This window comes from Corylus avellana, chromosome 5, assembly GCF_965113065.1.
Source record: "Corylus avellana chromosome 5, dhCorAvel1.hap1.2, whole genome shotgun sequence".
Classification (NCBI taxonomy): Eukaryota; Viridiplantae; Streptophyta; class Magnoliopsida; order Fagales; family Betulaceae; genus Corylus; species Corylus avellana.
In genome coordinates, this window is record NC_142494.1 from 3,442,387 (window position 1) to 3,564,410 (window position 122,024).

The following is a 122,024-nucleotide window of genomic DNA, read 5'->3' on the forward strand; positions in this document are numbered from 1 at the left end:
TTTAGTGTATTTCTTTAATTACATCGTTTCAATTTTTGGTTTATTTTTAAAAAATAAACACATACATTTAATTTTAATTATAACATCTATATAATCTAAATTTGCAAAACCTAAACAAAATTAAAGTCCAAATTTAAATTCATTTGTTATACATGGGGACCATAGATAAAATAGATCTAGCTATCTAGCTAGATTATTTGTTGCAATTTTTTTTTAATTTTTTTACGACATTTACATAATATAAATTTGTAAGACCTAAATGAATTTTTTATATATGGGGAACCTAGATAAAATAGATTTAGCTAGCTATGTTATTTGTTGTTGTTGTTGTTATTGTTTTTTTTTTGTTATGATAACGTGCATTTGCAAAACCTATACAAAATTTAGGTCTAAATCTAAACGCAAAAACCTGCACAAAAAAACCTAAACCTACACAAAATTTAGGTCTAAATTAATCTAAATACAAAAAAACCTACTTTCAAAAAATGTACGTACGTAATTTTGCATGCATGCATGTATCAAAATTGCATGTATGCAAATACATTAAACAATATTCTTACCATACAAAACATATATCTCAAACAAATAAATGAATTAGCTAACATGCAAAATTAATTTGCTAATATAACTATATCAATAATATATAATAATACACACTGTAAATTATATATTTATATAATTTATTTATTTATATAATATATAAATAAATAAATCAATTAATATATATATATATATATATATATAGACTTTATGCAATAACACACTATATATATATATACCTGATCTGGAGAGGCTGAAGAATCGCCAGAGGGAGAGCTCGTGATGGCCGGAGGGAGGAGCGGTGGTGATGACGGCTGGTGAAAGAGATAAACACTGAGAGCTAGAGAGAGGGTGAGAGAGAGAATGCCCGGTCATTAGCGAGCTAGCTAGTGAGAGAGAGAACGTGGGTGAGAGAATGCGTGTGACTGTGACGGGGACGGAGATACGATTGGCAGTGAAAAAAAAGTGGTGGAGGGGACGGGGCTGTGGCGCGCACGGGGGAGAAAGAAAGAGAGGGAAGGAAAAAGAAAGAAGAAAAAAAGAAGATGAAGGAGCTGAACCCAGGTTGGATTCGCGCCTTCCTAAGGTATGCTTCTTGACTGTCAGCACAGGACACGTCAAGAAGTTCTTGACGTGCCACATGCGGACACGTCCAAAACTTCATGTGGCACGTCAAGAATTGCAAGATAAATTTTTAAATTTTAATTTATATCATTTTTTTTCTCTTATATCATTTTTTTCTCTTATATAACACATTATACATACAATATAGTTAAAACTAATTAGAGAGTAAATAAATTAATATTCTAGATGTACAGATAATAAAATTCGTTTTTTCGTGAGGCTAGGCTCAATAATCCACTCACTAATGAACACATATTTTGTGTTGGTCGAGTTCATGTAGGGTTTGCAGATCTTATGAAATAAATGTATTATCTATGTCCTATTTTTTAAAAATTAATATGGCTATCATATTAATATTAGTAGAATGATTTATGCATGATAATATTGAGTAATGCTTGGCGCAATGGAAAAATCCAGAGGAAATCCGGAGTTGCCTACGTGGCTATAGTTAAATGAACTACAGTTAGGTTTTTTTATTATTTTGTTTTTTAATGAAAAGATACTCAGAAGACGCTCTCTCTCCTTCCCTCCCTCCCCCGCTCCCAATCGCTCTCTCTCTCTCTCTCTCTCTCTCTCTCTTTCTTTCCCTCTTTGAGCTCTCTCTCTCTCTCTCTCTCTCTCTCTTTCCCTCTTTGAGGTCTCTCTCTCAGACGGTGACGGTGACGATGAAATTCACCGTCGTCGGTTGACTGGGTTCGAAAACGAAGGTGGGTTTGGGTTCGACGGAGGTTTTGCTCGGTGAGCTTATCTTCTCTTTTAATTGTTGAAGTTACCATATTATTTTGCTTTTTTTAAATGAACGAAAAATTGGTGGTTGAAATGAGTTGGGTTGATTTTCTGTGGGTTTTGTTTTGATCTTTTCTTTGATTTTTTATAAGAACTGGATGGGTTTTCTTTGGGTTGTTTGCTAAATCGAAAATGGGTATGAAATTTTAGTTAGTTATGGTTTGCTTTTTCCTTTGTATTTCGGTTGAGCACCGATTGGGCATGGGGAGAAACTTTCTGTTCTTTCTGCCATGGCCGAATGGGCAAGTTTGGGGGCTGGGTTTCTTTTGCTCCACTAGTTCGATTTTGCTTCACTGAATTGGTTGGAAAATCTTGGTCCAAGGGAAGAAATTTTGCTTCCTATTCAGTTCATAGAAAAAATCAAAGGAAAGATCAAAACAAACCCACAGAAAATCAACCCAACTTACTTCAGCCACCAAGTTTTTTCCCCATGTGAATGCAAGAAAATGGGTTTTTCCTTTATATGAAGATTAGATTTTTCTTTATTTATGATTTAATTGCCTAAATGGGTTTGCTTTGGTTTTTGTTTTGATTTGGGTTTGGATTTGTTTGTTTATCTACAATTAGTGGTTGTTTTGTTTGATTTCGAAAATGGGTAAGAATTTTAGGGCTTTTAAGTTATGATTTTGCAATGAAATTTGATTTTTTGGTAAGTGTTCTCCCCGTCTTTAGTTTACTGAAGTGAAGTTTCCCATTAATTCTCCTTTGGATCAATTCTTTCTCCATTCCCTTTAGTTTCAAGCATCTGTGTCTATTATATATAAATGTTACTACACCACTGTGAGCAGGTGTTTGCAGTTTGCTTAACGTGAAGTTTTACAAAAAAAAAAAAAAAAAAAAGCACTTATTTTGCTAGAGGTAGAAGAGATGGATACAATCTGGAGGTAGAAGAGATGGAAGTATTGACACACCGTGGTTACTGGAGAGGCAACCCAAAGCAATAGCAAAGGAGAAGACAATTACTATGTACCTAATTGTCTTTTACCTTCCTTGTTTGTATTTTTAGGTTATTCCTTCATTCTAACAGGAAAACTTTACATTCAAAGGAGTGATTCTTTTCCATGTTGAAACTTGTAACATGTAGATGTAGTTCTCATATAGATATGTTAATTGGATATTTTGATGCAACACGTTGATATTTGGTCCTTGGTGCATTGAAGTACAATGTCTTGTGCGGATATAGTAATTTTGACTTTTTTTGCATCTTGATTCCACCGATTGATATCCATTGCACAAAAGCATTGACAAATGAATGTGATTTATTTGTGCTTAGAGCCTTATCACTAAAATTATCACTTCGCATTTAAGGAAGTGTGATTCAAGTGACTCAAAATATAATCTTGGCTGTGTTTATAAATGATGTCTTGGGTGTGTTTTCCAAGTTGAAGTGGGATCAAAGGTAGAGCTTCACAACCGACTCAACTGAGACAAGCTGTATCAACAGATCCGATTGACATTTCCCATTTGAAAATTCTAATTTGTAAGGATTATGAGGATTGAGTTATAGGTGACTTATTTTGCTGCTTGTATCTCAGCAAACTTGTAGAGGGAATGGAACCTTTGTTGCAAAAGTCTATGCCGAAATTCAATATAATATTATGCTCTGAATTTAACTAAAAATCAAGTCAATAATGAATTTGAAACGTGCACTTCATACATTAATGGGAATTGGCATGCATCAGATTACAAAGATTGGCATTTCAAGCAATAAGTCAATAACAACACAATGAAGAGATTCATTAGCAAGTTGTTGGGCATGTTGTATATGGATGAAATTTGGATCAAGAATTGACCTCCATTCCACTACAAATATGACCTCTCAATAAGGAGTAATGATCTAGGTTACGCGGCGTGCGTGAACAGTAACGCACGCCGCTGACGTGGCACATGCCACGTCGTAACCTCTGGTTTTTTTTTTTTTTTTTTTTTTTTAAAAAAAATATCAAAACAAAACACGAATTCGTCCAGGCATTTCCCCCCACCCAAAAAATTTTCCCCCAAACCCATTTTCCCTCCACCCCATTCTCCCTCCACCCAATTTCTCTCTCCACCGGCGCCGACGCCGGCTCTGGTATCCCACTGAAACCGGCGCCGTGATCTGCTCTCCCCCACCGTCGACCGAGCCTAGAGAGAGAGACACGATCGTCTTCCCCCCACCCCAAAAAATTTCCCCCCAAAACCCATTTTCCCTCCACGGCTCCACCCCATTCTCCCTCCACCGAAAACTCTCTCCACCGGCGCCGGCTCCGTGATCCCACTGAAACCGGCGCCGTGATCTCCTCTCCCCCACCGTCGACCGACCCCTTTCCTTTCTCCATTTTTCCTCCCCAACCCCTTTTCTCCACTATGCGTCCTCTCCTCTCCCCTCCCCACCGTCACCGCCGCCGATGACCACCTCCACTGCCCTCCATCAGCTCCGGCCGGAACCCATTCCCCCACGAGAGGCAGCTTTTCAGCTCTTCTCCCAAAACCCTAATTTTTCTGAAACCCAAAATGCTCCCCACTCCGACATCTTCATCACTGCCTACGACTACTACCTCCACTACCACAATGGAACTAACAATGGGCTCCACAAACGCCTGGAAGGCCACCGACACAGTTCGTTCTGCAAGCCGCAGCTCGACAGATACGGCCCTTCATCCACCTGCTGCTACCCCCAGTCGTGGCCAATCCCTTTCGGTCACTCCTCCATCAGTTGCTGCCCCAAATTGTGGTAAGCTGACACTCCGCAAAATTTTTCACTTTGAACACTAATCCTCATAAATTGTAATTGTAATTGTAATGGGTGGGTTGAGTTTAATGTGCTGGAAATGCAGAATTTACTTTGCTTTTTATGGACCTTGTCTGAAAGTTTGTTTTGTTGATGATATGTTGCAGATTTTTTGTGGTTTGTTTATGGTTTTTAGGATAATATGTTTCCTCTGTAAGGGTGTTGCTGCAGATTTTATATGTGGCTTGTTTGAGGATAGGGTATTTTTCCTCTGTTTTGTTGGTTTTTGTTTCTGATTTTATGCTATTGTTTAGCCGTAAGGGTTTGGTTTAACTGTTTTGGGCTGTTCGCTAGAGGTTTTCTGCTGTTTGTTGTTTTTTGGACTCCTGAATTTGGCTGTTTTCAGTCTGTTAATCAGGCTTGTATTAGTTGTTGATATGTTCTTGGTTTGTTTGTTAATGAAGTTGCTTATTCAAATTAATTGTATATTTATTGTTAGACTTACTTGAATCTGTTGAAAACTTTGATTTATTTGATGTGGTGCAAGTTACTGAGATGAGAATAAATTTATATTAAATCTTATTATTGGTCATTGGACGGAGGCCTAGGGGTTTATTTTTCGAAATTGGTTTAAATTTGTAGTGTCATGAAAGTTTTATAGCTATTTTTATAAGTCAATATTGAAATCATGCTAAAACCAGCCAAATTACTTTCATGAAAAAAATCCAGAAAGACATTAATCACCCCTCCAATATACTAAACAACGCAGCACATGACATGCATAAGCTATATAACTAGAGAAATCAGCCTAAACCCTTCAAAGCTAGTGACACTACAAAGGACAATCAAGATTGGGTAAATAAAACTTAAACCTAAAATGGCACATGTAACACTTCCATTATTGTCAACGTTTATATAGTGAGAGACAGAAGGTGGGGGTTGTTTTTCTACTTATGTTAAAAGGGCCTTACTCTATGTTTCTATAGAGATAGAAAGTGGAGTTTCCATATGTTTGTTTTATTCATTACTTTCGGGATAACGTGTTTGATAGTAAAGTATTTCTTTGGGACCGTAGGATTTCAATTTTTCTATTCTAAATTCTTAATACTGTCAACATGATGATTATCTTTCAGAGACAATGGGCAACTGTGACGAAGAAAGATTTCACAACTTGTTGGAAATGTTTCTTCCAATAGCAGTGGCTGCAGCATTAAGCAATGAGCGTTGCATGGAGGTCATACATGGTTTGCGCATGTTAATGCTGAAACACGGAGGCTCAAGCTTTGAATCCAGTCAACCTTCCTTTGACTGCAAATGTGCTGCATTCTTTACACGTAATGAAGGTAGTGTGGCAACTCAAAGGAAGGTGCGACTATCAAAAAGGAAGGTGCTTATAGTTAAAAGGATTGTGGAACAAGCAAAAAAGAAAAAAACGGAATAAATTCCTTGCGAAACAGAAGAGAAGAAAAAAATCAGGTTTCTCATTATTTTTCTTTCTTTACGTGTGCTTAATTATGCTTATTAAAATTGGTTTTGCATCCACAAAAATTTCATGCATATTGTAACACATTTGGTACTTTATTTAATTGAAGACCTGTGAATCAATAGAAGAAGAAGGAATGAATACAAGTGAAGTTCCATTGAATTCGACAACTTGTATTCATCACGGTCGGGAAATTGGAACTGAAGATAGTGTAATGGCTCAGGTACACAATAAATTGTAGAAGCTCTATTGCCTTTGATTTATACATTTGTAAGTGTAAAAACTATTAAATGCTTGTAGGGTTCACAAGAAATCACAAAGCTTATTGCAGCTGGGACGGAGAAGTTGGCATTATCACCTGATGGTGGTGGCACTTTTGATTGTGTAATGTTTTGCTTATAAGAACCTAGATTTTTTGTGTCTCTCTCCTAGTCTCAATATATATATATTTTTTTGTCCATTGTGAAAAGAAATTATTTACTTGCTTGTCTCCCTTATTTTTTTTAAAGCTTTTTATAATTTAGGCAAGTTTGTTTAATTTGCTAACTTATAAATTTGTTTTGTTGCAGGATACAAGTTTCAACCTCTTCAACTAGGCGATTGAACATGCTGTTTTGTTTCTTTTTGAAAGCACTACTCTTTTTTGTTCAACTAGTGCTTTTAGTAGATGATACTACCTTTTGAGTATGTAGTTGTCTAATGGTAGTATACAGTTTTTGTAGTATCAATTAGTTGGAATGGTGTATAGTTTTTGTAAGTATGGAATAGTTGGAATGGTGTATGGTTTTTGTAAGTACTGAACTTGTGGAATGATTTTTGTATGGTTTTATTAAGCATTGAATAGATGGATGCCACTTTCGACTACAAGAGGTACGTATCTATTTACCGTTCCTACCATGTATTTCCAAATCAATTATTGCAGTTATTTAGCATGTTTTGTGCTTTTTCATTTTTATATTGTTAAGGGTTAAGTGTTTTAAATTCTTGTAGGGATCTCATGAATGATGGAACATGTTGGAAGGTCTTGGAGCTTGGGGGTAGTGTTGTTAAAAGGGTGATGAATGAAGATTGATGGGTTTTTGCAGTTTTGGGGTTTGAATTTGATTTTAGCAGGATGTCATTGTGGCTGACCCATCGTCAAAAGTTGTTCTTTTCTTTCTTTTGGTGACGTTAAAAAAGGACTAGGTAATCAATATTGCTAACAGTCTTGGCCAATGGGATTTGCTTCGACTGTTTCATTTCTGTGTAGTAGAAGTGATTTGTCATCTTAAACAACAAAAGGAAAAAATAGCTTCTTTCTGTGGATTTGTTCTTGTGCAACATCTTTGAACTTAAATTAGTTAGGTTGTGAAAATTTTAATCTAAAGGAAGTTTTTTGACCAAAAGATTGATAGTGGATATGTATGAGAATTTAGTTGTTATTTTTTATTTTTTATAATTAACTAAAGGTCAGATGCGAAGTTAAATGTCTTGGGCTCTGAATGCTAAATAGTTCTTTGCAGATAGCTATAATCATTCACTGTCTCATTCTAACTTTTTTTAGTTTTTGTTATTTTTTCTCTTTATGCTAGGGAAATCATTGGCTTCTCCTCTCTTGACCTTTGGTTCTGCAACACCCTTCTGCTTTTCCGCTGTGAGTACCAAACTACCAATTCATACATACCTCTGTTGAATAGGTGAAACTGAAATGAATTCAACTATGACCTCTTTAGCCTATATAAGAAGCTGATCCTACTTCAAAATGTAATCAATTTAGTAGATTGGAATCATTTCCATGTGTCATATATGTGCATGAGGAACAAAAGCTTTCAATCATATGTAATTTGGTTTGGACGTTGAGTGACCTATGCCAAAATGTGCATGGCTTTAAGCTTTGGTTAGTCTTGGCTGGCCCTTCTCTTCCCTATCATTATCTTCTTTTCCATGTTGTTTCTGGTTGGCTTTGTAGCAGTTTTCGCCACGAATTCACAAATTAGCATCCCAATTTTCGTGCCCTCTCAATGCAAGATAGTCTCCAGCAGTGAGTGTTCTAAAAATGTATTTTTTTTTTTTTTTTGGTTTTGGTGCTTTGAATGCTTAGAAAATGCATGTTAGCAAAAGAAAATGTAATTTGTGCCTGATTTGACTTACATTTGGTTTGATGGGATGTAATTATGAACCATTTAATTTCCCTTAATTTTCTCGCGAACCAAACATAGGTTTAGCTGGTAGTGCTGAACAGCTGAAGGCCCATATGTGAAAATATTGCTTTTAATAGTGTGCTGAATTATGAGAACTATTAAACTATGTTTTTGACAATGTCATCAAAAGTTGAAACATCGGTGAACTTGTCAGATAATGAGAAATAGGGAAAGAGTTTAGTTACATGTTTTTGAAACAAAGCATGATACAGTTGCACTGCTGTTACAGTGATATAAAGTTCTGTCGTGGTTTTGTTGAACCCTTTTCTGATGACTGAGAGGAGGTTCTCCACCATATATCATACTGTGTTAAGTTGGGTTTTTGGGAAGGTTAACACAAGCCGTCTATTTGGAATTAGCTATGGAAACTATGTCAAATTGTTAATCTTGAAAAACAACTATAGTTGTAGGACGTTTGTTGTTCTTTGTTGTGGTTTCTTATGCAACTCTTAAAGTTTCAGTAGACTTTTGATGTGGTGGTCATGTGCTGTCTTACGAAGTAAAGTGTAGCAGATGAACTTTATGTCTGTTGTATGTTTCCTGTTATTGTTTTTTATTCTCTTTAAACCATTCTTGTGTTTGCGACTACCTCATTCTTTCTTCTTGATGATTGATGCACTTGCTCCATTTTCTCAAACCGCTGATGCTTTGCAACTAATTTTATTGGACATTTCACATGTCATGGCTTATCTTAAACTGATTTTTCAGGATGTAGATCTAAGATGAGACCTTAAGGATTGGACATGGGAACTGTGATACTTCACATTTGAACTTTTTGATTTATACAACACTACTTTTTAATTCCATTGTCTCCACCCCGTAGATCTAAGATTAGATCTTAGGATTGGACGTGGAAACTGTGACACTATACATATGAACTTTTTGATATTTGCAGCACTAATTTTGATTAATGAGAGATCAGTGATTTTCCACCTTGTTGAAGAGGATCAAAGATAATATTGAAAAACAGAATTTCAGTTAATGCATTTAAATTTACCATAATCAATCTGTTATGAAAATATGAACTCTGATTAGGTAAACACATGCGATATAGTTTATATCCATTTTGTTTAATTTTATTGTTTTGAGAATGTCATTACCTGTTACACTTTTGCTCTGTGTAAGTTTCATTTGATCAAGTATTTCATCTCATTTCAAAATTCTAAGCATCATGTGAGCTGTAATAAAGTATAATTTGCTTGAAGGTGTGGATCTTAGGTCCGCTAAGGCCTGTGAACTTGGACTGTTCAATTATAAAGCCAAGCATGTGTTTTACCCCCTTGAGAGAAGTAAGTTTCGGTGCCGTTATGACTACTATTGGGCTTCAATATTCAAGGTAACAGTAATGCATCCCCAAAGTGCCTTTTTTCTGTAATATTCTTCTTTTTAAGCATCATTTTACCAAGTAGGCACTGAAAGTAGCAACTATGAATTCATGTTCATAGTATTATGATTTACTTGAACTGGTTCTATATTCTATGTTTTGGACATTTTAGCTGAGTACCAATAGTGAGGCATTCTTAAAAGCCAACATATTTTTCTTAAGTAATGACTCTCGAGTTGTTTTCACTTAGCAGATTCCCATTATTTTGTGTATTGAATCGAAAAAAATCTATACTAATGTGTGAGGTTCTCAAATAATGTTAAATTTGGTAAGGGATGGTATAATAGTTTGTCTTTGGCATGATGTGTAGTGCAGGAGGTGGCATTGGAGAAGTTATCTCTCGATATGTTTTTCTTGGCTGAGATTAGGATGTTTCTGTTGCCTCATATTTATGTATTTTGGGACAAGGGGGCAAATATTGGAATCTATGCTTCGATGTAGCTTTTCAGTATTGGGAGTCAGAATCAATGGATTCTTTGTTGTAGTTGCTGCATTTTAATTATCCTTTTGGGTTGTGTGAGAATAGATTGTGGAGGCTGGCTGCCAAAGTGAGGTTTTTTGTATGTCTAATTATGGTTTATTGAGAGGCCATTGCTATGTTTCCTTGGAAGAGTATATGGGGTGTTAAAATGCCTGAGAAAGTTGCATTCTCTATTTTGCAAACAGCCCAGTGAAAATTTTTGATAGTTGATTGAGAAAGAGAGGGAAGAATATCCCCTAGACACTACTGGAGGGAGGGGGATGGGGCGTGGCCCTCCTAAAATTCTTGGAAACAAAAAAAGTGTTGAGACTTTTAGTTCAAAGCCTTAACACTCTAGTGGTTGGCCCTGAAAAAAATCGCAAAATATATATATGGTGAATTTTGAGCTCACAAATAATTCTCCAATGTTGTCATTCTTTTTGTATCACACACTCTCTTGACTGCTGCATTAAGATTTTTATGTCTATCTTTATATTGGTACATACATGCACTTGGACTGGACGTATGCATAAATGCATAAGTTTATGAACATAGGTAAACTACATTAGTCTAATCTGAAATTTTCTTTGTAACATTGCAGGTAGAATACAAAGATCATTCTTCTGGTCAGATACAACTTGCTTTTGCAGAAGCTCCAAGTGAAGCACTTCCTCTTAATTGTAGGCCTAATTTTGGTGCTGCATGGTTGACCAAAGATAAATTCAAGGTAGTGGTTGCAAAGCTTCTAGTCTGAGTCACGATGTGGTATAGGCTTGAACTTAATATTAATTTGTTACTAGTTTTAGCCGGATGTTATATATTTATATATATTTATATATGGTCATTTGCTTTGCATTTTCTTTTTTCCTTTTACCCAAATAGATCCAGAAAGTAGCAATTATTTAGCCCTTCTTCATATATAATCTGGTTTTGCATTACCAGTTTGATTTTTGTACATCTTATGCAAAAAAGTTATTCTGCTACATTGGCTTCGACTGTAGGCCATGAGCACCTGACTTTCTCTTCTGTTTCCTACTTCCAAACAAGGTCATCCAGTGGAAGATCTTCAGTATTCGACTGGCATACTTTCTTTGTGAAGCAAAATTCACCGAACCAATGCAACCTGTCACTTGTCCTAGAGGGTTTTTCTTTTTGCTTATAGATCTACTTTCCATACCATATGGTTTCAGCATGCTCTGTTTTTTGGTTGAAATTGGTTCTGTTGTCTTTGAAATGTTCTGCAATTGAAGGCTCCTTTTCAAGGACATGAGCTCTTGTTCAAGATTCTGAATTCTCAAGCTTGTCGACTCATATTCATTTCTTGAGAACTCAGGACTAATGTCTTTTTGTAACAAAAAGCTCAAGGGTCTTCTGCCTGGCTGTGCTCCTTCTGTATATGGACTTTCTCCTAGATTCTGGCTTTTGGAGTTTGGATACCTAGAGCTCGAGAGGCTTCCAGAGAACTCTCCACAGTGTGCATACGTAAACGAGTCTGAGCAATCTCTGGAAGCCTGGTGTGTGCTAAGTTGCTGAGCAAAAAGTGCCTAGACAATCAAAGGTAGAGGCATCAACTCATTTTGAACAGTGTCAATACATGCCTCTTGAGATAATTTTTGACAGTTGAGATACTTGCATACTGCTCCCTTCTCTTCTTGTGGTATACTTGGGTGTGCCTGAAGAATAGAAATGTATAGGTCAGAGTAGATTAGAGTAAGGTGTAAGTTTGCATTGGTCCAATACAAGAACAGTCTGTTCCTCACTGACCAGATTTTTTATTTGGCAGTATGAGAAGAGAGATTGAGGCTAGGTCGGCTGAGTTTATAACCTAAGAATCAAGCTTTACTCAATCTTTTTCTTGTATTCATACATGTTATGAGTTGTTAAAGACTTCATATTTTTTTGTTGTTTTTCAGTGTAATCTAAAAGTTTCAAAATTTTGTTTCAATTGCTAGGTTAATTCACGAAATGTATCAGTCAGTGGCTGCAGGATATTCATCTAAGCATAAATCAGCAAGCTGCCTTTGACATGTGTTTGATTTGAAATTGATCCAATCAAATGAAGTTACATCTTGGCCAAATGCTGGAGTTGTGAAAGCTTACCTGGAGGAAGGTGTTCATTGCTCTGTAGAGTTGATCATGGCTGTGTCTGCAGGAGTTCGGTACTCTTTCAACGAGTTCCATGAATCTTTCAGGCCCCATGTCTGGATCAGGCACTATATGGGAGAGATATACATCCCATAATTCTGCAACAACTGAGATTCTTGCTGAAGGAGTATGGTTTGTGTCCAAGTTAGATGAAACATATGTTGAAATTATGCTCTCCATTGTGACCAACTCGATGCCAGAAGAAATCGAACCCGTTCCCATTTTTGGGAGGATAAAATCTTCCACTTGAGCAAATTGCAACATAGATGCAATCTGATCCTGCAACTTGACCTTATGATCACTTCTCAAACCAACTTCAAGGGATCTAGAAAGCAATGCAAAGTAAAACCCAACAGGAATCAGTCTACCAGCTTTCCCCCCCATGGGCAGCAGGTCAAGTATCCCTTGAAGGATTGCTGCAACTTTGCTATTTGTGTCATCATCTCGAATTTTCTCAGCAGAGTTCTCCCAAAATTGGCGTGTCTTCTTGGAGACTACCCATTTGTTTGCATAGAAAACAATGATGGGACTTACATATTTTTCTTTCATACCTTGTCTTCTCAGAGATCCTATTATTCTTTTGAAGAATTCAAATGGTAAAGCAATCAGATCCTTGATCCAGAGGTCCTGGCTCACTATCTCCTTCACTGTATGTGATTTGGTGGCTTATCACCAAATCTGAAACTTCTAGTTTGTGCTTCATACTTTGATGTGCTAGTTTATTCAGAGTTGTTTTACTTTTGAAGAGTTATTCTAAAAAAATCTATTTCGTCGTAAAAAAAAAGTATGCGTCTAGTTTATTTTCTGCTTATTTTGATTGTGGTGATTTTATCTTTATTAATTAAATGGCGTAATAATTTGTTTGGTACACTTAATTGTTAAACTTGGGGTTAGAATCATATTTTTCAATTTGATTATATTTCTTGCCTATGAAATCTTAAAATTTGATCAACAATTTCTTATTACAGGCTGATCTTGCCACTGATAAGCCAAATATTGTTCTGTTCAATGTGAACTTCTCTAATGGTCTTCCACAAGATATGTTCAGAGGAGTTAGGTCCATCAATTTCTTTCCTAAAAAATGGGCAATACATGCACTCGATGTTGGGTTCGGTTTTAACTGTCTACTAGTTTATATGGTTTTCTCTGTGTACAAAAGGGATTATCTTACTATACTAAAGCTAATGTTGAAGTTGACTTGATTTGTAAGTCCAAATGTATTAAATGAGAATGTCTGTAACAGCTCATTTGATCTAAAGATCCTTTTTTTTTTTTTTTTCAATCGGTATCAGTTCAGAGCTCTTTCAAACTTGAATATTCAAACACTAGAGAAATGGAAAATTATCTTCTCCAGTTAAAGGGCTTCAGAAGACCCGTGAAAACAAAGAAAATAAAGCACAATCATCATTCATAAAAGTTAAGAGGATTTTGGAAATGCTTGTTCCAAAATATGCATTTGTACATACACTTCTCATACAAGAAAGAGCAACGAGAAAATATTTTATCTAATAAAAAAGAAATATTTACTTCCATTCTCTTACGCATGGCTTGTTCGTCTCCATATAAAAAAGTACGTTACACAACCATTTTGCAACTATGTTTTTTTATAAATTTAATAGTAGATTTGCCAAAAAAGAAAAGAGACAATGTACAAGAAATCATTTTGTTCAAATATTGAAAATACTTGTTAGACGATAATTACCAAATAATTTTAAAATATGGTCCCTAGTCCCTGCTACTAAAACACTTTCCAAAACAAATCACAAAATACTTCAATATATATATATATATATATATATATATATATATATAATGCCTACTCTATGGTGGACGTGGTGGTTACAAAACAAGATATAGAAACCACCACCTATGAAGTGACACCTACAATAAACTCAATTTTTTTCAACCATTTTTGTTTGTTTCTTTTTATCTTTCTTTAAATTCTACTCAATTTTTTACTTGCTCAAAACTTTCAAATGTAAACCCACCTGATACACCTCTTAATTTCACCTTTACAAAAACTCTTTTCAAAACACAACCGAAAACACTATTCAAACAAATTATTAAGCACACCCACTACTTTTTTTTTTTTTTTTTAAAAAAAAAAAAATGAATAAAGGGAAGCTGAACAAGAAGACCTTAAACCTGGTTCAAACATAGCAATATATAAAAGAAGAATAAAATGATAATCACGAAAGGAAATGTACTCTAACAACAATAAGAGAATCACATCTGATTGTGTAAGAAAAATTTCAAATACATAGTCTAATAAACCACTCAAAAGCGTAAAACAACCGTTTTTCATTTGTCTCTAGGGATGCCACTATGGAACCGATGACTTCATGAAGCACAAGAGGCTGCTCCTTTCAGGAAGAGGATTCAACAAAAATAGGCAATAAGAAAGGAAGCATACAGCTGGCCATACTGCCCATGCGGCTTGAAAGACGAGTCTCTTTTTATTTTTTTATTTTTTTTTGGGTCGCCTTTCCAATTTTTTTCCCTTCTCTGTTAATGAATTGTTACAATTGTCCAGACGATCGCGCAAGGATGTGATCTGTGGAATCCCCAATACTCTTGGCTGCATCCAGGATACATGCTTTGTTCCCTCAACTTGATCAATTAGGCCCTCGATCAGATGAACCTGCAATAAAATTCTCCCAGTGGTTTGTATTCAATCAAAAGTTGTTCCACAAAAATTATGTAGTTGGTGAGGGAACAAAGTTTACTTCTTTGATGCAAATGGTGTGAATAAGTTTTTTTGCAATCCCCAGATAATTTAATGAGAAACATATAATGTTAAAAGTGATTAAACAAAAGAACTGATGTTGCAGGAAACATGCCAAGTAGGAAAGTCGCAAAGGTAGTAAAGATTCACAAAGCATTTAAAGATCAATTACTCTTCATTAATATTTCAAGGGCATGGGGACTTACAGAAAGGCTCTTCATAAGAAGACGCTCCACCTCCTCGATAGAAAGTTTTGTGCGCTCTACAATGATACTCAAAGGTATAGTTCGATCATCAGATGACCGGCTGCAAGGAAACATGTAGCAGTTAATCAATTATGCCAATTGTATCGGGAAAGACTTGTTCCTCTGGCACAAATCAAAGGTAGAACCCAAAAAAAAAAAAAAAAAAAAAGGACAAATGCTAAACTTGAAAATAATTTCCATCAAGCAGAGAATATTTATCTTTTCCACCAGCTTTTTCTCATTCTCAACTAATGCTGGTTGAGCCCTCAGAGCAGCATTGTGCACATGACATAGTTCCTGATAACGAACTAAATCACCAGAGTTGAATGCCTGAAGAATATAGTAGAGCCACTCAACCTTAGTTCCTAGAAGACTCTTAATCTGCAGAAAGTAAAAGATGTCACCACCCATCATAGGAGGCTGCTAAAAAGAAGCATCTAAAAATTTAGTAAGAGAAAAGACTCAGTATCGAAAAGCGAATTCATGTCACATCAAGAAACTCTTTCAAATGATCCAATACTCTTTAAAAACCTACACAAATATTTTGATTTTCGATAAAGTCATTAAACAAGCCTTTTCTTTTCATTCAATTTCTCAGCAACCAAACAAGAAATGCAATAAAGACCAGTCACCATGAGACATCAATCTGTAATAACCCAACCCAAGCATCTCTACAAAACCTCGTATCTTCAACAACCCATGAGCCCATTACGAAATGAGCTTAGACCATTGCAAGTCCTCCCTTGACCATCCGAACTACTTAAAATTTGCAATAAATAAGTAGAGAGTACAAGGTATCTAAACATTGAGACAGTGCTAAAGCTAGTAGGTAGATGTGCCCAATTAGCATCCAAACCCACAACTAATCCCACACCAACCGGTGTAGAACTCTCTAAACATTCTCCATGTGATTCTTGGAAAGGATGACAAAAAGAAACCAAATATGCTAGAACTGATAACAGAGTGACCTTTTCCAATTTATCTTTTTTGAAGCAATTATAAACAAGCTTGATTCAAAGCACAAAAACAAGAAAAACAAGCCCAAACACAAAATCAGCATTAACAATATTACACCAGAAAAATCTACATGCATGTACAAAACCTACAGCAAGTTGAATAATGCACCAATAATCTTAAATAAATGAAATTAAATTAAAAATTACAGCAAGTTGAACAGCCCCTGAAGAGAAATATAAGAGAAAACTAAAGGAATTGAGAGTGAAAGTGCTTAAAAATTTGTTTGAAATCTCAGCACCCAGAAATAATCTCCACTCAAATCAGCTTTTCAATTCCTAAAGACCCAAAAAGATGATAATATTACTTCACGCTCACCATTTCTCTTCCCCCATTTTCCAGAACAAGCTCAAAGAGAGAGGACGAGAAATCAAACTCACCAAAACAAGCGCAACAAGAGAAAATCGGAGAAATTCAATACTTTGCCCCAAACTCTACGAAATGAGAAATGAAGTCTGAACTGGGACTACTGAATCGTAATTGTGAAGTTTTTGTTTTGTAACTGGATTTCGTAATGGGCTCATGGCCCGGTGGGGGAGAATGGGTTTGGGAAAAATTTAGGGGGCAAATGAAATGTGTGGTAGGAGGGAATGCTTTTGGGGAAAGCGCCGGAGCTGATGGAGGGCAGTGGAGGTGGTCGTCGGGGGGGGGGGGGGGGGGGGGGGGGGAGGATTCAGTTCACAAGAAGAGTAGTAAGAACATTACCATGGCAGTCAAACAAGTTTAGATATGCCACATCCTGAAGCATGGACTAGCGATTGTGTAGATGTAGTATCCCATCTGGAGGATCGAGGACTGCTACTTCAGGATGTTTTTGCCAGTATTCCTTCAAAAGGGAAAAGGAAAAACAAATGAGAGAAAAATAAGCCCCACTTTACTGGCACAACAAATCTAAACAGTTATAATAATAATAATAATTTATAATAGCAACAAAATTACTGAATTTAATTATTAATTGCAAGGAATTGATCATATTCCAGCCACTGGTAGTCAATAAGACAAATTTAATGCCCAAAAAATGTTAATACCTATACCACCCAAAAATGTTAATACCCATGCCCCCAAAAAAAAAAAAAAAAAAAAAAAAAAAAATTGGCATATATAGTATATTCAAAGGAATATACTAGTGTGCCCTATTATGAAGATTTAGCTTGAAAAATACTGAACTTAAACCAGTTATACTAAATTTAAAGTCAGGGAGAACATTTTCTCAACAGATCTAGAACCAAAATGGATAAAATATTTCTGTCCAGGTTCCTGGAGAATGATTGAGGGTATTTTGATCTGCGTTTCAAACAAATTTCAGGACAAGAATAGCAAAATTTTGAGCAAAACATTACAATTCTGTAAGACTCAGTCAGCCCTGTATTCAATGTTCATGGTCTCCAAGATTCTACAGCAGCAAGAGGAAGGTCAAGGTAATAAGCCATCTTGAAACAGTCAATGAAACAGCTTTTGTATTAGTTATTTAGTTGGAAAGGAGCATATACAGAAATTTATTCAATGCTCGCTCTACTCATGTTAGGTAAGCAATGAAGTATCTTGCCTCCTCTACTTATATCTTTTAAATGGTCAACAGATCCTGCATGGTGCCCATAATTTTACGATGGACCCTAAATGAAGAGATTCTTGTCAAATTAGACAAGACTCCAAAAAAAAAGAAACCAAAAAATTGAACTTGAGAATAATTATGTGAACTGACACTCTAATAAGAGTTGGTGTGACAAGATTCTCTCTCTGCTATTTTTCACTTGTTGCCGACATCCTTTATAGATATTTTCAGTGAAAATTTTGGATCAAAGGCCTTAGCAATTGTTTGCTACAAATGTGAGCTATTATTTGAGACATCCATTCTCAAGCCATTTGGGATATCAGTTGCTATGTCCCTGATAAGCAAGCCCCTTTCAAGGAGAGATAAAATGGCTACTCCGTTTCAAAAGTATTTTATCATCCTCCAAAGCCAAATTTAGTCTTCAACCTGAGCACTTTAACTGATCCACTTTTCTTTTTTTCATTTCCTAGTCACTTGTTTCATGAATACAACTGGCACTGCTAGAGAAATAGGATTGTGGAAAAGGACACCTAAACGATATATAGACGTCTTCATTCGCTATGGAAAAATGGCTAAAGGCACTTCTCATTCCCTAAAAGCCTTGATGGATTAATGGTCCGTATTTAGAGAATAGAAAACAACACATTCTTAAGCTTAGGTATACAGGCCAAGCACAATTTTAAGAATGTGATCAGGTTGAAAAAGCATAGAGATGTGTAAATATTGTCATCAGCTAAAGATAATCATGGTATCTAATTCCAAATTGCACAAGTGATCTGTCAGACAAGAAAAAAGCGCCTACAAACCATATGTCTTCAGAAGGAGAAAGAAACAAAATGCAGAGAATCAGCATTGGAACTAAGTACAGCGTCACAAACCTACAGCTTCTAAGATGAGGTTGTGTCTAATTTGAGTTGTCAAGGGTGTCTAGCAAAACTAAACTGTCAACCACATTTATTTTTATGAACAGACCATTCATAATAATTCTAGTAACAGTATGGCTAATTTTATCAAGCAAGGGTGATCGCCATATGGGTAGAAAATCTTCCACACGGTTCACCTATTCAACTATATTCAAATCTAGAAATTGACTGATACAACAAGAGCCAAGGCAATACCTAATCACACCAATAGAAAGTCCACATTATCATTTTTTTTTTCTTTTCAAAACAGAGAAGAAAAAGAAAAGCATTTTCTTATGAATAGAAAGAAAACCCTTCTAGGTTAAGAGGTTCCCCTAAACTCAATCCAGACAGCAGATCAGACAGAATGTTATCACAATGGACCATCCTATAAGATCATAAACCACAGACCTCAGAAAGTCCCTCTAGATAGAATGCCAGAATCTTTGGAAAAAGGACAAACGGGCGCATATGAGACAGTTATACCACGAGTGACTTGATTATACTATTGAACAATTGCAGATAACTTCTCTTTGGATTGAATAATGAAACGCACTGCTTGAAAAGGATAACGCAAACCCGAAACAGCTTGTGGCTTTTTTTTCTTTTTTTTTTGTTCTTTTAAAAAAATAGATTCGTAATAAACTCAAATCTATCTTCAACAACTCAATCACCAAGAAACCTGAATACATAAAGATGCATAAGCATAAAATCAAGCATGAAATTCTAACATTATTCTCTGTAATGCTGAAGCCAAGACAAGTACATGTTATGCATGTAAGCCTACTATTAAATATCATATAATTCCATTAGACTATTAAGGTAAAGGAAGGAAATAGAAAGAGTGTCAAGATATCCTTTAACAGACATGTCAATTTAATGAACAACACATTTCAGCAGCCGCTGAGCCATGTTTACTCAATTTTTACTTTGTGAAATTTTAATTATTGCGTATAGGAACTTCGAGGATTGAGTTAGCTATCTTGCTTACTAAGTCAAAATATTCAAATTGCACATTTAATTGACTGGAAAAATGAATATTATGACCAAAAAAATTACGTTTACAAAACATCTAAGTCCAGATAAGTCAAGAATAACCTTATTAACTTCAGAAATGTAAGAAAAGCTTTGCAACCAAGCTAACCAATGCCTTAATAATTTATCTAGATTGACCACTAAAAAGTAAAATCCTCTTGGATCCATGGGCACTGACTCAACTATATGATCATGATTCATGAAGAGAAGAGAGGATTCTGCAATTTATAGCAGACAAAAATAAGCTTTAAGGGTCATAAGATCTGGTTTTCAACCAGTCACCCTCGAGTTGATAATCTCCAGCATGAACAGCCGCATCTATTTACATCATACCAAAAGCTGTATATCAAGAAACTGCAGTATCACAGGTTCAATTTCTGATACGATGCCCCAATTTAAAAAAATTTAAAATATCAGTATCAATGGGTATAGATGGACGAACCTCAATAACCTCACACCAGTCCGTTCCTGACAACTGGAAGGAACATAAGGCTTGTGAGACATTTACTTGAGCACTAAATAAGTATTATCCACATTAAAAGAAAAAAGGCAAAGCAATAGACTGGTCACCAGCTTATAGTCAAAACACCATAGACAACCAACAAAACTACAAGAAAAGCTCAACAATCAAAGAAACTTCACAAAGTTAAACAACAAGCGGAGTTCCAAAAGAAATCATCACTAACCTTATGCAAAACAACGTCGAAAGGACCTTGATCGGACAGAGGCCTCTTTAAATCAATGGGTACAAAAAATATCCCCTTATTCCTGCAGCACAAATAACATTTTATTGGTCAGAAAAAAGTCGTGAACTTCAGTCATCAAATGGATAAAAGCTCCCTTCCTCCAAAACGTACCCAACAAAGAAATTTAAATATTGTAGCTTCTACCTAGCTAAAAGAGATCACACATAATTAAGCAAACGGGACAAACCATTTCAGATCAGATAGCCATCAAAGTGTTTCCACTAACAAAAATGCCGGTGACGGTGGGGAGAGGAGAGGACGCACGGTGGAGAAAAGTGGTTGGGGAGGAAAAATGGAGAAAGGAAAGGGCTCGGTCGACGGTGGGGGAGAGCAGATCACGGCGCCGGTTTCAGTGGGATACCGGAGCCGGCGCCGGCGCCGGCGCCGGTGGAGAGAGAAATTGGGTGGAGGGAGAATGGGGTGGAGGGAAAATGGGTTTGGGGGGAAATGCTGGACGAACGTTCGTGTTTTGTTTTGATATTTTTATTTTATTTATTTATTTTTTTTAAACCAGAGGTTACGACGTGGCATGTACCACGTCAGCGGCGTGCGTTACTATTCACGCACGCCGCGTAACCCAGATCATTACTCCTCAATAAGTATTACATTTTTTTAAAAAAAAAAATGTTGCATTCACTTCTTCTAAATGCTTTAGGATTTGGCTTCTCTCTTCTTAATACTCCATATCTCTGCAAAATGTGTTGTCTTCTCTCTTCTAAGTACTTCTCTCAATATCTCTGCAAACAAGTCAATAATAGTTACAAGATAAGATCAAAGACGCAGTAGTATCAATCAATGACTTGCCAAAACACGCAGTAGTATAAGAAAATCAAAACAGAAAATAATTGAGAAACTAGGAGATATCAAATTGCAGCCACAGAAGATCTGCACATAATCAAACAACTTCTTTTACCAGGCAATAGTAACTGGACTTCTCTGCCTCGAGAAATTTCAAAGGTTTAAAGCTGGTCCTGATATTCTCCGCCGTGAAGAATCCATTGAAGACAAACCAGCTGCTCGCCCTTCATCCCCACCTGCAAGAAAGTAAGATAAGTAAGCAGCATAAACCAAAGTTCACACTAGAGAAGTATACAGCCTCTATTTAAAGCTCAAAGAATAATAAACAGAAATCAGAAAATTAAAACCCAAAGGAAACATGGAAACATGGAAAAAGGAAAGTGATTGTTTGATATCCCCCAACGGACCCAAACCTCCAGATCTAATAGAGTGGTTTGAGAGAGAGCCGGAGCCAAATCACTGGCGTCTTCTAGGCAAAACCCCCACCGAACCCAAACCATCGTCGTTATTGGAGCCAAACTGCTGGCGTCTTCAGAGCAAAACCTTCGTCGAACCCAAACCACCTTCGTTTCCGAACCCAGTCAACGGACGCTGGTGAGTTTCACTGTCACCGTTTGAGAGAAAGAGAGAGAGCTCAAGAGGGAAAGAGAGAGAGAGAGAGAGAGAGAGAGAGAGAGAGAGCCAAACCGCCGGCGCCGCGCCTTTTGAGCAAAACCTCTGTCGGACCCAAACCACTTTCGTTTATGAACCCAATGAACCGACGCCAGTGAGTTTCACCGTCACCATCACCGTCTGAGAGAGAGAGCTCAAAGAGGGAAAGAGAGAGAGAGAGAGAGAGAGCGTCTGAGAGCGAGGGAGGGAGGGAAGGAGAGATAGCGTCTTCTGTATCTTTTCTTTAAAAAACAAAATAATAAAAAAACCTAACTGAAGTTGGTTTAACTGCGTGGAGTTCCTCCATGCAGGGCGGACAGGCAGCGGAGGGCGTAAAGCAGCAGGAACGTTCACCTGTTTTGGAGAGTAAAGCCACAGAAGGAAACCCTAGAGATTCTCGCACTCCAAATAAGGTAAATAATAAAGATGCTTCTACGAATATGGAAAAGGTTCCTCTTAGCCATTCTTTTCCAAACAAAGCCAAGAAAGGAAAGAGAGAATCGACGGTAATGGCTAAGGAGGATGGAAATGGACAGGCTGTCAAACCTGCTGAAGGAAAGGGGAAGAATGTGCCTACAGCTAAGTCAGAGGGGTCCATGTTGCTTAATGGGCCTTTTGATGTTGGGTCCCCCACGTCTTTGCGCAGTATAAAAAACATTGCAAGACGGGGGGATAGGCCTAGCGTTGAGAGAGCCACACACATGGACATAGAGGAGAGGAGGGACGGGCTTAATAGCTACGGGCAATCAAACAAAGAAAAGGGGGGGCCTGGATATAAACAGAAACGGGAAAATGGTTCCGGGATGGAGGAAAAACAGAGGGAGATGGTGCTTAGCACCATAGTTTTTTCCAGCAATAACTCTTAGTTTTAGGCTGAAAAAAGTACTCTGGCAGATGATGGGGTGACTCTTGAAGAAGGGGGCGGTGAGGAAAACCATCCACCATTTCAGTCTGGGAAGGATGCCTCAAGCTCAGTTTTTAGTGATTTGGCGGTGGCTGTGAAGCAGCCTCGCCACCAGTCATGATTCTACTTAGTTGGAACTGTCGGGGGCTTGGGAACCCCTGCGCAGTTCGTGACCTTTGCCAATTGGTAAAGGAAAAGAGACCCGACATTTTGTTTCTTATTGAAATAAAATGTATAAAGAATAAAATGGAGCAAATAAAGGCCAAGTTGGGACTGTCTGGCATGTTTCTGGTGGACCCGGTTGGAAGGAGTGACGGTCTTGCAATGCTCTGGAAGGAGGAAGACATAGTCACGATAGTAAATTTCTCAAGGCGTCATATTCATGCATCTGTTCTTACACAAGAAAGGAACATAAGATGGATGTTAACGGGATTTTACGGCCACCCGGATCCAACCAAGAGACACGAAGCGTGGAATTTGCTGAAGTTCTTGAAAAACCATTCACTTAAAGCATGGTTATGTATGGGAGACTTTAATGAAATAGTTGACAACTCGGAAAAGAGGGGTGCGGCGTTGCGACGTGAAAATCAGATGGAGGAGTTCCGAAACACACTTGAGACATGCCAACTATTTGATTTGGGTTTCATTGGCCTAAAATATACCTGGACGAATGGCAGAGGTAATGAAGAGTTTACAAAGGAAAGGCTGGACAGCGCTTTAGGCAATCTGAAGTGGTGTAATACCTCCAGTGAAGCAGAGGTTCAAATCTTAGCAGCCAAATCATCAGATCATAAACCAATGCTCGTACATATGGGTGGTTATGAAAGACAGAATCATGCAAAGAGTTTTGGTTTCCGTTATGAGGCTAGATGGGCCTTAGAGAATGATTTTCAGGAGATGGTGAAGGAGGCTTGGGCTGGAGGAAATAATGAGCAAGACATCGAGATGGGCAAAGAAAGCGGTATGTCTATGTTGTGCAAAAATCTGTGTGGGTGTGCAGGGGTGTTGAGAAGCTGGAGTAAAGAAAAAGTAGGGGAGGCCGATCAATATATCAGAAACTTAACAACACAACTGCAGGTTCTCCAAACAGAGGAATGTCCTCAAAACCAAGGGGAGATTCGCAGGCTTCAAGAGGAGATAGAAAAAACTCTAGAGCAAGAAAATATAAAGTGGAAGCAACGTGCAAAAGTTAGTTGGTATACCCACGCGGATCGAAACACTTCATATTTCCATGCATGGGCCACACAACGTAGGCGTACAAACCGCATTGTCTCCATTTACGATGCATCTGGTTTGGAACGGCGGGGGCATGATGAAGTAAGTCAGACTTTTCAACAATATTTTAAAGTCCTCTACACTTCAAGTGGGCCCACGAGGACTAAGGAAAGCTTAGTAGGGATTCAGCCTAGGGTCACAGAAGATATGAATAATTGCCTTCTTCAAAACTTTTCAGCTCTTGAAGTTAAGGTGGCACTTGATCAAATGGCCCCTCTAAAATCCCCCGGGCAGGACAGTTTTTCAGCAGGTTTCTATCATAGTACTTGGCATTTGGTTGGTGAGGAGGTATGTGGAGCAGTACTTTGTTTTTTAAATAATGGTTTTTTTGATCCTGCAATAAATAAAGCATACATTGCTCTCATACCCAAAAAGAAGAAACCTACTAGCGTCGCTGATTTTAGACCCATTAGTTTATGTAATGTGGTTTATAAGCTTATTGCTAAGACTTTGGCTAACAGACTAAAGAGATTGCTGAATAATAGTATATCTCCATATCAAAGTGCATTCACACCCAGTCGACTCATCTCTGAAAATTTGCTTGTGGCCTTTGAGGCTCTCCATATCATGAACGGGAGACTCAAAGGAAACAAGGGGTTCATGGCACTTAAATTAGATATGAGTAAGGCGTATGACAAGGTGGAGTGGAACTACTTGGAGGCAATTATGGAGAAAATAGGTTTTGCCAATAGGTGGATCCAAATGGTTATGAAATGTGTCCATACTGTCACATATTCAGTATTGGTGAATGGACAACCCCATGGCCTGATTACCCCAACTAGGGGGATTAGACAATGAGATCCTCTCTCACCTTATCTCTTTATTATATGTGCTGAAGGACTTAGTTCATTGCTAAGCAAAGCTGAAGTTGATGGAGAGCTCACGGGTTTGGCGATATCTAGAGGGGGAACACGTATAAATCACTTCTTTTTTGCGGATGACAGTGTGCTTTTTTGCAGGGCTACCATTTTTGAATGGCTCAAAATCCAAGAGGTTTTACAATTATATGAGCAAGCCTCGGGACAACAATTAAACCGAAAAAAGACCTCCATATTTTTCCAGCAAAAATACCCATACGGAGACAAGGACTCACCTCATGAATGTGGCTGGCATAGGCTCTACACAATCCTATGAGAAGTACTTGGGACTCCCAGCCCTTATCGGTCGGTCACAGACAAGAGCGTTTCAAGATATACAAAGCCGAGTATGGGATAGACTTCATGGATGGAAGGAGCGATTCCTGTCACAAGCGGGAAAGGAGGTGCTTCTTAAAGCGGTTGTTCAAGCTATTCCAACATACACAATGAGCGTCTTCCAGCTTCCCAAAACCTTATGTCGAAGAATCAATTCAATGATGAGGAAATTTTGGTGGGGCCACAAAGAAAACTACTTAAAGATTGCTTGGATGTGTTGGGATAAATTGAGTCAATCAAAGGAAATGAGAGGTTTAGGCTTTCGAGACCTTGAAGTATTCAATTAAGCACTATTGGCTAAGCATGGTTGGCGAATAATCCAAAATCCGGAGCCCTTAGTTGGTAAGATTTTCCATGAATAATACTACCCGGGGAGCTCTTTTTTGGATTCAACTTTGGGTAGGAACCCTTCTTATGCTTGGCGGAGCATATGGGGAGCACGATCTATTTTAACCGAGGGGCTTATGTGGCGAGTGGGTGATGGAAAATCTATCAAGATTTGGGAAGACTGCTGGCTCCCTTCTGGCCGACTACACCCACCTAACCCTGAGGTTCCGCATAGTGTCCGGGTATGTGACTTGATTGATCAGGACAGTAGGTGGTGGAATGTACAGAAACTGTGAGACACTTTCTCAGAGATGGAGGTGAAGCAAATCTGTAACCTTGCTATATGCCCTGGACAACAACCGGATCATGTGGTATGGGGGGGAACAAAAAAGGGCGAGTTTTCAGTACGCAGTGCGTACAATATGAGGAAAGCGTCAATGGAAAGGGAGAAGGGTTCATGTTCATATTTACAGACTCCTAGCAGTACAACTTGGAGAACAATTTGGAACGTGCAAGGACCAAAAGCGCTTCAGATGTTCCTCTGGAAGGCTTGCCAAAACATTCTGCCCACCAAAGCAAACCTGCACCGGCGACGTTGTGCTCCTGACCTGCTGTGTCCAATTTGTGGCATCCATGAGGAATCGGTGGGTCATATTCTATGGCACTGTCAATCTGCTAGGGACGTATGGTTGGAGTGCCCGAGAGCTTTGCAAAAATGTGCAGCTAATGATACCATGTTCAAGGAAGTTTTTGAACTGTTACGGGAGAAGCTCGACGAAAACACCTTCCAACTCTTCACCACGGTAGCTCGGATGATTTGGTTCAGAAGGAATCATTTGATCCATGAAGGAAATTTTCTAGCCCCAGCAGCTGTTTTAAAACAAGCTTATGAGCAGATTGCAAATTTTGAAAAGGCCAGAGCTTGCCAAACAACCAGCACGACTCCCACTGGGTCATCTCACAGGGAAGACAGATGGACGAAGCCGCCGGAGAATGTGATGAAGTTAAATTGGGACGCTTCCATTTCAAAGGAACTGAACCTGACTGGGGTGGGTGTAATTGTCCGGAACCATGAGGGGAATGTACAAGCTTCTTTTTGTACCTATAAAGAGGCGACTATGGAACCCTCATCAACGGAGGCTATGGCAATGTGGTATGCAATGGAGGTGTGCAGAAAACTGGGAGTTCAAAATATAATCCTTGAAGGAGATGCTTTGGAGGTGGTCCACGCCCTGCAACTAGACAGTTTCTGGAGGGGAAACTACTGCATGTTCGTTGAGGAAGCTAAGAAAAATCTGCATATGGTTCCGGGGTGGAGTGTACACCATGTTGTTAGAAAAGCCAATGTAACAGCCCATAATTTACCACAATTTGCCATCTCCCTTAGGGAGGAGAAGATGTGGATAAGAGATATTCCATCGTGTATCCATGGTAATGTACTTGCCGAGCAAGCTTGCTGATTTATCAATATGATGAGTTTTTCTTCAAAAAAAAAAAAAAAAAAAAAAAACAATCATGTTAAGCTTTGAGTATTATCAAAAGCCGTAGTTATTACTAGGGTGTCAACCCGTTCTTGGTTTTCGGTTATTGGCTAAAACCGGAAACTGGAACCGGGTAGCCTTTCTTTTTTCTTTTTTCTTTTTTATTTTTTATTTATTTTTTAATTTTAAAAAACCAGAACTTGAACCGGGTACCCGGTTATACAATAACCAGCCAGTTCCGGTTGGTATCGGTTATCCGGACCGGGTAACCGGTTTTATTAAAAAAAAAAAAAAAAATCATTTTGGACTTATTTTAGGTATTGGGGCTAATTTTGGGGCTTATTTGAGGTATTGAGTCTAATTTTTGGACTTAATTTAACAATTTTTTGCCCATTTTTTAAAAAACACAATTAGCATTTTTGCCCCAATAAATTGGGCTTTGTTACGATTGTTCAAAAAAAAAAAAAAAAAAAAAAAACCTAAAAAATCCTAAAAAACTTTGTTTTTGACTTTTTGGCCCTAAAAAATAAAAAACCAATGTTTTAAAATGTCCTAAAACTTCATTGTTTAAAAATGCCCTTAAAATCCAATGTTTACAGATGCCATAAAAATTCAATGTTTAAAAATGCCCTAAAAAAATTATTTTTAAAAAAAATTATTTTATATATACCCGGTTACCCGGTTATAACTGGGTGCCAAAACTGGAGCCGGGACTGGGTACCGGTTACCGGTTTTTTCCAACTGGTTTTAAAATTGGTTTTCGAGTTACCAGTTGGTACTCGGTTCCCTGGTTGGTACCCGATTTTTTTTACACTCCTTGTTACTACTATTGCGTAAAGGGTGAGTGAATTTATTTTCGGCAATGTTAATAAGAGCAATTATAAATTGAATGGGATGAGATTGGTGTTCTTTGTTTTCCGATAGTATGGCTAATGATGATTTGATTGATAGATTTTTGGTTTTGGTAAAAGGGGTTTTAAAGTTTTGATTTGGATTTGTGTGTTGCTTTGCTTAAAGTCTCAGAGAAATTCCCTTAGCACTTCTTACAATCTCTAGTCCCATAAATACTTCAATTTTCAAAAAATCACTAAAAGCTGATATTTTGTAAAGTCTGAAACATCTCAAAAAAATCACTAAAAGCTGATATTTTGTAACGTCTGAAACAGCTACAGCTAGAGTATATGTGCTTGCTATAATTATAGCATCTACAACCTACAATAAAAGATGATTTCTTCACTGAATAGTCAGATTCAGATTGGATAAAACCATGTTGCAGTAATGTAAATGAAAACTTAGAAAACTACTGCCTAGATGCCTGTGTAACACCATACAAAGATTTCTTTATGCAAAATTGAGACGCCCCATTGGTACCAAATCCTGGAGGAAAGCCTCATATAAATCTCTTCATCTTCATCTAGAGACCCATACAAAATGTTGGCTTAGTGGGGTCCAAAATTTGTATGAATTTTTCGTGTAGAGCAACCACCGCACACAAATGGAAAAGAGGTTGGCCCTTGCGATCCAGTAGATTTGCCCATCTCTGCTACAAGTGTGAAAATTTTATTCTCCTCTTTTGGTAAGTTACAAGAATTTTTGGTTAGAAACTTGAATAGAAATGGTATTTCCAGATATATAGACATTAGTAGGGGAACAAAGTTTTATTCGTTTCTGCGGAAGGTGGTAGATGCTTTTATGCAAGTTGAGGTAGTGATTTTATGCAAAATATATTCTATTTTTGTAAATTCAACAAGGGGATAGAAACATAAAAGCTGAAAATAATAAAAAGAGTTTGAGTTTGGGTATGATATATGTTACTATTCTTGGCGCAGAAAATAACAAAATGAGTTTGAGTATGGGTATGAATCGTATGATATATGTTACTGTTCTTGGCAACCAGAGGGAATAAAAAAAAAGAATTTGAACATCATTATATTTTTAATTTCCTCCAATATTTTATTTTATTTCCTAAAGTTCATACTCATACACTTGGAGATAACATCCTCTTATAGTATGACAATATTCACGTTATTAAGCAGGTAACGTGCTGCTCATATAAATTTGGTGGGGCCTGAATTTTAAAAACTGTGTTGATATTTATGACTCTAGAACACTTTGTGACAAAAAGCACGACATTTTTTTTTTATTTTTTTGGTTTTTTCTTTGGTGACCCTTTAATATTTGTAGTTTTTTTTTTTTTTTTTTTTTTTTTAATAAAACTTGTCAAAATCTCATTAAGAAAGATCAAATTGAAAGAACTTTTAGTTCCCACATAATAATATCATAGATACAATTGAGGGTTTCACCCACCCAAGTCCTTTTTATGAAAAATTTTTATGCAAATTAAACCGGCGTGTGAGCTGCCATATTCGTCATCCGATTCACATGCCGGCAACTCCAGCTAGAAATAGATTGTAACACTATCCGGATATCTTCAACTATGTGCCCAAATCTGCTCCAATTCTTCTCAGTTGAGTTCACTCCTTATACAATAGCCTTTGCATCTCCTTCTATGATGAAGCATGATAACCCCATTAATTTCCTTACAAAAGCTTACTGCATAAAACGAAGGTAAAGCTTCCCCTGAAGTTGAATCTATTTGTCCCCACCGGGGAATTTTTCTAGCCGCTATAACATGACCGTTAGATTCCCGGATCACCATTCCCATACCAAACCTTTCATTAGGCCTATCCACCCCTACGTCCCAGTTTACTTTGAACCATCCCTTAGGAGGTTTGGTCCTGTTAGAACTAGTGGCTCATATTAATACCACTCCCAATTTTTTTAAAAAAAATTAATTAAATATAATTTTTTAGTGTTTTTTAATGTTTTTAATTAAAAAATATATTTTTTTTCATTAATTAATTATATGGGACACGTGTCAAACTGTAATTGGTGCTGACGTGTTATTTCGTCAAATTTTGGACGGAGGGACCATCTTCGTCTTTAGGCAAACCAAAGAGACCTCCTATGATAAAAAAATAAACTCTAAAGATTAAAAAATAAATAAATTAAATCACAGGGGTGAATAAAATATTTAACCCTAAAAAATAAAAAGCATCCATTGGTTTCATTCACATAAGCAGTTATAAAATGATATGGCATCATTATCAAGAAAGAATGAATTAATCATAATGAAAAAGATTGAGTTCATCTATTGGGGGGTTGTTTGATCCCTCTCGACCTCTGTTGACCCATGGAGAAATTAGCAATAGAATTTTTAAGAGGATCCTTAGCCTTTAGGTTTGAGAAACAAACTTTTGGGGTTTAAATAGATTACGAAACAAAACAAATCCTTAAATTCTAACTACTAATGCTAACACTCTATTTGCTTTTTTTTTTTTTTTTTTTTTTTTACATGTCCGCACAAGAGGGAAATGGAGATTTGAACTAGTAACCTCTTCTTCATTAAGCATGGTCCCAACCGATTGGGCTACCTCTTGGGGAATACTCCATTTGCTACTTCAGAGTTTAACAATGTATATTTGTGGGATTTAACATTGTATATTTGTGGGATTAATATTGTATATTTGTGGGAATTGAGTTATTTGTATGGAAGAAACTTCAGATGAATGTGTATTGAATTCAAAAACAAAATTATAGATAATGATACATTTGAGTTGATCTAAACTCCTACATAAAAACTTCTAGAGAATTATGAGCTACAAAATGAGGCTTAAAAGATTGAAAGACTGTTTGGGATTGCGTTTGAGGGGCCTAAAAGTGTTTTTAACACTCAAAAAGCCCGTTTGAAAAAAAACGTACGTGTTTGGTAAAAATATTAAAAGCGCTTTTTAGGGTCAAAAAAGCCTAAAAATAGCCAAAAATCACTTTTGGCAAAAGCTCAAAAATAAAGCTTTTGGCCAAAAGTTCTTTTTAACTTAAAAGCTCTATTTCTCAAACGCAATCCCAAACAGACTCTGAATGACTTATACTCTTAACATTGGGCCTTATATAGACCCAATTTATTGACAGCTAATCTAAAGCCCATTCGAATATAGCCACTTCAAAACCACTTGTTACCGCCCAATTAATTCAGCTACAAGTCTACAACCACGTATTCCACCTTATCCTTTAAATCACGGTGTTCTTTTACCCAAATATAGACGGTCCATTTCAGTCTTCTGACTTCCCGGTGATATTCTTCTTCCCAAGCTACCTCAGTACGCGATCCTTCTCAAAAGATAACCTTCTTACCTTCCATAAGGGGAGAGTATTTCCCTATTTTACTCGAACTAGGATAATCTAGAAAGATCTCCTTATTGCACGGCAATGGAGTATATTACACCACACTGAAATTGTAAATTACAATGGATTACAACCTTCCTTATTGAAACTTATAATGAACTATAACTCTATATTCTTGTAACATAGACAATTGACCTCTTTAAGAACTTTATGGAAATATGATGTTCAACGTTTGAACCATTTCCATAGAAATCAGAAAATTTTAGGGGTTGAATACACAATGGGGCAAACATTTTACTTGTAATGACACACTCTTTTTTTAATTTCCTCCAATATTTTATTTTTTAAGTGTTTATCTGAACCCTCATACATTTTCAAATATCGTTTTGCCTACTATCATGACAATATTCATGCTATTATGCATTAACGTGCTGCTCATACAAATTTGGTGGATGTGAAATTCTTCTAATATTTATGACCCATAAAACTCCGTGACAAATTAAGCACAACATTTTCATTCTAATTTTTTCTTTTGTTTTTGGTGATTAATATTTGATAGTAGATACTGAACAACGATTTTTAATACATATTCTAATATATTCTTTATTTTCTTCTATACTCTATTTACATATTATTTCTTATCTTTTTTAGTATATTTTGGCCAACACTCATATATTTAAACATTCATCTTTTCTAATCGTCATATTTAAAATTTTCCTTTTTTCAACGGTCATATTAAATCAGATTACTTTTAGCGATAAATATGCCAAGTTATTGGAGTGTTTCATACATCAAAAATATCATTTCCTATTAAAATACAAAATCAGTCCATGTGTTTATATTGTTGATTTGCAATAAGCTCCATGTGGTATCGAAATGCTACGAGAGCTCCATCTGGTATCAAAATGTTATAAGAGCTCTTTGTGGTTTGCAAAAATAATAAATAAATCTCTACTATAAACTTTCGTCCAAAATTTTGACGGATTCTATTAGTCTAGTAGGTCACTTCCAATTATATAATGACATAGGTTACCCATAATAATAGAAATATATAAAATTGAACATTAAAAATTAAAAACCAAAAACTAAAATTAAATTCCCTAAACTTCCATGCATTTTGAAATTACCATTCGAAGTTCAAAAACTCTTAATTTAGGGTATCAAACTTTCAATTTCTTACAATGTCCTCTATTCGTTAGGATTTTTCGTTAAATATTGTTAAAATTCCCAAAATATCACTATTTTTTAATTATAATTTTTTTAAAATTGTAGTCGTGATTGAAGAACAAGGTGGAAAAGGAGTTGAAGGCTAAGGGTTTGTTTAGGATTACGGTTGAGGGGCCTAAAAGTGCTTTTAACACTTAAAAAGTCCGTTTGAATAAAAAAGTACTTGTTTGGTAAAAAAATTAAAAGCACTTTTAAGGGTTCAAAAAACCTAAAAATTGACAAAACACAATTTTGGCAAAAGCTTAAAAATAAATTTTTTGCCCAAAAGCTTTCTTTGACTTAAAACTTTATCTCTCAAACACAATCTAAATCAGGCTCTAAGTGGAGTAGGAGTTGAAGATCAAAATGGCAGAGATGAAAAGGACCCTTAGTTAGGAGAATAAGGAACTTCATGTTCTAATAAGTCTCACATAGGAATCTAAGCAGGATAGGTTTATTATTAATAAAATTATCGTAAGTTTATTAATTTTTTTTTTCCTAAATCATAAGTTTATTATTATTCAGTTCTTGTTGGAATTTTTTGTTTTAGTTGTTTAGCTGGATTAGAATTGAAGAAAATATCATTGATTTTTAATGTCATTGTTTAGTTATTCCTTGGATTAGCTGGATTAGATCCAAGAAAGTTAAAATAGAAGAATTAGAAGAATACGTAATAAAGAAGTACCAAAGAATTGAAGTAAGAGATGAGGGTGGAAGTTGGCGATTTGAGAAGGTTAGAAATTAACGGGGAAATGTTCCAAAATTATTTAGGGTGTGTTTGGAATTGCAATTTCACAGGCATAAAGTGTGATTTTAAATCAAATCGTAAAAAATGAATTGTATGGGATTGCCTTTTTAAAAAATTGCAATTTGAAAAAACAAAAAATCTATGTTTTCAAATCGCAGGTAACAAAGTTTTTTTTTTTTTAAATACACAATTTTAAAAGTTAAATTGCAGTCAAACTGCGATTTTGCCAAATGCCTAACTGCATTTTTAAAAATCACTTTTCAAATCGCATATTTTAAAATTGTTATTTTTAAATCTCACTTTTTAAAATTGCAAACCTACCCTTAATTGATTATCATTCAAATGAATTTGTATAAAAAAAAATATTGGTAATGCTTATAGGGAAATTCAAGAAATAGATACCCCGTAAACTCTCCTCTAATGTGGTTAAAGACGTTGAATAAATAAATCCCAAACTTTGTTCATGGATTTGGATTAACAATGTCAGTTAATTTCTATTGGACTATATTTGAAAAGAAACTATTTGCAAGAAACAAAATGGAAAATAATAATTACAAATTATGAAATAACACTAGAATAATTGTTCATCACAGACACAAAACCGATGTTATATGGTTCAAAGGCAAACCCAACCTGCCTCTCCTCCAAATGATTACTTGCTTTATAGCACGTATTGTTTCTCGAATACAATAGATGCTTTGTCAAAAACAATCATCTTTATGCCTCTCTAATACAATACAAACAAATACACGCTTTGTTTGAATAAAAGAAATAACAACTAATATAACGCTTTGTGGTAACCACTGTTATCTTCATCTAGTTGACACCAATCTTGTTTAGCTTTGAAGATTATTAAAAGCAGTAGTTACTACTAGTGTAAACGGTGAGTGGATTTGTTAGCAATTATAGATTTGGGCTCTTCAATGACCGGGACAAGGTTGGAGTTCTTTGTTTTCTAGTGGCGTGGCTAATGATGGTTTGTTTGATTCAATTTTTGTTTTGATCATAAGAGGTTTAAAGGTTTTGATTTGGATTTTCGTCTTGCGTGGTTCAAAGGCTTGGATTTTGGCTTAGTAGGGTACAAAATTTGGATTAATGTTTCGTGTGGAGCAACCACCACACACAAATGGAAGAGTGATTGGCCTTCGCGATCCATGCCGATCTCTGCTACAAGTATGATAATTTCATTCTCCTCTCCCGGTAAGTTACAATAATTTTTGGTTAAAAACTTAAATAGAAATGGTATTTCCAGAGTCATGCTTTTATGCAAAGTGGTAGATGCTTTTATGCAAAGTTAGCTAGAACCAAAAAAGCTGGAAATAATAAAAATAGTTTGGGTTTGGGGATAATATATGTTACATGTTATTGGCCAAGGGGAGGGAATAAAAAAAAAAAAAAAATTGAACATCATTATGCTTTGAATTTCCTCCAATATTTTATTTTTTGTCTAAAGTTTATACACATACACTGGGAGATAACAGCCTATTATTTTGACAATATTCACATTATTAAGCATGTAACGTGCTGCTCATATAAACTTTGGTTGGTGCTGAATTTTCATGACTGTGTTATACTTATGACCCTATAATAAGACTTCGTGATAAGAAGCACGACATTTTCTTTCTTTTTATTTTTATCTGTTTTTTCTTTGATGACCCTATAACTGTATCAATATACAGTTAAAAATTTAAAATTTTAAATGACGTGCTTACCGTTAAAGGGGAAAAAAAATAATCTTGAACATAAAATGGCTCATTCCCATCCTTTACGCTTGTAACTATCAAATCTGTGGGCACAACCACAATTTCCTTCGTTTGACAATCTACAAATTAATAGTAGTTTGGTTGTTCATAGTTGGCCCTATTAGGATGAGTTAGATCACTTGCCATTTTTTTTTTTTTTTTTTTGACATGTCCATACAAGAAGGGGATGAGGATTCAAACTAGTGATTATTGCTTCATGAGACGTGGTCTCTAACCAATTGAGCTACCTCTTGGGAACAAATCACCTGCCATTGGCTATCTAAATTATAAACAATTCGAACAACTAATTATAGAGGGTCGGGTCTTGATAAGGTCCTCCGATAGGTAGGCTCCATCAAAGCCCTTCCCAACAAGTTGCAGCCAATTTCAATTCTGTTAGGATAAATGGTACTTGCAATTATTCCACAGCGGGTAGGAACCCCGATGGTAACGCCCAAAGGAGGAAACTACACTGGTCGCCCCTTCCCACCTTTTTAATTAGAAAAAAAAAAAAATGGTACTTGCAATTTCAGAATCAATTTTCTTCTATTATGCATATTGAATGGACGGAGTTTTACTGGAAATAAATAAAAAATCAATGAACTAAAAACATTCAGAAAGCTTGCATCCCCACGAGGCTACCATAGTTAAACAAAAAAAAAAAAAAAAAAAAATATGATGCCAGTAACTGGTTTTACCACATTTCACCCTTCACTACTAATTGATTAAACCATGTTAAGGGCATCATATCTAAAAGTAGAGATGATATCAAATTATTAACTGAGATTTAGACCATTTTCAAATTTTTCTTAGGTTTTTTACTTTTGCAATTAACTCAATCCATTTTCATTAAATTTTAAATAGATAATTCGTTTATATTCCCTAAGTTTTTTTTTTTTTTTTATAAACTGAAATACTATAAGTCCTGTTAGATATGCTAACTCTATACTACGTATCAAAATTGTCATGTCAAATTTGTGAACAACACAAACAGGGCATGGCAAGCCCTCAGGGAGCGTGATCTTCATGAATGAGTATATCGGCTTTGTACAATCTTTGATATGGAGTAAGAAGATACAGGATTATTATTATTATTATTATTTATTTATTTTTAAATCTCATAGAACAGTAACGCACCTATGGAACGCAAGGTGGAGGATTGCAACGTAGACGGTTGGATGCCGACAAGTGGCCCACTTGTCGGTGCGTAAAGACCACATGCCAGCTTTGGTAGCAAGATAGTTGGAGGACCACAGCTGAAGGTTAGCAGCAGCGGCAAGGGACGACTGAATGGATGGATGGAGTTGCCCAATGCAACTTAGGGGTGTCCCCGAGTCGGCACATGGGATGCGGCAATGAGTGAGATCCACTCATGGGCGCGTGGTGACCGAACAAAGGCATAGCTGGTGTCGAAGAAAAGTAGAAGAGCCTAAGAGCATTGTGGAGTAGTGCATGATAGGATGTGACTTCACATGCAGCCTAAGAGTGTCTGCATGTCGACACATGGGACACACCAATGAGTAAGATCCACACGTAGGCACATGTGGTACACGCGCCAACATATGGTGACCAAAATAAAGGCGTAGCAGGCGGCGAAGAAAAGCAAAGGAGCCCCAAAGAAGTCTGGAGCGGCGTGTGAGAAAGTGCGACTTCCTGAAATTTATAGATCAAGTTTTGAAAAAAACAAATCCAAAAACTTTAGAAAGGGGGCAGAGCCGTGACTGAGAACTGCTGCAGGAGGCTGAAATCAGACACTTAGCAATAGAGGAGCAACAAGGGTGAGTGGCAGCGGAGGTAGAGCCAACAAAGCTGTTGAATCGTGAGTTAAGAAAAAAGCGGAATGCGAGAAAAGGGAAGGGAGGAGGCAGGGAAAAAAACTCATCCCTCCTCCCTTGGAACAACGTTACGGGGCAGAGAAAGGCCTTAGAAAGAGGTGGCCAAGCTTCTACTTGGGGAAGAGGAAAAAACTTCTCTCTCCGTAGAGAGACTTACTACAGTGATGCAGAGTATGTAAAAGGTTTAGGATATCTGTTCACGCCGATTAGTTTTGGCTCAGCAGAATTACACCTGCATTATCAAAACCTTCGCTCATCATTAACTCTTGCGAACTTTACTCACTTTTATATTGCAATTAGGTTAATTCTACTTATGAAAAGCATCCATTGGTTCCATTCACAGAAACAGTTATAAAATGATATGCCATCATTATTAAATAAGAATGAACCATAATGAAAAAGGTGATCTAAAAGCACCAAAGACTTCTAGAGAAACTTTGGAAAGCAATCAAAAAAGTAAATCCCTGAGCTTTGAAACTAATTACATGTGTACAGGGATCCCTTGGAGGCATATAAATAATACGTTTCTTATTCATCATTTGGAAATTGAATGAATTTCAGAGATTCTAAAATTGTGAAAAAAAAAAAAAAAAAAAAAAAAAAATTCCTCACCATGTCATCAAGACAATTTTCAGGGGTATACTTCACATGAAGGAAGTGAGACCAGCCCAGTAAGGTAAAGGGAGCTTTGATGATATATTTCTAGTGCACACTCCATCATGATTTATCCATAATCAAGGATCACTGCCGAAAAACTAACCTTCCACATCTCATGCCGAGGCACTTTTCCCACTTCCAACCATGTCTGCAAGGAAGCAACTATAGTAGAGCTATTTCTTCTTCGCCAGATAGATGCCCGATATTATGACCGCCCCAGCAACTGCAACACCAAGAGATGCCAAGACCTTCACAGAAATACCTGGTTTTTGCGAGGGAATTAGCATAAGATCCTTCACCTGCAAAAACGTGGATAAGTTCTCAAGCTTTGAACTCAAACAAAATATATGGAAAATCTAATTCAAAAGTGTGAATCATAGATTCCCATGTCAACTAAAGGTAGGATGAATATGAAGGTACAAATTTTTGGTAACAAAGAGGAATTAACTGAATGGTGTATTTATAAACATTTCCAACATGATTTTCCATGTTTATGGACTGGTTTTAAAGGGTATCATATGATAGAAATAAATAGATTTTCTTGAAGGTAAAAAAATTAAAAACAATAAATTCCCCAACCACAACAGGCTGCTGCCAATGCTTCTTAATTCCTTGCAGATGTCCCTTTCCAACAACTGCGACAACTGAACTATGCCCACTAGCAATTTTCAGTAATGAGGCAGACATATACCTAGAAACACAAGAAAATTAATAATATAAAACCAAGAACATCTTACAGAAATATGCTGAATATTAATACAACAAAAAATAAATGCAGTAGAACCATAGATTCCTAAAACAAAAGCAGGCAAACATCACATGTATTGTACCAATCTAATTGTGCACTATCCAGATAATCTGATAGGAAACCATTTCTCCTGCCATGACGAGTGCTCACTTCCTATAAGTTCTATATGATAAATTTCTGTGATGGCACTTATCTCAGCTTCATCACACTATATATAACAATACAAGCAAAAAAAAGGGAGAATGTGTCCAAGGTGTTCCCTGCATAATTTCGATTATGTTCCCAATCAATTTTAGATATTAATAATTGGGCATGCTCAAAGTGATCTTTACTGAAATGTTTGCTTTTGAGCCAATAGTGTCCACTGTACATAATCTGCGGATGGCTATTCAATCCATTACATGCTGGCCAGAGGAGCTATTTATCATCTAAACCGTGTAAAAATGTGTCAGCTAAAGCCAATCAACTCATAACAATCACATGGTGTTAAAGAAACATCATGTTCTCTTCTATGTTAATTATATAATCTAAAACCAGATTTGAAGAAAGCAGCAGAATGTTAACATATATGGGAAACAACTCCCAACTTGTAATCCGGTTCAATTTCAATTTCTAGGCTCAGCATGGTATGGTTCCGATGGTTTGAGACAGCTGGAGCAACAAATGGAACCAAAGACACCAACCAGGAATAAAGAACAGGTGAAAGGTGGAAAACAGAAAGAAGCAAATGAAAATCCAGGTGTATGCAGCCTTCTCAAACTAGTGGGAACTGTATCACCACTAATAAAAACTGGTACTTAAGGAAATATTTATTTTGATAACATTGAGATAAACAAGCTGACTAAAAACCTAGAGAAGAATTAAAGACTTTATTTATTAGGTAAAGTCTGTCAAAACTAAAGACTTTATTGGTTAAATAGAATCTCCAACTGAGCGGGACAAACAATAGTCACAAAAAAATACACACAGAAATTAGGGTAAAGAGAGAAGAAAGAAGCTAGAGAAGAAAAACAAAGAAGAAACAAAAGCTAGAAAGAGAGAAAAAGCTAGAGAAAGAGAGGGGAGAGAAGAAGCTAGGGAGAGAAAGACAGAAGAGGGGAGAAGAGAGAGGAGAGAGAAAATCACTTTCTCATCATTGTATTCCATTCAAATATGTCTTCATTGGGAGTAATGCTAAATGTCACCATGATGTCCTCCTTGTGCCCTCTCAAAATTGATGTAGCTTTTAAAATTACTATTAGATTAAAATCTAATAATAATCTATCACAAATTCAATGGTAACTTTAACAGCCACATCAATTTCAGGAGAACACAAGAGAGACATAGGTCTTTCTTTTAGCATTACTCCTTCATTGGAGTACAAGAGACACTTAAATAGACTAATAGACTAAACCCTAGGGCAGCTCGCATTTATTGACTTACCTAACATAATCTAGGGCAATGCCCATTTATTAAATTGCCTAAAATATTCTAGGACAATCACTTATTTATTGAATTACCAAAGACAATACCATTGTCTCTTTGAAAAAAAAAAAAAAAATCAAATTCTAATAACCTCATAAACCAATATTTCACGCTTTGCCTTTGCATCACCAACAGAAACAGATCGCTGATGAATAAAACGCATGTTTAGACTACAATTTTTCCATATAAAAGTATATGTATATCACTGGATTACATACGCAAGACATTTGAGTACCAAGGGTGGCAACTTCATGCAAAGAAAATAAAGTTTCTAAAGGGTAGGGGATGGTATCAAAGCCATCCCTCCCAAGACCCTATTTAAGTGAACCATCACTGAATAAAAAGCAATGAATATTACTAAAGACTAAAGGGCATTTTGGTATATATTGTGTACTTGGGTAGCACCCTCCTACGCTTTTTGGTATATACAACATTACTTATCAAAAAAAAAAAGACTAAAGGGCAAAAATTTGATCTTAAGATGTGAACATGTTACTAGAAATAGGCTCCTATAACATGTTTTTGCTTAGTAACATTCTGACTTCTATCCAACCCCATCCCAACTCTTACCACTTGATTCAAGACCTGGGAGCCACTGTCAATAGCTTAACATTGGTACCCGTTTTCTATTATACCAATCCTTCTAATCATTCCTATATATTATCTTTGTGATGTCTCTATTTGAGCTTAAATCTTACATTTTTACCTATCAAAAAAAAAATTATCTTTGTGATGTGAATCTCACCATTACATGCAACAATAACAAATACAGAATCAACCATAAAACGCCAGGCCCATAAAGAAGGGGGAAAAAAAGACAAAACAGATAAAAGGACTCAGAATTCAGAGTAGGTGCAAACTGCAAAGTTGCAAAGCCACAGTTCTGGACAAGAAAATTTGAAATATCTCAAGCCACATGTTACCTATGCACTTAGCACTTCTCCAAGATATACTTATGATGGAGGGGGAAACAATAAAGCTGTCCACAATAGCTTTGACTTTTTCTTCCATCTCACTTAATAAAGTCTTAACTTGGAAAAAACACAATTTAATGATATGGAATCATCTTTTGACATAAGACTAGATTTCATAACATATATGAAGGCAAAAGATACTAACTGGTCTCGCTCATGAACAAGGGTCTCCATTAGAGTAGGGAACTCCTTGCTCATCTCTTGAATCACAAGAGTCAGCATGTCAACATCATCCATTTCCTTCAGCTGAAGATATGAAAGGGAAAATTACAATTAACTAAATTCGGCTACATAAAAATGGATGTCCCTTTTCTAAATTCATATAAGTAGAAACCATTTGGCACTCCTACCAATGTCGATAAAGTCTAGAATATAAGAAACCTAATGATGACAAAATACTAATAAAAGAAGCTTACCATTCTGTTAAGATCCTCAGGGCTTGGTAAAAATACTGCTTGAAAAAGTAAGGAGTATACAAGTTTTATCTTATGCCACAATGGCATTTTATCCCAAGTCCTCCGTAATGTAATCTGCTTCAGTCAAAGTCAAAGTTATACTTAAGTCCTTTAATTCAGAAAGAAAGAGGGTGGGAAGGTATCAATAAAGTTTTGACATGAAAGTGCATTAGATCAAAGATAGACAATTCTTATATTGCCGAAGATTCAAATAGCTCGGGCAAAAGATTCGCCACAAAAATATATAATCAATTAAAATTAAAATTTTAGAACTGCCAGCATATTTGCAAACCAAAATTATCAGTAAGTCACCAATAGACATTCAACACACAAGCAAATTTATCCACAAGATAGGGTCCTGACTCCAATAGGCCAAATGATAGCAAATTTAGGTGGATGGAAACAGAACATTGAGGAAGAAATAGAAACTGGGTGTTCACCAGTTATAAATAACACAAATAATCATTTGACACTAAAATTTTCGAAAGCAAGAGCAAGAATACAAGTAATCAACCAATAAACATTCAAGCTGTTGACAAATTTCTCGACTAGAGGTTTACGACAAGAGAACATGCTTGGCTACAAGGGTAGGGCCTGGAACAAGGATTCAACAGCACATAATAAGCAGCAAGTGCACTCACATGCTTATAACAGAGTTAAATCTCAAGACCAGCTTTAATGGATTTTACAACCTTTTTTACTATCTCAGAGAGAGAACCAAAACATTCTTGGCAATCAGAAATGTAGCGCAATGTGCTTGTAAACTAAATTACCCCATCTCACCTCAAAACACTTGAGTAATACATATCTCTTCATCCCAAGGTGGAATGTAGCATGGATATAACAGGAGTTCAATACAGATGGATCGAGTGGTGATGGATTGGGGATATTGGGTTGATAAATAATCAAAATACACCAAAAAAGGAGGGGAGGAAAAAAGAAGCAGGGGTAGTATAAGGCGGTTGAAGCAGAGACATGATCCATGGACCGATTCCAATCAACAAATTCTTAAAGCAAATAATATCTTACCTGCACAGGGCGGTCCCCAAGAATAACCCTGCCACCGTATTTCATTGCTTCTTCATATCCCACGCGAAACTCAGAACCAGGAAAAACCTCAAGCTTACTAGCAACCTAATAGAAAATCAAGAACAAGATTAGAGCATGAAAAATTTAGAACATCCCACATATGAAGTTATGAAAGGTTTACAGAGGCTGAGTGCAAAACACATAGTGATAGAGATGCAAGTTACACACACACAATAGTGATAGAGATGCAAGTTACACACACACACACACAATAGTGATAGAGATGCAAGTTACACACACACACACACATGGGTGATAGAGATGCAAGTTAAAGACATAGAAACGTGCCTTAGCAAGAAACCAGCTGTAAAGTATTCCAAAGATATTATGCTGTTTCTTCCACATCTCTACCATTTGTCCCATAGTTGGTACCTGTAGAAGTAACAATGAGTGCATGTATATGTAGAGACTTGGATGCTGAATATTGAAGCCTTACAACAAGGCCTGGGGTACGCGCGGGGGTGGGGGTGAGGGGTTGGGGGGGTTGGCAGTGCAGGGTGCGGGATGGGAGGGAAAGAGAGAATAAGCACAAGTCAAATATATAAGTAGGAAAAATATCATAGAAAACAGCACGATAAAAGATATAAGACACAAACCTTTATATTCTGAGGGGTAAGCACTGCGACACGGCTCGAGCATAGTTCTAGGAAAACAACCTGCAGTCAACAACACATGTTCGGAAATGTACACCAACTTCGACTAAATCTTCAAGATTATACAACACTACAAATACAATTGTAATGCAGGTAACAACCCTGCAAAATGACCCACCAATCAAACAAAGTGTTTTTACAAGTTTCAATAGGGAAAACACCTGTGGCTTCAGAAAACTGATTACAGCTTCTACTTCTCTGCACGATTCCTGCAACCCACAGAGGCCCAATTCAGCATAGCTATCAATCTGTTTCCTAATAATAAGAACCATACCTAAAATATTATAAAAACAACCTATCCCAATGTAATCTTGCATGCAAGTTTCTACTACAACTGAAGTTGAAATTTGATTCTTCCACAAAGAGATCAGAACAGGATAATTAATTATACTTTCTCAATTTCACCATTTGCAAATCTAGTCATTTTGAGTACATCCAAAGCAAGAGATCCCTTATCAAAAGGCTGTCTTTATTTATATCGCATTGCTTACATTGTTTATCTTTCCATTGGCACACATAAACATAGAAGATCTTATTTCTTCTCCATCACTTCTAACATGTATACATACATATAGATAAATGTATTAGTAACAAACACACATGTATGCGTGTGTTTGTAAAATTTTTTTTTTGGATGAATAAAATTTTCATTCCAACACAAACAAACACCCAAACACACCAGCAAGAAAGCTGGAACTCAGTTCTTTACATCAAACAAAAAGAGAAATCATACCCAAATCAAACCAATTACAAATGGTTTGATTTATATAATTATGGATATTGATATTTATATGTATGTAACTGACAACAATCTAATTTTAACAGAAAATATCACAACACGAAGGAAAGCAATGCATTAAGCTAATGAAATATCACAGATACGTTGATTCAATCATTTGAAGCTTCATCCAACGCACCATGTCATCAGAATTTTCTCGCCAGCCGAACAGAAACCAATTAAGGAATTTTCTTGCCAGCCAAACAGAGACTAAATCCAGCACAAAACACAAGCGATTCATTACCTGAGACACGTGGGCGGTGCCAACCAAGTACACGTCGCAGACGCCACCGTCAGCGGCCGATTCGCACGTGAGAGCCACCACGCTCCTAGAGAGCTCCTCGGGAAGCACCTTCCTCGACTCCGAGCTCTCGGCCTCGTAGCTCGTCGAAACGTCTTCGTCGTAGTCCTCGTCTCTCGGAGGCTCCTCGACGTTCACGATGCTCTCGCTCAGGCTGTCATCGGCGCTCGGGTTCTCGATGTGGACGAAGTCCTCGCCTTCGGCGGCTGGCGCCAGGGGATCCATCGCGGGAGGGGAAGCGTAGGGTTTGGGGCGGTCGGGTCCGGTGGCAAAGAAGGTAAATTTGGGAATTCGTGGGGGTGAGAAGTGTGTGAGAGGTGCGAGAGTGAGGGCGTTTTGGGCACGACGGAGGGACAGTCTAGTGGTAAAGCCGAAGAAGGAGAAGCGAAATGACCCGGCCGAGTTGATTGGGCTGACCAGGTGAGTCAGGCGAGTCATAAAAAATTATCTCTGGGCTCCGGATTTGGGTTTGAGCGCAAGTACGCACATGTTGACATAGGACACGTGTGGCGGTTTGGATTCTACTGGTAGTTTGGATTCCACTGGTACATAGGACACGTGTCCGAGCTGTGCGATTTCCCAGACAAAAATGGAAATAAAGAAAAAAATCCCCTTGGCCGTTGGGGTATATTTGGTAAAATTAATGAGATAATTGGAAAGTATATCTTTTCTTAACAAAAAAAATAAAGAAATGCTTTAGATAATTGGGTGCTAAATTAACTTCCGTTTGGTATTGCGATTTTAATAAGTGTAATTTTAAAAATTACGTTTTTAAAATTGCTATTTTTAAAATTGCAAAAGTGTTTGGCAAAATATGTTAAAAGATAATTTTTTTATTAAATATTTGTTATAAGAAATAGTAATTTTGGTTTAAATTCACGCTTTTTCAAAATAAGCACTCCCTAACTTAGTTATAGAAATCACAGATTTTTTTCCTATTTTAAATTAAGTACTTATTAATTTGCAATGCTAAATGCTTTACGTTTTATAATATTTTTTTAAAATGCAGATTATACTTGTAAAATCGTAATTTCCAACCCACCTTAAGTAATAAAATTTAACGGGTAGATTTAACTGTGTAGCGAGTGATATCGTTTAGATGAGGAGAATGAGCACAAAATACTCTTTAACTAGTGGTGAAAAGACAGTTATGGTTAATAGTTATTTGTTAAAACCGTTAACCGTAACAGTTTAGGCGGTTAGTAAAATTCACTAATCACCTAGGTGGTTAGCGGTTAATAACCTATTAATCGCTAACCATACTACATACGACATTATTTTTAAATTTTTATATATATTTAAACACAAAAATAATAGCATTTCATGCATTTCTATATATTTTTATATATAATATACACAAAAGCGGTTAATAGTTAACGGTTAGTGATTTTTTTAGAACCTAAAATTACTAACTGTAATTACTTAGGCAGTTAGCCGTATTTTCTAACTGCGATCAAAAGCGATAAATCAATTAGCGTGCTGTTAATAGTGGGGGCTCTTATTAACGTTTTCACCCGTACTCTTAACTGGTTTTTCTTTTCGATAATATTTTTCATTCTTATAAGTTTTTTTTTTTTAATAAAAAAAAAAAAAAAAAAGTTTAAAAGGTTGGGCCTGCTCCATTTTACCAGACGCTGGAGCTTTCGTGTTGCGTTCTCAGATTCTCTTTACTCAGCAATCCAAGCTTTCTCGTCACGCAGTCTTTCAAGGTTCGTCCCCTCCGTCATTTCTCGATTTCCCAAACTCTAAACGATTCGTTTTGCTTTAGCATCCCCAGCTCACAATCTAGGGCTACTTTTCTCCGGCAGGAATCGTATCATTTCATATTTATTCACATCAGCCCAGGAATTTCTCATAATTACGAAAACTCCAATCGGTTTTACACTTCATTTTCATTTCGCCCCTCTCCCCGTAATTCTCTGGTTTCGGGGTATATTTTACTCTCACAATGGTTGAGAGAAAGCCATTCAAGACAAAGCTGTGCGTTTTGTACCAGAAGGGTCGCTGTTCGCGCCACAGTTGCTCGTTTGCGCACGGCGACTCGGAGCTCCGGGGATTCTCCGGATCCTATAGTGGTATATATATATTTTGTTTCTTCATTTGTAGTAATTAATTGCCTTTTAATTCTTAGGATTTGAGGTTAATTTAAATTTGTTGGTTTTGGATTGTTATTATTGCAACTGTAATGTACTAGTATCATTGTGCAGTTTTTGTTTTCTTCTTTAGATTTTTTAATATGTATTTTAATGTAATAGGGTTTGATATGTGTGCCAAATTAAAATTTGAAAGTTTAAGAGGATAAGGATTGGCTAATATTATAATGTGTTATTGAGTGTAATACGTATTAGATTAATGTGACCAGTTTGTTTGCTCTTAATGCGAATTGGTTTCTCAATGGTTAAGTATGCTGATATTATGCGGTTCTCTGTGCATGTAAGTTATGTATGTAATGTCTTCTGATATTATGTGGTTTTTCGATGGTTAAGTATGCTGATATTATGCAGTTCCTTTCGTGTCTAAAGTTTTGTGGGCCTGGATATTGAATGTTAATATTTATATTTGCTAATTGTTTCTGCATAAGCCAGAGCAAGAGGGCTTACTTACATGTAACATAACAGTATTTGAGAAGACCCTATCAAAGTGTTTTATTGAGAGACATGTTGTATTAACAGCAGTTTGGGGCGTTTCATTAAGGATGGAAAGTTCACGGTAACCGACACAGTTAGTGGCCTTCTTCTTCAGAATGGATTATTCTGGTTGGTTGGTTGGTTGTAACGCATATTGTAGTATTCTCATGGCGAGATTTATCATGGTTATTATGCATCTATAGGCCAGCAAAGTATTTCTTAAGGGATCAGATATATTTTCTTCCATATTATCTGCAAAAGGTCTGGCTAAATGCTCAAATGTTTGTTGCAGTTACTTGGTCGAGAAGCTTATTGTATTGAGTTCATTTGTTACTTCTGCTCAAATGACACCACAATGGGATTTCTTGAGTCGAGCAGAGATGCATTTTAACTGGATATATATCAGAAAGCAAATTCTATTGCTTATGGATGGATTATTATTATAATGTCTTATGGCAGTTTGGAGAAATCTCATATATATTATTTCTGAACAAGGAGGGATGTCAACTCATCTTTATCGAATGCTACTTTGACACATATGAAGGTTATCCCAATGAAGTATCTTCCCGTTGGGTTTTATCTTATTACTCAACACTGGTTTCTGTGGCCTTTTTTAGACTGGCAAGGAGGCGCTAATTATTGTGTTTCTCATGTTGTTCCTTGTAATGGTAACCTTAACCTCATTATCTGGTTGTATTATATATCTTACTGATCAACAAGAAGACGGGGATATCAGTCTTCTTTATCCAACGCTACTATGATATCGGAGCTTATCTCAATGTTATAAGCTGAAACATGGGTTTTATTACATCTATGCATTATATGGCCCTTTTGGAACTGGCACAAAGGCACTATTAATGTTCATTATAATGTTTCTCATGTTGTTCCATGTGGTAAGCTTAGTCTCATTAACAATCAAGAGCCTACTACGTGCTTTTTCTGAAAGATTAATTGATATAGACTTGGTAATGTTGTACCGGTAATTATTCTCTTTCTTATTGCAGGTAGGCGAGACTATCAAGGTAGTGACTTGAGGGCTAAGCTTGAGAGAAGGCGTTCTCCACCACGAAGGTATTCACCAGTGAGAGATGCAAGAGCTCGACATGCACTTCGTGGTCAGACATAATGTCCTTTACACTCTTCACTTTCCTCATTTTCTAGAGTTTTTTCTTTTCTATATTTATTCTTTGCTTGCATGTCTCTCTGTGGCTTTTGATATATCATGTTATAAATGCTAGAGCTCTTCAGTTTTTGTCATTTATTCCTTCTGCCTTTCTCTTCTAGTTATGAATTTACTTGTCAAAATATATATATATATATATTGATAATGTAAGAGAACTTTACTCAGATTAATTGCATGTCGCAAAATATTATTTTATCTTTTACTTCCAATTGGTTAAATTCACTCTGGTGGAACTTGAATTTGCAGATTATAGCTCTTCCAAGTCTCTTGAGAGGAAGAGGTAAGTTAAAATGAACTCCCATACATGCATATATAGGGTTTGGTTGGCATCAATTCATTTAACATGAATTTTTTTATTGTTGCCTTAATGGGTTACTCAATGATAGGTGAAATTGTTGGATTTATAAATGTAATCACAATATATATATATATATTCATCTTTTAGAGTTTAAAAATAGTGTCAATGCTCTTTCCAGGCTTGGCTTGGTAATATTACTAGACCCTTGCATTGCAATGTCAGCCATCACTTATCAAAAATTAGAAAAGAAAAGAAGGAATGTGGTCCCTTTGTGCCTTATGTGGTGTATTTGGAGAAGGGATGGTAGGACTTTAGAAAATGTGGAATTATTAGAGACTATTTTGAAAATTGTGTTTCTAAGGTTGCTGTTTGAGTAATCTCTGTCTACTTGTATCTTATCTTTTATTTCGTTCTTGGAGTTTTAAGACATTCATAATGTTAGGTCTTCCCTTTATTTTGCGTTTATTTTGTGTACCTCTCATGTACTAGGGTAATTCCTTTTTGTTATTTTAATAAAGTTTTATTAGTGCTCTACTAACTGTTTAAAATAAGTTCCAGCATTATTTAGATTATGGGTTTATGTGCTATGTACATGATGGCATCATGTACACCAATGGGATAGAATGTGGAAGATAGTATTGGGAGTTCTGCCACTACTCTTTAGCTGAACTGTAACCACATGATATGCCCTCTAATATTTTACTCATAACAAATAAGACACTTTGAAGTATCTTTTGGAGTAATTCATTCCGATTCTTCATAAAATACTACAGATTTTTCATTTGAATATCATTCTTCCATCCTCATATTAGTATGCATATGTTTCAGTTCAAAATGTTTTTAGATTGATTTTAGAGTGATAGAAAACGTAGGAAAAAACAGCACTTTGACAGTGAAGGTGACTTTTCTGGAAGTTTGGGAACCTCAGAGGGAACTGAAGATGGAGTTAAAGAAGGAAAAATTGCATCCACTGATTCCAGGGATGTTCTTGAGGAGCAGGTCTGAAGAATTTGGTCAATTAATTTTGTATTGAATTTGTTTAGAATCTACTAAAAAATTTCTATTTTGATTTGTGTGAACCATGTGCAGTTAAAGAAAGTGCAGTCAGATATAAAAGTGCTTGATCGTCAGAGAGTTCAGCTAAGGGTCAGTTTCATCCTTGTTGCAGTTGCTTATTGGTCAACTACACTCATAAATGCATGTGGATGCACACACACAGATGCATGTATATGAATGCGTGTGTTTATTATCTGAAAATGTCATACTGCATGTGATTTTTTTAATTTCTTTTTTGTTTAATGGGAATTAATTTGTCACACGAGTTTTATTATTATAATCTATTCAAATTTTGATATTTAAAGTGATTCATGTTTTCAGTTAGTTGTGAAGGAATGGCTTTGATTATCATAGTTGCTCTGTTATATTAGCGTCCTTCTAAACAAACAGTGTGATGGAAAATATATTGAAGGATATTACGTCTATATTTGCAAGATAGGATTATTCAGGCTGTGAAACTGTTTTAGATCAGAAGATGATCATGTTGCTCTCTTTGTGGGTTTGGTACAAGAACACCCTCCTCCCCCTCCCCCCAGCCCACCCTCTCTCTATCTTAAGAATCAGATTCTTTTCTGTTGCTATTATTATTCTTCCTTTGATTAAAAATGACATCTGATGTGTCCATTGTTTAAAGGTTGGCCTGGAAGAGAGGATCCAAGAAGCAGATATTCTTACTTCTAGAATTCAGGAGCTAGAGGCTCAATTGCACGAAGAGAAAGAGGAATGTAAAAGGTAGTTGCAGATGCAGTGATTGAGTTCCTTGTCAATTCATGATCCCTCTCTTACTCTTTTTTTTTGGGGGGGTGGGGATTTTGGAATATTCAGGATCACCTCAAAAATGAAGAAGTTTGCAAAGGCACATAATCGTTATTCACAGCTTCAAGTCGAACTGAAAAGGCAAATATATGTTTGACATTATTTCTCCTATTTTTTCTCCATCTGATCTTTGCATTAAATTAAAGCATTCTAATTTTGTCTGATTCTCTAATCTGAAGACACGTTTCGGAGTTCTATTGTTGTTTTTTAATCGAGTTTTTGAAATTTGTAGATCACAAGTCCGAATTCAGAAGTTGGGAGATCAGCTTGGTTCAGATACTGCTAGGAATGGTGCCAATGAAGAGGATTCCATAAATATTTTAAGCGACGGAGAACCTATTGGTTTTACTGTAATCAATCCACATAATGAGCTGCAGAACGATTCTTCTCCCAGCAAGAAAAGGCTGGGTGTTTTTGAAGCAACAGATCGAGGTGGATTTGATTAACATTTTATTCATGCGTAGATTTTTTGGAGTATTTGCCTATGTTGAATTTATAGCATTTAATTTTCTGTCCCCCGATTATGTTTTCCTGTGCTACATAGAGCTTTCAGGCCTTGTTATAGTGTTTGGTGATAATAGATTTGGTATAAAAAGTTCTTTTGAACCCAGTGTTAGGTGTTTTGAAAATTTACTAGAGTTGGTCTTTTATGCATATGTGTTGGTCTAAATCGTGAAAGTTAATGATTCCAACAATTGTTGTCCAGAAGCCAATACATGATAGAAGCATCCTATAAGTTATAGGAAAACTCCCAATACTTTTGCTTTTAAAATCTTTATGAACTGTATGTGATGATCAAGTCAAGACAGAAATTGAGCACTTTTCAAAATGACAAAGTCAATATAGAGGTGAACTTCTTCAGAAACAGGTTGGAAATGCCAGACTTGTTCATTACATGTTGCAAATTTGTTCACATTATAGCTTATCAATTACTTCAAAATTCATATGCTGCCTCATTCAATGGCACCAACAAATTATGTTCCCTTTGAAATGGACTTATTTCCAACATGGAACTTGGTATACAACACTGCCTATGGTCCATTTATCTCTTTAGAGTTCATGAATGTGATGTGCTAAAGTTCATTCGTCATCTGAAAGTTTGCCTTCTAGGTTGTGGGCTAGCATGTCTGATATCTCATTTCCAGCATTTGGTATATGCCAACAGTTCTTTTTCAACTTATCATACGTGTGCCTACTTCCCTAAACATAGGAAAAGAAAGTATTGAAAATTTTGAAGAGTAAACTGCTTTGCAAAATTTTTTGTACAGACCTCTCATATAAAATGGAGGCTGAGTTGTCCATGTGTATCACATTGTCCCACCCCGTGTTTATTTGTATAACGTCAGTCTGTTTTAGAGGAAAAGTTTACAATATATTGTTCTTTTATGTATCTTTTTCTTTTCGGTCTGCTAGTGTGTTTTTTTCACTTATATCTTCGGAGTTTGTTTTAAAATTTTTCCCATGCTTTTTTGGCCAGAAAATTTACCAATTTTATTACAGTTACTTGTACCTTTCAATGGCATGAGGTAGACCATGTTTACTCTTTTTGTCTCGATGCTGACATGCTTTTGGTGAACCAGCTGATTCAACGAAAGGAAGACTTCTGGACAAAAGAATCAGATTCAAGAAGATATCTCGGTGGAATGTGCAACCTGCTCAATCAAATGAAGGCAATGAAATTGAGTCAATGAACAAGGCGATGAACGATGGAATTGACAGTTCTAGGCCTTTAGCACGAGGAAAGACTTTATCTCGTAGCATCCACACTGCAGATAAGGTGCACCCTTTTCATTTTCTGTGGAACTTTGTTTGGTTTTATATAGGATGGCTCGGTGAACCCACCAGCAATTAGTTATGATGAGCAGTGTTTAAGGCTTACACTTTAACCCCCATATATGGCACATGAGACCCTTGTAAATGAAATGATTCCTTTCAAATGGTTGGACATAATTTATTTAGCACATTTTGCTAGATTTTAATTTCAAGATACCACCACATCAGGTGGATAAATGGTAAATGCTCTTGTTCTCCTCTCTCAATGCTTGGGTTCTGATCCTCTAAACTCATGACTTACCTAGCTCTGTGGAAATAGTGGGTTAGTACCCTTTACAGGATTACACTTTGGGGACAGGTAGGGGTGCTGGGGGCACGCCATTTTCTACAGCAAAAGAAAAAAAATTTATAATTTCAATATTGTGGGCCAAAGTGTGGGACTAATCCTCTCTGCTTGTTTGTGTGAGTTAATGCACCCTCGTTATTATTCTTGTATTTAACCATGCAGGTGAAGAGTTTGGAGTCAGCACTTGTAGTACCATCAACCAGCATGGCTGCTCATGCAGTAGACGAAGAGGTTGAAATTGAATTAGTGGACAAAATTGAGGTGAACAAAACTGCTGCTACAGGAATTGAGAAAGAACCCTCATGTGAGATCATGGGCGTGCCATTTCCACTTCCCCCACCACCTCCAATCCGTCAAAATAATTATTCCGTGGTTTGTTCTTTTTGTTCAACCTGACCTTTCTTTGGCATTAGAATTATTTCCACAGCGCTTGTTTCTATTTTGTATTTGGGTGTCCTTGTTCTTTCAATACCTTGTCAGTATTAAACTTAAGCTCTAGTCCCCTTCTCAATCTTTTAGTTTTTTCACTCGGCATCTGATATGAGCAGTTTAATTTGGCTTGCAGTATGAGGGTGATAATGAGAACGTAGATGTGGAAGGGCTCGGAGAAGAGATGGTTCATGTGGACGTTGTTTGACTTCTAATAAAAGCGGTAAGAGTTTTGATGTTTACCTCGGTTAGTGGACGCAAATACTGGTGAGCATCATGTATAGAGTTAGAGTTGGATCCTATGGATAGTTAATGTAACCATTTACTTATTGGATTTTGTCAGTTTGTGCTTTCAAAATTTATTTTGTCATCACGATTGAAGGCTAGGCTTACCATATGGTAGCAGAATCCTTGGGTGCTTGGCAAACATGAGCAAATGCATTCCACACAATTGTTTCTAACTTAGAAGTTTGAACGGGAGGAATTGGTCTCTGAATGTGTGCGCGTTCCGGCAACCAACTTCCCCGGGGATCTATATGGTATGGTGAAATTTTTGTGGTTAACTTTGGTAGTACAAAATGCAAATTCATAACATAGGTACAATGTCATTTTCTTTATGCACAGTTTTGCACTAACGGACTGGTATATTGAAAGGAAACTACTGGTATTGAGAGGTGACCATTTCACACTATGTATTTAGGTATTTGGTTTTTCTTGATGTAAAAGTTTGAACTATCTAAACACTTGAGGATTTTATCTTGTTCCATTACTTAAATATGCCATATGATGTTAATAATGTGGCCCATGTGGGGCTACCTTTAGTGATTTCCTATCACATAGATATCAAAGTCATAAATTAAAAATTAAAAAAAAAAAAAAAAATGCATGAAATTAATAACGAAAATTGACCTCAAACAAGAGAACTATTTTTCAAAGTTCAAGTCAACTGTATGGAGGATCAGAGAAAATCCTCAAGTTAATGCTCTTCATGCTATTCAAGTTAATTATATGGAGGATCAGAGAAATAGAAGTGTATGAAGGACACATTCCATCGTCATGGTGCATTTCTCCTATGATCTTCACGCCATTCAAGTTAATTGTATGGAGGATCAGAGAAAAATAAGATTACTCCATGTTTATAGTTTTCGTCTTTCTTTCTAGATAAGTCACAAGTTTTTGTAGGCAGTTATAAAAAACCCTTAACCGTCTTGGACAGAGCTGTTAGTGGTTTTAAGGGTAGAAAAAAATGGTTAATAAGTTCTAACCGCCTACCCTTATATATAATAATATAAATATGTATTTTATATTTTATATTAAAAATATAACATTAAAATGATGCCGTTTTGGTGTTAAACACCTAAACAGTGTCGTTTTAACAAGTTAGGGATAGATTCTCATCATATTTATTGTTTTTTAGAACACTGAGACCCAAAACTATTTAAAATAAGCCTAAAAAACACGCACAATAACCTATAACACCTCCAAAAGCCCAAATAAAAAAAAAATGGTTATAAAATCACTAGCTATAAAATAAGCGTTAACTGCCTAAGTGGAGCAGTTAGGCGGTTGCGGTTTGTGGTTATAGCCAATAACTGTTAACTGCAACCGCTTGTACAACCCTACCCTACCACTTTGAGGTTGAACAACCTTAGCCAAGCCAAAGATGCAAGCAGCATAAAAAGCAAGCAATGGTGACAATCCCACGATCAATTAATTTTATCTTTCTCTTTGCTTCTCCCAAAAGAGTAGACTTTTTATGCAGTAGAACTCACCTTGTTTCTCTTGTTGGGAAACTTAACCAAGACGAGCCACGACAAGCTCTAAAACGAAGTCTCCTTTATATGTCTAAAACGTCTCTCTAATGGACGTTACCAAAAAGTGCATGCTTTCTCGTCTTCAAGAAATAAAAAATCAAGAAATAAAATCTATGGAGGCCCTAACCATTCCATGAAGTTGATTCCTGTTAAGAACGATAATACAGAGGCCTACCTTAGCCATTTCGAACGTGTAACTATACATGAACTGTTCACCCAACTAGCTTAGGTTAAGAATACAGGTTTGGGCTTTGGTAAGGTAGGTTCAAATTGTGAGCCTCAATGAGTCAATACGCTAGCTACCTAGATAACAACTAAAAAGAGCCCAGAAAATTACTCAAGTTCCCACTAACTTAAGCATCAGAGTCATTTCCGCCAAATCTTTAATCTTATTCCCTCTATCTAGCATGTATCATTGTCTATGTTGATCGTGCAATTTAGTGTATCACTACATACATTTGAAGAGAATTGTTTAATCATGAAAGTATTAAGCATTCAATTTTCACAGATCAAAATTATACACCAAGAGTTGAAAGATAAATATGAAAAGCAAGAAAAAACAATGGAATTAATAAAATAAGAACTGTCTATAACTCTTACAAACCAAAACCCTGAAATGCTGAATATTATCTCAAAAAAAAGGGAGAAGAAGAAGAAAAGCTACAAGTTGGTGTAAACAAGCCAACGATCTTCCTGGTGACTTAATGCTCTTTCAAAGGCATATTGTCCAGGTCTTAGGCTCTTCCCATAACTGAAATTTTGAAATGTTTTGGTCATGGCTCCTCAGCTAAGCACTTGGGGCACTTGCATTTGAAACCATAATCAGCAAGTAATGCCTGCCTCTCTTCAAATGGAAGGTCCTCATCTACATATGAAATGGTAACCTGAAAATGCTTGAAAATGTTAAATAATGCTTGGTAATAATAATAAATAAATAAATAACATTCCTCATAAGAACTCATGTGGGAGCTTCCATTTTGGGTAATTCTCAACCAGTTGTAGAAGTAAGAAGTATATTAACGTGAGTTGTGTAAACGGATTACCTCTTCTCCCTTGCAGATGGGCTTGAGTGAAATTATTGCAGCTTGGCCATCTCGGTCCTCCAATAGAGAACAAACATGGATGAAAAGGGCACAAAATCATTAAGGGAAACCAAGTGTCCTCCCACAAATATAAACCACCATATCTATAATTACTGTATACATGCTATAATCATATACTCCAAGTAGGTTTCTCAATTCTAGACATACTGATCTCCACCCAATAAGCGTACATAAGGTGAAAAATCATTAACAGCACATGTTGCTAATCGGTATTTCAAAAAATTCTCGAACAATTAAAAGCTACAAAAATGTAACTTCTAGTTTACATACCTCTTCTCTTTTGAATGCTTTCGCATTAGGATGACAGGAATGGTTCATACAACTTTGCAAAGGGAAAAAAGCAGTTCCTAAAATGAGAGTAAACTATGTTAGTCATCATACTTGAGCGCCCGTCCCCCCGGAAAAAACAAAAATAGCAAGATGCAATCTTTCCAATATGCAATTGACACAACTTGCCAAAACATGATTTCGATGGAAGAAGAGTATATAAAAAGGAGCACCACGTGCAATAGTAACACAGAATTCAGTAAATAAGACAACTACCATTGCAACAGACAGATAGATGAAAGAGAGAAAACAGCACAGCAGTAAAAACTAGAAAACCTTATGACAAGATCTATAGTGAAAACCAGATCTGATAGGTTGTAATGCATTACAGAAGTAAGACGTTGCATGTAATGCTTTACAGGGTTTCAATTTGAGAAAGAATACAGTACAATGCTTTGCGCTTCTCCTGTTTCAGTAGAATACTTTTTAAAGAGGCCAAATAATCCTTCTTTCTTTTTTGGTCTATTGATAAATGTTGAAGGAAACATGTTAGCACTACCACCAAAAGCCAGGAGTTGATAAAAACCAATTTCGACTCTACCATCCAGACAACATTCAGAAGACGGAATAGTTTTGGTTGAAATTTTTTTAAAGTATATGATATTGCAATAGCTCTTGAAGAATAACACATTCAGACTACCCATGAGATAGTTTCGCACTAAATGAGAAAACAAAAATATTGCGAAGAATTACAAGAAAGAGAAAATCATGAACTTGTTTGCACATATGGACAAAGATTCTACAATTAAATTCATCTTACCCTGGCAACAAACTGAATAGTCATCTCCAAGAGCATCAAGAAATGGTCGCGTAATTTTCTCAGCTTCTTGCTGTCATCAATGATAAGGTAATGGCATAAAAACTTACTATTTGATGTTAAAAAAAAAAAAAAAAAAAAAAAAAAAAAAAAAAAAAAACAGATACAAGGTCATAAATTCAAACCTTTTCAGGATATGGAAGATCATCAATGTACAAAAAGTAATCCTCCACAGGGGATGCTACAACCAAATCACTGAAATATTAAAGAATTGAACATAATGTTACACAGTGGCAGGCTGCATTATTCCAAAATAAGAAACACATACGATGTAAAAAGCAATGGTGCAATGGCTAATCATTCCATAGCAATCACTGATTTTATTGCAGATGCTCTACATATTAGATGACTGGAATTATAAAGAGGAAAAGCCTTGAGAGAGCATAACTCTTACAGATTATTCAGCTCAAACAAGCCAATGATATGCCCATATATCTCCAGGGAAAACACTTGTTCAAGTTAAGTGTTGAAACTAATGAATTTTGGATCATGGCTTTCTGCCTTTTTATCGAAAAGGGAGTTGGGTAAAGCAAACTTGAATTAGACGATCTCAAAGAATCGATTGGAGCCCTGAACATTTAGAAGCATAATTACAATGAAAAACAAAAATCAATAGATTTTGCATCTGGAAGGATACATAGCTCACATTCCTTGTCAAAGATGGCTGCCTTGAGAAGTTGTAGTGACTGAAAGGATTCAAATTGAATTCTTAGGGTTTGGCATAGCAGCATAATAGTGATGCAAAATATATTACCATCCATCAAAGAGAATGAGTCATAATATCTGGAACAAACTGGAATAGAAAAGGCTCCCTAGTGTAAAATGGAGCTAATGATGGTAGTTGCATTTCATGAACTAAAGCCTAATCAATACGTTGACCTTGTATTAACAAAGTTGATCTTTCAGGCCAAGTGATAGAACAAGCCAAAAAACTTGAAGCAAAAGAGAAAAGCAGAAAAGAAAAAGTTTAAGCTCCCATATGATAGGTGGAAACTGGGGAATAATTACAACCCCCCCCCCCCCCCCCCCCCCCCAAAAAAACTCCAATAATCTATTGAGTTTTTTTTTTTTTTTTTTCCTCTCTTCACTTGGTGTGCTAGGTGAGCTGTTGTATGTGGAAGGTACCAAATCATTCAACATAAATTGAGTATGTTTAAACGTAACATGCACCATCTATTCAAGGAAGTCTTACCGTAAATGCTAGCTCTCTTATCTCCATCCTGAAAGCAGCTTCATCAGAACAATCAACATCATCTGGCAATGCAACGCAGTCCCACCACCTATATAAAAATCTGAGTGATTCTTCTAATCTACTTCACAATATAAAAGTATCGCACGCAATCTTAACAATACAAAAAAAAAGAACAATGAAGATAGCAGAGGAGTATGCCAAAGAAAACAGAATTAATACTGAGAACAATTTGTTCTCTCTGACAATCCAAATATCAGCCCATGCTGTCAACCAATCAAACATAAAATATTCAAAAGAACACCTAATTTTTTGCCAAAGCATTACCAAGACATCAAACAATACCATTACAAGCATGTTTATTGCGAGTTTGATGTCAAGAAAAAGTTAGATGTACAGTCAAAAAATGAGCATAGCGCAAGAGAATTTACGAAATTTTACCTCACTGAATACCCAAAACTACTGCCAAAAGTCAATACAAGCTCAAAATCCTTGACAATGTTTAAGTTTAGGATTTTTTTTTTTTCAATGAAAGCCTTCAATCTTTTCATACAATCTGATTAAATTTGAGTAAATTGAAAAGAGAGTAAGAGTCATCAAGTACTAATTGATGTCCTGGAGAATCTCAGCTACAGACAGAAAAAGGTAATATTGAACTACCATGCAATACAAACTGCGCATCACATGGCATATTGTACATACTTTAGAAATTGCAAGTTCTTTGGGCCACCATCAAGTATGCCCCCAAGAGGGATTATGATATTCTGTTATTTAAAACATTGTTTACTGTTTCCCAAATGCACTATGTGACAATACTAGAGATTTTGTTTTCAGAACATAATATAGAAATGCAGCATTGATGCATAACTACCTTCTTTTGTGTCCCATTGATATTGGCTTCCATGCCTCCAAGAGTAAAGATATATCCAAGCAGTCTGAAATATTAGGTGTAGCAGACTTCTTTTGTTCTTTGAGATGAGTTGCTTTCAGCTTCCTGTACCTTAATATGGTGGAAGCGATAACCTGAAAATAGAATCTGAGATATCAGTTTATGATTCTGGCATCCCTATTACCATTATTCTTGGAAAAGTGGCCTACATGAAGTAGTTACGGTAGGTACTTTTTGCAATGCTGGTATGAGAACCGCGAAAAATGAAAGAAATAGGAAAATCGAAAGCAATACCTACAATAATTACACACTCACCTTTCCAGCAAGGAGGAAAATATCATTTGTTTCTGGGGAGCCAAAAGAAAAATCTTTTAGGGAGAGAGAGCACAGAAACAAAACAAATAGAGTTTCAAAATGATATAATTGGTGGCTATATAACCTACAATGTTAGATCCTTACCATTAGCATGTTGTATAAATTTCATAAGTGCCTTCCTGCATAATGATTCTGACCTCTCCCCAGTGCAAAGTAAGGAATGAGACAATTCCCAATCAGCCTCTGCACATGATGTGCTACAAATATTGGCAAAATTATCACAATTTATTAATTTATGTTCGACAGCTACAGAGAAGAATGTGCATCAACATGCATTCACTTTCAAAATACTTTCACATGGTCAAAAGTAGATTTATTCACTTCTCCTTTTTTTTAATGTGTAAAATCAGGTTTATTTGCAGTTTAGTTTTGCTCCAGTTATGAACCAAGATTGCTTCTCCTTGTGCCTTTTAGACATGTTGTGTACCAACACAAAGTTGTGCATATAATAATAGCATGGCAACAATTACATACCAGATTTTCTTTTTCTGGTCTTTTTTGGCTATGCCAAACACTTGATGCCTGTACTAGGGAAAGTACTGCCTCATATGTTTCTTATATGGTCTTGTTGATATCATAGCAACAATTTAAAAGGAAAAAACTCTATGTAGATATTATTGATTACTGTAGAAGCAGACACTAAGCATCAAGAAATCACTAAATCTAACAAGTGTTGTTTAAGAAAGAAAAGAAAATATCTTCAAACTCTTACGAGCCCTTCAAGCATTCATTTTTATGCTTATATTTAAGATAGTTATTGCTAAAACATGAATTAACAAGAAAAGACTTCTCATCATGCAAGGACTGGTTACCTGCAGTAGTAACCTTCTCCACATCCACCAGGACATGGAACAGCTGAAGGCAAGGAGAACTCTTTGGAGTGAGGCAACACCAATTCACCATTCATTAATGATTCCACAACTTCTCTAGGGATGCTAAATATCTCTTTGGAACTGCTAGAAGCACAGTTTCCCAAGTTGTCAAAGTTTTTCAAATGGGAATTGTATTTTCCGTCACAGGAATCAATCCCATAGCAATCACTTGATATGTGTTTAAAGGTTTCCATATCAGATCCATGATTCACAGAAACCCCTATATCTTGCAAATAAAGCCTCCTTCCAATTTGAAGTTCTATTGAACCAATAAAACGAAAACAGAAGCTACATACTAAACAGTCAATCTGCAGTGTGGAAAGGAATATCAAAAATGTGCCATCCATAATGGAAAAAAAAAAAAAAAAAAGAGCAAAATGAGAATAAAATATACAAAACCTTGTTTGAATAATGTTGAGCACCCACAAGCATCTGGTCTTTCAAAACAAGCTCCCCTTCCTTAAAGTCCATGTCAGCGTAGACACCTGCAGTTCATCAGATTTGGCAAGAAAAACCTTAGAATGCATGTCAACAATAGCCATTACAGCAACAATGACAAAAATTAAAAGCAAGCATTTCAAAGTCCGCTAATGCTAACACTTATGAGACTTCCTAAAGACATTAACATACAACCATAAACAAAACAAGTTACACCTGTAATTCCAAAACAAAAATCACCGTAGGCTAACATTGCATACACGAAGCATACTACTTTCAACTTTTCATTCCTATTTGAGGAGCAAAACTTAATAAAATTTAGGAACATTCTTCTTCATCAATCACCACAGTGACAGGGTAGTTTACGTTTCATAATCAATCAGCGGCCATTTTTGTGTTGATTGTATACAGATTCTTCTTCATCAACGAATTTTAATACACAATCAAAGTCATTTTAAAAACTCAGCAATCTCATCCATTTAACAAAAGGCTATGCGTCTTAGAACAAACAATAACATAAAATTCATCAATAATACACCTTAACCAATTGGTAATGTACATTAAACCAATCCAGTTCAAAACGATTACAAGACGGGCAAGCACGTGGACTACTGATTCAAACAGCTGCATTACATACTCTAACTGTCTTAAGTGCAAACGAGAGAAAGTAAAAACATATATATATGAAAACAAAAACAAAAACAAAAAAAAATATGTATTATACCCTTTCCAAACTCTCCATTTTGTTTCACTTTGATACCACGCCATTGCCTCGTCGATATAAGATCCTCGAAATACCCCTGAATAACAGAAATTCATTAACACAACAAAAGAAAAAGTAATTAATAAAATTATCGAAGCATTCAAGACCGGAGAAATTAATTAAAAATCCAGTAAATTTAGCCAAACTTTTACCTTCTGGCTCCATTTCCTTCTTTTTTCTTTTTTTCTTTTCTTCTTTTTTTTTTTTTTTTTTTTTTTTGTATAATTTCGGAATGAAAGAAACTGGAAATGTATTACTCAAAATTTTAATTTTTACTGAGTGTTTCTCCGTTACGATTAGATTGCTTGCATTTTTCTCGGCACACAAACAGAGCAAAAATAAAAGAGCAAGGTTTACAGTAAAAGATAATTAAGCTCTTCTGATGTCGAAGTTTTGAAGAGAGAGAGAGATTGCCTGAACTTGAAGAGGAGAAGGAGGATTGAGAAGAGCACAGATTTCATTGCCGAACTGAGCGTCGACCGGACACACGGTCTCCATTTGAAACCACACAGCAGACTGGTTTTGCCTCAACAGCTCCACGGCTTCTCAACTCGCGTGTGTCGGCGGCTGATAATCTGATTTTTTTTTTTTTTTTTAAATGGCAGTTAAACCAGTTCTAATTTCAAAATAATTTTAACCATTAAAAGTAATATTGATAAATAATAAAAATAGCAAATTTCAAATTCAAAATAATAATTTAAATGTTTCAAGAATGATCGATTCTTTCTATATTTTTGGGGCAAATGTGGGAAAGAGAAGATAAAAGAGGTGATTCAAATAAAAATACACCCCTTTTTTTTTAATTTTTTGTTTTTTTATCAATAGATTGAAGGCGATTCATTTAACTAGATTGTATGAATTAGAAATGAGTCATTTCACAATCTAAAATGATGTTCATTAATTCTATAATGACACTTCCGGCTTCCTTCTTCAACAATACTCAAAATAGTTGCTTGTTATTCTACTATAGTGAGGTTGATTGGAGCTTTTGACATCAAAGCATGACTCTCTATGTTAATGCATTTTAGAATGTGTTTTTTGATTGAAAAAATGTTCATATGCCATTAAAATAAAAGTAGTTTTGAGTTTTTTTTGTTAATGATTTTGTTTTGAAAAGAAAAAAAACAGAAGGAAGAAAAAAAAATGGAAAAAATACATTTTTCCTCCTGAACTATCCACACATTTGCATTTTGACCTCCAATATTTAAAAAGTGACACTTGACCCCCCCAAAAAAAAAAAAACTTTTAAATTGCTGCAATTAAACCATTTTGATTTTTTTTTCCCAAAATACCCTCATCCCAAGAAAAAATTAAAAATTAAAAATTAAGGGGTGTCCGGTCTAAGGTGGCCGAAGCCACCCTTAGGCCCAACTGGGGTGGCCGACAACCCCTTAATTTTTAATTTTTTTTAAAAAAAAAATTGGGATGGGAGCATTTTGGTAAAAAAAAAAAAAAAAAAAAAAAAAAGTCAGAATGGTCGAATTACAACAATTTGGAAGTTTTGGGGGGGAGTCAAGTGTCACCTTTTAAACATTTAAGGTCAAAGTGCAAATAGGTGAATAGTTCAGAGAAAGTAAAATGTATTTTCCTAAAAAAACAAATGTAACCAAACAAAGTGATTGTTGTGAGAGTTGCTCCAAATAACTATAGTCATTAAAGACTCCCCATGGCTACATCAAAACTAATTTTTAGAACTTAAACGTTAATTCTACTAGTCCACCCATCCTAATTACCATATAAACTTCATTACTTATGTCCTTTATGTTGATGTGGAGTGCTGTTTTATGGAAGATAATTAGGAGGTCTAGGCAAAATTTCACTAAATCAACAACATTTTAAAATCCATTTATTTGATTTTAGAATGGGATGGTCCATATTCAAGAAGGATATATTCCCATCATTTTCCTTTTTCATAATTTGCGCCACTCAATTCACAATTTAAAATCATATCTTCATTGACAAGCCTGTTACGCCAATACACTCAATAAATCTACAAAAACCAACATAAATTCAAGAGAATTAAAGAAAATGAATTATTGAAGGGCTTTTGTTTGTGTTCTTGGGCATGTGCACACAAGACACAAGATAAGAGTACCACGTGTTCTCAACGCAAGCCATTCTGAAACTCACCAATACAGTCAAGAAATCTACAGCAACCAGCTTACAAGTTACAATGACAAACTGACTGAAATATTGCAAAACAATATCACAGAATACCAAAATTTATTTGTAGTAAAATACAGACACCAAACGTTTGATGAAATTTCTCATGACCAGGTCTGGATGTGACCAAATCTATTGCACAAATTTCAAACAAAGAAAGCTTCTCTCCCTTAAAACATTGGAGAAATACCGAATTTAACGGTACTGAGAGAATCCAAAGAACATCTAGCTGTAACGAGCAGAAACTCGGGGTATGAATGAAATCCAAAAGGGAGAAAATACAGCCTAAATGAAAAGTTTAAAACTATATTTGCATCTTTTTACTGGCTTCAGAGTCAAACACATCCAAAGAACTGTTCCAAGGATGGAGCGCTAAATACGTTCGGAGCAGTTCGTTCGGGTCTGGTAGGAGATATGTGAAGTTGGTATTTGATGAATCTCTGTAACAGATAAGAATAAAATTCAGAAGGCATGCACTAGGATGGGTAAATATATTAATATCAACACATTATCAACATTTTTGCAAATCAACATCAACATCTATCCAAAAATGATGAGTGGTGATAATATACAGCTAACTGAGTGACGATTTCAGGGTTTGAGTCAATATGCCAATCTGGTTCCAATTGCCGTACGAAAGATGTCCGCCCATTCTCTGTACTACAGAAAAGAACCTGTACACGCATTTCACATGAATCATGACATTATAACAAATATGAAAAAACAAAACATAAAAACAGGTCATCTGAATTGGTGAATACTAATCACAAAGCAGATTAAATCCATTCATATCCAGAGTTTTTTTTTATTTATAATTCAGAGTTCTCTAGCAGGGTACAGATGTCAAAGTTTACGCTTGCAACCAGAACAAGGATAGTCATTGCAGCGTTTGATCTCCTTACAAGTTCTCCTAGCCAATAGAATTGACAAGCCAAACGGCAAGATCAGGTGCCAGAGTTTAATCTTTATCTACGAGACTGTGTCAACACATTTCTTCCCTATAATTGTAGTCAAAGAATTTTGAGTTCTTTGCTTTAGTTATTAAGAACTCAGGATTGACTATCTTTGGTTGTTTTTTCATTCTTTGTGCCCATAATAATGTCGACTGTTGTTTTACTGCAGTAATGTCACTGGGTGTGCATGCATATGGTCCTCCCACTAATTATCATCATTCTTGGTCAAGTGCTAGCCACAATGCTCTTGTTCCTCAAGCTAATTTTGTGGGTTTTTTTTTTTTTAATAAGTAATCCAAATATTATTAAAAGAGCAAAGTGCAACTTAGGTACACAGCAAGTACATAAGATAAACGCAAATCTAGAAGGAGAAAAAAGAACTAGAAAATCATTAAAACTAATCATCAAAGGAGCTACAAATCTATCTATTCAAGTATAAAGACACACAGGAAAAAAAAAAAAAAAATTAAGCTCCTCCTATATCTTCTTGCGGTCCTTGAAATTTCAATCATTTCTTTCCCCCCAAAGGCACCATAAAAGGCAAGAGGGCACAATCTTCCACACGACAGCACTCTTGAGTGCTACCGCCAATCCACCAAGAAGCAAAAAATCAACCACCCGACTAGGCATAACCCAATAGATCCCAAAGTGACTAAAAAAATATTCCATAAGGCGCAAGCAACATCATAGTGGAGAAGAAGATGGTCCACGGACTCCCCATCTATCTTTGCACATATAGCACCTATCGACCGCAATGACATGCCACTTCCTAAGGCTGTCTATACTAAGCATCTTCCCTAGGGACCAACCAAGCGAAAAAAACAACTCTCAAAGGAACCTTGGTCCACTTAAGGATCATAAAATCTTCCCTAATTTTGTGATGCTATTATAATAAATTGTTCTTTAGGCTCTCTGGAAGAAGAGAACCTTATGATCCAAGGATATCAACTGCTGATTAGATTCCAAGCGTGAAAGCTTCATAATTTTCAGTGATTCCCATTTCAGCCAAGGTCATACAGTAAAATAAAATAAAGGACAGAAACATGTGCAATGAGGGGCAATTTTGTTATTATATTCATGAGGTGTGTCCCGCTTCTTTGCAGAAGGCTGAAGGCCTATTTTTGTTATCATGGTAGACAGATTGCTTATGTACATAGATGCATAGGTACATGGTGTGTGCATATGCATCCATACACATGACACAATGCTTGTCCAGTAAGTCCACAATCATTAGAACAAGATTTCAATTGCTTTTAAGATCATAAAACTTAAGGTACACATTTTTTTTACCTTGTCTTTGACCAAACCACCGGATGTGAAAACCCCAGCATCTTCCAAAGCTTGCAGAACTTTTCTCTGCAGACAAAAGTTCATCCCATAAATGACGAGGGAAACTTTTTAATAGTTAACAAACTACTATACAGCAGCAAGAAAACGCTAATATAGAGCAGTCTGCAGAGTGAATATGTTAAGACACTAGCTGTTAGCAGCAACTAGGATAAAACAACCCCAACTATGCTGATAAAAAATAACAGCTTAGAGATCTTAGTACGTAATGTCCATGAATTATACATCGCCAATGCTCTTATGTCAACATATCCATCCATGTATTTATAGATGGGACAAATTTGCAAGACATTTTAAGAATAAAATCCTCATAAATTAAATATATTACAAGAACACAAACCTCTAAGTGCATGGGAAGCAAGCCAAAAAATTTAACCTCAACCAATTATTAAATAGTACAGTTGATTTTGAATATTTTCGTATTTAAGAAAATATTAATTCCATGTTATGGCTTCCATGCTACAAAAATATGTTAAAAATGTTGAACATGGCAAGCATGCAGAGAGTATGAGCACAGTAATATATACAGTTAAGCACTTAAGAAGTTCCTTACTGGCACTGTGAACTGTTTAGCACATTACATGACACAACACACTTCAACAAAAATAAAGTATTGATTAACCGTCACAAAATAAGGATTAACAAGGTCTGCACGCACTTCACTTTCATCATCCACAACTCTTTCCATGAGGTAAAGATCACAAAATTTTGTGATTTCCAATAGTACTTCCAGCACAGAGGACCTCACAGTTGCTTGTTTCTGCCATGAACATAGTAAACAATGTCAATCCTTTTCCAGATTGCTTTTACAAAAATTTATTAAAAACAAAGTTTCACCACCTGAATCTCCTCTGGACTACTTTCCTCAAGAATTACTCCAACCAAACGACATGTTACCTACAGATATAACAGGTCATACAAACTACAAGCGAATAAGAAAAAACAATCTTTAATTGCAGTTATTTTTTCAGAAATATTAAATAGTAGCAAATCCGGCGGTTTATATATTATAAGCCTAGACCAAAATAAAAGTAGAAATCAAACCATGATTTCATGAAGTTAAACTCTGGAAGTTATTCTTTACAACATGCAGTGAAGAGCTTAAAGGCACGGCAATCAAGGAGTGGAACACTGGCTCCCAATCACTTAAGTTTCATGTATGTTTCAAATTGTACACACCCTTTTAAGATAAAGTAATTCAGAATCACATCTTTCAGAAATCATTCTATTGTAATGTTTCTTAGTTATCTTTTTCAAGTATTTATTATTATTTTACTCAGAAGACAATTTTGTGCTCCACATATTGTAGAACTTTATATTTCTCATTCAGAAGTAGAGCAGCCCTTCAACTACTTTAAAATTTTCAATAAGTTAATAAACCCAGACCCAGAACACAGACATCAAAAACTCATCAAACCTGTCCTCTTACAACTTGTTACTTGGTGCACTAACTCTAAAGTTTGTTCATTTAGCATTTAGGAAAACAAAAATTATATATATATGCAGTTTTCTGGATATGATTATTTGTTTTCCTCCCTTAAATTTTTAGACGCGCATACAAGTACGACTGTATGGGATTATCGTCAATCCAATAAGAATCAGACACCGGAGACTGCGAAAAACGCCAACACTTATCAGCTACCGATAATTTGAATCCTGACCACACATTATACATGACCTATATTTACAAATTTATTTCAGAATACTTGACTCAAATAAGATCCGTGAATAGTCTGCCATCAGTAAAGCTATAGGCAGGCAATTCTGTCCTGCATGGCCATTGAACTGGCAAATTGATGAAGGTTTTATAAGATCCTGATTCAAAATAGAGGAATCACCTATATTCACATTGACAAAGAAAAGCAAAGTATCCATTAATCATAGATTTTAGTTCAATTGGTAGCTGTTTGAGAACTATTCCTACTTCCTTAAGACCTTCCATAAATAGAAAGAACATAATAATCAAAACAAGATAATCTTGCTTCGCTTATAAGACTATCATTGAGCATCTGCTAATTACCTTTCTTCCTTCACTCAATTTCTGCCTTACAATTTGCCCCAAAGTTGGCTGAAAAGGGGGGAAAAGCAACGTTAGATTAAACCAAGTCAAATTAAAGCAATATATAATTCAAATTTCATGCAAAAAACTCAACACCAACCTTCACCGGCTGAAAGAACTCATCAACAACATTTTGTGCTCTTGAATCCTCCAAGGATGGAGAAACTCCGGGAGGTACCAAGTTTACATTTGAAGGGGTACTGACACCAGAACTACCAGGTGTTCCAGCCTGTCGTTTGGGTTGCCTTCTCTGAGGTTGACTAGGTGATCTCAAAAGCCTCCAAGTGAAGACTATTGCAACAGCAAGCCCCGCAATAGCCCCGAAAGATCGTGAATTCTGCTACCAATTTGAAAGTTCTTAGAAATCCCAAATCACCCCAGATACAAATTCAGTGCATGGGATAATTCCCAATCATAGATAAAAACTAATTGATTGAACCTGTATAACACGAGTTAGAAATAAGGCCCATAGAAACTGTTGTTCTTTCTTTCAAACATCATTGCTCTCTCTCTCTTAAACATCATTGCTCTCTCTCCATTTTTTATCAAGCAACCCATATACTTTTGATAGCATTTAATATAGACTTCTATGTCCATCAGAATTCAATTCCCCCCCTCCTTTCAAAGGACTACCAGATATTTTCATGAGCCACTGCTTCTATCCTCGCTGGTAGTGGCTTTTGCATAGCCTTAAAATCATTAGCTTAATTCAAGAGAACATCACATCATTAGCTTAATTCAAGAGAACATCACATCATTAGCTTAATTCAAGAGAACATCACACTCCCTAAGAGGAAAAGACCATTAGAGAAGAATAAAACAATGCTCTGGGAACAAAGAAGGAACGCTTGAGGAAGGTCAGAATCTTGAGTTTTTGAAGCTTTAACATTCAACTCTGAGACATTTGTAGCATCCTGTAATAATAGATGTGTTGCAAACATGAAGATTGGAGCACAAATAATTACAGTTTTCACAGAAATAAAAGTTTCCAGCCGAAAGATGATAACTCTGTTCTTAAACTCTGGTCTTCCTTGTAGGAACTAAGTTCTCAAGCCCGAATAACCCATTTTTCTCAGGAACTACTACTCAGAGGTGCTCACAATGCTGCATGCTAAGCGGTAATATACGCTACAAAAGTCCTCTTGAAAACTCAACAGAATTTAACAAAGCAAAGGACAATATAAAGTCCAACTAGATACATCATCTGGTTCAAAAGAGCTACAAGTCATAGTGCTTGGCATTTTTCTCTAGAAGACACTATTAAGATAGCAAACAATTGAAGAGCCTCCTTAGACCGTAAATCCAAATAATGACTCCAAAGAAGCAAACCCCATACTATATCAATGACACATTTCTGTTCAGAAACTTATCCATTACAACACTCAGCAATGTTTACACCAAGGACAAGACATCATAAGTCAGATGTTCCCCAAACAGAAAATAAGGTAGCTGTTGGCCATAGTTTGTATAGCTACTCATCAAATTATAAAAATTAAACTTCTTAAATTAGTCCATTTTGTTTCTTTATCTATTCACTATTTATAGTTTCACTAGTGAAATTGTGATGCCCCAGAATGTTAGTTCCATATTGGAAGAGTGGACTGTCTATATTGAGTGAGTTGATTATAAAGGTGCTCACAGGTACTAAGTCCTTGGAAGAGTGGACTGTCAATATTTCTCAAAAAATCAAAGTGTTGTTTTGGTGAAAAATATTTTTAAGGTTGACAATTTTTGACACGACCCGTGAACTTATCACAAAATTATAGGGTTAGGGTTTGGCATAAACGGGTTGAACCACTTAACCCATTTATCAAATTATATATATTTTTTTATATAATAAATACATGTTGAAATGGATCAAACAGGTCGTTTTCGGTTAGGTCAAACAGGTTAAATATGTCGCATTTGGGTCTAAATGGATCAACCTATTTGACTCGTTTGTGACCCATTTATTAAGCAGGTCGTGACAAGTCACTCGTGAGTCATGTTCGGGTTTAAGGGTTTGGCCCGTTTAGATAAACGGGTCGTGTTTCGGTTTACCCTTATCGATTGGCGGGTTGACTCGAACCTAACTCACCAACCCATTTTGCCAGCCCTAGAAATATTGATGGCACCACCACTCCTAGACCCCACCGAGAAGCCCGATAAAAGACTCGCGTTCACTATAGCAGAAATCATTTTACTTAATGCCTCCATTACAATAACAAACAGAAAGGAAGACAATAGGTCTCCCTGTCTCAAGCCACAAGAGTTACTAAAAAAACCCATCAAAGTGGAATTTACAAATACAAAAAGTGCAACAAAGGAATACAAAATGTTATCCAATTATGCAATTTTTCCCCAAAAAGGCATCTCCTCAGAAAATACAATAAAGTTAGTCTTTACAAAGACTAGAATCACTTATAACCGGTCTTTATAAGTGATTATAGGGAGCTTCAATTGTAACATGACTAGCTCTTTTAGAGTGATAGTGCAGATATGTCTAACGCTTTTTTTAGGTCATGACAAACAGTATCAAAGCAACCTAGTAACACCATGTGGTGTTGGGGCATTACATGACATGGGCCATAATGATGATGTCAAGAATTTGAGTGAGGGCATTGTGACACCCTAGAATGTTAGTCCCATATTGGGTTGGTGGATTGTTCCTAGTGAGTACGTGGATTATAAAGGTGCTCATGGGTGCCGAAGTCCCATATTAATTCATTACTAGGTGAGACTGAGCTTTATTAAGTGATTTTAGGAAGCTCTGATTGTAACTTAACTTTGGAGTGATAATGCAGATGTTGGCTAGCGTTTTCCATGAGTTGTGACAAAAAAACCATATAACCCTTGACAGGACATTCTAAACAAATTTCTATCAGCATAATCCCTAGACTAGGCATGGCCATGTGAGACTTGATACCGTATTTAGCAATACTGATTTGTGCAATAGCCACCTTAGCTACTTTTGATAGCACGATGTTACTCCCATAATCAATGAAATAATTCCCAGCCACCCAACCCTAAAAGGAGCTAGGGCGCAAATGTGCGAGAACAACATGACTTCAAGCCACCTAGTACTACTACTACTGATGTTAAGAAAGATAGTATTTTGATAGCTCATTGAATTGATTCAAATGAGCAAATGCCAGTAATCCCACTAGGCGCAAAATAATTCACCTTTCCATACCAACAATGAAAACATCTTTGAAAGTGAGGTAAAAAGATTAACTTAGATTGTTGCTACAATAAAACATGTGAGGCCGCCCATATATATCAACTTTTTTTCGTTGGGTGGGGGGGGGCGCTTTTTATTTTATTAAATCGAATTCCAACTTCAAGTAATGGACATTAGGCTTCACTACTCAAATTCCACCGTGATGCCTAAATCTTCATTTTATTCGTTAAAATTATACAAAATTTAATTAAACCCATTAAAATTGCATTTGCGTGCCCCTGTTTGAGCAACTTACACACCAAAATATCAAATTTCGTCATCAGAAATCGCATAATTACTAATCGCTGCTCTATACCCGAATTAACATTCAAACAAGCACCAAATTCGGCATAAATCAAAGAGAAAATCAAAATTAGAGGATAAACTAACAAACACCATCAGATTACGACATAAATTTTGACGAGAGCGATGGATTCTTGGCGCGAAATGAGTACCAGATCCGGCAGGAACTTCAAGAAAGTTTCGAAATTGATACTGGCAGAAAAAGGAATAGACGTACGAACCAGGTTCTGAAGGGAGATCGGAAGGAGATTGGAAATCTTGACGGTGAGATAAGCCCCGAAGCGCTTGATCAGCTGGACCAGCTCTTCTTTCGACGACTCTGCCATGGCCGAACCCAAACCAATCAACACGAAGAAACAAACGTCGTCGTTTCAAAAAGCCGCACAGTCCTAAAAAGAGAGCGCTTCAAATTCTCAGGTCCATCGCTTTAGCACTGTTCGATTTTTGAGACAGAAAGAGAGAGTTGTACTTTGCGTCTATGATCGAAAAGAGAGTAGGTGCTTGTTCTACAGGACTTTTTTATTTTTTTTATTTCTCGATTGTACAAATTGTTTGGAAAAATAAACTTATCCCCTCCAACTTAAATCAATTTACATTCACCCCACTAAGTTTTAAAAATTAACAATTCATCCCTCAAGTTAATCAGTACTTTCAATTTGCTCCCTCTGGTCACATTTTTCTGCTAATTTAAATGAAAATTGTATCACGTGATCTTGTGTCACGTAAATTTTTTAAAAAACAAAAAAGTAAGAAAAAATATATCATGGTTGGACCAACCTCCATGGCCATGAAAAGGGGAGAGACTCACACTCAAGCTATATATAAATGTCAACAGACTCCACACCTCCATAGCAAGAGCCCTACAACCTGACATGGGCCTCAATGACTAGGGTCTTGAAATTTTAAAGCTTGATTTGGCTTGGCTCGATTACATGGCCGAAGATCCATGGCTAACCTTTTATTTTTATTTTTTTAAAAAAAAAAAAATTCAAATAAAGGAAGTGGTTTATATGGAAATAGGAGTGGGCAGATTAATCGTTAACCGTTTAACCGGCCCTCTACCGGCTTCAACCGAACCCATATTAACTGTAACCGTTTAACCAATATTCTTATCGTTCAAAAATTTTGTACCAAAATTCTTGTTGGTCCGGTCCGGTCTGCTTAATCATTTGTTATCGGTTAACCGTTTTAACCAATAAGAACCGGTATGGGGGAAGGTTGGTAACAAAACTAATATAGTTCAGTTGGTATGGCACTAAAGCACAAGGCTTAGATCTTTGTGGTTGTGGGTTCGAGCCCCTATGGTTTTTTTTTTTGTTTTTTCTCCCCCTCCCATGCAGCAGACTCTTTCTTCCTCTGTTTTTCTTTTTTTTCCTTCTCACCATTTCTTTTCCCAATTCCCACGCCACATATTTCTTTTTTTTTTCCTCCTCCCACACAGCAAATTCTTTCTTCCACATTGTTTTTTTTTTTCTTTTCCTTCTCACCATTGCAGGAGAATGGCTTTCTTCCCCCCCCCTTTTTTTTTTTTTTCTCCAATTCTCGCAACATCCGCCCCCATCTGCTCTCATAGACCTCTCTTTTAGCATCAAAGATTCAATTTAAGTAAGAGTTTTTGCCTTTTGGTGCTTGGGGATTAGAGAAGTAGAGAACACTGAAAAATGTGAGATTTATAATCGGTTAACCGGTTTAACCGAATCATTTAACCGTGTACCATTATAACCGATAATTTTGGTTAAAATTCTTATTGGTTCGGTATCGGTTAAGAAACCGTTTAACCGAAAATTATCGGTTAATAACCAATAAGAGCTAACCAATAAGAGCCAAAACCGAACCGTTTTGACCGATATCCATCCTTATATGGAAACAACAATAACGAGATAGGTACCCCAACAACAAAGCTCAAACAAAAAAGACAATACAAACAAACACAAAACAATAGACAATAATTTTATTCATGACCCCAAAAAAATCATAAAGAAGCCGGGCCTCTCTAAGGCCGCACAAAACAGTAATAAATAGCAAATAATTCAATGAAGTGCTTTAAGCGGTAAAAACAATAACCACCATGAAATGGTTATTGCAAGAGAGGTACTGCCGAAAACCGGAATGAAGCCGTTAATGAAGAATGACCATCAGTTACAAAAGTTTCCTCTATTAGATCAGACCAAATAAGAACAGAGAGACAGCAATCCAAAAAAAAACAAAGAGTGCAGCGAAATAGAAATGAAACATCAAATAAACATAAAACCAGCAAAAGAAATACAACCACTCCACAAAACAGTCAATGGGTCTCTATGGCTAGTTTTTTTTTTTTTTTTTTTTTTTTTTTTTTTTAATCTAAAAAAAACATAATTATATTTCATGAACAGATATGACCTTGAGATATTAAAGACAATTTCAATCATTTATGGGTCAAGTGACATCATCCCAAGTCAGTAGAAATTGGCAACGAAAGAGGCAAATTAAAAGTGCAAAATAAACTTGAGAATCTTAATTTTTAAGCGCCATTACCGCTTGTTTGGGAATATAATTCTTTTCAATTTTTCTTAACTTCTATTTTTTTTTAGGTGATTTGACATCACTAACACTCAATTAAATTTAAAATTTTATATTTTTCAAACAACCCAAACATAATTCCAATTCTCTATATTTATTTTTATTTTTTATTTTTTATTGTTCGATATTTGCAATTTTGAATCCAAGTTAAGCAGACTAGAAAAAAATCCCAAACCCAAACCAGCATCTATAGGATTCTATTTCTTTTTCTTTTTCTAATTCTGTAGGACTCTTTTAGTCCATGAGAATTAATCCACGCTTTCGCATGCGTTCATGTCATCCTGATCATGTAAGCAGATGGCACGCCCCACACCCGCAGGCTCTTCAAGTTCGAGCTCCTTCAGCGCTTCTACTGCGGAATCCAATGGCCTGGCCCTTTCGCTCTGCGGCGGCTGCTCTCCGTCGTCCAAATGGAGCGAAATCCTTCCACTGGGAATTGCCAGCCAATGCTCTGACTCGTACTCCATGCAAATTATATCTTCCCTGCAACTCAAGTACTTCTCCGTCGAAAAAAAGTAATCCCAAAAGCACAGACATTCTTCTGCTTCTTCCGTGACCACGTGGTAGACATACACACTCTGCTGCGCGTTGCTAGCCAATGAACAAACGTACTCCGACACATCTTTGATGAACGGAGGACACCGGTGAAACAACTGCGGGAGAGTTGTGTGGGAAAGGAGGTTTGGTACGACGTCGGTTGAGGATTCTCAGAGGATAACAGCCTGCGCGGCACAAGGAAGGCTTTCATGGTCTCTTCGTACCTTCTGGGGGTGCCGGTTTCACCACGAGCATGTTGACCAACAAATCATCATCTGCTGCGGGCAAAGGGGAATTTGCCATCTAATTCTGAAGAGAAGGTGAAGAAGAAGAAGAAGAGTCGGCTCTTTTGCGTGTCAGATTCCTATTGGATCTTGTAAGGAGTTTAGGAAATCAATAAATAGGACAAAAAAGAGCCCGTCTTCCAAATATGGGAAACCCAATGAGGCCCATGCTTTTTATCAGTTTGATGGCAAGAACAACCGCAACAATTATAAAGGATAATAGTTTTTTTTTTTAAAAAAAAAAATGGGTTTTCTCCAATCTAATCTTTTATGTGTTCAATCTGTCCTGCCTTGGCAAGTTAGAACTATAAGAATATCTCTACCTCTCTCAGATTTTTTTTTTTGGGAGGTTGATTAGTTTTTCAAGATTCTACCATCAGCTAGCATAAACTTTTTAGAAATTACTTGAATAACTATATTGTTTTTACTACAATTTTTTACAAATTCACATTTTACAAAAATAAATATCACATGAATTGTTAACCTGATGAAAAAACAAATAAAAATTGACATATTCATCTTCAAAAGTGGAATTTAACTTACCAATGCTTGCAATTCTACTACAACTAATACAGATAAGGATTTCCAGTAATGTTCACGTATGAGAGAGTGTACGTGAGATATATTTGTCCGAATAGGAGGAGGTAGGCAGTTCAAAATTTATTTGGGCATGTAAGTCGCATATAAGATCTCTCACAATGTGCTATCTAAATTGTTGGAAATCTCAATTCGCCTAAAGCTCTCATATAATTGAATGATAGTATTATAATATTAATTGATGTTTGCCGGATTGTGTTTGAATTTATGAAAAGAACTAGAACTGACGATGGCGTAAGGACGAGGTCGAAGACTTGTTTGAACGAAGCTTCTTTAGAAGGCTTATCGAAGGAGTCCAAAAAGCCTCATTTGAAATGGCATTCGGAATAGGTTCGGACGAGAAGGATCCAATGTGCCTCATTTGGATAGGTCCGAATAAGCTGATCATTCTGATCAAGATGGAGATATAGAACACATCGTTCGATGTATGATCGGACGACGGATAAGGTAGTAGCGATCATTTGCTAGCTTATTTAAGTATTTTAACATGGTATTAGAATAGAGATCTTAAATTAAAACTCTGACGCAATAATTTGTCTCAATTTCACTCAAATATTCTGAGTCATTTTTTACATGTCGAAAAGGAGTTTAAGAAACACGTGAGAAGAAGCATTTAAATATTAATATCATCAATGTGGAAGTGTTGGAATATTAACATTATCAATGTGGACTGTTGAGGCATCCATGATTATACGATACGAACAAGAAACCTGCCCATGAATATTGCATGATTGCATGGCCAACATTAATTCACGATTTTCTGAGCCAAAAGAAAGAAGGAGCAGCAGAAAAATGCAGGTCAGTCCACTATCTGAGGGGGTGAAGAACTCTGTGCATCTTCTATTGATATTTCAGTCAAATCATCCACAGCACTGGGAATTAATGCCCTTTCAATCTTCTGCCCGATGCCATTCAATAACATTTCTTTTTCCAAGTGCAAGCAGTAGCTCTCAAAAACCCGAGAGCTCACTGTAACTCCAAAATCCAACAGAAACAGCAATTCCAGCTCCAGCCTGTTTAATTCAGCATTGCTTACCCCTCCAACCCGAGCATAAAATGCATTGTTGTAATGCCTGTAATAGTTCAATGGAAGGGAAAGATCGTTAGTTTTCTAACAAACCTTGCCTATTCTTTTGGGAAGAACAGATTAATTAATCCTGCCTCTCAAGCTACATGTCCGCTGTATAGTCTTGTCGAGACTATGCGATTTAGTGAGAAGTAAAGAGAAAAAGACAGAAAACAAAACACAGAGAATTTACGTGCTTTCACAGTATACCTGGTATGCATTATATATATGCAATGATTCTGTTAAATTCATTGCATATTCAAAGCAGAACGAGCTGTAGTATTCCAATGGAATTGATCGAGTCAATCCAATTCAGAACAGTGTTAAGGTATTTCAGTTGGATTTCAATGGTTACATTTACATAGAAAAAATGTTCAAATATGAAAAACTCAAAGAGTACCCCAAAAACCAAACAGGCAAGAACCAATGACATATTTCCCTATAATGAACCACACCCACATCAAGAATACAAGCCAAAGGAAGATGAATACAGCAGGCATGTCACAGAGAGACAGAGAGAGAGAGAGAGAGCTTACACATCATCTAGCATCTTAGAAGCAACCATAACGCTTGTAACAAGTAATCTATGCACATTCAAGGAAATGACGAGGGAGTCAGGGTGCCTGTGAAGCAGCCTGTCTATATACACATATCCAACCACAAAACAAGATGGACTGCAACTCGTGTACTTGTATAGCCTCTCCAGGTACTTGGGTACGCTTATGCTTGGTGCTCTCACGCCATCAAAAGCATTCAAGCTCTTCCCAACCCGACCCGAGCTGTATAAGCTTAACTGATCATCCAGCTGCTGGCTCAAGCACTCCACCAGCTGGTCATTTCGAGCCACCAGCTTCTCTAAAACGGAAGACAATATGGTTAGCACTCTCGGCGTGGTGGTCTCTGCGCTGCCCGGCTCCGGCTCTGGTTGCCGGATTTGGTTATTATACCCACCGGTAGCTAACATCTAGGCCATTTTGGTGGTTTTTCCGCGAGGTGTGAGGAAGAATTTGTAGTCATTTTGGATGCTAAAAAGACTTCAAAGAGTGGGGTGCTTCCGGGTCTATATGTTATCTAGTTTGTAGGGAGACGAACTGGACTTTTGACACGTGTACTTCCTGATCTGTCACTTCTAGGGATGGTTGGATATTAGTTTAGTAGATGGAATTTGGGTGATCTTGCTAGTGGGAAATAGGGATGTGGGCGAGACTGTGATTCTGAGCCATTGGATCTGAAGGGTAAATCAAAGATGGATTTTATTTGGACAGAAATAATTCATGAAATTGGAGGTGGAAACTAATTTGTATGGCATTATATTGGCATGGAATTTTCGAAGTAAACAAAAGAATGGCACGTTCTTCATGTCTCATGTCATGGACCTATCTTTTTGACACTACAATAGGAATGTCTATGCATCCGATAATCATGTAACATACATGTCTTTTATGTTTAAGGAACTGGAAAATGGTGGTGGTGATGGCTACATGGCATGGCTGAATGTTAATAAAATAAAATAAATAAATAAATAAAGCGCAGCTTATTTAATGAACCGTGAAAAATAGATGTGCTATACATTTTTTTTTTTTTTTTTTAAGTAAGATGAAAGGATACAAGAGAGGGGTTATTTGCACCGTCAAGAGGAAGGGAAAGATAAGGAAATGAAGGCCGCCATTTTGCCATATTGTGGACACAGAAGTTTGTGCATTGCTCAGTCAGAAAAACTGGAAGGCACACAGACATGAACACGAGGTCCCCTTTCTTAGGAACTTCGAGTTCAAGCGTCGATTGATATGTTAATGTCATCATCAAATCCACCAGTAAGGTACTACAATAAACAATGATACTGTAATAAATTGAATCAATATATCATCTATCAAATATCTAATGATTGAACAATCTTTTTTCTTTATGAACAAAGGAAAATTTTCAACATCCTCGTATAAAAATGAAGTCCCAAATAGAATGGTGAACCCTGGTGGCCAAAATATTTTACTAAACCTCAAATGATTCTGCTAGCAAGACATTGACCGTCTGATTCTCTATACACTGTGCACACTAGAATCAAGCAACTTCTTCTCTTCCTCATTTGGGATGTCATTCATTGAAAGCTGGATATTTGACTTGGAGTTCATCTTATTCAACTCATTTTCCACACGGAAGAAAATCCACTGAAAGCGGCGGAAAATCTCCAAGGCGGTGATCCCGAAAACGGTTAGGTAATTATGGCGAAGATGTGCAGACAACTTGTATGTCCATGTGCAACGCATTACAAGATTGCTTCCGATCACCCAAAAATAAACCTGCAATCCATATGCATAAAATAGGTCCATTTAAGGCATTCAAACACTTGTGTGACTAAAATACTGCAACAAAATAGGCCAAGCCTCACCCATTTTCGTCCATGTAACAGGTTTGAGCAGAGATGAGGTTTGTTGAACTTGAATATCCGAGTGAAGCCACTGGCAAAGAGAAAAAGATATTTACTCACAAAAGCATATTCATGGTGCAACAAGTTCTGAAAAAGTATGGTCTCTGTTCTTTATATGGCCTGCATCACTGTAACTTTAGCGCACAATAAGCAAATTTTATTGAAAAATCATGGTTGCCAAATAAGTAACCCAGGAAGTTATAATTTTACTCCAACGCTTTCTTTTTATAAGTAATTTACAATTTGGCTCCAAAACCTCCAACATTAACATTTGTGACAACTAAATTTGAAATCAAATGATCATGAGTTTGATGTGATTACATGTTCTAAAGTAACACCATATATGACTAAAAAGTTTATGGAACCCTTTTGGAAGAACAAGTGCCAAGAAAAATGCTTGTTTGTGCACATAAATCTAGAGGTCATCTGCTACAAGGATTTATGGTATTAATGTGTGATTAAGGTGACTCCAAAAAACAAGAAGTAAGAGTAATCGAAGGGAGAAGTTTGCTTAGTATGTAACAGTCTCAAGGTATTAAGAGTTGACATACCTCAAGTCCCAGTCTCGGGTCACATCCCAGTAGAATGAGTACAAAGAATTCAAAACACTAGAGAGAAGCCAGAGAGGCCGATAAAAGCTTGTCCACCTATCAGGGAAGACATGATATTTAAGGGCTGAAAGAAAAATCACTGGTACTGCCGTCGAATATTTTAAAGCTGAAACCATAAGCAAATAAAATCACTATAACATTGAAGCAATAAACCAGAAGTAACTCATAATTGTACAATAAAGTTGACAGTTTTAGATATGATGGTTACAAAATAACAATATAAACAGACCTAAAAATACTAATGGACAAGGAATTAATATATGTTAGGGAAATGGCGGAACCCAGCAGTTGAAACATAAATGAGCCAGTATAATGGACACCCTATGTTTCAAAAGACATCAGATGATAAATAATATAAAGATTTCATAAATGTGATAACCATGACATCTTACCATTCAGAACGGCTGTTTTCTCCCCAGTATCCTTGTATTGCCGAAGACATTGGAAGAAACGAAAAAGGTAAGGCAAAACAAGAATTACAGGGATTGCAACAGAGTGACTGCCACAAACAGAATCAGCTTCAAACCATGCTATAGTGGCAACCTGCTTGATTTAAATGATATTTCTTAGCAAGAGAGAAGTGAAGCATCGACTTTATATGAAACCATTTTTAACAAAAAAAAAAAAGGTGCAAATACTGATCGGCAGACTTGAATTATTGGAAAAACCTCAGGCTCCATTAGAAATTTCAGCAGTAAAAGGGGTCGGTTACTTGGGTTCATGGAGCTAAAGGCAGAGAATTCAAACAATGTTCTTCCTTGTTTTCACATATCACTGACCTCATTATCAATGTGGCACAATCATATATCGTACTAATTTTCTCACCAAATTCTCATGGGTAATGAATTGAGTCTCAAAACTATCTGAATGCATACTTAGCATACAAATATCAAGAAAAATTTAAAAGAACACTTAAGTTGTTCCATTGATGGTATAGTCTAACTTTACTTAGCCTTATCCCAATTCCCAGCTATATGGTATAGTCTAACATCTCCATTCTACTCTTATCAATTAAAAATATGTTACAATTTATACCAAAGTGAAGATAAAACAACTTCTTCAAGTGAATCAATTTGGTTATACCAAAAAAAAGTTCTGACAATTTCTGTACATGATATAAAATAATAAAATATAGGGGGAAAACCTAATGTGTAGCATTTCAAATTGAACGAGAGAGAGAGAGATAGAGAGAGAGAGAGAGAGAGAGAATAAAGAAAAAGTTGACTTTCAATTAGGGGAAAAAAGATGCAAATCTCACCAAAAAAATAACATAAAATGGAGCTGATTAGAGTCAATATGATAATATGCACAAAACCAGGCTTAGGAACAGAACATTAACCTGTCGATGGACCATTCTACATACTGAACGCTCCAAATCTGAGAAAACCTGCACAGAAGTGACAATTACAATATATGAAAAAGGCATAGCGGGAAGTATAATTCCTGATTCTACCTTCCCAAGACAAGGTAAAACATGGGTAGCTTAACAACATAGTTACACTAATACTATACTTTTTCCACTAAAATAATTAATTAGGAAAAACATATGCATCTGTGTATGAACATGGTCACCAAAATAAACCGATTGTTTCATTCTCAGGCATTTTCAATGAAAATGGCACTCGAGATGGTGCCTCTACAAATGCAATGTTCATGTGATTTTCAACATCGAGAAATTATATGAATATGAATTATATATTTAAGTAAAAACCATAATAAGTGAAATTTGAGAGGGGAGATGGGTCTAACATCAGGTTCTAGCAAGGAGATGTGGTGATTAGACCTTAAAGGCATCTTTCCCAGTGTTGTTTTCATAGCTTGCTTTAAGGAGGCCTCGGTGACAGACCATATGCTATTTTCTAATGACACAATTTAGTGGAATATCGTCTTCATCAGAGCAGTGCATGATTGGGAGGTGAAGATAATCACTTTGTTCTTTAATTGATGAGTCGAGATGGCGAGGATAGAATTTGTTAGACCCCTTCCAGAACCCCCCCCCCCCCCCTGGGGAAGTTTTTCTTTCCCGTGGAAGAGCATTTGGAGAAACAAGGCCCCTCCAAGAGTGGCTTTCTTTGTTTGGACAACAGCACCATGGAAGATTTTGACTTTGGATAACCTTAGGAAGAGGCATGTATAATGATGAACTAGTGTTGCATGTGCAAGGAATCCATCGACCATCTTTTGCTCCACTGAAAAGTAGCTCGAGTTTTGTGGGTATTGGTTTTCAATTTTCGAAACAAAATGGGTAATGCCTCAACGGGTAGTGGAGTTGTTGGTTAGTTGGAGAGGCTAGTTTGGTAGCTACTGTATAGATGTCTAGAAGATGGTGCATCTACGTTTGATGTGGTGCATTTGGAGAGAACACAGTGCCAAGAATATAGAAATTTGAGATAAAATAAAAGATGGAAAACAATGGCAGAAGCAATAGAGAAAGGACAGTAATTTTGGGATGGTTTGACTTTAGCGGCCTACATCCTACATCCACCTTTGTGTCTACATTTTGATCTTATATAGGATTTTCATATTAGGTTTGAGAGATTTTATTGACTTGGATAAATTTACAATACAACTGAACTTATTTATAGAAAAAATCAAGTAGGTGGAGTGAAACAATTAAAATCACTCATATATGGCAGTACATTAATATGTAAAATCTCTCAAACCTAATATGAAAATCCTATATTCTAACATACCCCCTCAAACTAAAGTGTAAGCTTGAGTTTTGGAAAGAAGAATACAAAATTGACCTTTTTCTTTTAAAGACTTTTTTAAGTGGATCTGGGGCAGCAAGGACAAATATCTTATCTGTCGAACATGGCGGTGGTCAATTGCTAGATACTTTGGAAGGCTGTCGGATACCACGTCAATAGCAGTAGGCTGGGCTGGCTAGTGGCTGGCGATGCTTGTTTGTGTGTAGTCAGCGATGGGCTGCAGTTGCCGGTGATGGCTATCCAAATGGTAGACTGACAGCAATGGCTGGCAGTCGTGACCTAATAACTGGACCGAAAATGGATCATGATACTGGCTAACAAGGGTTGAAAGATTGGGCCTTCTATGGGCCAAACTAGTCTGACTATGGACCGAAGACAGGGTCTACTGTGGGTCAAAGAAAGGGTCAACTTGGGCCAAAAGACTGGTTATTCAGGTTGAAATGGGTCAGCAGACCTATAAATGGCATGTGCACTGCACATGAGTGCATGAACAGAAGCGTTGGAGAGGCAATCCATGGACAATTTCGTAAAATCACGACTTCGGGGTTTCCAAAGAACGATAAATCTGCACCTTGAGAACCTGATTCTGAAATTACTTTCCCAGAATCAGTTCCAGTGATGGCTTGTGAAAGCACAGACAGCGACGACAAGGGCCGTGTAGCGATGAATGAAGCACATGGTTGGATGGCAGAATGTTTTGGGCAGGGCCTGAGACCTCTATTGGGGCTGATTCTTGTGGTGTTGCGTGGATTTGCTTCCAACCTTGCGAATGGTGTACTCACGGAGTCAATAGGATGCTCAAAAAGCAGTGATCCGAAGGAGACAATGGTTGGACAATTGTGGGGGACGCCGGAAAGAACACTAGGAGGGTGGCACTGCCTGAAAGAACACCAGAAGCAGAAAGAAAAATATGGAGTCTACAGGAAAGTGGCTTTGATGCCATGTAGAAATTTGTGAAAAATGAAAAATGGAAGACAAAAGCAGAAGCAACAGAGAGGACACAATAATTTTGGGGTGGGAATTGCCATTTAGTGCTACATTTTGATCTTATGGACTTGGATAGATTTACAACACAAATTAGCCTTTGGTGGGGAATATCTTTGTATACATCATGCCCTTTGTGCTAGGGTTACGCATTTTTGCGCTTTTCACTAAAATGAATTACTTATAATAAAAATAAAAACCTTTATGGGTGGATAGTTGCAATGATTTTCAATGAAATTAGCCTTTATGGGTGGATAAAGATATTTGCTCTCAACAATTCTCGCGTATCTAATTTTCAAGAATTTCTAAATTTGTGTTCTTCCTCTTCTCCCTAATTTTGGGCGTCCCTCTCGTACACTCCTTGTATACTTGGATTGCGCTCTTTCGCATTCTAATAAGATTGAATTACTTATTAAAAAAAAAAAAAAAAACATAGAATATCATTTGAAACAATATCTATGAAATTCTTAAATATCAAACAATGTAAAGACATGGGAATTGAACTGGAGAATGGTTAAATCAGGAAAGATAACGCATACCTTTGCCATGGAGGTCAAGATATCAGCTAAGAAAAAATCAGAAAATGATATTGCCTGTATTCACCAAACAAACACCAAATATTCAATACAGCATACTAAGGCCTACATGAACAAGAAAATGTTTAAACCACCAAAACAGACCAGAATCTATATTCCTCTCCTACGCATCATTCTTTTGGGTTAGTGGTGCCATAGTGCCATGTACAATTAAGGTGGGTTGTGGGTCAGTGTGTTTCCCAAGGCTCTTACACTCCCAGTGATAAGTAAAACCATACTTGTAGTGCATACCAATGACCACACAAACCAAGGTCTCCATACTGGGCATCATTAACGTTGTGGGATCAAGTCCTGCCAGGCTTTTCATCTCAACAGATTAGTTATTATACTGTTTATAGTGTATGTGTTTGTAACTAGGTTTGAATCAAGTATATCTGCATCGACACATTTCGCCACCACCTTAATTGACCAATGAAAGAATGAAGGCAAGCAATCAAATAGCTTTAGCTATATTCACAGGAATGCAGTTTAATGACAGTACATACCATTTTCAAGTATATCCTAGGAATCATGTGAGGAGCAACCTAATTTTTGTACTTATTTCCCTTTAGAGGTTATAATCCCACGTGCAGTGTCAATGAATAACGGAACTTAGAAGACACTTTAGAATGTTTGAAAGTACTTGTTTTTTTTTTTTTTATCTGGAGTGCTATATCAATCAAAAGCATTGTAACTATTCATCAGTAAGTAGAAACACACAAGTTTCCTAGAAAAAAAAATGATATAACAAAACAACACTTGCCTGTAGTGGTAGAAGTATACGCCAAAGAGTCCTTAACAAGTAATAGCGGGATGACAAATAAAAAATATCAAAAGGGAATATCAAAACCATTGCAACACCACAATATAAGAACACCTGCAGTAAAGTGCAATTCAAAGTTAACATGGTTGTAACAATTTTAACATACTAGCAAAGCTATAACAAAATAAGGAGATCACTTTTTTGTTAATGAGGGAATATCTGATGATAATCAATATATGGTATGATTCACTTATGATGAGATTGCAGTACTCCTTGTTATACACAATGCAGAAGCACTAAAACTGAATTAAACAAGGAAAAAAATATATATATGTACAATGAATATCTCATTTATGCTTGGCAGGTTCAGTCATCCGGACAAGCGAGCTCTGTTCTGTTGTAGGGGAACTAATATTCAAGAGTCTGGCCAACTCCATGCAAAACGACATCAAAGTTGGGTATGAAATCTTATAAATGCATCAAACTTAAAGCAAAAACATCAAAGAACAAATAAAAGTTTCAACATAAATATCCCTTATCTTCATCCACCTTAATGCACACATAATTGAACAAAGAATAAGCTCAGAAAAAATAAAATAAAATAAAATAAATAATTGAACAAAGAATAAAACCTTATATAAATTGCTCTGGGAACCCCTAACATGTGAGATGTTTTGATATATCAATGAAACCCCTGTTTCGACGAGCTAATATGTTTTAACATTTTAACAAAAATACTAACTACATACTTTTGGCAACCAAGGGTGTCACTCAGGTAGAAGCATTAAAACTGATCTAAGTTTTAGCTCTAGCCTAGGTAAATCCAAGAATGCAGCCACCTCATGTCAAATTTGTTTGAGGGTGAGAATTCAGACATATCAGAAGCAGCTCATAAAATATAAACAAAATATTGCAATAAGTTTTATACAGTGAAAACGAAATGACCAGCATCAAATAATCTAAATAAAATAATTTGTCAATAGTGTATATGAGTGGATGCATCTATTACACTGGTTGTGAAGCAGCCAAAGATACTTCTCCATGAGAATAAAGATAAAGATAAGCTGTCATGCTAGTTGGCACAATGATGGTCATCCATGTAGCACACTGCAAATATCAAATGGATGGTCAGAGTTACTGGAGAAATATTCACAATACTAATAAATATGATATATACGTACACACAAACACATACAAGTTTTTTTTGATTTGGCACCGGGTATCCGGAGCTTTGCTCCGACTAATCCCGTGGGTGCACAGGCCCTTGGCAAGGAGTTTCCCGCAAGTGCACCTCAGTTAATTCAGGGGGCGAACCCCCAGTCCAATGGCCCCAAGACACAGTTTGCACTCAGTGGATTTCGAACCTAAGACTTCGAGGAGCATACTCAAAGTCCCATGCTGTCCAACCACTGAGCCAACCCTTTAGGGTTACATACAAGTTAACAAGGCTTAAAAAAGGTAGAAAAAATATATTAATGATTTAAAGGATAAATACAAAATATCTTTCCTGTATACATATGTAACCCCCAACACCTAATGATAAACACAATTTTTTTTCTTTCTTCATCAGTTATTATAAATGTAAAATCTAAGTCATGGTTGGACCTTAAATACATGAGAACTTGCAACATTTCTTCCTTGCACTCGTATAACAGCCATTTAATTTGGCTAATTCTTGTTCTAAAAGGTTTTTGCTGATTGCCAATAAAAACAAGGAAACAAACAGTAAATTGTCTGCCAGCCAAAGAAGACATTTTGTCAAACTCATATTACAAGTTAAAACCACTTCCACATCCCATTGACGACATTGCAAAACCATGAGACATGTTGAAAGCTATAATTTGGGCATCCTAATTCAAGAATCATATCCAATGAGGAAGATAATTTAGGTCTTCGTTCATTTCACATTGTACTGTGGTACAACCCAACGCCCCCCCCAAAAAAAAAACCAAATAGGTTATCAAAAGGATCTTAGAGACTTACCAAAGCACAAAAGTCAGTATCTTAGAAACAAGTCAACAAAATTTAGGCAAGCCATTACAGCATCGTATCAGAAGACAAAAAAATCAATACAAATTATTAGGTAATGAACAAACAATAACAGTCATTGCATTGGCTATAATTAGTACCTTCCAAATTTCTCTGTGAGTTAGATGATTTTGATCAAGATCAAAAATTTTTGCATAATTGACATTGGCTTGGGAAAAAAACCACAAATTGATACCCCAAAGCCAAACCATCATAGTCTGCAATACCAAATTAGGAGAAAATATGTTACTTCAAGGATAAAGAATGGAAGAATATGGAAAAGAGAGTCTACTCTCAATAAGAAAATCATGACTAACCACAAGAAGAAGAGGATTGTAATACAAAAATGCCTCATATAGAAACAAATCCCTTAAGTCAGCACCCATTCTCATTACAGAAGCCCATCCAATCTGCAAGATTCACAAATGCCAAATAAGAACATCTTGACAACGTGCAATACAAGACATTGCCACCACTGCTCCCATCAGTAATAAAAGACAAAAAAAGGAACTAACCTTGCAACAACAGAAACCCCAGACAAAGAGTAACAGTACCTGGAAGATAGTCTAAATCAGAATCTGGTAACAGATATTAAATAAATGGAAAAGAAAACAAAAACAAAAAAAGGGGACATAATAAAACAAATCTTAGACTTAAAACCAAAATGCAGTTGATCATGATTATTACATACCCCATAGACAGAGTAGAGAAGAAACCATGATCTCTATTTGTGACATTTTCTCAAAACATGAACAATTACAACATTAAATCTTTTTCTAAATTTGAATTATTTCCCAACCATCCAACATCTAAAATCATAGTTAAATGAAAAACAATTAAAAAAAATTTAGTATATCAAAACTAATAAAACCTTGAATCTCCATAATAAAATAGGCGATGGCATGATTGCTGCAGTGCTCACTGGTGTACTCACACCCTTCATATCATTTGCCTCTATTGAATGCAAGAAACCTTCCTCAACACCATTTTCCAGCTCACCAGTACCTAAAAGACATTCACCAACAAGCATTAGATGTAATGAAAAAGCAACCATCAAGGGAAAAAAAAAATTGTAACTACAAAATGCCCATAACTCAAAGGCTTGTAACTTAATTGTACCAAGATCAGAGAAAACAGGTCTGCTTCCAGACTTCCGTAAGTGTGGGCTATTGGAAGGAACTGTCACAGGACCTCCAAACATAGATGAAGATAAGCAAATAGTAATGTATTTCACAACTTAACCTACACTAAAGCCCTGCAATATGTGAAATTACAGAGAAAAATCAAGCTTCATAAAAGCACAATCATGAGACATTGATAATAGGCCATTACTTTAAACGCAAAAGACCATCACTTAAGGCATTCATTGAAATAGTAATCAACCATGACAACCATATCATTTCAAAGGGACAAAAAAAAAAGTCATAATTCTTTTAGGGGTGATAAAAGGGTACACGTGTAAAATATTAAACATTTTTCCATAGTTCCTAATTTTTCCTGATGATATAGTCACAGCAAAACAAATCAGGGCACAGTAATCTAAACTTTCCAAAGGATACCCAGACTCGTAGCATAAATTATGCAACAATGTAGAGTTGCTGTAATAGTATGAACGATTTGCCTGACAGGTTAACTATATAACCTTTCTTTATGAGAAACAACAACCTCATTAACATTAATTAGAGGCATCAAACAAATCAGACTAACTGAAATTCCAACTTCCAAGCATATAAATCAGGAACTAAGACGACCCAATATAGGTTTGTTTTTATTATAACAACCAATATCGCTTTGAGCATTGACTACCAGGCTGCAAAGCTCTACAAAAGCCTCAAATTTGTGCAAATATAATCCAACGTGTTTTCAATTACATTGGCAAAACAAGATCCAGACAACCAAACCCAATTGTTCGCAGTCAACACTAATTCAACAGAATTGAGAGTCGCAGCATATTCAGGGAGATAACGCTAACAAGTTCCCACATTTCAACAAGCAAAATGCACACCATACACATTATTTGATTATTCGTGGAATTCCTCGTTCTCTCCCAACACACCATACACATTATGTATTTTCACTTGCATCAACCAAACCAGTCAACAATTCTTGTCAATCAAAAGCAATATTAATTTGCAAAAAAGAATGAAAAGCCATAAGATCACGGCCTCCTGGACCTTAAAACCCAAACAATGAGAATTACAATCATAGAAAAAAAAACAAAATTATCAGAACAGAATTTTCCCAAAGTACTTCATGACAACCCAAACTCACAAATCCGACCAGAATCTTAAAAACCCAGAATTACCCATCAAACTCCAGTTCCAAAAAACCCGGAAAATCCACAAAAAGAACAAACGGTATAACACACAAAGAGAAAACAAAGAAGCAAAAACAGAGAGATCATAAGTGGATCAGATCCGAAGAGACTTACAGAGAAAGACTGGCACGACTTTGATGATTTCTTGTCTTGAATTGCATGTGTCGCGCAATGCCAACCTTTTTCTGGGGTCGGCTGGATCTCTCTGACTGATCTTGGCGCAAATGGTTGAGGGGGTTTGAGTATTAAGGGCTAAGTAGGGGGACCAGGTAATATAACAATAGTATAGGGGTCATAATGAAAATTTAAAGAGTTTGGCTTGGATTTGACTTGAAATTAAGGCCTGTTTGGTTTCATTTTCGGAAACGTGTTTTGGGAGCTTTTTTTTTTTTTTTTTTTTTTTTGGTTGAAACTTGAAAGTGAAAAACAAGATAAAGCCCATATAACCCCCTCAAATTACCACATTAATGATAATTTATCCTTTAAATTATTAATTATGACAATTTACCCCCAAAACTACCCAAACAATAACAATGTATCCTCAAATGCTAACAAAATAACAAAATTACTCATATAAAATTTGTAATAAGATAAAAATACCCTTAAAATTTGAAAAAAAAAAATTATTTTTGTTTTTATTTTAGTAAGGGTAATTTTGTTATTTTGTTAAAATTATGAGTATATTGTCATTGTTTTGGTAGTTTTGAGCGTAAAAATTGTCTCAATTGATAGTTTAGAAGGTAAATTATTATTGAGGTGGTAGTTTGAGAGTATTAAGTGGACTTTATCCGAAAAACAATTTGCATAAACTATGTTAGCCAAATTTTTTTTTTTTTTTTTCTATATTTCGGAATGCAAATACAATATGTCATATTCTTTGTCCATTTTATTATTATTTTGCTTGTGCTGGGAGGTGATTCAATTTCTTTTGGGTTTTCTTTGAAGGGGATAACTATAAAATATTATACTAATTCTAATTTTACTTTATTGAAAGAATGCACAAAAATTTTAAAACCCACAAAACATGCCTACTTTCATCATTATTGAAAACATGTCTACTTTATAGTGAGTAATACTTTCATTCCATTTCTTATCATATGATAAAACAGTAATTACAGAGTGACCGTTATGATAAGTGTTACAGGAACAGTTACGTAATTGAGGTGGTGGTTGATAAATTTTAATAATAAATATATTTAATTATTTAATAACTGATTAATTAGTCAAAGAATTTATAATATAATACTTTTCCTTTTTTTTCCCACTTGGCCACATGGTCAAACGGGCAAGTGAAAAAAGTTTGGTGCCGTTGCCTTGAAGTGAGCAAGCCACATGCCAACCAATAATCCCAAAGACCTGCCAACTACTAATCTATAATACACTTGCTTAGTTCTCAAACCATCCCTTGAATTTAAGCACTAGCATTTAATTGAATATTGAACTATATAATTACTAGGTAGGATTCTCTATATTTCAAACAAATCAGAAATGATGTAATTTAAGATTAAAATTTTATTTTGTTTTAGTCAATGGTATATATGATATCGTATCATTTAAACATAGTAGCACGTTATTTAAAAGTTCGGAAAAAAAAAAATCAAATTTAGTTCTTATGTTTTTATGGAACTTTAAAGTACTTAGCTTTTTAATTTCAACGATTAGGTCTTTACATATTCATTTGATTTCAAATAAGCTCGTATGTTATCCTATTGTTTGATTAATTAACAGTATGTCATGTAACTCGTGTTTGACATGTCATGCGCCAACTATACATTCATATGACACAATTACAAATGAATTATAAATATATTTTAAATAAAAATGAAAAAAAAAAAAAAAAGTTTAAAACTCTTAATTTATGGTATATTTGTAATTTTGAGTAACTTAACTGTCTCACATATAATTAACACATGACATGTCAAAGAAGAGTTGCATGATATTAATTGATTGGATCATTTAAATTAAAAATGACAGTCAAATTTTTAAAATTTTCATGTAAATTTATGTTAAAAACTCTAAAAATATATTAATTATATTTGATGTACCAGTATCCACCCGACTATGTCTAAATAGAGGAGGCCCATTGAAGCCGAACACTTGGGCCCGAAAAAACTAACCACTTAGGCCTAGTAGCTCGTTCAACAATTACAGTAAAAAGTAAAGAAACATGTGTAGTAAAGAATCGTTCATATTGCCACCTAGCTTACAGTGAATTAGGAAATTAGGATACTACTAGAAAATATCTAGTTAGTTATAGTGAATGAGTATTTTTGTCATCAAAAAATAAAAAGATAGAAATACTCATCCACTATAACTAACCGGATGATCTTGTTCCGATTATAGTAAGGAAGGCGAAGATAATCCCTCATTATATATATATTGGTTTAAAACATAAGATTTAACTCCTATTAAAATTAGAATTAACTTGGTCTCTTTTGTGCTTTAATAAACCAACAATAAATGACAAAATAAAGAATTTTACCCCTAGAAAAGCTCGTAGACTCATAGTTGGGTTTAAGGCAGAGATCTGGAGATACGGAGCTAACATTAGAGAAGCTAAACACGTGTCTTATGAATAAGGACAGTTTTTTTCCAAATTAGGTTGGAGGAATTTTCTTCAACCTAGTCTATAAAAGTGACATGTATCCATTTTTTTAATAATGCTAAAAGTCATTCTTCTATCCCTCTTGTGTCACTCTAAAAAAGATATGGCTTCTAAAATCATCATTGGTATTGTGATTGATTTTTATTGAATTCTGATCAAATGATAATTTTAAAAGTCATTTCATTTTTACAGTAACACAAGAATAATTTCTAAAATTATTCGTGTTCTTAAGTTATATATAGAGTTATATATATAGAGTTATAGTATAACTCTATATATAACTTAAGAACGGGTTAAGGATAAAATGGCGTAAAACAAGGGCAGTCAAATTACAAGAGTAATACCTATTGACTTTTGGATTAATTAGAACCAATACAATGTTCATGTCAACTCATGCATATATGTTTCCTACACGTACATGAATATCAATTGAACAATCCTATGAGTGTGATTGTGATTGTGATTGTGATTGAGAAATAGATCTTTTAAATCAAAAAGTATTTTTTTAGCAAAAGCTTCATTTTTAAGTTTTTGCTAAAAATATGTTTTGACCATTTTTGAGCTTTTTAAACCCTTAAAAGCACTTCCAAATTTTTTTACCAAATTTGTCATTTTTTTCTTTAAACAAACTTTTTGAGTGTTAAATGTATTTTTAGGTCCCTCAAGCGCACACCCAAACAGACCTTATAACTTATCAACCGTAATGATGTACCTAGGTGATTTATAAGAATTTTATGTCATGTATAATGTGAATTAAATAGATAAGCCTGATGAACAACATATCTAAATCTAATTATAAAGGTAATATATGGGTATCCAATCTTTATGAACTAAGTTTCCTTTTGTTTCGACGTAAAAAGAATTTTCTTTGAAACATATTTTTAACGAAATTATCTTTTTAAAAAAATTATTTAATTGTGTTAAAATATATAAAAAAATATTTAATATTTTTCGTATATTCTATATTTAAAGGTCGATTATAATCAAATCAAGATGATTTAATTACCATACTTGTATTTACTCACTACCTTATAAATAGAGATTTGTATTGTAGACAAATAACTTAATGAAAGCACAATGTAGCCCTTAAGGCTATTTAAAGTCAGTTTGGCGTTTGAGAAATAGAGCTTTTAAGTTAAAAAGAGCTTTTAGGCAAAAACTTTATTTTCAAGTTTTTGTCAAAAGTGTTTTTTTAACCATTTTTAGGCTTTTTGGACCCTTAAAAGCGCTTTTAATTTTTTTTACCAAATAAGTACTTTTTTTTTTTTTTTTTTTTTTTCAAACGGACTTTTTGAGTATTAAAAGCACTTTTAAACCCCTCAAACACATCCCAAACAGACCCTTAGAGTGGTGGACGTAGGTCTCTAACACCGAACCACCTGTAAATTATTTATGTTATTTTTCTATCTTGTTTTCGCTATTATTATTCAGTAATTTAGTTTTCCCCCACAAACTTCAACATTTTATCAGAACATCATCATTATTTCTACACATTGAAAATATTTTTCGACGTTTGGCTTATACAAACAACTAATGATGACAAAGAATAGTTAGCAACTTTCGATGAACACTATGGTGGGATTCCGGTGACCTCCAATGGTAGTGATTGACAACCAGTAGTAGATTTAGGTGAATAGAAGCTAATTAAAGCGAACTTCGGTGGCGGATTCCGGTGAACTTCTACGACAATGGATAATGAATTGTTAAGTATGACTTGAATTAAAAGTCATGGTGGGACCCAGTGATTTGTCTCCTTCTTCAAGTAGGAGAGGTTCTTGGTTCAACCGGTTTGCTCCTTTACATGTGGGTTTTGGAGTCCTTCTCCTATGTGTAATTGGACTCCTTGTTTGACTTATAGTAGGAGTCCTAAACCAACATGTAAAAGGAGAGTTAAACTTTTATATAAGGAACAAAGTACAAAGTGAATTTGTGTGTGCCAAACGTGAATATATGAGAGCACCAAAGGGAGGAGAAAAAGAGAGAATTTGGGAGAAGAAGGTACAAGGGCTGCCACGGTGTTTTCTTTTTGGTGGTTTTTGAAGGAGCCAAAAACAAGTGATTAGAAGAAAAAGATGCTGCAGAGTGAGAGAAGAAAATAGAGATCAGTCACCATCTGTTCCAGCAAAAGAAAAGTTTGTACATCTGTCTTTTGTATTCAATTTTAGGAATAATCTCTCTTGTATGATAGTGAGATTTAGGTGTATTGGGGCTTTGGGATCTGAGTGATTTTCTCTCTACTATTTTGTACTCCATATTTTGATAGTGGATTTCTCTGGGTCGTCTCCGCCAGTGGATGTAGTCTTGTTAAGCATAACCACTTAAATCTTTGTGTCGTGTGTGATTGCTTATCTTTGTTATTCGGTGTTCTTATTTTTCGCATCTCACGGGTCTTGGGAAATACGATTAATTTCCTAACATCTGGTATCAGAGCTGTTGGTTCGAGTGGGAGCGATGGCAAGTAAAGAAGGAAAGATGGGAATCGAGAAATTCGATGACAAAGATTTTGGGTATTAGAAGGTACAGATTGAAGATATTCTTTATGGGAAGGATCTTCATCAACCTCTTTTGGAAGAACAACCCGACGACATGGATGGTAGCGAGTGGACTCTGCTTGATCATAAAGTCCTAGTACTTATCAGGTTATCATTGTCAAAATCAATTGTACACAACTTTGTAAATGAGAAGACCACAGCAGGTCTAATGGCGGCTTTATCAAGTATGTATGAAAAACCGTCGGCTAACAACAACATGCATTTGATAAAGAAATTGTTCAACCTAAAGATGGCAGAAGGGGCTTCGATGGCATATCATCTCAATGAGTTCAATACTATCACAAATCAATTGTCTTCGGTGGAAATTGATTTTGATGATGAGGTTCGCGCGTTGATCGTCTTGGCATCTTTGCCAAATAGCTGGGAAGCAGTGAGTAACTCTGTAGAAAAGAGTAAACTGAGCTATGAAGACGTCAAGGATTTGATTTTCAGTGAAGATGTTCGCAGAAGAGATGCGGGTGAAGCCTCTTGTTCTGGTGCTACTTTAAACCTCGAGACTTGGGGCAGAGGACAAGACAGAAACTCTGGTCAAGGCAGATCAAATTCCAGAAAATGGAGAAGCAAATTCAGATTCGGTTAACAACCTGAGTGTTGAAACTATGGCAAGACTGGCCACTACAAAAAGAATTGCAAGGAACTACGGAAGGAGACTGAGAATGATTATGCAAACGTAGTGACAGAAAAAGTATATGATGCCCTACTTCTCTCTGTTGACAGTCCCCTTGATTTTTGGGTCTTAGACTCATGAGTATCTTTTCATATGACAGCGATCCGTGAAATTCTTGAGAACTATGTTGGTGGAGATTTCGGGAAGGTGTATTTGGCTGACGGAACGGCGCTGGATGTTGTGGGCCTAGGCGATGTTTGCATTAGAGTTCACAGTGACTCGGTATGGAAGCTGCAGAAGGTCAGGCATGTTCCATAGCTGAAGAAGAATCTGATTTTAGTGGGACAGCTTGATAAGGAAAGACATTCAATTCATTTCCACGGTGAAAAGTGGAAGGTCAGCAAGGGAGCCATGAATTTGGCTCGTTGTCATAAAACGGATACTCTCTATATGACCACAAACAGCAAGGATACAGCTGTTGTTGTAGATACGACTGCTGACTCAAAACTATGGCACCTAAGGCTTGGGCATATGAGCGAGAAAGAGATGAAGGTACTTATGTCAAAAGGAAAACTACCGAAGTTGAAGTCAGTTGAGTCTGATTTGTGTGAAGGCTACATCTTAGGAAAGTAGAAAAATGTGAGTTTCACGGAAGTTGGAAAGCACCTAAGCTTGGAAAGCTGGAGCTAGTACACACGGATTTGTGGGATCCTGCACCAGTGTCATCTCTTGGAGGCTCGCGGTATTACATCACATTTATTGATGACTTAAGCAGGAATGTATGGGTTTATTTCTTAAAAAGTAAATCTGATATATTTGAGACTTTTAAGAAATGGAAGCAGGGATGGATTCATAAAGTTTGATGGGGGGATCGAGGTATAAATTCAAAATACATAAAGTAATGTATACCAAAAAAAAAAAAAAAAAAACTTCAATTCAGTTTTAACAAAAAGATAAACATACGAAGAAAAAGATACATAGATAGTTGTGTCATAAAACATTTCAAATTTTAGCTCAAACACCTATTAAAATGGAATCCGTCGTGTTTGCATATCCCGAAAATCATCTATAATTGAATCAGTACTAAGTGTCGCAATAATTTCTTTTTCGATGTACTACATCAGAGAACCCGTCAAAAACTCATCTTCAATTTGTTGTGAAGCCTAGTTTTGATGATATTCATGGCTGAAAATGCTCGTTCTGTAGTTGTGGTAGAAATGGGAAGAGTAAGCAGAAGCACAACAACTCGAAAAACAAGTTGGTAGATAGTTGATTTTCTGGTTCTAACTAACCATTGGCACAATTCGGAAATATTTAACAATCATTGAAAACTTGAATCTTGAACTATATTATGCTCATAATGGTGAAGTTCTATTTCCAACTGTTCTTTTTCAAGATCGGTAAACTCTTGCGGATAAAACTTATTTACCAACTGACAAATATCATCAATTTTAAAAGACTCACGTGCAGCTCGAGGTAAAGTCTTGCGGATAAAACTTATTTACTAACTGACAAATATCATCAATTTTAAAAGACTCACGCGCAACTTGAGGATCAAGTGCCGAGCCTAGAATAAGCAACTCCACTACATGCTCACTAAACCAGCGATTTAATTCTTGTAATTGAGAATCTATTGCAGCACCAAAAATATCCACACGATAATGATGCTCAATTGTAAAGTCAGCTTGTTGATTGTGAGCTCGACATCTTCTCTCAACATAACCGGCATCCATATCCGGAACATCTATGTTGCGTTTATTGCAAAACAACTTCACTTTGGTAAGTAAAACTTCTCATTTATCAACTCTATATTGTTGGATACACCTTTTAGTAGATAAAACAGGATGCATGACACTTAAAATGTCTTGAGATTTGGATTGCAATGCTTGACATAAATGATCAGTGATCTGCATAGTTTGTTTCATAAGATGTAAGATGAATACAAATTCAAATGAAGTCATTACCTGATGAATTGAATCAGCTTCTACTCGTTGGGAAGAAGAAGTTCCCACATCAATGATTTTAACAATAACTTCACAAGTTGGACTATAAATTTTGATCAAGTTAGAAACTGATCTCAAGTGAGAACTCTAACGCGTATCTGTGGGTCGTTGTAGCGTACTAGTTTGATTAAGTCCCCTTCCACTCTCAATCTCATCAATTGCAATCATGTAAGCATTTCAGCAGCTTAGGCAACCCGCAATTCTTCATACCGATTGCATGAGACACAAACAAAATTGACAACATTCAATTTGGTAAAAAATTGATTAATAGAAATGACTTCTTTTGATGCTGCCACTAATGCCAATTGCAAATGATGTGCGAAACAATGAATGTAGTAGGCATATGGACAATCATTTGAAACCAAAGCTTGCAACCCATTCCACCCCCCTCGCATATTACTTGCGTCATCATATCTCTTCCCTCGAATATTTTGAATGTCTAGTTGATGTTTAGACAATACAGAATATATACATTTTTTTAAGGTTAATGCCGCAGTATCAGAAACATGAACAAGTCCAAAAAAACGTTCTCGCACAAAGCCATTCTTATCAACAAATCTTAAAATTATAGCCATTTGCTCTTTCATTGACTCATCACGAGCTTCATCAACAATTACGCAAAACTTTGTATCACCAATTATTTCCTTTACTTTGGTTGAAAAAACAGGTAAAATTTGTTTTTGTATCGTTGGTGATGTGTAAGTGGCATTTTTGGGAGCTTTAGCGATCACTTCAGCAAGCTGTTCATTATATGAAATCGTCAAACCCAATATCTCAAGAAAATTTTCACGATTTGTAGAACTCACACTTTCATCCCGACCTCTAAAAGCAACACCTTGAAATGCAAGCACTCGAACAACATCAATTGAGGCTTTCAACTGCAGTCGATTGTTTGCAATTTGTTCAGAAGTGAGCTTTTCAAACACATTTTGTATATGTTGAGATTGGTTCTTTAAATCTTCATATGACTTCTCAGCAACTCTATGAAATGAAGTAGGATCTTTTCCTATATGATTGAGAAAAGCACAATCTTTTTAATTTCTAACTTTCTTCCAATTCCTGAATCCATGTATAGTGAATACACGTTGTGTAAAATGCCCAGATAGCTTATTAAAGAGAAAACAAGGTAGACAAAAGGCTGCATCTTTCTCACGTGAATATTCAAGCCATGAAGGAAATAGATTGTACCACGAATGTTGAAAGTTACGAAGATGACTTTCTTTTCCAGATTTCGGGTAATTTGAGATTGGAGGTCGGTACAGACCAGCATTAATGTAAGCTCTTCGAATTTCATCTCGGTGATTAACATCATATTCTCATATCTGACGATGCAATCCAGAATCAAACTCCAATGAACTAATATCAAATTCATTGCCATCAACTCTCCGAAGTCTTTTAGAAGAATTTTCAGAAATTGGGATATCAGAAGTTGGCGATGATGTATCACCAATGTTGACATTTGAAGTTTGTGCATTCGAAGTTTGTGCATTTGAACTTTGTACATTTTTTCGCTTGAAAAAGTCAAGTATTGTATTTGACTTTTCCATCATCTACAAACAAAATCGGGAGAAAACATAAATCGATAATATTGGAAATTGATGGCTCTAGTTGGCCGACCATGTGCGCAAATTGGCTAGCCAGGAAATACAAATGAATCATTGGATGGGGAAGTAAATCATTCGAGGAATAATTAACCTCATCAAACAAATAATATACGCATGTGTTACATTATTACATTTCCATACATACATAAAGAAATTGATGTGGTATTTTTGTGACAAAAAATATCAATTATAAAAATAACCACTCGCAATATGACGAATCTTTGTAGGATACGGCTATAAAGAGGGTGTCGAACCTCAAGGACTGCAAGGGTTTAATTATCAAAATTAAAAGATCAAAGTTAACTTAATTAAAAGGGGTTTTGATTTGATTTGCTTAAAAACTAAAGTGCATGAAAATAAAAGAGATTTAAAATAAGAGAGAGAGAGTAGGGTATTGACTTCACCTCTATCCGCACAACAATAGTTAATCATAATTAATCCCATAAATTCATTCTATGCATGTTATAAATAAACAAGAAACTACCTTATTAAAGAATAAGCATAATCTATCTTCAGTTGGCACGGATCGTCCACCTAACCACTAAGACGCGGTACGACCCGTCTTCCCTAGGTATAAATTATCAAATTCTATAACAGGATACATACAATCAATGAATAAGTGTAACCCATCTTCGGTTGGCACGGACTGTCTACCTAAATTACACTAAACTAGGGTGTAGTACAATCCGTCTTCCCTAAGTATGGCCTATCAAATCCTATTGATCATATGTCAATTAAACCCATTGTATAACCATCATCCTCATAATCACAGAAAACAAGAATGATTTGAGATCAATAAAAGTAAAATACTTTCTAAGACAAGAGAAGAATTTCACAAATATTGATTTTGAAATTTAAGAGCAATTGCATTTAATAATTAAGAACATAAATCAATTGTAGCAATCCTCATAATTATACAATCAACATGCATAAATTGAAAATCTAGAAATTAAATACAATCAAACCATTGTGCTTGGAAAGGGCTACATCAATACCCCACGAAGGGGTTTAACCGCTCATGATCTCTTAAGCTCCAAAGACAATTTACTGAATTTTGCTCTAAGAGGCGGTGTGTTTTTTCTCAATGCTTAGAGGCCTATTTATAGGGCTTAGGAGAGTCCTAGAAGCCCTAGGAATCCTATAAATTTCGGAGATTTAAGTCCAAGTCCAATTATGATAAAGAAAACCTAAGTCCAAATCGGAATAGGATTCGCCCAAAATTGCGTTCCTATCTTGCGGGGCAATTTTGGCAATGCGACGCTCCGAATTAGGAAAATTATATTTCACAATGATTTGTATAAATTTGAGTTAGCTTTCCAGTGCCGCTTGAATCACCTCAATCGGATATTTGAGCTGAAAGTTATGGCCAAAATACCAAGACATATGCAGAATCCAAATTTGAATCCAATCCGATTTTCACTCCAATTTGAGAAATTCCGAATTAATCCATTCCTTTATTTGATTAAACTTAACCACAACATATAAGTCCTCTGTTATGATTGGCTACGCTTAATCATCTCAATGTGTGCTTTTAAGCCCAAAATCAATGGAATTAATTGCATCTTTATTTATAACCTGAAAACACAAAAACAAAACAAAAATCAAACAAATAACAATGCTAAGGAATTAACATATGCAAATTAAGGGGCTTGAATGTGCAACATTCGGCGCTTATCAGAAATAACCAAAAAAAAAAAAAAAATCAGAGAAATCCCCAAAATTCAGACTTAAGTCAACCAGCCCAAAGTCTCACAATGCACAACTCTTCACACTTTCTTGCTTTTTTTTTTTTTTTTGGATGAATAAGCACCTTCATTAAAAGCAAGACAAACCAAATACAAAGTATCACCGAATACAAGCCCTTCAAAAGGCCTAAAACAAAGCCTTATAGAGGCTGAACACCAACAAAACAAATCACAAAGCTACAAAACATACTAGCAGCAGAACAAAACAACCAAATCGTGAACAGAAAACCAACTAAACCAGAGGAGACCAACCAGTAACTATAGAACCAATATTAACAAAGCAAAAGCAAGTCTGTTGGTATATTCCATAAAGAGCAAAGCACAAGGTTTTTCTCACGATTGTAATTATAATCCTACGATTATATAACGAAATTTAAAAGAAAATTGTAAGAATTTTACCTCCCGCAGTAGTGTTCTCTCTCTCAATTTGAAACTCTCTCTCTCTCTCTCTCTCAAATTCTCAATCTCTGCATCTCGACTAGGGGACGAAGTGAAGAACTGAGGACGAGAATGGGGTATCGGGCACCTATTTTATTGAGGGGATGGGGCGCCTAATTTTTTTTTTTTTTAAGGGGAGGGGGGGGGGGTTTGCCTATTTTTTTGGGGATCGGGCGCCTATTTGTTTGGGGTGCTATTTTTTTGCCTTTTTTAGGTGGGATGAGCCTTTTGGGGGGGGGGGGGACTAGTCTTTTTATTTATTTATTTATTTTTTTGGGGGGGGGGGGGGGATTGTATATTTTTTTTTTCTTCAGCCTTTTTTTTTTTTTTTTTTTTTTTTTTAAGGAAATGAGGGGGGGGGGGGGGGTGGGGGGAGACCATGGCCCCAGCCGGTCCCCCCCCTCCTTCGTCGCTGAATGGAAGGCCATGATTGAGACTGAAACAGGCTTGAAACTCAAGCGTTTGAGATCATACAATGGAGGAGAATACGAAGATAGGGGGTTTAAACAGTTTTGCGCAATAAATGAGATTAGAATGGAGAAAGCTATCTCGGAAACACCACAGCAGAATGGCGTGGCTGAGCGCATGAACATGACCCTCAATGAGCATGCTAGGAGTATGGTGTTGCATGTTGGGTTAACAAAGACTTTCTGAGCTGATGCAGTTAGCACTGCTGCATACTTGATAAATAGGGGGTCTTCCATTCCCCTAAGCCATAGACTACCGAAAGAAGTATGGAGTGGAAAAGAGGTAAATCTTTCACATCTGAAAGTTTTTGGTTGTGCTTCATATGTCCATGTTGAGTCTGATGCTCAGAGTAAACTAGATGGTAAATCTAATAAGTGTTTCTTCATTGGATATGGGGATGGGCCTTTGGTTATCGATTTTGGGATGATCAAAATCGGAAGATCATTAGAAGTCAGAATGTGATTTTTAATGAGTGTGCTATGTACAAGGATGGGTCAAGTGCAGGACCTGAAGTTATAGAGCAGGAACCGAAGAAGTCTGAGTTTGTTAACTTAGATGAACTTTCTAAAAGTACAGTGTAGAAAGAGAAACAATTCGTGAAGGTGGAGCTTGATGAATAGTGTTCACTCACAGATGAATGTGATGGCGGGGAATCTTCAAGAGACTTACAGCACCAGAAAGAATCTTATTCTTTAGCAAGAGGCAAAGAGAAACGTGATCGAAAAGCAACAAAGAGATATGGTTTTGAGGATATGGTTTCTTTTGCTCATACAGCTAGTAGTGAAGATCCATCGTCTATTCAGGATGGTATGCCGAAAGAGGTGGAGTCACTACAGAGTGGTAAAGCTTGGGATTCGGCAGAATACCCCAAGGGAAAAAAGGATAAAGGGTGCAGATGGGTCTACAGGAAGAAAGAGTCATTGGAGAAAGCTATATGGTCGACGGGGCTGATAGGGAGGCATGGCGTTATGTCTAAAGCAGGTCCTATGCTTAAGTTCAAAAAGCGCTTGGACTTGAGGGACACTTGTGGAGTATGATTGCCTTTAGGGGCTGAGGTGGAGTGTAACACCCCGGTCCCATATTGGGAAGATGAGAAGAAGCCCACATAGAGTAGATGGTTTATAGAGATAGTCATGGGTGCTAAGTCCCACATTGCCTAGTTACTAGGTGAAACTGGGCTTTATAATGAATTCTATAGAAGTTCCAAATTGACTAGTCCTTTTTGGGTATCAGAGCCAAAAAGGACTAGCGCTTTTCCCTGGGTCGTTACAAGTGGTATCAGAGCCACCTAGTAACGCCAGGTCATGTGGTACTGGAGCACTGCATGACATGGACCTGACGAGGACGTCAGGAGTTTAAGAGGAGGAGTTTGTAATACCCCGATCCCATATTGGGAAGATGAGAAGAAGTCCACATAGAGTAAATGGTTTATAGAGATAGTCATGAGTGTTAAGTCTCACATTGCCTAGTTACTAGGTGAAACTGGACTTTATAATGAATTCTAGGAAAGCTCCAAATTGACTAGTCATTTTGGGGTGATAGTGCAGATATGGCTAGCGCTTTTCCCTGGGTCGTTACACGGAGACACGTTTTGGGAGACTTGATGGGATTCAAGTCAAGGTGGAGATTGTTAAGCATGACTTGAATTAAAAGTCATGGTGGGACCCAACGGTTTGTCTCCTTCCTCAAGTAGGAGAGGTTCTTGGTTCAACCGGTTTGCTCATTTACATGTGGGTTTTGAAGTCCTTCTCCTATGTGTAATTGGATTCCTTGTTTGACTTATAGTAGGAGTCTTAGACCAACATGTAAAAGGAGAGTTAAGCTTCTATATAAGGAACAAAGCACAAGGTGAATTTGTGTGTGCTAAACGTGAAAAAATGTGAGGAGAAAAAGAGAGAATTTGAGAGAAGGAGGTACAAGGGTTGCCACGGTGTTTTCTTCTTGGTAGTTTTTGGAGGATCCAAAAACAAGTGATTAGAAGAAAAAGGTGCTGTAGAGTGAGAGAAGAAAATAGAGATCAGCCGCCATCTGTTCCAGCAAAAGAAGAGTTTGTACATCTGTTTTTTGTATTCGATTTTTGGAATAATCTCTCTTGTATGATAATGAGATTTGGGTGTATTGAAGCTTTGGGATCTGAGTAATTTTCTCTATACTATTTTGTACTCCATATTTTGATAGTGAATTTTCTCTAGGTCATTTCCGCCAGTGGGTGTAGGCTTGTTAAGCCGAACCACTTAAATCTTTGTGTTGTGTGTGATTGCTTATCTTTGTTATTCCGCATTCTTCTTATTTTTCGCATCTCACAGGTTTTGGGAAATAAGATTAATTTCCTAACATGAATTACGAGAGAGAATGTGTATAAGAAGTAGAAGCTCAAACTCATCAAATTGTTTAAAAAAGGGAAACCATTTTACGAAAAGTGTTTTTTTTTTTTTTCTCGATTTGACCATGATTTTCATTTGTACCAGACACTGAAAAATAAGGAAAATGTTTTTTTAAAAAAACATTTTACATCGAAACAAACAAAGCCTATGTGAGATTTACAATCTATTAATTTGATGTGTGAAACACTCCAATTCCACATTAGAAAAATAATTAGTTCACATAAAGTGAGCGGATATGAGCTCATTAGTGCTAAATCTCACACTAGTTTATTAATAAATGAAACTTGACTTTCTAAGCGATTCTTTGAACTAGGGAGTATCCTATTCCGATTCGAATTAGGATCCTATCCTGTTCAAATAAACTGAAGAATATCCAGTTAGTTATATTGGAAGGGTATTTTTGTCATCTTAAAAGGTGAAAAGATAAAAATACAATTCCAATATAACTAACTGGATATTTTCCAGTTTATTTGAATTAAAGAGGATCATGTTCCGATTCTTTGGAGCTTTTACCTAATCATTTCGAAATGATAGGACATATATAACGAGTAATATTAGGAACAATTTTTTATCAGATCCGGCTTACATGCTGTTATTAAAATAAATAACAACATGTATGCTGTAGTAAAAGCAACGGCTAAAATTGAATCTTTCAAAATCTCTCTTCATTTTCTCATTCCTATTAAAAGCTTCTAAAAGTAAGTCAACTTTGAGATTCAATCTTAACTGTTGCTTTAACTACTACATATATTCTGTTATTTTAATAACAACATATAAGCCGGATCCCTTTTTATCCTCTTAAAGTTGATGTGGCATTTAAAATCATTGATCAAAATCCAAGTATGATTTATCTAAAATTTAATGGTGATTTTAAATGCCACATCAACTTTAAGAGGATAAAAAGAATTTTTTTTTTTTTTTTGAACAAGATAAAAAGATGGTTCTCTTTGCATTACTTGACATAAATTCTGATCAATTTATTCCAGAAGAAATAGCCTCTCGTATTCCTATCGCAGCCAAGGACACTGTGGATATTAGCAAATATACTACATCTTTGTCTGTCCACCCTAACGTACTTCTTAGATCTTAATTTATAATGGTACTCTGGCTGCCAAAAATGTGATAGAATTAGCATGCCATCGAAAAAGCCATAAGAACAAGGAGGTTGGTTTGTTTAATAAAACAGGTAAAAATGCATATAAGAATACGATTCTCTATAAAAATGCATGAGAATTACATATTTAATAATATAGTTTCATACACTGAGTTGAAATAATTTGGGGAAAGTCCACATATCCCCCATCAAACTTTCATCTATTTGACAATGTCTTTCCAAACTTTCAATTGTGACAATATTCCCTCAAAACTACCAAAAATTGTCAATGTTCCCCAGTGACTTAACTACCCTTAGTAAAATAAAAACAAAAAATACTAAAACTTCTAAACAAACCTAAAACTTAAAAATAAAAATAAAAATAAAAATAAAAAAACAAAAAACAAAAAAAAAAAACCAAGGGATGGCCAAATTTAAAAATTGTTTAAAAAAAAAAAATCATTTTTTTAAGAAAAAGATTAAAAAAATTCGATTTTTTTTTGAATTTTTTCGTTTTTTTTTTTTTTTGAAATTTTGTTTTATAATTTATTTTAAATAAAAGTTCTTTAAATAAATAAAAAACTAAAATTTTCGTTTAAAAAAAATTAAAAAATTTCGTTTTTTTGAAATAAAATTAAAAAAATTATTATTATTTTTTTAAAAAAAAATCGTTCAAAAAATTTTTGTAACTATTATTATTTTTTTATTTTTTGAAATTTGTATGAGTCTTTTTGTCTTATTGAGAAATCTATAGGGGTATTTTTATTTTTTGTTAGCCTTTGGAGAGACATTGACAATATTCTGGTAGTTTGAGAGTACATTATCACAATTGAAAGTTTGGAGGAACATTGTCAATTAGGTGGTAGTTTGAAGGGGGTATGTAGACTTTACAAAAAAAAAAAATTCATCCGACTCAATTTGGTTTAAAACATTATCCCAAAAAATTTCACTTTACCCAAAAAAGAGTAGAACAATCTCATTTCACCAACCACCCATCCATTTAATTAAACGTTTTGAATCCTTCTACCATCGCTCACTAATTTCGTGTTGGGTTTATATTAAATTTATAGGTCATATAAAAAATTACTAACTTTAAATGTCATATGTCGAGTTCGGATCATGTCAAGGTATCAATATAAGACTATATATATTAATAATAACCCGACTCATTTAATTAAATGGTTAAATACTTTTTTGCCCTTGTTGTTTAACTTTATTTTTCGCCCTCTCAGTTTCATTTTGTATCATAGATGGTACCTCAATAATGGTTAAAAACGAAGATGGTGCCTCTGTTTAAATTTCGTCCAAAAATCCACGTCAGCATCCTTAAAAAATTGACATCTGTCCATATACATAATAAAAAATAAAAAAATAAAAATTTTAAAAAATAAAATGATTAAAAAAAATAAAAAATTAAATTAAATAAGTCACCCATGGCCAGTTTGGGGGTGGCCGAACCACCCCCAAGGGTCCTTGGGGGTGGTTCCGCCACCCCCAACTTGCAAAATGGGGGTGGATGAAACCACTCTGTTTGGCCTAGGTGGTTTCGACCACCCCAGATCGGCTAATCTAGGTCGCCCACCTCAAAAGGTCAACTAAAAGAAAAAAGATTAGGGTTGGCCAAACCATCCCAGGCCAAACGGGGGTGGCCGAACCACCCCCAACAGCTTTGGGGGTGGCCGAACCACCCCCAACAGCTTTGGGAGTGGTTTCGTCCACCCCTATTTTGCAAGTTGGGGGTGGCCGAACCACCCCCAAACCAGTAGAGGTGGCTTCAGCCAGCTTCATGGGGTGGCAAAAATGATGATGGCTAGCCACCCTATTTTGCCTAAAAAGAAGCCACCCTTTTTCCAATTTTTTTTTTTTAATAATTTAATTTAAAATTTTAATTTTTTTAATCATTTTAATTTTAAAAAAATTTATTTTTTTAATTTCTAATTAAGTATATGGACACGTGTTAATTTTTTAGGGGTGCTGACGTAGATTTCTGTTAATTTTTGGACGGAATTTAGACGAAGATACCATCTCTGTTTTTAACCATTATTGAAGTACCATCTATGATACAAAACAAAACCGAAAGGACAAAAAATAAAATTGTTAAACTACCGAGGACAAAAAAGTGTTTACCCTTTAATTAAATAAGTTAAACCTTTTAACCTTGATTGCTAACTCCATATTAAGTTTATATTGAGTTGACAAGTGTCAAAAAAACTGCAGGTCCTAATCTCCTATTGGCTTTGAAAAATTTAGTACACATGTAAAACTGTGTTTGGACATGATGGTGGTTTAACAAAGGTTGTCTGATCGACCTAATATAACAAACCCACCTCATTCATTCACTTATTTACCTCCATTGCCATCGCCCAGTCCACCGCCCGAGTAAAAAGGCTGGCCATATGCATATCCTCCGAACTGTGCGTATCCTCGATTCCACATCACCATGCTATCACTTTCTATTGCCCGATTCTTGCCACGTCAAACACCCAAAAGCCTAGGAAGAACGTCTATAAATAGCGGACTGAGCTGTCTCATTGTCTCAAGGCCAACGTAGTGTTGGGCTTTGTTTCTCCGATACCCTTTTGAGTTTCTATCAAATCTTATCAACCTTACCTTCCCTTGCTTCCCAATAATGGATTTTATGTTTCTTGATCTTGGCTGAGGATATTTTAACAAGTTTTTCTTTTTTTGTGGGGATTCGGCATTTTTCAACAGGTAAGTGCTTCTATTTCGGTCATATATGAGTTTCACATTTTCTTCTTCTTCATTATTAATGGACTTACGTATGAAAATGGCATTGGAATACTGATATAATGGTGGAATCGATAATTTATACTAATAAACAAACAGTTTGACGATTGCTTATGTTAAAATTTTGATGGGTTTTTTGTTAGTTAGTGATGATGGCTTACTTTTTTGGTTGTTATGGAACGATAAAGGAGTTTTTATTTTTTTTCTTTTCTCATTTTGTTTTCGTTGAGCAAATATACATAAGATCATTGGACTATAAGTATGAAAATGCGATTGGAAGACTCATATAATGGTGGGATTGATAATTTATACATACTTATGTTAAAGTCTTTGAAGGGTTTCTGTAATGATGCTTTGTTTTTTTGGCTGTTGTGGAATGGTAAAGGACAAAGGAGTTTGTGGTTCGAGGATGGAAACATAAAGCCGGATTCCCACTCAGTAATTGTTCAGTTAGGAGGAATCAGAAAAAACATTTAACTAGCAATGGTGTATATTAGAGAAGGGATTATGGAGCCTCTGTGTGAGTTTTGTGGGGTGGTCAGGGCAATGGTGTATTGTAAATCGGATTTGGCTCGCCTTTGCTTGCAATGTGATGGATGTGTACACTCTGCTAATTCTTTGTCCCGTAGGCACCCACGGTCACTCTTATGTGACAAGTGCTATTCTCAGCCTGCAATTGTCCGATGCATGGATGATAAAATGTCTCTATGTCAAGGCTGTGACTTGAATGGCAATGAGTGTTCAAGGCTGGGGCATCGATGCCAGCCATTGAATTGTTATATTGGTTGCCCTTCTTTGGCAGAGTTGTCAAGAATTTGGTCTTCGGTTCTTGATACGCCTTCTTCAATTGGTTTTGATAGTAGTTGGGAGAACCTGAGTACACTGCCTATAAATGAGAATTGCATTAGCAACTGTTTGGAACAAAGAGATGATGAGGGATCATTTGGGTTGGTGGCAAGCAAGCCAAATGAACTAGAGCCTACCTCTAAGTTTGAGCCTTGGATGGAATTGTCTTCTGTGATTCCACCAAATCTAAATTCCGTGCCATACTGCAAAGATCAAGCATCTTTCTTCCCTGATCAAGAATCTAATTTGCCAAAGGTATTTTTTTTTTTCAGGCTTGTTCTTAAATTGGTAAAATAACTAGTTATATGGTAAGTTTTTTTTTTTTTTTTTTGTTAACTAGTTTCATGGTGTCTTTATCTATCTGAAGCATACATGCTAACCTTTTTTATTTTTTTGAGCAGTGAGATTTAAACTAAAAGTATACTTCCCTAATATTTTATGTTACTTGTCAAGTGACTCTACTTTTGGTAATTTTGATTTGTGCGTTAATTTACTTCATGTGCTTCAGGATACTTCCAATTTCAAGGATCTTGCAATTCAGGATAGTGATGATATCTGTGAAGGTCTCAACATAGATGATGTGCCATTAAACTTAACGAGTGGTGAGATATTTGGTAATCCAGAAGATCCTACCAAATACCAGTTTGGGAATGGAGGAATGGAATGCCCATCAATGGAGAAAAACTTATCTGTCACTGGATCTAATGGTCCAATCGAGAGTGCTTTGGAGGTTATATCCTTTACTTGAAATTTATATTGCACTTCGACGAATGCTCTTTAATTATTATTCTACCTTTCTTCTCCTCAACTCCCTAATCCAATTGAAAACATTCATGAGATATTGCATTTCAAGTTTCATTTCAATAAGTATCTTTTTTTTTTGGGGGGGGTGGTTCAGTCAAATGAAATACTATTATGAGTGTTTTAGATGATCTAAAACTATGATATTCTTTCGCATGAGTTAAGTAAAATTCAGTTCCTTTGTTAACCATAAGCCTTTTACAGATCGATTTTGCAGCTTGGTTTTAATTTGATAGGCTCAAATATGGGGTTTTAAGTACTTGGTACTAAGTTAAACTATTCATTTTTGACACACCAGGCATGATCTTTTAGTATACACTGACCTATCAAAATGTCTGAAAAATAATAATCTTTATTTGCATTCTACTTACTTTTGAAGTTTACAAGATTTGCTTATGTGCGCGACTGACCGTCCCCATTGTTTTTTTTTAGGCTTCATCATTAGGGCAACAAGATTGTGTGGCTTTTCAATCCTCTCATGTTGATGGGTTAAACAGCGTGATGCAGGCCATGAATGATAGTGCAAATTGCTTACTCATGAATCCTACTTGCACCAGAAACATCAATTTGGGGTTTCCTATTGGGCAAGTTCATTCAGGCATATCACTTTCACTATCCAACATCACTGGTGAAAGTAGTGCAGCTGATTATCAAGATTGTGGATTGTCACCAGTATTTGTAACAGCTGAATCACCTTGGGAATCAAATTTGGAGACTAGTTGCCCACAAGCAAGGGATAAAGCGAAGATGAGATATAATGAAAAAAAGAAAAGTCGAATGTATGCATCTCAGTGCTGAATTCAATTTTATTTAATGCTAATTTAACTTGGTATCTACAAATCTTGATAGTTCTCTTGTTTCCAGAAGCACTTGTAAGTTGTAAGGCATCTTTGCTACTTCTTCCCTTTCAAGTGCTCCAAATCATTAGTCTAAAAAACTGGATTATTTTGGTACTGATTTCAAATTAGCACTTACAAGAATATGGAAATTTCTTAATAACTACACCCTGATATTGTTTCTTGATGTTTGCATAAAGATCTTATAGATTCTATTTACATTCAACTCTAACAGATATTTCGCGTTTTTGACATATAGGTTTGGTAAACAAATAAGATATGCCTCACGCAAAGCCAGAGCTGATACTCGAAAGCGTGTGAAAGGGAGATTTGTGAAAGCAGGTGAAACATATGATTATGACCCTCTTATTGCAGAGAACTGAACTTCTAAGCCATATAACCCAATCTCCCCACCCTGCGTAGCAAGACAAGGCCTGCTTTGATGGAGGTAGTCCTGCAAGAAACATATGTTAAGGTTCCTGTCTGAGAAGATGGATGTCAAGGTAATCAACAACTATATGCAGTTTTATATGATATAAATGCAAATTTTATCTGATAAAAATCTGTTCTATCTCATTACAGGAATATATAGGTTCTAAACTCAATAATCGTGTATAATGAATAGCTTTTTCTTGCAAAATTTTCTATAGATGAAAATTCCTATCTTCACAATTTCTTTTCATTAGACATTTTTTCTTGAACACATGATTTAGAACATTGTTCTCTCTTTATCCTTTGTATCTGGTTCTTATCTCTGCAGGTCTGTTTGTTCTTTCTTGATTTCAGACTGGGATTGTCCATAGTCGACTGAACCATCATCTTCTCTCTCTCTCTCTCTCTCTCTCTCTCTCTATAGATCCTATATCCTATCTAGTACTTTTTCCTTTATTCTTCTCATCATTAAAATAAAAAATACAAAACAAAATTATTTTAAGAATATTGCACACTTTGTAAGCACTAGTTATATGCCATCGAGATGATGTATAGGTGCCTTCTTGATGCTTAATGTCCATGCACTCAAATGGAAACAATTATTTCCAAGTTTACTAATCAATTTCCTAATCTTTTATTTATGTTCTGGTAATTGCAACGGATATTCAGTCAGGAGATACAGTTGACAAAGAACCTCATATGAGAACCTCTGGTTCATGTCCTTTTGCCTGTCCTATTGTACACCCTCTTCCTTTGGCTGCCACCTCCGGCAACCTCGCCATTTGGCAAAAATTTCATTGCAATTTAATTTTATATTTAATCAGTTTCTACTCCATTTAATAATTTTTTTACCAGATTCCTGTTCATTTGAGTGTTCAAGAATCCTGTTAGAATAAACAATATCGCATGAGTGATCTCATTGATTTATGTGTGGCTAATGGCTATACACTAGGGATGAACTATACGATATTTCAATTCAAGGGAATTGTTTCCTAGCTTCAAGTTCAGCAAAATCAGCCCGTGGTTAGTTCGAACGGTCGAACAGTTTGGTTAATACCACAATATTAGTTGTTCGAGTCCTCACTCAACTCATACATGGTTTTTGCAGGCAGAGTCGTGTATCCAGGGTTTATCCGACAGGGATGGCTGATGGGTCACGAAGTAGCCCTGCCTTGAACGCGGTCAATTTTTGTTAGCGTATTTGCACTCATATATTTAATCAGTTTCTACTGCATGTAATAATTTTTTTACCAGATTCATGTTCTTTGAATGTTCAAGAATCCTGTTAGAATAAACAATATCGCATGAGTGATCTCATTGATTTATGTGTGGCTAATGGCTATACACTAGGGATGAACTATACGATATTTCAATTCAAGGGAATTGTTTCCTAGCTTCAAGTTCAGCAAAATCAGCCCGTGGTTAGTTCGAACGGTCGAACAGTTTGGTTAATACCACAATATTAGTTGTTCGAGTCCTCACTCAACTCATACATGGTTTTTGCAGGCAGAGTCGTGTATCCAGGGTTTATCCGACAGGGATGGCTGATGGGTCACGAAGTAGCCCTGCCTTGAACGTGGTCAATTTTTGTTAGCGTATTTGCACTCATATATTTAATCAGTTTCTACTGCATGTAATAATTTTTTTACCAGATTCATGTTCTTTGAATGTTCAAGAATCATGTTAGAATAAACAATATCGCATGAGTGATCTCATTGATTTATGCATGGCTATACACTAGGGATGAACTAATCGATATTTCTATTCAAGGGAATTGTTTCCTAGCTTCAAGTTCAGCAAAATCAGCAACTACTGCCGGTGCGTGGCCTTCACGCGCCGGTGTGTGGCCTCCTCCGCCAGTGCTGCTTTTCCTTTAATTTTTTTGTTGTCTAGTTATTTTTCCAAGTATTTTTCTGTTGTGTTTCCACTTTCAGCTACATCCTTGATTTGGCATTTTCTATTTTTGACAGAGTTTTTCCTCTGCTTTCCAACCACTGATGGTCGGCTTTATTCTTGTTTTCCGACTACTGATGGTCGTGTCGGCAGCCCTTTGGGGTTTTGTTCCGTTTACGGAATGTTGCCATTTATAACAATTTTTTTTGGCTGTTTTGATTCGCTTGATAGGCCGGGTCATTTATTTGACCCATTCCTAACTGTTACTAGGATTTCTCTGTTGTTGTTGTTTGTGTTCTTGTAATTTCTCTTTTCTCTTTCCCCATTTTGAATAATAAAAAAAAAAGTTCAACAAAATCAGCTTGTGGTTAGTTTAAACGGTCGAATTGTTTGGTTAATACCACAAGATCAGTTGTTTGAGTCTTCGCTCAACTAATACACAGTTTTTGCGTGTAGAGTCGTGTATCCAGGGTTTAACCTACATGGATGGGTCATGAAGTGGTCCCCTTTGAAAGCGTTGCACGTCAAAAAAAAAAAAAAAAAAAAAAGTCAGAATGTGAAAGAATGAACAGTAACTGTCATAAGCAACATGTAACACCCCGGTCCCATATTGGGAAGATGAGAAGAAGCCCACATAGAGTGGGTAGTTTATAAAGATAGTCATGGGTGCTAAGTCCCACATTGCCTAGTTACTAGGTGAAACTGGGCTTTATAATGAATTCTAGGGAAACTCCAAATTGACTAGTCTTTTTGGGGTAATAGCGCAGATGTGGCTAGCGTTTTTCCCTAGGTCGTTACAAGTGGTATCAGAGCCACCTACTAACGCCAGGCCATGTGGTATTAGAGCACTGCATGACGTAGCCCTGACGAGGACGTCAGGAATTTAAGAGGGGGAGTTTGTAACACTCTGGTCCCATATTGGGAAGATGAGAAGAAGCCCACATAGAGTGGGTAGTTTATAAAGATAGTCTGGGTGCTAAGTCCCACATTACCTAGTTACTAGGTGAAACTGGGCTTTATAATGAATTCTAGGGAAACTCCAAATTGACTAGTCCTTTTGGGGTAATAGCGCAGATGTGGCTAGCGCTTTTCCCTGGGTCGTTACAAGTGGTATCAGAGCCACCTACTAACGCCAGGCCATGTGGTATTAGAGCACTGCATGACGTAGCCCTGACGAGGACATCAGGAATTTAAGAGGGGGAGTTTGTAACACCCCGGTCCCATATTGGGAAGATGAGAAGAAGCCCACATAGAGTGGGTAGTTTATAAAGATAGTCATGGGTGCTAAGTCCCACATTGCCTAGTTACTAGGTGAAACTGGGCTTTATAATGAATTCTAGGGAAACTCCAAATTGACTAGTCCTTTTGAGGTAATAGCGCAGATGTGGCTAACGCTTTTCCCTGGGTCGTTACACAACAAGTTTGTTTTGAATGTAGAAAGAGTTTGCTTAAAGTGAATGATAGGATGCATGTGCCTAGTCCAAGGAAATGTGTTCTTGGGTATAATGGACGAATTGGGCAATTTGAGTAAATATTTGATCTGTATATCTGCACCCAAAATAAAAAATAAAATTAAAATTTTTTTTTAAAAAAAAAACAAAAACAAAAACAAAACAATTGAGGGTATAAACAAACTGCAGCAGATGTGGTCGTAACTTGTAATGCAGGTCTAGAGTTCACAACTTTGGCAAAAGTGGGTTGAGTTCTGAGAGGGGGCCATGGCAATGAAATCCAAGGATCTGAAATTTCCAAAAGGCAAGCGACTAGTGAAACTGATTAATGGTGGAATGTTATTGTTACAGTGCTGATATGGATTAACACTATAAATGAGACTAAGTAAGAAAAGAATGAAAGAAGAAAAGAGAGAAAAGTAAGATGAGTAAGATAAGTAAGTAAGATAAGGCCTTACCTTCCATGTGGAATGCAGTGATCCTCAATTTCTGAAAAATTGCTCTGCCCTATACCACCATGAGTCTGGATCCTCACCATTGAAAGTTGGAAATTCCAACCTTAGAACCTTGGTGTAAATCCCTTCAGCACTTGTTGATTCCCCTCCAATGTGTCTTCCCCACTGATGAGCAGCCCCATAACCAGGAACTGCAACCTCTTCCTCTACACTCTGATGGATAGGTTGTTTCTGCTTCTGCTTGGCCAAGGCTGTAACCATCACCATCAACTGATTCATTTTTGATTGCATTCCAACATTAGATTCACGGATATCCTTCATATCCCTTCTTAATTCCAGAACATCTTCTTGGACTTCTTTTAACTCTCATGCTTGTTTAGATTGTGCTTCTTCTGCCATTGTGGATCTAGTTCTCATGAAGACTAAAGAAAAAACAAGAACTAAATGAATCAAGGGCTTTGATACCACTTGTTAGGGATTAACACTGTAAATGAGACTAAGTAAGAAAAGAATGAAAGAAGAAAAGAGAGAGAAGTGTAAAAGAGAGAAGAAATGAAAATTCTTATTGAACAAGTATTACTCAACCTCCAAGCATTTCCAGTATGCCTAACTCCCAGTTCATTAATTAACTACAATCAACAAGCTAATGCTTAATACAACCAACTAACAATCAACCATTACAATCAACCATTAACAACAATCAACTAACAACCAACTAACAGCTATTAAACTACTTAACAAAATAACAGAAAATAACTGTTTAGTAGTTGTAACTAATTCTCTTCCACGTGTACTTGTAAGCTCTTGCCAGCTGTCCTCATATGCTTAGCATGTTACAGTTAGGATTGAGAAAAGTATAGAGAAAAGGGAGAGGAAAAGAACATATGGAGAATTTACGTGATTTGGCGGTATGCTTACGTCTATAGGAGCAAATGACTAATTTCACAATGTTGAAAAAAAAAATAGGGGTACAACTTATATGAACATTGAAATTTCCAATATACCCTTTCTTAAATTGACCTTTATACTAGAGATTAATGTTACTTCAGAATATGAGCCACAATCTCTAACATGGAATATTAGCAACAAAGGCTGGTTGAGCTTAGATTATAAAACACACGGGTAAATAAATGTTAAAAGAAAAAGAAAATTAGGAATTTAAATAAATAAAATAATAAAATAAATACATATTTGGTGTTAAATAGATTGAGAACAATAAAGCTTGTAGGCATTTGATCAAAAAAGGGAAGAAAAATCCTTAGTTAAAGTTAAAAGTTTTCAAATTTGAGTTGTCTCGTTCGAACAGAATTGGACAGTGTTGGAGTGGGATGAAACTCCATGCCACACTAGGTTGAGTTGACTGCACTCAAACTCACAAAGTGCCCCCATTCAAACATGGTGAAATCTCCACTTGTCATTACGTGCGAGAGTGGTAGGTTAAGTTTCAAAAGAATGTTTACCACGGATGGTTAATGAAATAAATGTGGTTGAAGTTTTTAGAAACATGTTTAACGATGTTTACAAAAGAAATGGGTGTTGTTTATTTACTGAACTGTGAACTTACAATTTTACCTGTAAAACATTGTTTGACAGAAATTCAATACAATGAGGCAGGAGACGAGCAACCGGAATACTCGATAGATGAAAGCTTCGAGGGTATTGGGATTTTAATATTTTGGCTTAATTTCCTAAACTTGCACTCTGTTATGTAAATATAAATAATGTAGAAGTTAATAGAATATGATGTTTAATTAAAGTTGTAAGTTGAAAGACAAATGTAATTATGTGACTACTGACTTATATATGAATGCATGCAAACAATTTGTAAATGTATAAATATGTGGGGGTGTTACATATTAGACGGTTCTATGGACTCATAGTGGGGAATATTGGGGATATTTTCTTCAGGTTATAAGCTTCAATTTTTGTCCTCCCCCTCCCTTTCTTGTTATTTTCTCTTTCCTTTTTACCGTCTATTGCCATCCTTCTAAATTTGATTGTATTTCTAGATCTATTTTCTTCAAAATCAGGATCTAGTTTTTTCTATCAGTTCCGTCCATCCACGCTACCGTTCATTGTGCTCACCGGCCACCCTTCTTTTAGCCGCTGGCCTTCATGCATCAATCTGCCGGCCATGCGCTGGTGCGTGGGTCCCACGCGCCGGCTTGTCATCGACGTTGTCACTGGTACAACTTCAGTCCGTCAGATCCACTCCTCCACATTCCTGCACATTGATCTAACTACACCGATCGCCGATTTATATGTCACCAATGGAAGTTGGGTGTTTTATGATTTTTTGTTTTTGTTTCTGTTTATGTATTTTTGTTTTTGCTTCTGGCCTTTGAGCTAAGGAAGGATAGTTTCGGTGTGAGGGGTTATTTCTAATGACCGGTATAATAAAGTTTTAAGGAAATTTGAGCTACTCATGTCTTAAATCTAGTCTGATTTTAAAAGCCGGAGTATATTTGTTTTATAAGAGAAATTGTGCATGGGTTAGACGCTGCTGACGTAGATAGTTTTTTATTGTGAGATTTTATTGATTATATCTATGATGTTGTATTAACATAACTTTGGGCTAGTAAGAACATTATGCTATGAGATGTTAGAGCTATTATGCTCTGGATCTTATTTTGTAGGGGTGCAAAGGCTGGCGGTTTCCGTTAACCGCTCTAACTTCTAACCGCTAACCGCTCTAACCGCTTAACTGTATTAACCGCTAACCGCCTAACCGCTATAACCGCCTAGCGGTTAACGGTTATCGGTTATTGGGTTTACTAACCGTAACCGCTAACCGCTAACCGTCTTTTTGTATAATATATTTTTATAATTATAATTATAAAAATATTTATACATATAGGGGTGCAAAGGCTGTTACGGTTAGCGGTTAGTGGCAATAACCGCTAACCGTAACCGCCCTAGCGGTTAGTAAATTTTACTAACCGCAACCGCTAACCGCCTAGCGGTTAACGGTTAGCGGTTAGTGGCCGGTTAGCGGTTAGTGAAATAGATAACCGCCCGCTAACCGCTTTTTTAAAATTGAGTTTTTTTTTTTGGGCTTTTTTTTACCCTCATTTTTTTTTCTTGTATTTTTAATATCTTCTTGGGCCCAATTGCTATAAATATTTGAATTGTCATTGGATCATATGATTAAGTGTTGATCTTATAAACTTACAAACAAACAAAAATACTTCAATTGTAGTTATAAGTAACACATTGTTTAATCCAATGTCAATTACTTAATTTGATATTATATGAATCACATTGTCATTGTCATTGTACATGAATAATTGATTAAGTATTGGAATTGTAATTGGATCATATAGTTAAATATTTATCTTATACATTTATATTATTCAATATGCATATAATATAACTATAAGCAATTTTATATATATATATATATATAATTCAAAATTGTTCAAAATTGTTAATTTTCTTTTTTTTTTTCTTTCAAAAAATGGTTAAATTTCTTTTTCTAAAAAATGTTCAAAAAATACATTAATACTTCAATTGTGATTATAAGTAACACATTGTTGAATCTAATGTCAATTACTTAATTTGATATTATATAATCATATAGTCTCATTAAATTATATCATATGATTCATATGATTAATTATTTAAATTCTTATCATATTTACTTATAATCTTTTTTCTTTGAATTGAACTTAATATCTAATGGTAAATGGTAATGTTCAAACTCCTAAATCCTAAATTCCTAAAGTATCTAATAATGCTTTAATTAAATTGTAGACTTGTAGTTATAAGTAACATATTGTTTAATTCAATTGAATCAATTGTGATTATCATTGTACATGAATCATATGATTAACTTGTAGACTTATGACTTATGAGTTATGTCATATTATATATGTATTATTTATTATTATATAATCATATGATTTAATGATCAAGTTATCATGTGATATAATCATATCAATTATAGTGATAATATATAAATTACTAAAATTATAATGATAATACATTAATACTTAAATTATGTTTATAAGTAACACATTGGTCATTGTTTAATCCAATGTCAATTACTTAATTTGATATTATACGAATCATATCATCATTGTACATTAATAATATGATTCACTTGAAGTCTTGAATAAAGTATTTGAATTGTCATTGAATCATATGATTAACTATTGATATTATACATTTATATTATTCATATACATATGTAGACTTATAGGTTTATAACATACATTGGAAATAAGTCTCTAGATATTTAATTGTTGTATTAGTATGAATTAGTATACTTATGAGTTATGTCATATTATATATGTATAATTTGTTATTATATAATCAAATGATTTAATAATCAATCTCATGTGATATAATCAAATAAATTATAGTGATAATATATTAATACTCAAATTGTGATTTAATTATTTTTAAAAAAAAATTGTGATTTAATGATCAAGTGATTATATGATATAATCATATAAATTATAGTGATAATATATTAATACTCAAATTGTGATTTAATTATTTTTTAAAAAAATTGTGATTTAATGATCAAGTGATTATGTTATATGTATAATTATAAAAATATATTATATAAAAAGGCGGTTAGCGGTTAGTGGTTACGGTTAGTAGACCCAATAACCGCTAACCGCTAACCGCTAGGCGGTTATGGCGGTTAGGCGGTTAGCGGTTAATGCGGTTAAACGGTTAGGCGGTTAGGCGGTTGGCGGTTATAGCGGTTAGCGGTTAGCGGGCGGTTAAAAACCGCCCGCCTTTGCACCCCTATATACATATAACATAATCACTTGATCATTAAATCACAATTTTTTTTAAAAATAATTAAATCACAATTTAAGTATTAATATATTATATTATCATTTATATGATTATATCACATGAGATTGATCATTAAATCATTTGATTATATAATAACAAATTATACATATATAATATGACATAACTCATAAGTATACCAATTCATATTAATACAACAATTAAATATCTAGAGACTTATTTTTAATATATGTTATAAACTTATAAGTCTATATATGTTATAAGTCTATATAAGTCTACATATGCATATGAATAATATAAATGTATAATATCAATACTTAATCATATGATTCAATGACAATTTAAATATTTTATTCAAGATTTCAAGTGAATCATATTATTAATGTACAATGATGATATGATTCGTATAATATCAAATTAAGTAATTGACATTGGATTAAACAATGACCAATGTGTTACTTATAAACACAATTTAAGTATTAATATATTATCGTTACAATTTTAGTAATTTATATATTATCACTGTAATTGATATGATTATATAATAATAAATAATACATATATAATATGACATAACTCATAAGTCATAAGTTTACAAGTTAATCATATGATTCATATACAATGATAATCACAATTGATTCAATTGAATTAAACAATATATTACTTATAACTACAAGTCTACAATTTAATTAAAGCATTATTAGATACTTTAGGAATTTAGAATTTAGAAGTTTGAACATTACCATTTACCATTAGATATTAAGTTCAATTCAAAGAAAAAAGATTATAAGTAAATATGATAAGAATTTAAATAATTAATCATATAAATCATATGATATAATTTAATGAGACTATATGATTATATAATATCAAATTAAGTAATTGACATTAGATTCAACAATGTGTTACTTATAATTACAATTGAAGTATTAATGTATTTTTTGAACATTTTTTAGAAAAAGAAATTTAACAATTTTTTTTTTTTTAAAAAAAGAAAATTAACCATTTTTTGAACAATTTTGAATTTTTTGAACCATTAGTAACAATTTTTTTAAAATTGAATTATTGATAGTTAATAGTTTTATCCTTCAACCTTTTTTAAAAAAATTAAAAAAAAAATTATATAGAAGGCAAAACTATATCGTTTTGCACCTGTATATATTCATCTCCTTCTTCCAACCCTAAATCTCACGAAATCTCAAAATCACTCAAAGTTGCTGAGCAGCCTCTCTCAAGTCTCAACTCTCTCAAACTCATCCGTTGCTCATGATCGGCTCAATGAAAATACTAGGTAGTTTTTTTTTTCTCAAATTAGACCGCCAAGGTCAGTGATTTTGGGTTCATTTTCTTGGAGTTTTTCCCGAGCTACTTTGATTTTTGATTTCCTACTATTTTACAATTATTTCCAATGATTTTGGGTCGTTTATTGTGTATTTGTTGATTATTGGGGTATGATTGGAATGAGTTTTGGATTATATTGGGCCCAATAAGATATTAAAAATACAAGAAAAAAAAATGAGGGTAAAAAAAAGCTCAAAAAGCCCTAAAGAAAGCCAAAAAAAAAAAAAAAACCCAATTTAAAAAAAGCGGTTAGCGGACGGTTATCTATTTCGCTAACCGATAACCGCTAACCTTTGCGGTTAGTGAAATTTACTAAGGGCGGTTACGGTTAGCGGTTAGTGGCAATAACCGCTAACCGCTAACCGTTGCGGTTAGTGAAATTTATTAACCGTTAGGATGGTTACGGTTAGCGGTTATTGCCACTAACCGCTAACCGTAACCGTCTTTGCACCCCTATTATTTTGAATGAAATACTATATTAAAAAAAAAATTATATCATTATAATCTATTTATGGTACTTCCTCATCAAATATTTATATATCTAATCGAATGAACAAGTGGTTGAACCAAAGACTGATTGAGCTAGTGTACCATTGACAAAAAGACAAAAAGCTTTGACAACGCATACATTTTTAACAATTCTTCAAGGATAAAAATAACTAGTGGCGCAGGACGGAAGAGATTTTTCACATACAAGATAAACAACAACAACAAAAACTAAAGATAAATCGAATGTTAATTAATTCAAAGTCTTACCAAAATATCTACAATGATTATAGTTTGATCTAGAGTCTCCAAGGCCCCCTTAGTAGAATCTCATCACCATCAAAAGAAAAGAGGAATCTTTTCATTAAGGGCAATATTGCTAGGTGCTTGATATTTTAGTGTTCTTCTGGTGTCCTCCCAACTGTGATGTAGCTTTTAAAATCATCATTGAATTTGATATTATCATTATTGACTTTTAATCTATTGGTGATTTTAAAAGTCACATCATAGTTGAAAGGACACCAGGAGAACATTAGAAGAACACCTAATATTTCTATTTCATTAATCATAATTTGTCTATTACAATAGAACACTATGCCTATACCTAACCTTAATGTGACTGGACTTCCGCCAATCCTATTATTGAATTACAAATAAAATTGATACCATAAATAAAATTAATAATCTAATTAAAACTAAAGGACCAATTTATTCTTGTCTCATTCTGCATCAACCAGTCTAAAACATGAGATTTTTCGGAAACTATGGACCACGTCTTTATATATGTATATATATGTACGTATTGTAATGATGCTGAGGGTATTCCCCACTCAAATCACTCCTTTCCAATGAGTGTCATTAAATTTTGTCGTTAATGGGTGCTACCAACATCATTTATAACGAGAAAAAATTTAAAAGTGTGTGATAATATTGTTGCTTCGATCTGGGTGGTCCGTTGGGACATCTCTTTCAAATTGAATGGTTTATTTGTGTTGCATGGCATTGAGCCATTGAGAAGGAAATAGGTGATGAATGAGAGCAATCGTCAGAATTGATCGATGCCATGAGATATCAATTTTTCTCACCCATATATCCTCTGTGATGAAGCCACTTCCTGTTATAGCACCATGCATTTTTGTTCAAAAGATGAGATATTTTCCACACCATGTGGTGCAGATGGAGCCATTTTGTTGTTACAGCATTAGGTGTCTTTCATTACTCCTTCTTGGATTGAGGGGTCCCCTACGTGGGGGCTTGTCGTGGCTTGGATTGAGCCACGTGACACTCTTTCATATTCTTTTTTGGATTGAGGTCCCCTGAAGCTTGTAGGAGCTTCTAATTTCTTGGATCCAAGTCGTATCAAACCATATAAGGAGAAAAAAAAAAAAAAAAAAAAAAAAAGAAGGCAAAATAAGGGAAGGGCGTGGTCGGCCACCCTTTTGGGTGGTTGACCCACCTCAACGACACTCTTGGAGTGCCTGTCCATGGCCACCCCTTCAAATGGCGACGAGGTGATCGGCGAACTCCTATGATATGATACTTATCTTTGGTTATATTGTGAGGCTGATTTTTGTCCTATGATACTTACCTTTGGTTAGTTATGGAGTCTTTGAGGCTGATTTTTGTCCACCTTGCCACCACATCATTGTGAAGATCAAAGAAAAGAGATGCATTGATTCGTTACAGTAAATATGTTATTGAAAGAGGAGGCACTAAATATAAAATCCTTATGATTTGACAAGGTACATATTCCCTACAATTTTGCTCATAGGTGGGCACATAATTTAGACGATAAATATAATTTTTTTTATTTTTTATTATAAGGTTTATTTATCCGAACAAGTTTTTAGATGGCTTGCTTTCTTCTCGTGTAAA

General features: G+C 35.7%; 7 protein-coding genes, 4 long non-coding RNA genes and 3 pseudogenes across 17 annotated transcripts; 4 read left to right on the plus strand and 10 right to left on the minus strand.

The window, feature by feature from the left end:
- Positions 1-6,087: 6,087 nt before the first annotated feature.
- Positions 6,088-6,494, plus strand: LOC148585216 (uncharacterized). Its single transcript, XR_015912067.1, has 3 exons — positions 6,088-6,136; positions 6,253-6,366; positions 6,444-6,494. It is a non-coding gene; the product is annotated as an uncharacterized LOC148585216 (long non-coding RNA).
- A 493-nt stretch (positions 6,495-6,987) lies between these two features.
- On the plus strand, positions 6,988-9,602 carry LOC148585217 (uncharacterized). Its single transcript, XR_015912208.1, has 4 exons — positions 6,988-7,013; positions 7,134-7,328; positions 7,715-7,776; positions 9,529-9,602. It is a non-coding gene; the product is annotated as an uncharacterized LOC148585217 (long non-coding RNA).
- Positions 9,603-11,147: 1,545 nt separating this feature from the next.
- Positions 11,148-13,375, minus strand: LOC132165048 (BTB/POZ domain-containing protein At5g48130 pseudogene; annotated as a pseudogene).
- A 1,120-nt stretch (positions 13,376-14,495) lies between these two features.
- LOC132166382 (uncharacterized) lies at positions 14,496-16,930 on the minus strand. Its single transcript, XR_015912058.1, has 4 exons — positions 16,677-16,930; positions 15,467-15,663; positions 15,244-15,343; positions 14,496-14,953 (listed from the first exon to the last, which is right to left on the minus strand). It is a non-coding gene; the product is annotated as an uncharacterized LOC132166382 (long non-coding RNA).
- A 3,296-nt stretch (positions 16,931-20,226) lies between these two features.
- LOC148585218 (uncharacterized) lies at positions 20,227-22,642 on the minus strand. 3 transcript variants are annotated; one of them, XR_015912061.1, is made up of 4 exons: positions 22,255-22,642; positions 21,445-21,565; positions 20,472-20,553; positions 20,227-20,260 (listed from the first exon to the last, which is right to left on the minus strand). It is a non-coding gene; the product is annotated as an uncharacterized LOC148585218 (long non-coding RNA). The 3 variants fall into 3 exon arrangements; XR_015912060.1 differs by lacking the exons at positions 21,445-21,565; positions 22,255-22,642 and adding an exon at positions 20,676-20,897; XR_015912059.1 differs by lacking the exons at positions 21,445-21,565; positions 22,255-22,642 and adding an exon at positions 20,643-20,897.
- Positions 22,643-37,267: 14,625 nt separating this feature from the next.
- On the minus strand, positions 37,268-44,456 carry LOC132180955 (uncharacterized). The gene is made up of 9 exons (XM_059593971.2): positions 43,939-44,456; positions 43,078-43,125; positions 42,860-42,919; positions 42,552-42,635; positions 42,204-42,308; positions 41,136-41,249; positions 40,865-40,965; positions 38,113-38,224; positions 37,268-37,832 (listed from the first exon to the last, which is right to left on the minus strand). The coding sequence occupies exons 1-9, from the start codon at positions 44,431-44,433 to the stop codon at positions 37,707-37,709; spliced, it is 1,245 nt and encodes a 414-aa protein (XP_059449954.2). The 5' UTR covers positions 44,434-44,456; the 3' UTR covers positions 37,268-37,706.
- A 1,151-nt stretch (positions 44,457-45,607) lies between these two features.
- Positions 45,608-53,344, plus strand: LOC132180871 (Zinc finger C-x8-C-x5-C-x3-H type family protein). 3 transcript variants are annotated; one of them, XM_059593853.2, is made up of 12 exons: positions 45,608-45,704; positions 45,804-46,070; positions 47,627-47,737; positions 48,052-48,085; positions 48,967-49,102; positions 49,193-49,249; positions 49,794-49,891; positions 49,985-50,056; positions 50,208-50,407; positions 51,556-51,752; positions 52,257-52,466; positions 52,660-53,344. In XM_059593853.2, exons 2-12 carry the CDS (start codon positions 45,944-45,946, stop codon positions 52,729-52,731), a joined length of 1,314 nt encoding a protein of 437 aa, XP_059449836.2. In that variant the 5' UTR covers positions 45,608-45,704; positions 45,804-45,943; the 3' UTR covers positions 52,732-53,344. The 3 variants fall into 3 exon arrangements, with proteins under 3 accessions (XP_059449836.2, XP_059449837.2, XP_059449838.2); XM_059593854.2 differs by having other exon boundaries at positions 48,976-49,102; XM_059593855.2 differs by having other exon boundaries at positions 49,018-49,102.
- A 1,536-nt stretch (positions 53,345-54,880) lies between these two features.
- ATXR2 (histone-lysine N-methyltransferase ATXR2) lies at positions 54,881-61,678 on the minus strand. The gene is made up of 15 exons (XM_059593931.2): positions 61,525-61,678; positions 61,072-61,147; positions 60,309-60,394; positions 59,850-60,217; positions 59,122-59,234; positions 58,978-59,009; positions 58,645-58,796; positions 57,777-57,864; positions 57,222-57,270; positions 56,979-57,033; positions 56,710-56,779; positions 56,528-56,597; positions 55,711-55,787; positions 55,381-55,437; positions 54,881-55,221 (listed from the first exon to the last, which is right to left on the minus strand). Exons 1-15 carry the CDS (start codon positions 61,606-61,608, stop codon positions 55,111-55,113), a joined length of 1,488 nt encoding a protein of 495 aa, XP_059449914.2. The 5' UTR covers positions 61,609-61,678; the 3' UTR covers positions 54,881-55,110.
- A 1,598-nt stretch (positions 61,679-63,276) lies between these two features.
- On the minus strand, positions 63,277-71,651 carry PEX22 (peroxin 22). Of its 2 annotated transcripts, XM_059593401.2 has the most exons (8): positions 71,356-71,650; positions 67,733-67,969; positions 67,594-67,641; positions 66,414-66,470; positions 66,232-66,333; positions 65,517-65,582; positions 63,846-63,947; positions 63,277-63,713 (listed from the first exon to the last, which is right to left on the minus strand). In XM_059593401.2, the coding sequence occupies exons 1-8, from the start codon at positions 71,458-71,460 to the stop codon at positions 63,609-63,611; spliced, it is 822 nt and encodes a 273-aa protein (XP_059449384.1). In that variant the 5' UTR covers positions 71,461-71,650; the 3' UTR covers positions 63,277-63,608. The 2 variants fall into 2 exon arrangements, with proteins under 2 accessions (XP_059449384.1, XP_059449385.1); XM_059593402.2 differs by lacking the exons at positions 66,232-66,333; positions 66,414-66,470 and having other exon boundaries at positions 71,356-71,651.
- Positions 71,652-73,941: 2,290 nt separating this feature from the next.
- LOC148585219 (uncharacterized) lies at positions 73,942-74,533 on the minus strand (annotated as a pseudogene).
- A 1,218-nt stretch (positions 74,534-75,751) lies between these two features.
- Positions 75,752-77,189, minus strand: CYCP2;1 (cyclin p2;1). Its single transcript, XM_059596325.2, has 2 exons — positions 76,714-77,189; positions 75,752-76,184 (listed from the first exon to the last, which is right to left on the minus strand). The coding sequence occupies exons 1-2, from the start codon at positions 77,139-77,141 to the stop codon at positions 75,911-75,913; spliced, it is 702 nt and encodes a 233-aa protein (XP_059452308.2). The 5' UTR covers positions 77,142-77,189; the 3' UTR covers positions 75,752-75,910.
- An 811-nt stretch (positions 77,190-78,000) lies between these two features.
- LOC132180785 (EXS (ERD1/XPR1/SYG1) family protein) lies at positions 78,001-88,797 on the minus strand. Its single transcript, XM_059593730.2, has 14 exons — positions 88,706-88,797; positions 87,394-87,529; positions 87,146-87,279; positions 86,790-86,828; positions 86,592-86,684; positions 86,376-86,492; positions 85,258-85,353; positions 84,247-84,360; positions 83,448-83,501; positions 80,553-80,600; positions 79,606-79,756; positions 79,154-79,319; positions 78,564-78,633; positions 78,001-78,474 (listed from the first exon to the last, which is right to left on the minus strand). The coding sequence occupies exons 2-14, from the start codon at positions 87,473-87,475 to the stop codon at positions 78,214-78,216; spliced, it is 1,425 nt and encodes a 474-aa protein (XP_059449713.1). The 5' UTR covers positions 87,476-87,529; positions 88,706-88,797; the 3' UTR covers positions 78,001-78,213.
- Positions 88,798-95,380: 6,583 nt separating this feature from the next.
- On the minus strand, positions 95,381-97,905 carry LOC132181587 (uncharacterized; annotated as a pseudogene).
- An 8,757-nt stretch (positions 97,906-106,662) lies between these two features.
- On the plus strand, positions 106,663-111,283 carry LOC132182586 (zinc finger protein CONSTANS-LIKE 12-like). Of its 2 annotated transcripts, none has more exons than XM_059595871.2 (6): positions 106,663-106,802; positions 107,224-107,939; positions 108,193-108,414; positions 108,918-109,264; positions 109,581-109,824; positions 110,862-111,283. In XM_059595871.2, the coding sequence occupies exons 2-5, from the start codon at positions 107,322-107,324 to the stop codon at positions 109,702-109,704; spliced, it is 1,311 nt and encodes a 436-aa protein (XP_059451854.2). In that variant the 5' UTR covers positions 106,663-106,802; positions 107,224-107,321; the 3' UTR covers positions 109,705-109,824; positions 110,862-111,283. The 2 variants fall into 2 exon arrangements, with proteins under 2 accessions (XP_059451854.2, XP_059451856.2); XM_059595873.2 differs by lacking the exon at positions 110,862-111,283 and adding an exon at positions 110,706-110,759.
- Positions 111,284-122,024: the final 10,741 nt, after the last annotated feature.

What these genes read in the sequence shown, in the direction of transcription:
- LOC132180955 (XM_059593971.2), bottom strand. Translation starts at nt 44,433, where the DNA reads ATGACTCGCCTGACTCACCTGGTCAGCCCAATCAACTCGGCCGGGTCA. An exon ending in TTACCCCTCAGAATATAAAG is followed by an intron (nt 42,636 to 42,859) that starts GTTTGTGTCTTA and finishes TTACTTCTACAG; the next exon opens with GTACCAACTATGGGACAAAT. An exon ending in CTTGTTCATGAGCGAGACCA is followed by an intron (nt 38,225 to 40,864) that starts GTTAGTATCTTT and finishes TTGTGTTTCTAG; the next exon opens with GTATATGTCTGCCTCATTAC.
- LOC132180785 (XM_059593730.2), bottom strand. Translation starts at nt 87,475, where the DNA reads ATGTTTGGAGGTCCTGTGACAGTTCCTTCCAATAGCCCACACTTACGG. An exon ending in GGGGTTTCTGTTGTTGCAAG is followed by an intron (nt 86,685 to 86,789) that starts GTTAGTTCCTTT and finishes TGAATCTTGCAG; the next exon opens with ATTGGATGGGCTTCTGTAAT. An exon ending in CTTTGGCTGCTTCACAACCA is followed by an intron (nt 84,361 to 85,257) that starts GTGTAATAGATG and finishes ACTTTACTGCAG; the next exon opens with GTGTTCTTATATTGTGGTGT.
- ATXR2 (XM_059593931.2), bottom strand. Translation starts at nt 61,608, where the DNA reads ATGGAGACCGTGTGTCCGGTCGACGCTCAGTTCGGCAATGAAATCTGT. An exon ending in CTCAACATTATTCAAACAAG is followed by an intron (nt 60,218 to 60,308) that starts GTTTTGTATATT and finishes TCCACACTGCAG; the next exon opens with ATTGACTGTTTAGTATGTAG. An exon ending in TGACAAGGAATGTGAGCTAT is followed by an intron (nt 57,034 to 57,221) that starts GTATCCTTCCAG and finishes AACTTGAACAAG; the next exon opens with TGTTTTCCCTGGAGATATAT.
- LOC132180871 (XM_059593853.2), top strand. Translation starts at nt 45,944, where the DNA reads ATGGTTGAGAGAAAGCCATTCAAGACAAAGCTGTGCGTTTTGTACCAG. An exon ending in GTCAGAGAGTTCAGCTAAGG is followed by an intron (nt 49,250 to 49,793) that starts GTCAGTTTCATC and finishes CATTGTTTAAAG; the next exon opens with GTTGGCCTGGAAGAGAGGAT. An exon ending in GAGAAAGAGGAATGTAAAAG is followed by an intron (nt 49,892 to 49,984) that starts GTAGTTGCAGAT and finishes TGGAATATTCAG; the next exon opens with GATCACCTCAAAAATGAAGA.
- LOC132182586 (XM_059595871.2), top strand. Translation starts at nt 107,322, where the DNA reads ATGGTGTATATTAGAGAAGGGATTATGGAGCCTCTGTGTGAGTTTTGT. An exon ending in AAGAATCTAATTTGCCAAAG is followed by an intron (nt 107,940 to 108,192) that starts GTATTTTTTTTT and finishes CATGTGCTTCAG; the next exon opens with GATACTTCCAATTTCAAGGA. An exon ending in CAATCGAGAGTGCTTTGGAG is followed by an intron (nt 108,415 to 108,917) that starts GTTATATCCTTT and finishes GTTTTTTTTTAG; the next exon opens with GCTTCATCATTAGGGCAACA.
- PEX22 (XM_059593401.2), bottom strand. Translation starts at nt 71,460, where the DNA reads ATGGCAGAGTCGTCGAAAGAAGAGCTGGTCCAGCTGATCAAGCGCTTC. An exon ending in GTAGTCCAGAGGAGATTCAG is followed by an intron (nt 66,334 to 66,413) that starts GTGGTGAAACTT and finishes TGTTCATGGCAG; the next exon opens with AAACAAGCAACTGTGAGGTC. An exon ending in TTGTGGATGATGAAAGTGAA is followed by an intron (nt 65,583 to 66,231) that starts GTGCGTGCAGAC and finishes TTTTGTCTGCAG; the next exon opens with AGAAAAGTTCTGCAAGCTTT.